Source organism: Cryptomeria japonica, chromosome 10, assembly GCF_030272615.1.
Source record: "Cryptomeria japonica chromosome 10, Sugi_1.0, whole genome shotgun sequence".
NCBI classification, from domain to species: Eukaryota; Viridiplantae; Streptophyta; class Pinopsida; order Cupressales; family Cupressaceae; genus Cryptomeria; species Cryptomeria japonica.
This window is the reverse complement of record NC_081414.1, coordinates 42,151,041-42,295,219: the sequence shown is the minus strand read 5'-3', so window position 1 is coordinate 42,295,219 and position 144,179 is coordinate 42,151,041.

Sequence of the window (144,179 nt, the reverse complement as noted above, 5' to 3'; positions counted from 1 at the left end):
AGTTTGTTCCCTTTCACTTCCTTATCACCTTCATGATTCCTATATTTTAGGCCTTGTAGCCCTATGAGCCCCTTTTAGCCCTCCTTTCATGGTTTTTGCTCAGTTGCTCTAAAACCTTCCAAAGGACCCTCTAGAATCTTTGGTGATTCAGATACCCCTTTGGAAACTCTTTGAGATTTAGGAGATTAGGTGGTCTGGTATGTCAGTATAGGTACGACCCCCAAAATGGCACTTCAAAAGGGTTTTAGGTTTGTGTGCTTTCTACAATGGGTTATATAGGTCTCCACACCCTGTCAATCCTCCACACTCACATTGAGACTCTACATAACAATCATCCTCCATGCCAAACACTTGGCTCTATCAAATTTGATCACCCCTGCAAGAAATGATGAAAAGAGCAATCATAATCCTAGTCAGGCTATGGTAGAGCTCGCCTAGGACATGATAGTAAATTGATCCAAAGCAACTTTCAGGGCACAACATTGAGTATTTACACTATACACAAACTCCATTACTTTAATCCCAAATGCCATTGAGAAACCACAATGGGAATTCGAGTTGGAGTCATTTTTAGGGCCTTAACCCCTTTACTCAAGCCGAGAGCAGTGCAAACAAGAAAGAATTTCTATACAACAACTAAACTTGCACAATAAAATGGCACAAGTACTTTTTAAGCACCACTACAACATAGACTAAGCATCCATGAAGGTACAGTATGAAAATCAATCCATCTGGTACAGACTGCAATAAACAATTTGGCAAATCTAGGGAAAAATCAGGAAATTGTCTCAAGTTTCTATTCACAATTCAATCTTTGGATCTTTGAACTCCTTTACAATGTTTTGAGAGGCCTTATATATGCCTCCTTAATCAAAACCAACAACCAATCAAACCTCTAACTACCGATTTGAGCATTTTGTAAAAATTGCTCATATTGTTGCAAAATGTTGTCAAGCATACATGACAACTTTTGCTCCACTATGCATTTTTCCAACTTTTGCATATCTTCACACTCTTGACCCCCTAGGTTGGTTTCCTAACATCAAATAAACATTTTTGAAATCCTTATGAGGCCTTACTAGTAGTTTTTCAAAAAAATTCTATATGATGCCATTTGAAGCTTACAAAGGCACATTGGCCAAAACTAAGTAAATAAGCTAAGACTAAAGACAATCAAACTACAAACAATCTCAAAATACACTTTTGGACTCTTCAATAGTCCTGTTGGTGTAAATAAATATTCATCATGGATATTATTACACTTTACTTAAGTTAACTTAGGATAATGCATCTCTTTGTAGTTTGGATATGAGACACTTAGGGAAGTGTGCACATAGGGATATAGCTTGTAGGAGAAATTCCACCTTTTGCAGTCTTATTTTTCTATTACACTCCAAATTCGGTGGGTCATCCACCTCTTATGGAATATTATATTATTTCTCCTACCCACCCCTAGTATTTCTTACCTAACCTTGTTTCTCATTGAGCCACATGTCATGATTGTGTGCTCGTATATCCATATGGCCTTGCCTATATAAGCAGACTCATATTCATTGTATTGGTTAATCCAGTTGATCATTTGTATATTGATGAGAATACAGTTTGTTCTTGTCATTCTATTGTCTCTCTTTATGCTTTTCATTGTGCCCTTGATCTTGGCAAAATCACACATGGTATCAGAGCTATTGGGGCTTCATTGATTGGTTTTGGGAGACATCTTGGAAGGCTTCTATTTTTGGATATAAGGTTCTACGCATTTTGGAGGCATCTTAGAGCATTTTCGACCTCACCATTGCGTCCAGGAGGCCGTTTCCATAAAAATCGAGTATAAACTCGACCTATTTTGGCGAAAGTCGAATTTTAGGTGTGGAGGAATTTTTTGCCCAATTTGGGTGGTACGGTACGAAATTTTCGGATTTGAAAAAAAAAAAAAATTCTGAAAATTTTCTTTTCATTTTTTGAAAAAAAAGGGGCATATATTTTTTTTTTTAAAAAGGGTTTTTTTTTTTTTTTAAAAAAAAAGAAAAAAAATATTAAAAAAAAAAAAACTTGTTTGGGGGTCCGTAGACCCCCCCCTGCTCCGCCGTACTATGCTTTTTGCATGATTTTTTGCAGGTCTGTGGAGGTTGTCGTGCAACAGCCTCGACCACTGCTTCTCCCCAGCTCACTGCCTCCCGTCGCCGCTCTTCGGCAGGGCCGCTGGTCCCAGTCCCACCGCTCTTCGGTAGCTGCCGACCCCTCTGGCTCCGGGCCCCATCTGCTGCCCTTCCTCCGGCAGCCATCATCCCACCGACCACTCTGGCAACCACTGCTACCCCGACGATTGCGCCATTGTCGACCCTCCGCCCCCGACACCTCCCGTCGGTTCCTCTGGCCCGTTGCCTTCCACCGGACCTCCGATACGACCGCCATCGGTAGACTTCCGACCACCACCAATAGACCGCTGACAAACCTCCAACCACCACTAGTCGGGCCGACCTCCGCCTGCCACGTTGACAGCCAGGCCCACCCGCTTGCCACATCACCGCCTGCCACGTCAACGCTGTGTCAGGTGCCTAGTCAGTGCCACCTAGCCTTTTCTACCCAATCAGCAGTACCTTCTATCTAGTCAGCAGTGTACAGTTAGCCGCTTAGTCAGCATCTTTTGAAAAAATTTAGACCCCTCTCCATTGAACAGTTTGGATTTTTGGGTCAACTTTGGAGGCTCATAACTTGATCAATTTTGATCCTTTTTGGATGCAATTTTTTTTTATTTGGGCTAATTTTTTGTACTCTTTGTAGTGGTGTGGTTATTTTATGATTTTGGTGGACAAAGTTTTCAGAATTTTTGGATTCTCTCAGCTGTACCTGTATAATCCTCAATTTTGCAACTTCAAAGGCTTCGTTTGAGCTCATACGACCTCCTTTTCAGGTGCCGTTTTTTTTGAAAGTGCATATTTTTTTGTCTACTTTCATAATCTATTATCAATTTTTAGAGATTTTGAGTGGATATTGTACTTTCATATATTGGTCATTTTTGGCCTACTTGGTACTTGTAATGTGCTTGGATCTTAGCTTAGATCTCTTGCATTATTAGTTTAAGTCTCCTTTGGCCTCATTGAGGCAATTGTAAAGTTGAAATCAGAAGTCCACTTTGCCATTTTTTGCAAGTGGCCCATTGTACACACACTAAAGTATAAAGTGCCAAATCATCATTTTTTTGGGGGGGGGGGTTCTTTGATTGAGTGAATTTGGGGGGGGGGGTGTCTTGTGTGATTGTGCCTCTCTCTCCTTGTGCTTGCAATGAGTCCTCATAAATTTCCACCTTTAACTCCACATAATTATGCATCTTGGAAAATTAAAGTATGGAGCAAATTAATGGAAACAAGTCTCACGCATTACATAGATGGAACAATAGCAACACCACCTGATCCTAAGGCTGATCCTAATACTCAGTTAGAATGGCTCACTAATAATTTCATGGCTCTTGGAACTTTGCGTAAGTATGTATCAAATGACCTCATTTTTCACATTGAGAAGTGTACTACAATAAAAAAGGCTTGTGATATGTTTTAGAAATTGTATGGTCAAGTTGATGAAATCAGAGGTTACAAGATTGACAATGAGCTCACCAACTTGGATCCCAAGAATTTTGATACAATCCAAGATTATGTCACCAAAGCAAATGAGCTAAGAGCAAAGCTTAAGGATTGTGGAATTGACAAAAAAGGATGCTTAGTTGATATTCAACTTGTTGGACAAGCTTGCACTAGAATATGCAGCATTTGTTTCAAGCTTCCAAACTCATCGTTTGACAGTGGGGAGTTCCTACATTATGCCTTCATTTGATGCTTTCACAGAAATGTTGATATTGGAACAATCTAAGTTGTTGAACATGGGGCTTCTCAAGTCTTCAAAGTCCAAGGCTTTGGTGGCTAATCAAGGGAGTCAAGGGATTCAAGGCAAAGATTCTAACAACAAGAAGAAGCAATCTAAGTCAAAGTCATAGCAGGAAAAAGGACAATCATCCTCTCCATCACAAGGCGATTTTCATCCTCTTCCAAGAAGGGGACTTCATCTAAGAAGGATAAACCAACTTGTGCATATTGCAAAAAGTATGGTCATGATGGGCATCGATGCCACACCAAGCAAGTTGATGAGTTGACAAATCTTCTTACTTAAAACAACATCAACTTGCCATACACCTACACAAATAAGGATTCATCTCCTTCCTCTTCCTCACAGTCTAAGGGAAAAGGGAAAGCATTTGTGGCTACAACAGGTTCTTCACAACAGTGGATACTTGACTCGGGTGCCTCTTATCACATGGGTTCTACAAAGGAGTAGTTTTCTTCATTGGAGCCATCAAAGGTACTTCACATTTACATAGGTGATGATACACAAGTTGAGGTTGAAGGGAAAGGTTGAGTTGACATGGATGATGGAACATTTGAGAATGTTCTCTATGTTCCTAACTTGTCTACCAATCTTCTCTCTATATACCAAATCACTCACTATGGGAATGGGAAAAAGGTTGAGTTTACACCTAATTTAGTTGTGGTAAAGGAACTTGATGATGATGCCTTGGTAGCAGTGGGACAAGTCAATGACAACTCAAGGCTTTATTCATTCTCCCACTTTGTGCCAAGTTCTCCTTCTAGGGCCTTGCTTACTTATTCAAATTCATAAAGTAAGCTATGACATGAGCGGTTTGGTCACCTCAACTACCACTATCTTCAATAGCTTAACACTAAAGACATGGTCACAAGTCTACCTCAAATCAGTTTTTCAGAGGGTGTATGTTCAGGGTGTTTCATGGGCAAGCATCCCAAGGAGACGTTTGATAAGGGGAAAGCATGGAGAGATTTGGAAGTTCTTCAACTTGTTCACAACGATGTAGCAGGTCCATTTCCAACACCTTCATTTAGTAAGGCCCGCTATGTCCTCACCTTCATTGATAACTACTCCCGCTTCACTTGGGTCTACTTTCTTATTCATAAGAGTGAAGTATTTGACAGATTTCAGGACTTCCAGACTCGTGTGGAGAAGCAATCCGGGAAAGTGGTCAAGATTCTTTGTACAGATAATGGAAGGGAATATGTGAAGAGAAGACTTGAGGATTTTTGTACATTTGAGGGGATTGATCTTCAACATTTTTTTGCATACACTCCACAATAGAACAGAGATGCAGAGCGCAAGAATAGAAGTCTTAAAGAAATGGCTAGATGTATGATTCATGTATGTTCTCTTGATCATGCATTTTGGGAAGAGGCTATCAGTTGTGCCACACACATCCAGAATTGGGTTCCTCACAAAGCTTTACAAGGTATTAGTCCTTTTGAGGCTTGGGCTGGTAGGAAACCGATTGTGAGACATTTTAGAGTCCTTGGGTGTTCAACATGGGCTCGCATACCACCACTGAAATGCAAGGCATTGGAACCTCAGAGTAGGCCTTGTATTGTTGTTGGATATCCTGAGGGTGTTAAAGCATATAGATTGATGGAGCCTGAGACACATGAGGTGTTTATTTAAAGGAGTGTTCATTTTGAGGAAAGCTCTCCTAGCTTAGCCTCTCCACCTCCTCCACCTTCCTCCATTGTGGATAGTGATGCTAGTGATTCAGATGATGAGACTCCTTCAACTCCGACTCGTAGGGTTACACCTCCAGTTGAGGAGCCTCGTTCTCCACCTCCACCTAGACGTTGTTGGGCTCAACATACACTTGAGTCAGCAGGTTCTCTTGTTGGGGATCCTTTAGATACATAGAGGACTCGATCATAGCATCAGGACCTTCCACATGCATTCATTGCTACCACTTCCCATCCATAGACATTTCAGGAAGCATCAGGGGTTCTTGAGTGGGACCACACTATGGAGGAAGAGTATAGTTCCTTGATGAGTTACAACACATGGGAGTTAGTCCCTCTCCCTAAGGGGAGAAAGATGGTTTGATGTAAGTGGATCTATCAGACCAAGTTTACAACAGATGGTAGTGTAGATAAGTATAAGGCTCGACTTGTTGCGAAAGGTTTCTCTCAGGTTCCAGGTGTTGACTATACTAAGACCTTTGCACCTATAGCCAAGATGAACTCCATTCGCCTGACACTTGCTATTGCTATAGCTCATAGCTGGGTTGTACATCAGATGGATGTGAAGAGTGCTTTTCTTCATGGGGATCTTGATGAGGAGATTTATATGGAGCAGCCATAGGGTTTCATCTAGGATTCTTTCTTGGTTTTCAGACTAAGTAAATCTCTCTATGGCCTTAAGTAGGCCCCCAGGGCTTGGTACGCCAAGATGGATTCCTTTCTTCTCTCAGCAGGGTTCACCAGGTGTCATTCTGATTTGAATGCCTACATTTTGCGATAGGATGACTCACACTTGATACTTGTGCTATATGTTGATGATTTGATCATTATAGGGAGCACTACATCCATCATTAGCAAGGTCAAATCTGCTTTACATGACAGATTTGCTATGACTGAATTGGGTCTTTTGCACCACTTTCTCGGGATAGAGATTTCACAGTCACCTTCTGAGATTACACTATCGCATCCCAAGTATGCTCTTGATCTACTTGCACGCTTTCATATGGTTTATTGTAAGCCTGCACTGACTCCCTTTCTTTCAGGAGTCAAGCTTGAGGCTCAGTGCTCTTCTCCACTAGTTGATGCGACATTGTATTGCCAGCTTGTGGAAAGTCTTATCTACTTGACTCACACACACCCTAATAATTCATTTGCGATTGGCATGGTTTCCCGCTTCATGCAGGAACCACATGAGCTTCATTGGAAAGCTGCCAAATGCATCCTTCATTACATCCAGGGTACACATCACTATGGGATTCACCATGCAGTAGGCATAGGACTTCGCTTGGTTGGTTACACAGACTCCGATTGGGCTGGCGATCTTGATGATCGTAAGTCTACTTTAGGTTACAAATTTCACCTTGGTTCGAGCCCCATTTATTGGCAGAGCAAGAAGCAGCATGCTATTGCTCTCTCTTCGACTGAGGCTGAGTATCGAGGAGCTGTGAATGCAGCAACTAAGACCATTTGGCTTCAACAGATTCTCACAGAGATTGGGTTCACCATTCCATGGCCGACAGTTCTACATTGCGACAATTAGAGTGCTATTGCCAACTTGAAGAACCTGGTCCAGCACCAGCGAACCAAACACATCGAGATCTATATGCACTATATTTGAGAGATAATTCAAGAGAAGGTCATTGATTTGTAGTATTGTCCTACAACGGAGCAGGTTGCTGACATCTTTACCAAACCTTTCACCGAGAGTAAGTTCCAACAATTGCGAGCTCTCTTGGGGGTGCGTGATGTCTCATTAGGGGGGGTCAGCTGACTTCTCTTTCCTCTCTTATGGGGGGGAATTTTTCCTCTTTGAGGTTTTGTCCTTCTTCTTTGAGAGTCTTTTGTACATTCATCTCTCTTTTGGGGGGGAGTTTTTTTCCCAGTGGGTTTTCTCCCTTTCTTCGTTTGTGAGATATTGCATTGCATAGTTTTGCTTGCATTTGCATATTGTACATGGGTACCTATCATGGCCTCGTAGCCGAGACCCATCTTGCATTGTTGACTTGAGTCTTCATTCCCCTAATTTGCACTTAAGGGGGGGTGTTGGTGTAAATAAATATTCATCATGGATATTATTACACTTTACTTAAGTTAACTTAGGATAATGCATCTCTTTGTAGTTTGGATATGAGACACTTAGGGAAGTGTGCACATAGGGATATAGCTTGTAGGAAAAATTCCACCTTTTGTGGTCTTATTTTGTTGTTACACTCCACATTCGGTGGGTCATCCACCTCTTGCGGAATATTATATTATTTCTCCTACCTACCCCTAGTATTTCTTACCTACCCTTGTTTCTCATTGAGCCACATGTCATGATTGTGTGCTCGTATATCCATATGGCCTTGCCTATATAAGCATGATCATATTCATTGTATTGGTTAATTCAGTTGATAATTTGTATATTGATGAGAATACAATTTGTTCTTGTCATTCTATTGTCTCTCTTTATGCTTTTCATTGTGCCCTTGATCTTGGCAAAATATCACAAGTTCTTTATTTAATCATTGACCCAATGAGGATCATTCACTCCAAAATTTGAAAGTTCATCAAGAAACCTCAGGTACTCCCGCACCATCGCCTCACAGATAGAAAAACAAACAAAATATAAGATTCCTTCGTCACTTTTCTAGCTCAGTGCATCCTTGAGTAGCTCAGGAAATCTAATGATTCAGAAATTAAGATACAACTTAGTCAAAAATTCATGTCAAAATGTAAACAAATCATAATTCATAAAATCATCCATCATGTGTGTGTTAAAGTTACAGTTGGATAATGGTCTTGTTTTCTATTCCGATGAGCAGTTTTTGACATTGGTTCTCTAATATGTTGCGATCCTTGTTAGTTGTTGTTAGAATGCTAAACTGAAAGGAATTCTGCCCCAAGCCATGGTGGGGTATGATATGGATAACTATTTTTGGATAATCAAGGACAGTGACTATGCTAAGTATGTCCGGGATAATGTTGTGCGTACAAGTGTGCCGACGATGGCTATTAGATGAGACTAGATGGATAAAAAGATATAAGTACTGATAGATAGAGGAGCCATTCTCTCACAAATAGGGCATGTTGCCAGGTTTTCACTACTTATTTTTATTGTACTTTTTTATTTGTTTATTTTTTTGTATTTTTCTAATTTTTTGATTTTTTTTCTTTTTTATGTGCATTGGACGACTCAAGTGTAGAACTTCTTCAGATGGATGTTGTTGGTTGGTTCGTCGAGCACGTCCCCTTCTGAAGTTGACAACTAATATGCTCCTAATCTATAGGCTGATATGATGACAAAGGGACCCAACCAGTTAGGCTCAAACTTCCCCTTCTTTTCTTGATTTTGCTGATTTCTGGGATTTTCTTTTAGTACGAGATCACCAACTTTGAAAGCCCTTGGGATGACTTTGTGATTATAGATTTTGCACATTCGTTGCTGATATGCTTTGAGATGGTCATAGGCATGTTGTTGTTTTTCATCAAGAAGCTCTAGTTCATGCAACCTGTTTACTCGATATTCCTCATTTGGTATGAGGCCCTTCAAAGATACTCGGAGAGAGGGGTTTTCTACCTCAAGAGGTAGAATTTCCTCTGAACCATACACCAATGAATATGGCGTAGCCCTTGTAGGTGTCCGAATACTAGTCTTGTAAGCCCAAAGTTCCATATTGATTTGTACATGCCAATCCTTTCCGACATCATTTACTATTTTCTTGAGGATTTTTTAGGATTGTTTTGTTTGATGCCTCTGCTTGACCATTTCCCTGTGGGTAGTATGGTGTGTAGAAGTGATGTTGGATTTTGAATCATTCACATAGCTCTTGCACATCTTTATTTTTGAAAGGATGCCCATTGTTTGTGATGATGGAACTAGGAATGCGATATCTGCAAATGAGATAATTGAGAATGAATGATGATGTCTATTTTCCAGTTACAATGGTCATCGGGACTGCTTCAATCTACTTGGTGAAATAATCTGTTGCAGTGATAATGAACTTATGCCCATTCGAAGAGGAAGGATGTATTTTCCCTACCAAATTAAGTCCCCATTGAAAGAAAGGCCAAGATGTGGTGAACGGTTGCAGTGCTTGTGTTGGTGCATGGATAAGATTGTCATGAATTTGGCATTTAAGACATTTCTTAGCAAAATGATATGACTCTCTTTCCATTGTTGGCCAGTAATATCCCATTCTTAGAAGTTTCTTGGTGAGAGTAGGACCACTTGAATGTGTACTATAGATACCCTCGTGAAGCTCGTGTAAGGCAGAGTCAGATTCATTACGATCGAGGCATCGAAGAAGAGTACCATCTAGACCTCGGCGGTAAATTGTGTTAGTGGTTAAGGTATAGCAGGCGGCTTGCCGGATGAAGCTACATTTTTGGTTGCAAGATAGGTCGGGTGGGAGAGTATTGTTTTTGAGATAATCATAGATTGTCTCGTATAGAGGTGAATTTGAACCGGTTAGGGTATATATGACTTGGGATGCAGAATTGTCATAGGATGGGGAAAATAATTGCTCTACCAGGAACTCATAACGACTCTGTTTATCTAGAATTTGCAGTAGTGAAGCGATAGTGGCCATTGCATTGACAACTCTATTGTCCAATCTTAGGATTTGCTCAAAGGTGATGTGCACAAAGTATTGTTTGAAATCATCCACCATTATCTTATAAAGCATTAGTGTATCATCCTTTGTCTGATATTCATCATTGATCTGATTGATAACTAATTGAGAATCCCCATAAACTCTCAATTATGTGATTCTCCATTCCACAACCATTTTGATTCCTGTTACCAGGGCTTCATATTTAGCAATATTGTTGGTGCATGGAAACATCAGTCGATAAGATCTTGGAATTGTGTGCCCTTCTGGAGTGACAAAAAGGATGTCGACACCCGATCCATGTTGTGTATAGGATCCATCAAAGTATAGGGTCCATTGCTTGGGTGTGATAGTGAGTACATCTATGTCTAGAAATTCTACCTACAATGGTTGTTGGTCTGGTAGTGGTGCTTTTGCCATTTGATCTGTAATTACCTGTCCTTTGATAGCCTGACATTCTGTGTACTGGATATCAAACTCACTAAGAATCATGACCCACTTAGCCAATCATCCTATGAGAGATGCCTTGCTAAGTAGATACTTGAGAGTATCGATTTTTGCTACTAGCTTGATTGTATGGGCTAGCATATAATGGTGGAACTTTTGAGAAGCAAACACTACTGCTAAGCAAGCCTTCTCAATGAATGTATAATTTAGCTCATATCCATTCAAAGTTATGCTAATGTAATAAATAACTTGATCTTTGCCTTTCGGATCTTCTTGTGCTAGCAGTTCCCTCAATGATACTTCTGTTGTGGATATATAGAGAATGAGCGGCTTGCCTGCTATCAGTGGTACCAAAACTAGCGGATTCATCACATATTGTTTGAGCTGGTGAAATGATTCTGCACACTTGTCTTCCCATCTAAAAGGTATATTTTTATGAAGAAGATGATTGAATGGGAGAAATTAATCTTCCAGCTGAGCTATAAATCGTCTGATGGATTGTAGCAGTCCCTGCAGAGATCTGAGTTGACTAATGTTCTTGGGAGGTGGCATTTCCATGATAACATGTACCTTTGCTGGATCTACTTCAATGCCCTTTTCTAACACAATGTAGCCTAACAGTTTGCCTGATGTGACCCCGAAGACACACTTCTTAGGGTTTAGTCTGAACCTTGAATTGCTCCAATCTTTGTAATATTTTATCTAGTATGCCTAGATGTTTTGCTCGGGTGAATGATGTGTTCCCTTTCAAGACATATTTATGCGCTCTGGTTGTCACATTTATCGATGCATGTTCTTGTTTGTCCTTGATTTTTATGACATTTACTTGATTGTCATATGTCGATATGTGATTGATGGTGTTCTCGTATAGGTGATTTATACAAGCTACTTTGGTATTGTTTGATGTTGAAGCTCCTCCATTGTCGTAATTTGGAAGAGGATTTTTGAAGGCTTCATGGACACCATTCATTTTGTGACCATCAACTATTAAATAGCCCCTATCTATCATGTCCTGAATGATATTCTTTAGCTTCATGCAATCATTTGTGTTATGTCCTTTGTTTCGATTCACAATAATGTGAGTCATTCCACCAAGTTGGTTTCACCTGGGATTCAAAGTTGCTTGTGGTTGGCAATGTGATGATCTTATTCGCCAAGAGTTCCCAAAACGCTGATTCTAAGGTTTGTCCTAATGGCATGTAGATGCGTCGATATGGGAAAGTATTGGTGTTTCCTCTCTGGTTTGTGATGTTCCCTTGGTTAATGTCGTTGCCTTGGTTAGTGTTGTTGCCTTGGTTAGTGGTATTGCCTTGATGATTTTTGTTGGTGTTTGATGTTGAAGTTCCTTGATTGGTATTTCGTGGATAAGTGTTAGTGCCTTGATTAACACTTTTTTGGTCATTATTGGATGGTGGGCTACCTGATAAAGCTGACACTGGCTGTTTAAACTTGACATTGTTGGCATCAACTACCCCATCATTAACAATGTTTTTGTTCCTTGTCCAAAATATGGATTTGTCTAAAGTGTTGTTATTGTTTTGATTGTTAAAGGTGTTAGTGTTTGACGAATAAAAACCCTCTTTAAAGAACTTCAATGTTCCTTTCATGATGCACACTTCCTCTACTTGGATTTTTTTTTCTATCGATTTCACGAAAGATGGCATGCATTGGAGTTTGAGTTGATAACTCATCTCACTATTTAGATTATCGATGAAGATTTTCATCTTTTCCTTTTCAGGCACGTCTCGAAGATATCTTGAAACTATGCGTCTCCACTGTTGAAGAAACACCATGAATGTTTCATTGCTCTTTTGTTTTGTGTTACACACATCCAACATGGTGATTGCGTGTTGAATGTTATAGGAGTATTGTGTTATGAATTTGTTTACCAACTCATCAAATGATCTGATGGGAGGTGTAAGTTTAGACAACCACTCCATTGTTTTCCCTCCTAAACTTCTTGGGAAAAATATCATTAAGTATGTGTCATCGTGAGCAAACTCTAGGCTCATGGTACAAAATTCCAGAACGTGATCATGGGGATCACTTTTACCATCGTATTTGTCATACTTTGGTATTTCTAAATTTCAGGGAAAAGGTATCATGTTCAATCTCCTATCAAAAGGATAAGGATAGATTTTGTCCAAGGAGTATCGTACTGTAGTTCCTTGTTGCATGTCTTGCATTTGTCTTTACAATGTTTGGAATTGTTGTGCAAGAGCAGCCATGGGCACAATTTTCCTCTGAGGGAGAGCTTCCCCTCATTCATTAAGATTGTCTTGATTGCGGGCATGGTCTTACTCATGGGTGTGATCTTGGTTGCATATGTTTTCTAGATCATGTGTCTCTTCTTCTCTTCATTGTTCTTGATAGGCATAATTTCGTGAGCTTGTTCTTGAAATTATCTCGTCTATATTCCTCAAGTCTTCTATATCAAAATATTTAGGAATGTTGACTCCTTTGCTAGTTAGCATGAGTAGATATTTTTCCTTGTCTTCTTCTATAAGTCTTTCCATGAGTTTTTGGAAAGATGCGTTTTCTTGACATTCTTGGAGAAGTTCTTCAGTGATCTTTGTTTCTCCCATATTTGCATACTCATCAAAAGGATTGGATAGTCTATGACCCACACTCGATTCTGGTTATGATTCCTTCTTCTTATTTCTCTGAGATCGAGTGACAATGGGCATTAATATATTTCTACCGTGATGAATTGTTCTTCTTCTATTGGGGTTCTTGGTGGAGTTGGCGGCTTAGGCCGAGCTTCATTATAAGTGATAAGGAACTTTGGGAACAAAGCGGGGTTAATCCTTCCTCGATGATTTAGATATTGGTTGAATGTCGCTTTCTGAATGTAAGCCCTACTTCTCAAAGGCTCCTTGTCAAACTCGTTGTGTTTTTCCTTTGATATACAATCGCAGATGACGAAAGAATGCGCGATGTGATGCAAAGAGTTGACAATTGATATAGATAAATTTATTCCTTTTAACAAGTGTCTTAGAAATAGGCTGTCTCTTCTTCAACTTAGTCTTGTGATGCAGACTTGTTCTTCTCAAAATATGAGGAGTGGTCATACATAAAAGATCAAAGGTTGATGTTGATGTTTAATACTGGATACTTCATTTGAAAATTGGATGGTGAAACTTTGATCACTATTCTGATACTCCTTAATTTTGTTGGATGAAGTCTGATCTCAAGCTAGTTAATGATTTGAGAAACTCATTCTAAGAGTGATTTGTTGAATTTGGAAATTTTCTCCCTGATGATCGGATTTGAAGTTTGTTGCTGGATTTGCTAAAGGACCTGAAAGGGTATTTGAAATTGTTGATAAATTTTTTCCAAAGGGGCTGATTTGCTCTCTATTTTTTTCTAATATTGATCATGCGCTAAGACAAAGACCCGAAGCGCTAAAGGATGCTCTTAAAGCATTACAAAATGTTCCCAATGCATTATGTTGCCTTCCCTACGTGCTACTTCAGACTGTTTGATGATGAACTGGTTGGATGGGTTATGCGCTAATATGTCCTGGTTACACGCTAATTTTTTATACGAAGGTGCTATAATATGTCTTGAATGCACTAGGCTGATGCTTGAATGCACTATAATGATGTTGATAAGCACTAGCTGAAATTTTACCAGGATGATACTGATTATGCGCTAGGTTGAGTGATGAAAGCACTAAGTTTTGGTGCAGATGCACTACTAGCTATTTGCGACGTGCTAGGCTGTTGCTCCTATGCGCTAATTGTCTTGATTTCTTTGTTTGATGCTTTTGCTGTGATGTTTAAAAATAATACTTGTGATTTGATGGATGATTTTCTAAAAAAATGACTTGAAAACACGACACATAAAAGAGATAACAATTTTGTTTATGCTAAACAAGTAGTGTATGTTCTTTTGAGGACGTTTTCAAATCCCCGATGTTTTCACAGGTTTGGATTATAGAAAGACAAATCAAGCAGACTCTTTATTCAAGGGTCATCAACAATATCATGGTCCATTAGTCTTGATACTCCATCATCTCAAACAGCCTTGTCACCCCCTAGGGGGTGCCCATTTTTTTGCCTTTTGCCAGAAATTAACCCAAAGTGAATTACTTCACAGTTGAGTAGTTATCTTGGGAGATATATGGTGAGTGATCTTGGGGGTGGATTCTTCCCCATCCTTGCACTAGGATATTGCCAATGCTTGGCGACTGACTCAGTTCAAAGTTTCTAATGCTAAGGTTTTTAATCAGGCTTTTGTTCGGTCTTTAGTGATAAAATCCCTCGGGAGGCTTCCCAACCTTTAGAACAAAGGCTTTACGTATCTTAAAGATACTGGGGGAAGACTAATCACTAAGCAAAACTATTGAAGGGGAATTTCGTCAACCTCCACATTTGATTATAGTGGGTTGGAATACTTGACGATAAAGTCATTTCCCACTTAGGTCGTTCCCCTGTCACCGATCATTAATGGCGCCCTAAGGGAAACTCAGGAGGGCATGCCTTCTAAAGGTTTTAAATACTTGAAGTAAAAATAACATAAGAGTGGTTTGGCTTTTTGGTCACCCAATTAAGGGGAGAGCATATACCTTCCACTTTCAAGACAAGGCAAACAATTTTCTTTTTAACTTCAAGGCAATGATTTGGTAAGATCTATTTGGAGATTTTTCTCCAACAAACATGGTGTTCTTTTTAGCCTTTCATAGCAAAATGTGTGTTTCAAAAACTTTTGAAAATAAACCTGGTCAACAAAATAAAATCGTGTATTTGGTCAACAAAATGAAAATTGTGCAACCAATCATCAATGAAGTTCTTTTTACTTTGCACCAAAATGAAAGTGAGATCCTTTTTAACTTTGAAAAAATAAAGGTTTGTTTGTAGTTGTTTTTAACCTTTTGCAAAAATAAAACGTAAGTTCTTGTTTTAAGCACTAAAGAAATGATGAGGTTCCTTTTAACTTTGTACCAAAAAGAAAGTGAGATCCTTTTTAACTTTGCAAAATAAATGCTTGTTTGTAGTTCTTTTTAACCTTTTACAAAAATAAAAGTGAGGTCTTGTTTTAAGCACTAAAAGAAATGATGAGGTTCTTTTTAACCAATAGGAAAATAATTTTCTTAAACCAATTTGAAAAAGCTAGGAATAAAAATAATCAAATGCCTAAATCTAACTCCTCCCATCTGTAAGAAATGATTAGTAACCTGCAATAAAAGAAAGTTAGTGAAAAATTAAGACCTTAGGTGAGCTTATACAAGCCTAATTTTCTAACTCTGTTACAAATTATCCATTCTTTTTGCCAGAGTCACGTGCTGAACTTCTGCACAGATGCGCTACAGAAAGGTACAAAAGCACTAAAGTAGGACTCCTAAGTGCTACGCTAATTTTTTAATGCACTACAATGATACCTTGATGTGTAAGAAAGAAACAAAAAGTATTATGCGCTAAAAGTAAGCTCCAAAGCGCTACAAAAAGGCTCTTATGCGCTAAACAATGCGATGAAGGCGCTACCATTTTCCACAGATGCACTAAAGTATACTTTGGACGTGCTAAAAGGGTATTCCAACGTGCTTGTAATCCTTGTCTTGCACAAAAAATGATGTTATTTATGGGGATGAGCCCCACGGTGGGCACCAAAAATGTATGCGGGGAAATGTGGTGACGAAAATGAATAACTCAAATCCAAAATAACCACACACCAATGAGACTCTTGGTGCAAGTATATGAACTTATTCAATCAATTCAACTTCCCAAGGGGTGTCCCATTGTTCTCTATCTAACAAGATCCCTAAAGTCAATGTTTTGCTCTCAGATCACTGAGCAAAGTGACTTAGGAATGACAACTCCAACAACGAGTGATGTTTAATTTATATGCATGAATGCATTCTAAGATGTATGATATTGAAACTATGATGATTAAGCTAGCATAAAGATGATGATATGATAAAAGATTAGCAAATTATCCTAGCAAATGATATACTATCCTAGCATTAATATTCTATGATATATTTAAATGCTTTTAAATTTTATTATGATGATTTAACAAACAGAGACTAAATGTTTAGTAATTTAAGCTATAATGTAGATGCACGAAAACTTGGAGACTATTAAAATGAGGGATGAGAGCTGTATTTATAGGGAAAATAGGGCAATGGATGGTCAAGATTGAATAATCTTAACAAGGGCTGGGATTGAAAGTTAATCAATCCATGTTTACAATTCTCAACAATAAAATGGTGACAATTGTCAACAAGAGGTTGCTTGAGAAGACATGAAGGTTACCCTAGGAGGTAAAGGTTAAGGTTAATGATGAATAATGAAGAACAATAAATACTCAACAGATACTGAGGGGGGGGGGGGTGAATCAGTATAGACAAAAACTTCCTTAAACAACTTAAACTGCAAAGACTACACTAACTGGTAAACAGTATCACTGATCTAAATCAGGGCACTACCGGTAAAACATAGTGAGACCATGAAAGACATAAACCGGTAACATCTAGATCATCAAAAAACCTAATATCTCATTTCCACTTCACCCATATGCATAAGCAAGTAATACATAAAAATATAAAGACCACTGGATGTACATGCTTTACCGCTTAACAGAAAACACTAAGACATCACATGAAAAAGCATCACACATAACACACTGATTTTTCACGTGGAAACCCAACTAGGAAAAACCACAGTGGGGATGAATATCCAGAAGTTGTTCTTGAACTCTTCTGAAGTCCGCTCTGTTAGGAGCCTAGTCCGGTTAAGGACTTTACAATAGGTTCTGCTAGTAACTGATCCTTCTAGGGATCACCCGGTTAAGGGATGGCTAAATACTCGGTTAAAGGTTGAAACCCTGTTAAAGGTTACCTTGTTAGAGGATTTAAAGAACTCAATGATTTTGAGTCACCCTATTAAAGGATTTACAAAAAGCTTGTTAAAGCTACCCGGTAAAGGGATTTTCCAACTGCTGAAATGGTTAGAAGTCAACAAGTAATACACTGATCTGATAAAAACACTCAATGCCAAGGTATATCCACTTTAGTTCCTTTTCATCTGCAATCACACTCTGCAGATCTCTACTCACTGCACCGGTCTTGCAAGAATCAAGTATCTCTTCACTTGGATACACACACAACATTTGCCAACAACTTCACAATGCAAATCATCATTGACCTTATAGACAACAATTAGGTTGGTAGCCAAAACCTAAAACCCTAAGCATCTAGGTTATCAATATAGTCAGTCCAATCCTAACCATTTAATCACATTGCATAATGTAAAACAATCTTGAACAAATCTCAAGATGTTCTCCATCATTCGTTCTTTGCTGCTTCTGGAAGTTGATAACCCATCATGCGCTCTCCACCGTTTACTGAGACTTCGCACATTCCTGAGGTAGATAGAATCAATCTTCTTCATGCAAGATCCTCAAGGAAATCCTTCACATGCACAAGGCTGACGTGGCAACACGATCTGATCTTCATTTCAATGCTAACCCATCATAGGATGTCATCGGTCGAATCACACAGAATTGGAATGCATCAACCGGAAACCCTAAAGCCAAGATTACCAATCGGTAGTCATAACAAATGAAACCCCGATACAAACTTTGTATATACCAGTTCACATTCAAACATACCGGTTCACCATTTCGCATATACTAGTTCACATCATCATATAGGTTCACTTCATACCATCATACCGGTTCTCTTGCTAGTTTGCTTTCTTCAATATACCGGTTCATACTTCATCATATTGACATCAATGACAATATACAATATCATCATGTCATCAAACTCTGCACATATGCAAACAATCTCCCCCTTTGGCATTGATGGCAATATACAAAGATATCTCTCCACTTCACATCTTCTCCCCAATCTCTTCCATATTATGTCTTCAAAACTGCAGATATCTTCTCTTCTTCACATCTTCTCCCCCTTTGACAACAATGTCAAAGTGGAGGCACAGACATCCATGTTCTACTATGCTGCTCCCCCTAAGGAGTAGCATCCTTCAACACATCAATCTTGAAAATATTTGACAATGCAATACCTGACTGATGTGGAGCACATACCTTTAGTTCACCTCTTGAAGGGGAAGCACCCCTAATTCACCTCTTAAATAGGTAAATGTAGCCTTCGGTAGAGGCTTGGTGAATATATCTGCTAACTGCTCCTTACTGGAAACATGTTCCAATACAACCTCTTTGTTCTAAACTTTCTCCCTCAAGAAATGATACTTGAGCTCGAAGTGCTTGGTTCTAGCATGCAATACCAGATTCTTGGAAATATTAATTGCACTTGTGTTGTCACAAAATATACTCACCGGTTCAGATACAGGGACTTTGAAACCACTTAATACATGCTTCATCCAAATTGTCTGAGTGCAGTTCATAAATGTTGCTACATATTTTGCTTTTGTTGTAGACTGAGAGGTACAACTCTGCTTCTTACTCATGCATGAGACTAGTCTACCACCAAGAAAGAATGCACCACCGGTTGTGCTCTTCCAGTCATCCACATTACCAACCCAATCGGCATCTGTAAACACTTTGAGATTGAAATCATTACTGTATGGATACCACAATACAAAATCTATAATTCCCTTCAGATATCTAAGAATCCGCTTGACTGCTACCAAGTGGGATTCTCTTGGACTTTTCTGGAAATGTGCAACAATGCCCACTGCATGTGCAATGTCCGGTCTATTGTGTACTACATAGTACAACTTACCAATCATTGACCGGTAATCTTTCTCATTCACCAATGCTGAGTCATCTTCTTTTGACAATTTACAACCGATCATCATCGGTGTGCCAACCCGTCATCATCGGTGTGCCAACCGGTTTGCTGTCTTCCATGCCAAAGGTCTTCAACAACTCTTTGACATACTTGGACTGAGTGATAAAGATACCATCTTTCATTTGTTGAATCTATAGTCCAATGAAGAACTTAATCTCTCCGATTAGTGACATCTCAAATTTCTTCTTCATCTCATCTACAAATGCATGGCTCATCTTGTCATCTCCACCAAAAATTATGTCATCAACAAACACTTCATAGATCAGAACTTGATCTCCTTCTGACTTCATATAGATATTGCTATCTTCACTTGTTCTTTCAAAACCAATCTTCACAAGATGGGAGTGTAAATGTTCATACCATGCTCTAGGTGCTTGCTTCAATCCATACAAGGCTTTATGTAGCAAACACACCATATCACTGTCTTCTGATAGGGCAAACCCATCTGGTTGCTCTATATACACTTACTCTTCAAGTATTCCATTCAGGAATGCAGATTTCACATCCATCTGATACACTTTGAATCCCTTGAAGGCTGCATATGTAAGAAGCATTCGAACTCCTTCCAATCTAGCTACTGGAGCAAAGGTTTCTCCATAGTCTTCTCCTTCTTCTTGAGCATATCCCTTACATACCAATCTTTCTTTGTTTCTTACCATTGTGCCATCTTCATTCAACTTGTTTCTAAAAACCCATTTGGTGTCAATAACATTTTTATGCTCAAGTCTGGGTACCAAAGACCATGCAACATTCTTTTCTATCTGGTCAAGTTCCTCTTCCATAGCCTTAATCAAGTCTTCATCTTTGGTGCCTCTTTAAATGTTTTAGGCTCAAATTTAGAAATCATGCAAGAATTTTCTCTGACCTTTCTTCTTGTAAGAATTCCTGCATCCTTATCTCCTATGATCTATTTTGGATCATGATGCAGCTTTACGTACCTAGGAATGATCTTAACTGATTCCTCTTGCTTTTCATCTTCATCCTCATCTTCATTAGCATCTATTGGTGTAGGAGCACTGTTACCCAGTTCCCAGAAGGTTACGTCTAGTTCATCTACCGCTTGCTCACTACTGGTTTCCTCAAGTTTCTCAGAGGTTTCATCAACTCTAACATTGATACTTTCAATAATTCTCTGAGTCTTATTGTTAAAACACTTAAGAGCTTTGCTCTTGGTGGAATACCCTAGGAATATTCCCTCATCACATTTTGCATCAAAATTGCTCTAGTGTTCACTCCTCTTGATATAACATTTGATACCAAACACTCTAAAGTAGCTCTGGGAGAGACCCATTCTTTCCTAGGCAGCAATGAAGTTCCTAACATGGAATGTCAGGGGCTACAATGCCCCTAACAAGTGTCGCATGATCAAAAGAGGATTTGATCAAGCAAAACTAGAGGTAATTTGCATTCAGGAAACAAAGTTAGGTAGTGAAGAGGTGGCTAGGATACTTGGTGTTAGACAGAGGTGGTCTGGTTTTTTTGTTGATGCGGAGGGGGCTTCAGGTGGCCTGGGAATCTTGTGGAATCCCCAATTAGTGAAAGTGGAAGTAGTCTCAAGTTCTAGATACTGGTAGATGGCAAAGGTAAGCTCACGAACTATTAATTTCTCAGGTTTCTTAATCAATGTTTATGACCCTATTAAAACAACAGATAAGTGCCAGCTCTGGGAGGAAATTACCAAGACTCTAGAGGAAATTAAGCCAGCCATAACAATTGTAGCAAGGGATTTCAATGCCACCCTTTCCCACTCAGACAAGCGAGGAGGGGTGAGAAGGATATGTAGGACCCGAATAGATTTTCAGACCTTTGTGGATTCTAATTCTTTGTTTGAAGTGGCTACTAAAGGTGGGAACTTCACATGGACTAATAGGCATTTGGGTTTCTCTAACATAGAAGAGAAACTAGATAGGTTCTTTTTGGCAGGGGAATGGAACCTGGCTCCCCTTGTTTTTGAGGCAGAAGTTTTGGCAATCTCCGGCTCAGATCATTTCCCGCTCTCACTACTTTTGCAGAAGGATGGAGTTCCACTCAGATGCCCTTTTGAGGTGGAAAAGATGTGGTTGACAGAGCAGGGCTTCAGTGATCAGGTTGTTCAATGGTGGAAGGAGGCCCCTGTGGTTGATGGATTCTTGTCCTTTCAGTTCTTTAAGAAGTTAAGCTATGTCAAACAGAAACTAAAAAAGCTGGAACAAGACTATATTTGGAAATATCTTCAAAGAGAAACAAAAGATTGAAGGAGAGCTGGGGACTCTAAATTCGAAAGTCTTAGCAGAGGGAATGGACGAGGTGGACTAACTCACAGAGAAAGACCTTCTTAGTAGATATGGGAAAGTATTGCAGAGGGAAGAGATTTTTTGGAGGCAAAAATTGCGCGAGAATTGGCTTAGAGCAAGAGACAAAAATACAAAATTCTTCCACAGTTCTGTGAAGGTGAAGAGAAGCCTTAATAGAATTTTATCTCTGCGTTTGAAGGATGGAACTTTGATGGATGATTCTGATTGGATTAACCAAGAGGCTGTTGATTTTTTTGGAAATTTATGGAGCAAGAGCGGGATTGATCAAGTCAGATTGAAAGAGGAGTTTTTGGCTGTGATCCCACAATTAGTTACAAGGGAAGACAATCAGATGCTTGAGGAGCCAATTTCTCTGAAGGAACTGAAAGCAGCTATTTTTGGTCTTGGTGGGGAGAAAGCACCGGGCCCGGATGACTTTCAAGCTTTCTTTTACCAGTATTTTTAGGCGGTGAGATGAAGAGTCTAGGACTAGGAAATTTATCCTGAAAGAATTCAATAGTACTATGGTGGTGCTTATCCTAAAGAAAGATAAACCGATGTGCTTTGAGTAATTTCGACCGATCTCGTTGTGCAATACTATTTACAAAATCATTTCAAAAGTTGTTGCCAATAGACTCAAATTGATCCTGGAAAAACTTATATCCTGCGAATAGAGCGGCTTCACCCCTGGGAGGAACATTGTTGATGGGATTATTGTGGCTCATGAGGCAATACACATAGCCATGAAGAGAAGACAAAGAAGAATGATGCTGAAGCTCAACATCCGGAAAGCCTATGACAATGTTGATAGGTCTTTTCTATTGGTTGTGCTTGCTAAGTTTGGTTTTAGTAATGGTTGGATTAAGTGGATTTCTAGTATGATTACGCAGTTCAATGTTTCAGTATTAGTCAATGGCAGCCCCCAAGGTTTTTTTCTACCTCACGGGGTATTCGCCAGGGGGATCCCATCTCCCCCTTTCTATTCATCTTGTTGGTGGAAGTATTAGGCTGATCAAGTGCAAGAAATAAATCTCAGGGGATGTGGAAAGGCATTGAGATTGCTAGAGGGGTGGAACCGACTACACATTCTCAGTTTGTTGATGATACTTTCCTTTTCAGAGTGGCTTCCATGCAAGAAGCAATGATGATGAAACAAGTTCTTGACAGATTTAGCTGGGCCACTGGACAGGAGGTCAATTGGCAAAAGTCAGAGATATTCTTTTTTCACACTGAGCTAGGCACTCAGAGGGTCATTGCCAGACTCTTTGGCATCAAAATTGGACATCTCCCAGGGAAGTTTCTTGGTACGCCGCTCTTTGCTGGAGCTAGTAAGACGGAGATTTGGAAAGGGATAATTGATGGTTGTAAAGAAAAAATGGAGGGCTGGAAAAGCAAATGACTCACGTTGGCTGGTCACATTTTAATGTTGAAATCAGTAATCTTGGCAATGCCAATTTTTTCCATGGCTTGCTTCAAACTTCCAAGTATGATCATCAAGAACATTCAACAGAAAATGAATAAATTCCTGTGAAATGGTAACCAAGATTAGGACAAAATTCCTTTAATGGCTTGGGATAGAGTTTGCAAACCGAAAGGGTGTGGTGGTGCAGGGCTCCGTGACTGGAAGTTAATGAATGAAGCTATGGGGGTGAAGTTTGTGTAGCAGATGTATAGTAATCCGGAGTAGAGATGGGTACGAATTCTTTAAGCCAAGTACCTAGACAATGAAGATAGGGAGAGAATACTCATGGTTCGAAATCCCACTAGAGTATCTACTCTTTGGAACTTTCTAATGAATTGTAGAAGCCTGGTTACCAATCACCTGACATGGCGAATAGGAGATGGCCATAAGGCTAGTTTTTGGCAGGATTCTTGGGATGGTCAGCCAGCCTTGGATGTTGGGGTTCCTCCATGGATTGTTCAAAAGACCATCCAACAATGGGGAGACAAAGTGAGCGATTTTCTGGTCCCAGAATCATTCGATCTGAGAGAAAGAATGACTTGGAAGGATCTTAGCGATCTGGATTTGGGGGATGATGATCAAAGGATGTTGAGGAATATCCTAGCAAGTAGAGAGGTGACGGGTTCTAGGGAGAAAGATGAAATCATTTGGTGTGGTGCGAAGAGTGGAATTTATTCTGTCAAGTTGGGGTACGCCTTGTTGGAGGAAGATGTCAGGAAGGTGGAATGGTAAACATAGATATATTGGAACAACGCTTGTCTGCCCAAAGCAGGTGCATTCTCATGGCTGGCGGGTAACAACCGTATTTTGACTCGGGATTGACTTAAAAGAATGGGGTTTGCGGGTCCCTTCCATTGTGTGCTATGTAAGAAGGAGGAGAAAGATGTGGACCATCTTCTTTTGGGATGTGCATTTTCCCAGGAAGCATGGCGATTCGGGTTGCAGAGGCTGATTTGGAAGGGGCCAATGGCAGGGAACCTGAGAGACTAGCTGGAATCGTGGCCAGTTTTGAATAATTCATCAACCTTCGCTGCAATTTGGAAGGTCATGCCATCAACACTAATGTGGGAGGTTTGGAAAGAACGGAATCAACGACTCTTTTAGGATAAAACAGAACCTATGGAGCGATTTCTAATCAGATTGGAGAGGGTAATTTCGGAATTAGTCTCTAATGCTGCTTCCCAAGTAAATCTGGCAAAGACCCCATTCACTCATTTTGATGTTGGTATCCTGATGGGCTAGCCTTTGATCAAGTTCAGGCCTGCTAATGGCATTTTGAGGGCTTATCCTCCTAGGGCTATTGAAAAAATTCATGTGTGGATGCCACCAGACAGAGGATGGATCAAAATCAACTTTGATGGGGCATCCAGGGGGAATCCTGGGACCTCTGATGCAGGGGTCATTGCTTGAGATGAGAAAGGTAGTATTTTAGCATTTGGAGCAAAGAGATTGTTGGATGGCACTAACAATGAAGCTGAGTGTCAGGTAGCAATTGAAGCAATTCTTATGGCAAAAAAATTGGAGGTGAAAAAACTACACCTTGAAGGGGACTCCCAGATAGTGGCGAATGGCATCGCTAGGGGTAGGATGGATGCTTGGCACCTAGATAAACATATCAGAAGAATACATGACCTTCTTGATTGGGTTCAAGGACTTTAGAGTATCGCATGTTCTAAGGGAAGTGAATGCAGAAGCTGATGTGCTCTCGAACATAGGTGCAAATGGTTCCTTGGCTAAACATTTTAATTTCTTTGAAGACTTAAGGGATTTGGATCCCTTAGAATTTGTATGAAGAAGCGCTAAGTATGAAAGGTGAACCCGAGAAGTTGTGAAAAGCTATGTGTGAACCCATTTTAGATATGCATGTTGAGGGGTGGGGAAGGCTTATGTGGATTGAGTACATTGTAATGGAAGAAAGTAGAGAAAATGGCAACGTAGGTGCAATTATGACAGTAAATGGTACTTTGGTTCTGCTGGCGATGTGCGGTGTGAGGTGGTGCATGCGGAGTTAAATGGAAGGGGTGGAAGCATTTTGTGACATTATGGTCCTCGATTTTTGGCATTTCAGAGAGGGATTGCAATTTCCTTTGTGAGTGTTGTTTCTAGGTTGTGTGGCAGGGGAATGATGGAAGTGAATTTCTTGTTGTTCACTCTGGGCCAAATGCCTGCCTTTCGGGGCCCTATTTCAAGCCATCGTCTGAAGGATGTATTTAGGGTGGACGAGGAAGAATTTTGGAAGGCTGTTCATTTGATGTTTGGAGATGAATTCATGAACACTGACTATTTCCCGCGAACTAATTTGGTTGTATCGTCCCTGTTTATGGTTGGCGCTGATGGTGGGAAGTTCAAGGGAGGAGGTGATGCAGGTGGCATCTCTCGTTCTGAGACCAAAATGGTCGGTTGGTCTGGCGGAGTTGGTTGAACATGTAGAGATTGGTGTGGGTTTGCGAATGGAGCAAGGGCCGTGGAGGCGCTTAGGCGGGCAGAATGATGCAGTGCAGCCTTTGGTGGTGTGGTCGACCTCTCGCTTGGTTGAAACCCAGTTGGAGGTTGCAAGGAAAGGGTGTCGGGATTTATTGGACTTTGTATGGAAGATGGGTCCGACAGAGCGGGCGAAACTGCGCGGTAAGCAGACCCCAGTGAAGTTGCAGGCTTCGATTGGTGAGGATGGGCGGCTGATGGTGCGACATCAAATCCCACAGAAGATTGCGAAGATCGTGGAATGCAGCGAGTTGCGAGGAGGATGACCGAGAACCATGACCAATGCGGGGATGGTGCAGTCTAATGTAGGACCCAGTCATGCCATCCCCAATTTCTCCAAGGAGGAGGCCCTTGGCTGGCTTCAGTAGGATGGTTTCATGAGGAATTTTCTGTTAGTAGGCTATTGGTTTTTTTGGTGGTTTTTCACTGATGTAAGGAATGTAACCTTAGTGGTTGGCATAGCTGGTGTTGTTTTTCTGTCTTGGGTTTCATTTTGAGTTTTTTAGGGGTGAGACCCCATATAGTCTTATGATAGTGGAAAAGCTGCAGAGCAGCTGAAGGCATGCATTTTTCTCCTTTCAATCAATACAAATATTAAACCTGTTATCGATAAAAAAAAATAGATGCAACTTGCATAAATACAAGTGGGAGATTTAATAAATAGATTTATTTATTTGCAAGGATCAATTTAATTAAAAAGGGAGAAAGGGGAATTAATTAAATAAAGTGATTTATTTAATTAAAGGCTAGAAAAGGTTTAGGTGAACTTAATTAAATAAATTGAGTAATTCATTTAATCAAATAGATGAATGTGAAGAAATTAATTAAATAGAATTTAATTAATAGGAGGAATGGGGTTAAAATAAATATTAAATATTCATTTAGGAAAGTGGTCAGATTTATACGTCTACATTAAGAAATGGAGAATATAGATTAAAGTCACAAAATTTCATGATGCTATTCAATTATCTTAGTTACAAAGATAAATTCAAATAATTGAAAGACATATTTGATGAAAATGGTTGAGAGAACAACCTTCTAGAACATCTTACCACAAAATGTGGGGAATTTATTCATGATAATTAAAACATGGGTAAATAAATTTCCATACAAATGATTTTTACTCATTGGTGGCTAGCTTTACACCAACTTGATTTTTAAAAATACTAATGAAATTTAATCTATCTAGTCATGAATACAAGCAAGATAATCTTATAAAGAAAAATTTGTTGCCTTAACTATATGCAGGGAATTATTTCTATTGGTAAACCTATACTTAATATCTAGGATATTTTGATTATTGGGTATGGCAACATGTTTCTTTACATTGAAAACAAGTTTGATTTGAATCAAGTTAATATTCATGTTTAGGTTGATGGTATGCTGAATCAATAAGGATCCAGACAACTACTAAGAGGGGGGGAGGGGTGATTCAGTAGATGGAAAATTGACTAAACTTTCACCAAACTCAATAACAACCTCACAAGTCAAACTCAAAACTAACTGGTTCAAACACTAAACTACAAATTGCAATATCACTGTCAAGTATACCGGTTGACTGTCATAACAAAATAACAATATAACAGCTCTGAAACTCTCAAAACCTTTTAACAAAAACATTCAAATACTTTACTAACAATAGTAAAAGCACATTTCAGATTAATGTTGGTCATCTTATCATATCTAAGTGGATTTAGTAGTTAAGCAAATTAACCATAGTGAACATAACCACAAAAAGAATTCACCACTTGACACAATGATCTTGATGTGGAAACCCAAATGGGAAAAACCACGGTGGGGATGAATGCCCACAAGTATTCTGAACTCTTATGAAGTTTGCCCTATTAGGAGCCAAGCCTGTTAAAGCTTTACAAAAAGTCTTGGTAGGAACAAATCCTATTAGGGACCACCCAGTTAAAGGATTAACTATAATGCCCTATTAGAAGCAATAACCTATTAGGAGTAACCTCCATAGAGGATTTGAAATCAAAGCTAATGGATCACCTGGTTAGAGGATTTAGATAGCACTAAGCCCGTTAGAGCTTACCTGGTTAAGGGATTTGACTATTATAATTATTAGAGAACAACAGGGGTTTGCTAATCCGGTGAATAACACTACTCTGCTTGATCAGATCCTTTTCATGCTTCTATCTACCTTCACACATACTGCAGATACACCTTATGGTTCGGCAACCAATCACACTTACACTTAACCAAAATTTCCAACACTACAACAAAACAACTCATCGACCTTATAAGCAAAAAAATAGGTCCGTAACACATTACAAACCTAAGATCTCATAGAGATTACAAACCAATCGGTTCAAGTATGACTGTTGGATTACATAGCAATCATTGAACATTATTCAAGACAACCTCAACTGCTGCTTGATCACCATTTCATCGATTCCTATAACTCATCACACGGTTTTCACTTCATGCAATGTACTCACTCATTCCCAAGATAAAACCATTATCTCTACATGCCAAAAACCATTTGAAACTCTTCACATACAACATGCATATGTGGCATAATCATTACCGTTCATCATTTGATCATAAACCAATACAACTGATTCACCAAGCTCCATCAGTTAGGGTTTAGCACATCAACAAGTAGAGTTACAGATTGATCTCACTACTTCTCAAGTAATGTTGGTTTCCTTCACTAGCTCACCTATCGATTGCAAAACAACATCATTACCAATTATAATTGACATCAATGACAACACAATAGTTCATCAATGCAATATTCATGCAAATTCTAACAATCTCCCCCTTTGGCATTGATGGAAATACATGTATCAATACCCTTGATTGTGATGATTGAGAGTAATTCACATACACAGGTATAGGAACCCTGGTTTACATTTTACCATGTACTCTCCTTCAATTGAGTCTCCATGTCTTCAACTAATAACTGGCTATAAATATTTTCTCTATCAATCATACAATCCTTCTCCCCATAATCATATAGTTCTTCTCCCCCTTTGACAATAATGCCAAAGTGAAAGTAAAACATGCACTGTCATACTTCACTGTTCCGCATCAACAATCTGCAACTTGTTGCTCCCCCTGTGGAATAACTCCACTCTACGCCAATCCTTTTTCAAGATTCTTCAATTAGCTCCGGGACTAATGTATTCAACATCTGCTCAATTGACCTCATGTAGGGGCACAACCCCTAGCTGACCTCTAAGATACTCAAAAGTAGTCTTAGGCAGAGGTTTAGTAAAGATATTTGCCAGTTGCTCCTTAGTAGATACATGCTCTAGTAACACATCTTTACTCTGCACTTTCTCTCTCAAGATATGACATTTCAGCTCAATATGCTTGGTTCTAGCATGCAACACTGGGTTCTTTGAAATATTTAGTGCACTGGTATTGTCACACAAAATCTTTACTGGTTCTATAATCTTCATCTTGAATCCTTCTAGAATGTGTTTCATCTAGATTTCCTCGGTACAATTCATATTAGCTGCAACATATTCAGCTTCAGCATTGGACTGTGATATACAGTTCCGCTTCTTGCTGCTCCAAGATACAAGTCTTCCTCCAAGAAATAATGCACTACCGGTTGTGCTCTTCCTATCATCAACATTACATGCCCAGTTTGCATCTGTATAAACCTTCAAATCAAAGTTACTTGCATATGGATACCATAATCCATAGTCAATAATACCTTTCAAATATTTGAATATCCTTTTAGTTTCTATCAAGTGTGTCTCCTTTGGATTCTTCTGAAATCTGGCAACTAAACCAACTGCATGAGCAATATTCGGTCTGCTGTGAACACCATAATGTAGTTTCCCTATCACTGATCTATACTCCTTTTCATCAACAGATGTGACATCATCCTCCTTAGAAAGTTTACAGCTTGTAACCATTGGTGTCCCAACTGGTTTACAGTCACTCATTCCAAATGTCTTCAATACCTCTTTCACATACTTAGACCATGGGATAAAAATACCACTCTTCATCTGCTGAATTTGCAAACCTATGAAGAATTTTATCTCTCCTACTAGAGACATTTCAAATTCACTTTTCATCTCATTTGTAAAGTCATCACTCATGTCATCATTACCTCCAAATATGATATTATCTACAAACACTTCACTAACCAGTATCTTATCTCCTTCAGATTTGAGATATATATTGTTGTCTTCACTAGTTCTCTGGAAACCTATCTTCATTAGGTGTGAATGCAGTCTTTCATACCATGCTCTGGGTTCTTGCTTCAAACCATATAGTGCCTTGTGCAATTTACACACCATATCCTTTGTATGAGTCAAAGCATAACCATCTAGCTGCTCAATGTATACTTCTTCTTCCAGTATTCCATTTAGAAATACTGACTTCACATCCATCTGATATACTTTGAATCCCTTATATGCTGCAAATGCAAGTAGAGTCCTAACACCTTCCAATCTAGCAACTGGTGCAAATGTATCGCCATAGTCTTCTCTTTCTTCCTGTGTATAACCTTTGCATACCAATCTAGCTTTGTTTCTAACTACTACTCCATCTTTGTTCAGTTTATTCTTGAATACCCATTTAGTGCCTATCACATTTTTATTCACCGGTCTAGGTACTAGGGTCCATGTATTGTTCTTCTCAATCTAGTCAAGCTCTTCTTCCATAGCTTTAATCCAGGGATCATCTCCAAATGCTTCCTTAGTAGTTCTAGGAGTGGAGATCATGCAAGAATTCTCTCTAATTCTTCTCTTGGTTAATACTCTAGCATCTTTATCTCCAATAATTTGGTCAAGATTATGATTGAGTCTCACATACCTTGGAATAATATAATCATTATCTTCAGGTTCTTCTTCCTCACTATCATCATCTTCTTCTATAGAATATACCTATTACAGTTGAACTGGTACTACAACATTCACTTCACCAGCTTCTGGCTTCACCGGTTCTGGTTCCAAAATCATAATGTAAGGTTCATCTTCCTTTTTCTCCTCACTAGTTTCTCCTGAAACTTCAAGATACTCATCCACTTGGACATCAGCACTCTCAATGATTATCTTGGTCCGGTTGTAACATTTGTAGGCCTTACTCTTGGTGGAGTAACCAAGAAATATGCCTTCATCACTTTTAGCCTCAAACTTACTAATATAGTCACCTCTCTTGATAAAACATTTACAGCAAAAAATCTTAAAATATCTAACATTATGTGATCTACCATACCAGTATTCATAAGGAGTTTTCTCCTTACCTATCTTTACCAATATCTAATTTATAGTGTAGACAACTATGCTGACAGCTTCTCTCCAAAAAGGTTTTGCTACTCCTCCTTGTATTAGCATCATTCTAGCAGCTTCAACAACTGACTGGTTGTTCCTCTCTGCAATACCATTCTGCTATGGTGTCCTCGGTGTAGAAAGTTGCCTCTTAATTCCATTGTCTTCAAAATATCTAGTCAATTCCTTTGAAGTAAATTCACCACCTTGATCAGTCCTCAGACACTTTATCTTCTTACCACTTTCCTTTACAGCTAAGGCCCTGAATGCCTTGAACTTACTAAAGGCTTCTATTTTGTCCTTCAAGAACGTGACCCACATCATTCTTGAGTAATCATCAGTGAAGATCATAAAATATCTATCACCTTGAATACTTTTAGTCCTTATTGGTCCATAGAGATTTGTATGAACCAAATCTAACAAATGTTCTGCTGAGAAAGATTTTCTCTTAAAATTTGAGGATGTCATCTTTCCTAACTGACATTCCTTACACAAAGCATTCACCAGTTTGTCCAAATGAGGCAAACCTCATACCGACTTGGACTTACTGACTTTGACAATGTTATCAAAATTTATATGACAAAATCTATGATGCCAAAGCCAACTATCATCTACTTTAGCAATTAAATAGTTGTTGACTTTAGGATTTAGGTGAAACAGGTTACCTTTTGTCTGCTTGCCGGTTGCAATTAGTTCACCTTTGCTCCCATAGATTTTGCACATTCCATTCTTAAATTCCAATGGATAACCTCTGTCATTGAGTTGAGTAACACTCAAAAGATTTTTCTTTAATCCTTCAACCTAATAGAAATCATCTGCACTGCTCTTTCCATTAACAGAAATGGTTCCCTTTCCTTTTACCATGCAGGGTGAGTCATTTCCAAATCTCACAACTCCTCCATCAAATTCCTTCAAAGTAAGAAATCTACTCCGGTCACCGGTCATGTGGTGTGAACAACCACTATCTATGATCCAATCATCATAACTATCCATGTGAGAAACTAATGCCTTCTGATCAGATGTCTCCTCTTAAATGGAAACAAATTCAATGTCTTCATTAGCATCTCCCTTAGATTCCTCATCAGTGATACCACCATCAACTGCAATGAGACAATCTCTTTTTCCTTTTCCTTTGTACTTCTTGTACTTATCACGCTTATGCTCATTATGACCATTAAGACAGTTAGCTACAATGTGTCCAATCTTGTTACATGCAAAATACTTCAAAGGTAATTTACCTCTGTACTTACCGGTACCTCTGGGAAACTGCTTGGCCAACAATGCTTCAAGCTCAATCAAACTGTCTTCATCATCAACTTCTTTGCTGGATCTAGACTCATAAATATGACTAACATCTCTTCTTTTCCTCATAGGTGGATTAGAAACTGAAGCTCTAAATGTAGATTCAGATTTTTGAGCACTACCAACATAACCATTTAATTCAAATGCAGTAAGTTTACCAATGATGGAGTCAAGAGTTACCTTAGTTTTATCAATAGACTTTAGCTCCTAAATGGATGCAACTCAGATAGCGTAAACCAGTAGAAGGGTTCTCAACACCTTACTAACCACTGTGGCATCCCCCACTTTACCACTAGCACTCTTGATCTCACCAGATATCTCCTTGATCCTCTGACCATACTGTTGAATATTCTCACCTTCAGCCATCCTCATGTCATCAAATTTACCTCTCAGACTCTTTTCTTTGGCATCTTCACATGCTCATCACCGCTATAGATTTCCTCAAGTTTCTTCCACACATCATAAGCAACCTCCAGACCATGGACATCAACATACTCTGAATCAGACAAAGAACTGATAATGGCCTCCAATGCTTGATTATTTTCTTGTTTCTCTTTCTTTTGATCATCAGACATAGTCCCACTAGGTGCAACATATTGAGTAACAACATGTTCCCAGTATTGACTTCCTAGACTCTTGATATAGATTTTCATCCTATCACTCCATATTCTGCAATTTTCCCTATTAAACTTTAGACCTTCTTTCTTCATCATGCTCTTCAAGATCTTTACCCTAAGCTATTAGGATTAGACACTAGAGGACCTGAGATGCTCTGATACCAATTGATGGTATGATAAATCAATAAGGATCTGGACAACTACTGAGAGGGGGGGGTGAATCAGTAGATAGAAAACTGACTAAACTTTCACCAAACTCAATAACAACCTCACAAGTCAATCTCAGGAACTAACTGGTTCAAACACTGAACAACAAATTGCAATATCATTGTCAAGTATATCAGTTGATTGTCATAACAGAATAACAATATAAAAACTCCGAAACTCTCAAAACCTTTTAACAAAAAAATTCAAATACTTTACTAACAATAGTAAAAGCACATTTCAGATTATTGTTGGTCATCTTATCATATCTAAGTGGATTTAGCAGTTAAGAAAATTAACCATAGAAAACATAACCACAAAAACCATTCACCACTTGACACAATGATTTTGACGTGGAAACCCAAATGGGAAAAACCACAGTGGGGATGAATACCCATAAGTATTATGAACTCTTATGAAGTTCGCCCTGTTAGGAGCCAAGCCTATTAAAGATTTACAAAAAGTCCTATTAGGAAAAAATCTTGTTAGGGACCACCTGGTTAAGGGATTGACTATAATGCCCTATTAGAAGCAATACCCTATTAGGAGTAACCTCGATAGAGGATTTTAAATCCAAGCTAATGGATCACCTGGTTAGAGGATTTAGATAGCACTAAGCCTGTTAGAGCTTATACGGTTAAGGGATTTGAATATTGTAATTGTTATAGAACAACAAGGGTTTTTTGATATGGTGAATAGCACTACTCTGCTTGATCAAATCCTTTTCATGCTTCTATCTGACTTCACACATACTGCAGATACACCTTCTAGTTTGGCAACCAATCACACTTACACTTAACCAAAATTGCCAACACTACAATAAAACAACTCATCGATCTTATAGGAAAAACAATAGGTTGGTAACACATCACAAACCTAATATCTCATAGAGATTACAAACAAATCGGTTCAAGTATGATCGTTGGATTACATAGAAATCATTGCACATTATTCAAGACAACCTCAAACACTCCTTGATCACCGCTTCATCAATTCTTGTAACTCATCACGCAGTTTCCACTTCATGCATCGTACTCGCTCATTCCCAAGATAAAACTGTTATCTCTACGTGCCAAAAACCATTTGAAACTCTTCACATACAACATGCATATGTGGCATAATCATTACCGTTTATCATTTGATCATAAACCAATACAATCGATTCACCAAGATCCATCAGTTAGGGTTTAGCACATCAATAGGTAGGGTTACCAGTTGATCTCACTGCTTCTCAAGTATTACTGATTTCCTTCACTAGCTCACCTACCAATTGCAAAACAACATCATAACAACATCATTACAGGTTATAATTGACATAAATGACAACATAATAGTTCCTCAATACAATCTTCATGCAAATGCCAACATAGGTTAGGCTCTTGAAGGAAGGAAATATAAAAGTTGGATGGTCCAAAGCCAAAGCCAGGTAGGAAGGAAATTCCAAAGCATGACACTTTTTTTCCCCACCCACCTGCCTCTTAGTTATTTAGGCATCTGTCTTGAAGGTGCAAAGTCCCTTAAAATAGCAGGGGTTGTTGAATCATACTAAAAAATAGCTACGTAATTAAACATGATTGAATCAACCCAATAGTCTCTTTAGGCAATGATGGCAACCTTTCATAAAAACAGAGGACAAGAACCAAAAGTGGCAATGCGTGACAGAATAATGATAGGAAGTTTAGAATTAAAACAAGGCTTTTAGTTACAACCACATTGACAATAATATGTGATAGAAACTAGAACTCAAAAATACAAACTCTCATGACAATGTAAAACTCTCGACAAATCAATTCTAAATTCTGAAGAAACAAAATTAGAATCTTTATTCACTATTATCCAAATTTTGTTTTACAAAAAGAAATCAATCCTTCTAAGGATCTTTCTTTTATCTCCACACAAATAAATTTTTACTAATCTCCCATGAACTTCTCTACTACATTTCAATCTGCACACTCCTACCATTGACCCCTCAAAGCTCTACTTTCTTCTTCTCTTCAATTGGCTTGTTGTATGTCGATCTCACAAACCAATCCTTTCCTTTTGTGATGGTTGAACCCCCTCAAAGAAAATATTCCTTTATTTTATCATGAATCCCTATAATTGATCATTCTATGATTGGTTATGATCATTCTATAACTATCGACCAACCAATTCTATCAATTATTTGTCTTCCTATCTGTGTGGAGATAGGAAGTTTGTGTTGGCTCCACACCAAGGTTAAAACACACTAATTATATGGTGAGTGAGTCCCAACAAACTAAGAGTAACTAATTAACTTCAAACCAAAATTAAATAGCTTATTTAAAAAACAAAACATAACAAGAAAGTTAAACCAAAGTTTAAGAAGAGTGATGCTCCTACATTAGGCTTCCCTGGCACAAAAGGATTCATCAATTCTCACTCATAACTTTAGCAACAAAATGACCCGACTTGGTATTTTTTTTTTTAGTTAACCAAGAAGCATCCTCCAAGGGATGATTTCTCCACTTTACCAAATACCGAAAATATTCTTGCTTGCGGGACTTCTTCAATAGTTGTCTATCAAGAATGTATTCAATATCTAGCGGAACTGTTTAGACCACTTGTGGATCCTCATGAATTTTGGACTTTGCCTCTATTGCATCTTCATCTTTAGCACTTTGGTAATGATATAAATTTTCAACATTAGAAATAGGAGAAATACCCATGCTTGAAGGAAGGGCAATCTTACATGCATTGGTAGAAAACTTCCTAAAGATTTTACAAGGACCAACCTTCTCCATTTTCATTGTATTCACCCTGAGTAAATTGAGCCAACACAAGATCACCTACTTAAAAATGCATCTATCTCTACTTCTTATCAACATACTATTTGGAGTGTTGATTGTTTTCCTTTATGTTCATCTTAACCTCCTTGTGAAGGTCATGAATGACTTTAGCAAAGTCTTATCCATCTGCACTTCTTCTCTCCATATCACCAAGATTTCTAAGTTTGAAGACACCCCTTATATGCATGCCATATACAATATAAAAAGGACCAAAACTAGTACTCCTATTTGGGGAATCATTATAGGAAAAATCAGCTTGTGCTAATGCCAAATCCCGATTTCCAAGGGTATTCCCAACAAAGCACCTCAACATATTTCCCAAACTCCTATTAACCACCTTGGTTTGGCCATTCATTTAGGGGTGATAGGATAAACTTAAACTAATTTGTGGTCCCAAATTCTTCCCAAGAGTCCTCCAAAAATGTCCCACAAACTTGGTGCCTCTATCAGATATGATACTCCTTTGAATACCATGCAATCTTACCACCTCCTTGAAAAAAAAATTAGCAATATTGGTAGCATCACTAGTTCTCTTACATGGAATGAAATGAACCATTTTAGAGAACCTACCCACAACTACAAATATAAAATCATTTCCCCTTTGAGTTTGAGGAAAACCCCTAAAAAAATCCATACTTATAGAATCCCATAGTCTAGATGCAACCAATAATGGTTGTTAGACACAATGTACCACTAAGAGGGAGGTGAATCAATGGTTCTCAATTTCATCCCTTTAATAATATAGATGTGTATATCGATTATGGGATCTAACTCAAAATAGACTTATCAGTTAGTCAGGAGACCAACACAAATGCAATCACACAAGGGTACATCACATAACACCAACATATACGAGGAAACCCCAAGATGGGAAAAAAATCAGTGAGAAATGCTGTTGGAGTCTACTGCTCCAATCTAGCCTCATAATCAAATATCTATTACAATGTTTAGGGCACCAACCCAAGGAGCAACAACCCCTAACTTGCCTATGGGGTACAACCCAAAGGAGCTACAACCCCTACACTGAGCTATAAATCAATGATCATAATGTAAACATCAATTGCAAAAGTGGTTATCTTGTTACAAGTGAATCTTGTAACTATTTCATATACCTTACTCTGTCGGTGAGATACCTTCTCTGCTACACTTGTACACTTCTCCTGTTGCTTCACTACCAGTAAACTCTACAGCTTCACCTCTACTCTCCTTCTGCTCTGCTAGATCTCCACCTTACTCTCTACTCCTTACAGTTACTACACTCTGCCAGTCCACTGTCTGCCTTTTATGCAGCTCTCTTCACTTCTACTCTGCCAATATAACCACTACCAGTTCTGCACTGCTACCGGTTGAACACTTCAACCTGATTCTTGCTCACTCTCACTCTCTTCTCAGATACTCGTTGAGCACTTAGCTTATTTTCTCTCATATGCAGAAGTAATACTTAATCACTTCGCAGCAACACCCTCTTCTTCCATTTAGCAGCAACTTAACTATGTCTTTGGCCTGCATATTTATAGCCTGGTTTTCCAGCCAAAAGCCAATTAAAAAACATGGGCGATTAGGGTTTCCTCATCAACCTCAAGGAAAACTAAATCCAATCAGATCCTTCATCTGATCTCCAAGATAGCCAACTGTACAACTCCTCCATTAACGCGCGTTCTTGATGACGTTTTCCATCTTTGGCGATCTGCTTTTTCCCTTCTCGACTGATTTCTTGGTCAAACACCAAGATCGGTCTTGCTATTTCTTTCATCCACCTTGATCTCCTCAATCACTCTTAGCTATCCCTAAGTTGTCCTCCAGACCTCGAGCCGCAAACCTCTACAACACATCCCATGATTTGTGGGATCTTTCCTTAATGTCGACCAACTCTTCAACTACCTTATCAGTGTACATTCCTTCTTCATCAAAATGTAGGTCTACCACCTTGAATCCATGTGGAGTCCATGTCGACCAAATGCCAACTTGACTCTTCATGTCGGTCACGAGAGGATCACCAACCAAACACTCTACTAGTGTCTCTTCTCTGCCAGTTTACTAACCTTGCCAATATCTCACACTCTACCAGTTAACTCCTCATGTCTTCTCTTTGTTGAACTGTCTATGCATACCATGCTCATTCCCATCAAGTGGGAGGTCATTTATATTTGCATCTTGTCCCTAGTACCAGTGGACTTACATATCGATAAGAACTCTTGATGACACTCTGTCATCAACCTTTAGCAGACTTCATCTTCAGTCCGACCATTCTCCTCTGACTGCATCTACTCAGCCTTGCCTTCTCCCTGATCAACTCTAACCATATCACAACCAATTTGTCAAAGTGACAAACACATCACTCTTCATCTATACTAACATCTCAACATGCCTTCTCAGTCGGTCCAATGCATATCCCTGATTTCATGCACTTGAGGCATTTCTTTGTTTCATCGATAGCTCGGGTGTGGGCACACTCACAGTCAGTCATTTCTTCTCATGATGAATGCATCTTCATTAGGTGGGAGTCCTTCTATCTTGCAACCTTACATCATACCTGTGACGTGTTCATTCTTCTCCTCTAGTGTTGATGTGATTTAGGCAACATTCTGCCTCTTCATCACAAACAACATCCAAGCACCTTGCTCATCCTGCTTGTCCACTGGTCATGACCTTTGCAGGCTGACAACCACTCACTTGGTTGATCTAACTTCCCCATGTCAACACATCACTTACCAGTTGATATCCTTTCCTTACCGATGATACACTGTACTAGTACCAATCACCTTACCATTCCATCCACACAAGTCAGGCACCAACTTGTGTACCAGATACTCCCAAGGTCATCTTCCTTACCTTACCGGTGTTCTACAACACAAGGTGATATCAAAGTTATCTCAACCTGTACTCCTCCTTGACAGTGTTATACATACATCTCTCATACTGGTAGTCATCCCATACAGGTTGACATCAATGACAATCCAATGCCAACAATATCCCCCCTTGGCATTGATGTCAACTCATGTAGTATTCGACATACTGCATAGTGCTTCTCCCCCTTTGTATGATCCAATGTATTCTCACACATGTAGTATGTGGTATACTACAAAATCCTTCTCCCCCTTTGACAATAATGGAAAAGGGCACTGTCAGGGTATCATTCCTCATTGTATTTTCCAGGTACTAACATAATTCTTTCTCCCCCTTTGTGTCTACCGGATGTCTCTCATTCTTTGATACCAATTGTTGCATTTGTTACATTTTATCAATTCACAACACTTGATATAGAGGACTTTGTTGGTTCCCAAAACCACAGATTGGAAAACTTAAGGGTTTTCCAAATCCTCAACTACTCCAATTGGCTTTGGCCAACGAACAGGGATGGTCAAAGACCAAATCCCTCTGCACTTAAGGCTCCACTGAACCTAGGTGGGTATATCTTTCTCTCTCAAGCACTAAGAGGTTATTTAGAGTGGATTTAAACTTTATGGTTAGCGAATGCAAAATTGGCAAATGATTATTCTGCAATTATGCTTTATTATGTGCTTCAAGTGAATACTTTTGAAAAGAAATGAAAATGATTATGATTGTATTTTGAGAATAAAATGCTTTCAAGGTTTAAAATAAATATGCAAAGATCAGTTCATATAGGATTTGACAAGATTGCCTTCTTCATTAAGGACCTTGAATGCATAACAAACCAGGACCTTAAAAGATGAATAACAAACCGGTGCCTCTATCCAAGGATATTTATGACACTTTGTGGATAAGAGATGTTATCAACTCCAGAGATATTATTGATTATCAACTATGAAAGCTTTAGTATGTGTTACACAAACAATGAAAACCCAATCTCATATTTAATGCAACAACATGTGATGGCACGTCATGGCAAATCGAATGACAGATTTATCAAGAGGACAAAGATAACTCATCAACACAAAAGTATGCACAATATTTAGAAAAGAAACTACGAACCTTGTATATTAATCCTTAGGAAATGATTGCATACATAAGGTGCACCTGAAGATGCTCCATTATAGTTTGTTTTTCACAAAAAGATGATTCTTGTTCTTATAGACTTCCCTGATACATATAACTTACAACCCTTATAGGCAGAAGTGATTGTTTCTTTTTTGTAATTCTTCTAAGAATCCTAGATACCCCTATCCCATAAAAAATGACTCACTACAAAAATGTGAATCAATAGGCATAGATGAAAGGACACACCCTTTAATTTTGCTAAACTAAAATATAACTAAAACCTAACACCTAACTACTTAACTGCTAAGATAACATAAGACATTTATAAAAGCATGAGAAATAAAAACTTCAATTCTTTGGATCCAGCCTCTTCCCGCATTTCTTGATGTGTTTAAGGTAGCCTTCATCCTTGTATGTAACAACATTAAAAATTGTATCCCTAAGCACCATCTACATCTTATTCAGGTTCCCTAACTGGTCAACTATTTCATTCATATCCAGGGTATTTGCTTGGGCGACACTGAGAGCTACACTAAGTAAAGCTTTACATTGTTAGATCCATGAACTTTTATCCTCGATAATACCTACGTCATCAACCAAACTGGGAATCTCATACTACAAAACCTCCTAGCACTCCTAGAACTCTTCCTTCAACTCTTTAGTATACTTCTCATGAATTTCAATTAGTTATGTTATCCTTCTGACAATCTTTTCTTTCAATGCCTTATCCTGTAATAACAAATTTAGTCTGTCATGAATCCTTTGGTTAGAAACCAAATTATCCATGTTCTTTTGATACACACCCCAGAACTCATCCAAAACCTTTTCTAAATTTTCATATCTCCTTGTCATGAACACACATGCAACATCCGTCTTGATAGTTTTCATTTGCTTCTTCATCTTATTTTGTTCCAAGGCTAGCTTCTCAAACTTCCTTTTCTATTGGGCACTAGAATTTGTGATTTGTGATACTGGATGTCCTCCTCTTTTTAAAACTTCTTCATACAATGCTTTGTATTTATGCTTTTCAGCAAGTTCCCATTTCAACTGAGCCTTATTAAACCTGGAAATGTCAATCCCTATATTTGTAGTGACCATAGGATCCACCTCTCCAACTTTCAATCTCATCATATGACAGAAAGCCTTATCTACATCTATTATCTTAGGTCTCTTATTGGGAGGCTATAAGGCCCATAGAAACATTTCTTCCTCATTTGGATCATACCTTGATCCAATAAAAATATCTTTTACTCCTTGGATATCCAACTTCATATCCCTATTATCTAAGTGCAACAAAGAATAAAAAATAAACAAGGAACTCATGTCCCATCCTGGAAACACAATTATACTAGCCTCCACTAGTAATTGCCTCCCCTTTTGTGGGGTCATATTCTCAACTTCTGCATTGATGTCTTCCTTCAACCTCTTCTTCATTTCTCCTTCATTCTCAAGGGTAATATTTGGCATTGCTTCCCTTAATTTCTTACCTTTGAAATGATACAGGAATGATTTGAACTCTTTAGATTTTATGAATTGATCATCTGATACAAAAGTGGTGTGCTCAATCATTCTATCATCTACCTTTGCATTCAAAATTGTGATTAACTTGTCCTGTACATCAGGCTCTTCCTCTCTATTAGGTACCTATAATTTTGATACAACTTCATTCTCCCCTGAGTCACTTTCTACATGTTCCTCTTCCTCACTTTGGAGGTCCTCCAACCTTTGTTTTTTCTCCTGTAACCTTTTTTCCAAATCTTCCATCACATCAGCCAATTCTTCCACTTCCTTATTTCTGCATAGATCTTCCATATCATCAATAAAATGGATATAACCTTTCAGGGCCTGCCTTTTCCTGCACATGTTTATATATCCCTCAAGATCATAATTTTTCATGGGTGTGTGTAACAACAAATTGTATTCATCTACTAACTTTTTATCAATGGCTTCATAAGCCCTGGTTGATACAATCCTAAAATCTCCAAAGTCCAAAGTCCCTGGCAAAAAGGCCTGCTTACGTGCATCCCTAAAATGATGAGCATTGGAAACACTAAGTTGCCTAACAATTTCTAAAAATGCAATATGATTAGGTGCCAGTTTAGGCAATACATATGGTGAACCCTCAAAACCGAACACCCTAACAAAAGTGAAATTGGCATAGAAAAACCAATCACCCCAATTATGATTCACTTTGGTGTTATGGTGCTCTAATGGCTGAAGAAACTTCTTAATGGTTTCCGAAAGGACCCTCCAATAGTTTCATTGTACATCCTAAACAAGGGTTTGACGAAAAATTCTTCAAACTTCACATAATGGGAACTCACATACCTAGAATCCCATAAAGAAACCCATAGCTGCACAGGTTGCTCTTTCCGTCCTTTCCAAATTGGTTTACTCTCAAACCATCTGGTCACAATCCTTTGAATTGACCATAAAATAATATTATACACATTAACAAAGAATAATGCTTGAAATGCTTATCAGGACTATCCTTCAGGTTCAAAAAACCCTCATGCAATCCATCTGCCAGACATGCAGCGAAATCAAACACTCTTGGCTCATGCCTCTAGATATCAGCTGCCAAAACTAGTAGTCCCATTCTTGCTACGTTTGGAGACTTGACTCCTCCCACCTTTCCACAAGACATGTAGGTATATTGGAAATATTTCTTGAAAATGTTAATATCATAAGGTGGCCCGTCCTCCTCTGTTAGCCTTCCCTTTTCAACCTTATGAAACACCAAATTCCAACCCTGATATGTGGTGTCCATATTTCTATATTCCTCCTCTGAATTGTTGAAAGCCAGAGGCACCTCCACCTCAGAATCCAAACCAAAGACTTCTTGAATCATTGCTACTGCGAAATGAATGAAAGCAGTCCCGTCGGGCAACAAGATGCATCTTTTGGCAACATCATAGTTTCTAACCATGAGCTTGAGCAAGTCCATATTTACAAACACATTGGGGACCATGAGTTTACCTAGACCAATGCTCCATGGGTTAGAGATATGCATTGGGTCGTTTCTCCTTATGTAATGGAACAAGAACAATTCATGTCCTCTCACTCTAGTCCATACATCGCCAATCTCTTTGTACCTATCCTCCAACTGGTCACGAATTGGCAAATTGGTCTTCGACCTTCTAGACTTAGCTCCTAGAGAACTCATCTGATCGATCAAATCTTGATTTAGCTTCCTTTATTTGGCAGCCTCCCCTACCTTTGATTTTTTAGATGTACCACTGGATACTTATGTGATTTTCCTTTTTCCTTTTGCACTTGAACCCTCCATTTTGCAAATCCTCTATTATGTACTTTGCAACTTCAATTATCACTCTAGAAATATCAAACCACTTTCTGATTAATTTATGAAAAACAACATGCACGGGACCCCATATATAAGTTCATTCTCTATTATAGCTAACATCTAGAAAAAATCCTGGTTAGATTTGCTTCGTGCAATTTCAGGCTTGTCTGTTGGATGCATTAAATAATGGGTGTCATGTCTGTTTTCACACCAGATTTCTCAATGGCTAACAGACGTAACTCGACTCAAAAATTTAATTTTTTGGTACCACCCGTAATGTACACCTCTTTAATTACTTTATTTGTCCTTTTGATCGATGTATGTCACCTCGACTGGTCCATCTTCGTGTCTCATCGGTACATGTTATGCCTATGGATCCGTCCTTCTTTCCTCTATGGCATTATGCCCATTGGGTATCGGCATAAATCACTTTATGTCTCTCTGATGAGCTGATGACATCGAATTCATACTTGCACATCCTTTTTATTTCTCCAGTCTATTGCCATATTTCCCCGACAGATCCCCCTGCTTGTATCCATCTCCACTTTCTCATCGGGCATCGGTATAACAAAAATGTCTCTTCCCGATGAGTTGATGATGTCTTGATGACTTCGGCTTCAATCGGTGTAACCTATCCCGATCAAATATCTTTTGTTTTGGCTTTGCTTTTATTTTCATGGTCCATTGGTATAACTCTCCCTGATACACCCACCTTCAATTTCTACTCTTACTTAATCCATCAGGTATCGACCTAATTCATTTTATGTCCCTCCGATGCCCCAATGACCTCAACCTTTCAATCTGCATTCTACCTAAGCTTTCAGCTTTATCGGTATAACTCTCCTCGAAGACCTCCTTGCAATTCACCATCCGCTGTAACAACCTCATCGAGATTCGACATAGCATGAAATTCCTCCTCTTGATGTCCTGATAAATCTTCAATTGGTGTTATTTTGTCGGTATAACTTATACCAATATCCCCGTGGGTACTTTTACCTTCATCGAGGGTCAGAATAGCCTTTTTCTATTCCTCTCGAAGTCCTGATGTTACTCCATTGCACTTTTATGCTTTACACCTCTAAGTCGGTTTTATTGGTATAGGTAATACCGATGGTTCCGCCTTTTGATTCTCCATATCATCGGGAACTATTCCTGTATTATCCTGATGTGGTTCTTTTCTCCGATGGACCCACCTTTAGTTTTCTTCAGTCATCGGGTATCAAGATAGAGTTTTTCATCATTACAGGTCACACCGATAGCCTCATCGGCTATCGATATAACAAGTTTTACACTTCCCCGATAAGTTGATGCATGCCGATAGAAAACACCCTCCTTTTGCCTCATCAGAACAAGCTATCCCAATGGTATAAAAATCCCAAGAGTGCACATCATGCTGAATATCATTTAAGTGCTCCAATGGGTCCGCCTTCTGATTTATCGGTAAATGTTATGCCGATAATCCTTCTTTTTCTTGCCAATACTATTTCATCGGGACTACTTATGCCCATAATTGAAATTTTGCAATTTTGAACAAATGAGCCATCCACCATGAATAATAGTGATCCCAGCTATCCCACAGGGTCTGATACATATTGGAAAACAATCTTAGATTGTACCATAATGACTTCTCCATTGATAAATGCTTCCATACTAGATTCCTTGTGCAGTCTATACTCAGTGCATGCCCTTAGTGTGCCCAAGTGATACCTTGACATTCCTAAAACAACTGATCCTTAGAGAACTTTACTCATGCTAATAAGGTTCTTGCATATGCAAACCAACAGTAAATGCTCATATGATAGGAAAAAGGCCTCCATATAGCACAAAATGTTTTGTAAAAATATGTGCTAACAAACTTAACAACCAACTTACATCAATTGAGCATGCAAGTTTTATACCTTTTGTTAAACTACTCAATTTCAGAGGGATTGATACCAATTGTTGATGTGTCATTGAATACTACTCACCTGCAAGTCACCCTGGAACACTACCTGTTTGATCCCAAATTTCTGTAGGAATCAAATGTGATTGTAGTACCAATACAACCAGCCAACTGACAAGTAGGAATCAAATGTGATTGTACTATGAATACAACCAACCAAATGACAGGTAGATACCCCTTACAATGAAATTCTCCTGGGTATTCCTCAGGGATAACTTTAAGAAACCCCCCCCCCCCCCCCCGGGCAACTGTGTAAAATCCTTGCGAACCAGACATTATTTTCGAGGGGAAATTTTCATATCGATGGCGAATTTTTTTTTTTAAATGACGAAAAAATTATTTTGTATTGGCGATTTTTTTTCTAGTGTGCGAAAATGTCATAAATTTCTGGCGAATAATACCTTGTTCTATGGGGAAAATATTTATTGTGGGAGGCGAATAATTATTGTTAAAAGGAACAAATATATAATTGTATGAGCAAAAATTTTTACTCCGAAGGAAAAATTATTTAAATGTATTGGCGATTTTTATCCACCGCTTGAAAATTATTTAAATGTTTTGGCGAATATTTTGTTATTTATGGTATAATATATAATTCATTGGCGATTTCATAAATTCATTGCCATTAATAGACAAGGCACATCACATCACATAATACATTGAGTTCGGACTTTGCACGATGTATCAATAAGCGCGACCTCTTTGACGTGTAAAGGGTGACACATACCTAAAATCTATCAATGATTTTAAACCATTCGATGATTGTATATCAATGGCCGAAGTTTTATTTCGGCCCAATTTTCTGAAGAGAACATAGCTCACCAGAAAGTGCCTGGAATGGAATTGGATTCAATAGACACGTATCAAATGTCATGAATCACGTTCGATAATTTCGTTCATTTAATATATATCTTTTCACTTACGACAATCTACTCTGTCCCCACGACTTCCAATGTGATACTTGCCAATTTGGTACTAGTTCATAGCTGTTTCCAATTTCACACACTCATGCATTTATGGGAAAGATTTGCAGAGATACGAAAGATTTAAAAAAATTTATAGCAGTTAATACTGTTAAAGAAGTAATTATTACAATCAAGAGCTTCAACAATTTATATACGATCTCTACTTCTTTCATCTTCAATTAGGCTTTGCCATTTAGTAGATAAATCGTCAGAGCTCACGGTATTTTAGGTTTATAGGCTCACTGCTCAGGTTGTTTAATTTGTTAATCTATTTTCTCAAGATGGACACTCCCATCCGCTTGAGAAGCATTTTTGCAGAGGACCAGAGGGCCTTCTAGGCTCCGTTAGAGACCCAACCCTCTAATTAGTCTGCAAGGAGGTTGGGTCGTTCACCAATGAAGCTATGTGGATGGTGCTGGGTAGAGAATTTCTGCGAAACGAAAATAGGTACCGTCTTAACACGGACCTTACATCCCGCTTCTTAGCGTCTCTTTTGGACTTGGGAGGAGACAAGGTGGATATGCTGATGCTGTTGAGGAAGGTTTTTAAGGAAGACTTCCTCGAAGATGACATTACTCTTGTCGTTCTTGCAGAAGTAGGGGTGGGGATCCCTTGGGTGAGTGATTTACCCAAGCTTCTCCTCCCTGACCAAACATTGCCAGTGGCCAGGCAACCGTTTCTCCTAAACCTGAATGCGGAGCAGCTGACCCATCACAGAAAATGGGCATGGATTGGAAGGGACTTCCTCCGGAAATGGTTCCTCCTGGATGACTTTCCAAACTCCATGTGGCTTGAAGAATTTTCTCAGCTTATGCTGTCTGAAGAATTCTACATGGAAGGAGGGCCAGATTCATAGGGAAAAATTGTAAACAATTCCACTACCTGTAGTTTTTTTTTCCTATGTCCTTGAACCCTAACAGGTTGAGTGCCAGAGGCTCATTCATTTTGGCTTTTAAGTTTTTGGGGGACTCAGGTCTCTGACGAAAAAATTGTAAATTTCAAAAGCATAAATAATTTAATGATAATTTTTGAAATTCCAGTTTGTTTCACTTTGCCTCTTACATTCTTATGGATATAAAAATGCTTTCTATAATTCTATTTCATTTTTATTAATTAATTTCTTTCAAATGCTTTTTGTATATGAGCTACGTTATTTCAATTATTTGTTAAACAATGGAAATAAATTTAATACCATGATCTTTTTATGTAATGCTATAAAAAAAAAAATTCAATTCGTTCCACTAATTATTTGTACATTGATTATGGTTGATTATAATTTTATAAATATATACTATTACTATATAGTCATTCAAAATACAAAATTTCAAAAGTTGCAAGATAAAAAAGTTTATCGGTCAAGGTTTTTTCATTCAATTAATTGAAACATTTCAAGATACAAAATTTGTCCACAGCTTATAGCAAGCAGACAAAAAAACTAGTTCATTGCCGATAGGCCGCTCACTCAGTCTCACTATCCCCCTGGTCCTCCCAGTCCCTTCCCTCCTCAAAGGTCGATGCTTTGGCTTTCCCTTTTGCCACTTCAACTTTCATTTTTGGAATGCAGGCTAGGAACCCGAAGTCGGGGTCGCCCTCCAAGATTGCCAGTAGCTGTATGGCCCTTCCTTCTTCAGCCCTATCTCTCAATGCCCTACCAACCTCCATCCTTGCCACCACATGCAAAGCATTCAGGACTTCATCCACCCTCGTTAATTTAACAAAGAGTTTCATCGCTTCCCACCCCACTCAGGCTCGTTCACGGCACTGGTATTTGATTTCATCCTCTGGGCCACGAATAAAAGGAAGCAATTCCTCTTGGTCGTCCCCTTCCATAATTCGAATGCCAACTCCCGGCACCACCCACTCCAAGATTGAATCCAGGTTAATCAAAAACTCCCCATCAATCAATTTGACCAATGTGAGTTTTACCTGTTCCACCTCTGGTTCGAATTCACAGGCCCACGCCATGATTAGAGAGTAAACCTCCATGTTAGTTCGATACCGGTGACTGATATGTGCCACCTCCTTCGCAAGCATCAGTCGAGCTGTCGCCCACAACTTCTCCTCCTTAAACCTAAATAGTCCTTGCATTTGTTTATCAGATACTTTGCCCAAAAAGGGCACCAAGTTCTTGTTTGTTCGAAGTGTGAAATTGGCCTCCATTGTCTTACAGAAGGTATGATTCTATGAACTACAAACTATAGATTTGTTCTGCACTTGCAGCTGCTTCAAAGCAAAAAGTGGTACACAGATGAAAAGGTACAAAAATCTGCCTCCGTCTTAACTCTTATAGGCCGGGTAATGAATGTGCACAATAAGACATTAATGCCATGAGATCAGGAAAAAGATTTCCTGCCATCCTCCCCTTCCTCCTTTCGTGCGGCATGCCGCAGACAACTCCTTGTGCAACAATTAATCGCCACCTTGACATTTGTACTTTCCAAATTTTCTCGCCTTAACAGGTTGAGGATTGCAGTTGCACATTTTTTTAAATTAATAGACTAAATTTATGTTGAAATTTTATATATATTTTTAAACTATTTTTGAAAATGATATATCGTAAACATATTTTCAAAGAATTTTGTTAAACGTTAAATTAATATTTTAGATTTAATATTGAATGTTTTCTTTTTAATATTAAACTTTTACCTTTCAAATTGCATATCAAAATTTATATTTATATTTTTATTTAGTTATTTGTTTTATTCTAGAAACTAAGTTTCATGTTTAATACTATTTTTGAATTAAAAATTTTTACAAATAATATTAACATTATTTTTAATAGTTATCTCAAACTATTGCCCAATGCCCAGAATTGAACATTTTAAATTTAATTAAATAGAATTAAGTGAAAGTCTATACTTATAGTCTATGACTCTATAGACTATAAATCTCTTTTTCGAGCGGAATTTTAAAATGATTTAGTAGACTTTAAAAATAGACCAGAAAAGTAACACGAGTATGGTGACGTGCCAGAAAAAATGGCAGAAGTCGTGGGACCCACTTCATCAAAAAATAGGTACCATCGACCATTGGATGAACAAAGATCAATGACTAGGGTGGATTTCGGCCCGAATGTGGGAAGCGAACACCTTTCTGAGAACTTCGCCTGGAATTGGATATTTTAAATTTAATTAAATATAATTAAGTCTAAAAATCTAGCCTAACAATATTGAAAGACTAAAATGGATTCAACCACCAAACCCTAGCCTAACAATGAACAAAGATCCACCATAACATATGAAGATAACCTAAGACAATGCAAAATAACTCAAAATCACAAAGATTATACCATCACATGTCCACTAGGGTTTTGATCTCCATTCTTCCTATCTCCATTGATCTTGTTTGATATGCTTGCTCTCAGATTTTTGTATGCACAAGAGCTCAACAAAGAACGGAATGTGGTTGCAAGTAGAATTGTAGTGTAGTCAATTGATCAAGTAGTCAGGGTTTGATAATGAAGAAAGCATCTCCTTAAATAGAAGACACAATAGAAAATGGAGGGTTAAGATTGAGAGGTGTAAAAAGAGAGGTCGGCTAGGATTAGAGGGTAGGTATAAGAAATACCAAAATAATGAAAGAGGTAGGTAGTGTAGGAAATAAGAGATGAATGACATGTGTCATGTGTAGAAAAAGATAATGAATTAATTAAATAAATAAAGATTTATTTAATTAATAGAAGAAGTAGGACAATTAAATAAATAAAATATTTATTTAATTTAGGAAAGGGATAATTTAAATAAATAAATGTATTTATTTAAATGAGAAATAAGGCTAGAAGAGGATAAATGAATTAATTAAATAAATAAAGATTTATTTAATTAATAGAAGAATTAGGCTTAGATAATTAAATAAATAAAATATTTATTTAATTAGACATGACAATTTTGAGTGTCTACATTTTGCCCCTCTTTGAGACAATGCGGCTTGTCGCGTTGTTTCAAAGAAGATAAGATGAACTGATACAGAGTTGCCCCAGTATGGGAATGATATGCCCCCTCGAGAGACTGGATGAAAAATGTCTGAAAACATTGCAGACAATCTCTCGATAAGAAAGATGGAATAGAATGGGTTAAGCGAATAATGTGACAAAGTCACAGGATGAAGAATACTGACTCGGGAAATGAAAGGCAGGGCTAGGGTAGGCTATAAGATAGACCACGGGCAAAAGACATCCTCATTGTCATCCACACCCATAGAAGATCACAGTGCAGAGCGAGAAAAGAGCAGCAGCAGTCAGCAGCGATGGCATTCGTTCATAGATTCGACTGTGTCCGCCGATTCCAGCGACCAGCCGATGCAGGAGAGCCGGTAAGTACCCGAAAACCTCCTCGTACTTTCACGCATTTCGAGTTTTGTCATAAATGCATGTTTAGGAGCAATAAATGCGCTAGAAATAGGATAGTTTAAAAGTGCAAAAACGCGCAACCGCGTCTGTGTCAGCGCCAGGCGCGTCTGTGTCCAACAGGCGCGTCTGTGTCGGATCCAGGCGCGTCTGTGCCTGGAACCGCGTTTGTGAAATGTAGCAGCGTCTGTGATTTTTAATAGCGTTTATGTCATGTGGGGACGTCTGTGTTCCCTGGTGGCGTTTGTGTCTGGCATAGGCACGTTTGTGTTCAAAAAGCGCGTCTGTGTTGCAGAGGCGCGTGTATGCAATCTATAAGCGCGTTTATGAGTTAAAAGCGCGTGTGTGTTGAAACAGTGCGTTTGTGTGTTTAAATGCATGGTTTTAGTCCTGTAGGTCAAATCGGCAGTTCTGTGATGAACATACGCTGTCGATTGGATAAGCTGCTGAGAGGATACACTCAAGCAGGTCCTCTAGGAAGATTAGGATAGATCAAGGCACTTTGTGATGAACAGGGAGCACCAAGATAGACAGCACTTTGTGATGAACAGGGAGTGCGAATGTGAGTGACACTTTGTGATGAACAGGGAATGTCACACACGTAGTACTTTGTGATGAACAGGGAGTACTACTAGGATAAATAGCAACACTTTGTGATGAACAGTGAGTGTCACTAGGGTAGATAGCCATATGCATTTAGATAGCGAGTAGCATTTTGTGATAAACAGTGAATGCCACGATAACTGACAAGATTGATTTGCTTAACTGCAGGAGTATTTGCCGATGTTGGAGTCACGGGAGAGATTCCCGTTGACTCAGAGACTGCGACCAGAGTTGTCTATCCAGGACATGATTTCCATTGAGGAGATGGGTCTCACACATATGCTCTATGTGCCCGAGTTTCGGCCAAACATGGGGTTGTTGACTGCGTTGGCCGAGAGATGGCACTCAGAGACATGCATGTTTCACCTGCCGATGGGTGAGATGACAATGACCTTAGAGGATGTATATAGGATTCTGCATGTTCCTATTGATGGAGAGTTGATCCCCTACGACCGTGACGGTGACAGGGAGGCCTTGAGACGGGTTTTTCAGGATCCTGAGTTGGAGATGCGAGCAGGTCATGTAGCCTGGGACACCATGACTGCCACAGGATTAGCATTGCCGGCAGTTGTTGGGGGAGTCATCAGTGGATACTTGTGTCCAGACAGGGTCACACGAGGATTGGCGGTGGGTTGGGGAGGGGCCTTGGAGACGCTGATGGCAGAGCACACTAGGTATGCATGGGGGCCATGTGTCCTAGCACATTTGTATTATGAGCTGCATCAGTTTGTATACCATGGATCAGTGGGTTTGGGCTGCGGTGTGACTCTCTTGCAGGTGTGGGCCTATGAGCACCTTCCCATCACACGGCCGATTCACTTCAGAGGCAGAGGACAGGGACAGAGTTTTGTGCACCTATATGCCATGATTACATCCCAGCCTCGGATTGGGAGATTGGAGCACTGGAGGAGAGTCATTGATGACGTTGACATGGTGATCTGGAGGCCGTACCTGGGGTGCGAGGAGTGGGAGGACGACGCATTGGAGCTGCCCTACACCTTCCGGAGCAGGTACCTGATTGGGCGGACGCCCTATATATTAGAGAGACAGCTGGTGGACAGGGTATGCAGGCAGTATGACAGGATTCAGAGGATGCCACGAGGCTCGGGCATGTATGCCCGTACGGTCAGAGATCAGGTGCAGTTTGGCCCACTGCTATCATATGATCAGGCAGTTATGCAGCTAGCGGAGATGACGCCGATGCCATGGGACATGTGGCCAGAGGTAGATGATGCAGGGATGGACGCAGAGTACTCTGCGTACTAGGCAGAGCATCCATTTCCTAGATTGACAGATCCAGCAGAGCCAGTGGATGGAGAGGGTGGAGGAGAGGATGATGATGGAGGAGGGGATGGAGGTAGGGGCCGGCGGAGGCGGAGGGGAGTGGTGGGAGAGAGACGGGTAGCACCTCGGAGGGAGGGAGGATAGGAGAGAGCAGCTCCAGTGGTGAGAGGACGGGGTGGACTGCCCCTACAGGTGCCAGCAGCACAGGGTCCCAGAGAGGGACAGAGACAGGTATAGCCACAGGTACCTATACAGGCACAGGGACAGGTGCAGGCAGAGGCGCAGGGACAGGCACCTGTAGAGGAGGAGCCACAGGCAGGGACGAAGAGCGGAGACTCTGAGGAGGATGAGGTGCTTAGGCTGCGGGAGATTTGCCAGGGCCAGGCAGATGAGATTGAGGATTTGGTTCGAGAGAGGAACCACCTCAGGATCAGGGTCCGAGATACAGAGCGGGAGAGGGATCAGGCCATCCAGAGATACACCGAGGCCGAGACAGCTCTGAGGGCAGGTAGGCGGGCAGCAGAGGATGCAGGGGCAGGCTACGCATATGTTTTGCGAGCCGGAGAGGAGATCGCCTACTGGAGGGATCTATACTATGCAGCCGTGCCAGCAGATCAGCGGGCTAGGAGCTTTCATAGATCGTCGCGCACAGCGACGGCTACGGGAGGGAGCCGCAGGAGATAGGCATCCAGCGGTGGGGTTATGGGGCCTCCACCACCACCAGAGAGACAGGGGGATCCAGGGGCGGGTCCATCTACAGCTCAGACTCCGTCGAGGCGAGGTGGCTCCGAGGGAGGGAGTTCCTCATAGCTATAGTGGGCTCCCATTGTATCAGTATATGTACCATTATTGTATTGTAGACACCTGCGGGTGATTCTTTTGTAGCCATATGATTCTTTTGACATCATTGTATTATGACACATTTGATTATATATGAGATGATTCATTTTTGCGGCAGCGATATGCACGTGTACCTTATGTGATGAAATGTTCTTATGTGATGCTTATGATATGGATGCAAATATGTATATGATGCAATGCAATATATTTTTGTTCTTTTATGTTGTATATGTGATGCATGATGCAACTGTAAATGTATGTAATGCAAATGAATATGATAATGCAAATGATTATTTACATAATGAAAATGTGAGATGTGCTAACATGTGTTGTATGCAGGATGTGATGCAATTGTAATATCTATATGTATGTATGAAATGCTTATATGTGGTGATGTAGGTGTAACTATATGAAATGCAAATGTTTTTGGTGTGTCATTATACTCAGTCATGTGATAGCAGGCTACGCGGACTCGAGAAGGACAATGGAAGTCAATCAAGAAAGGGGGATGGAAGACAGAAGATATGAACATGAAAAGAGCTTCTTGTGCGTTATCATCATTGAACTTTATTATGGCAGAATAGGTTATGACAATCGAGGCATTTGTTCGGCCCAGAAAGTCATTGTACCTGTTTGCATGGAGATAAGACAGTCACAAACAAGGAATGCCCTAGTTCATACTAGACTCACAGTGTCCTCATATCCTTGGACAAGTCATAGCATTACTAAAAGACAATCCACAGACAGCAAATGCAAATAAGTGACGATACCCCATCCTCGCCTTTCTAGTCAAAGACATCCTGGAGATAGAATCTCTAGTCAAAGACATCCTGGAAAAGCTAAAAGACATGTCACCATAAAGATAAAATCAAAAGAAAACCAAGACTCGACACCAACATCCACTGTAGTCCTCAAGTTTAGTGTCTCTTGTCACTTGTTTAAGTCTTATTCGATTGTGGTCACGATGTTCACTTTCACAAAAAGGATAGATAGCACTAAACCATATGTTGTCTGAGTCTGTTGAAAGATTTGATTTTGTTGAAGCTCATTGTTGCTGCTGTGTCTCATCTGAAACTGACTGAATCCATGAAACTGATACTTTATTGCGGAGAAGATGGAACTTTATTGCGGATCTGTGATGCAAATGCTGCTTTATTGCGGATTGTACGTAGATAGACTGAAGGAAGCTGGCAAAAACTGTACTCCTCGAAACACATGATGTTCTCAGTTCCACACCCATTACTAGACGTAGGAATTGGCCGTAGTCACAGATAGGATCTGATTTATTATGGATGGAAAAGGGAGTGAAAGGGGGAGGGTTATGGATGGCTAACCAATCTTGGGTAGATCAATAACAAGCCATGATGGGAATGGGCAATTTTATTGTGAACGAATAAGTTGTGAGTGTGTGCAAAGTGAAAGGATGAAAGTGATTCCTGAAGGAGGGAGGAGCAAAGTCCCTATGCATGGCGCTGGTGACCCAGTTTTCACCATGGTACTTGCCCAGGGCGCCACCGAAGTGGTTTTCACCGTTGGACGAAATTATTTCTCTTTACTTTTTTCGATTTTTCAATTTTTTTGTTGTCACAAGGCGCCTGTTTGCCAGGTTTTCACCAAGTAACGATTTTTTTGTTTTATAATTTTTTTTGTATTTTTGAATTTTTTTGATTTTTTTTGTATTTTTGAAATTAGGATACTCAAAAAGAGCTTATGTGTAGAACCTGCGAAGGTGCATGCTGTTGATAGGATCCTCCAAGGGTTCACCTTCTGTAGTTGAGAGCTGATATGCCCCAGATCCATATGCTGCTGTGATGATGTAAGGACCCAGCCAGTTGGGTTCAAATTTGCCCTTCTTTTCTCTGTCTTGTTGATTCTTGGGGTTCTCTCTGAGGACTAAGTCACCTACCTCAAATGTGCGAGGCTTGACCTTGTGATTGTAACTGCGACTCATTCGTTGTTGGTAAGCCTTGAGATGATTAAAAGCAGTGTGTCATCGTTCCTCCAGCAGTTCTAGTTCTTGTAAGCGAGAGACCCTGTAGTCTTCATCGTTGATTACGTTTCTCAAGGAGACCCGTAAAGAAGGTAACTCGACCTCAATAGGCAAGATGGCTTCAGCGCCGTAGACAAGTGAGTAGGGTGTAGCTCTTGTAGGTGTGCGGACACTAGTACGATAGGCCCAAAGTGCGGGATTGAGTTGGACATGCCAGTTACGGCCAGCGTCGTCGACTGTCTTTTTAAGGATTTTGAGAATTGTTTTGTTAGACGCCTCAGCTTGGCCATTACCTTGGGGGTAATATGGTGTGGAGAAACGATGAGAGATATGGAAGCACTCACAGAGTTCACGAACATCCTGGTTCTTGAAAGGACGCCCGTTATCGGTAATAATGGAAGTAGGAATCCCGTATCGACAAATGATGTAGTTCAGGATGAAAGTAGCGATTTGTTTCCCAGTAACTTGTGTGAGAGGCACAGCTTCAATCCACTTTGTGAAATACTCTGTGGCTGTGATAATGAATTTATGTCCGTTGGAAGAAGGAGGGTGAATCTTGCCTATGAGATCGAGTCCCCACTGACAAAAGGGCCAAGGAGATGCAAGTGGCTGTAGTTCCTGCGTTGGTGCATGTATGAGGTCGCCATGAATTTGACACTGCTTACACTTCTTGACAAACTGATATGCATCTTTTTCCATAGTAGGCCAGTAATATCCAGTCCTGATGAGTTTCTTGGCCAAGGTAGGACCACTAGTATGTGGACCACATATCCCTTCGTGCACTTCTCGTAACGCAATCTGAGCTTCGTCACTCTCTAAACATCTAAGGAGGGTGCCATCTAGACCTCGTCGGTATAGGATATCAGCTAGGATAACGTATCGGGAGGATTGGCGGATGAAAGTGCGGCGTTGGTTGTTCGATAAATCGGGAGGTAAGATGTTGTCGCGAAGGTATGTGAATATGGAACCATATAACTGGGATTCAGGACCAACAACACATATCATTTCCGTAGGAGTAATCTCATATGATGGAATCAACAGGTTGTCCACCAGGAACTCATAGCAGGTCTCATTTTGCGGTAGGTCAATGAGCGAAGCAATTGTAGCCATGGCATCAGCAGCACGATTCTGTTCTCTTGGTATCTGCTCAAACTCTATCTTTGCAAAGTGCTGTTTCAGATTATCTACCAGTTGTTTGTAAGGCATTAGCTTTTCATCTTTTGTTTGATAATCATCAGTTGCTTGACGGATGACAAGTTGAGAATCCCCAAAAACACGAAGTTCTTGGATCTTCCACTGAACTGCAATTCTTAACCCCGTTGTTAATGCCTCGTATTCCGCTATATTGTTGGTACAAGGAAATGATAAGCGGTATGACTTTGGTATAGAATCGCCTTGGGGAGTTATAAAGAGTATACCCGCTCCTGCCCCATGTTGTGTGTATGAGCCATCAAAGTATAGTTGCCATGGCTTTGCAGGTGATATTGTTAGAATGGACTCATCTGGAAATTCTGACTGTAGAGGAACATCATCTATCATGGGAGCATCTGCCAGTTGATCTGCGATGGCTTGTCCTTTTATGGCTTTTCTGTCCATGTATTCAATGTCGAATTCACTCAAAATCATTACCCACTTGGCCAGTCGCCCAGTAAGTGTATCTTTGTTGAGAAGATATTTTAGTGGATCAATTCTGGCAATCAACTTGGTCTTGTGAGTAAGCATGTAATGTCATAATTTTTGTGAAGCGAAGACCACAGCGAGACATGCACGCTCAATTGGTGTGTAGTTCAGCTCATATCCCACCAATGTGCGACTGATATAGTAGACTGCTTTTTCCTTGCCGTCAGGTATTTGCTGTGCTAGAAGTGCCCCCAGCGCTGTTGGAGTAGCTGATATGTAAAGTAGCAATGGTTGATCTTGAATTGGTGGCATCAAAACTGGCGGGTTCAAAAGATAGTCTTTAAGTGCCTGAAAAGCCTGTTGACAGTTCTCATCCCATTTGAACTTAATGTTTTTGTGTAGCAGGTGCTGGAAAGGATTGCACTTATCTGCAAGTTGTGCTATGAATCTTCGTATAGACTGGAGTCTCCCTTGTAAAGACCGAAGTTGACTGATATTCTTGGGTGGCGGCATGTCCAAGATAGCCTTGACTTTTGCTGGATCCGCTTCTATTCCTCTTTTAGACACAATGAATCCTAGGAGCTTCCCGGAGGTTACTCCAAAGACACATTTCTTTGGGTTTAATCTTACCTTGTATTTTTCCAGCCTATCAAAAGCAACTGAAAGTATGTCCAAGTGTGTATTTCTGTCTATTGATTTAACCAAAAGGTCGTCAACATAATCCTCCACCTTTACATGCATGAGATCATGGAAGATAGTAGTCATGGCTCGTTGATACGTGGCACCTGCATTTTTCAGCCCAAAGGGCATGACATTCCAGCAGAAGGTTCCCCATGGACAAGTGAATGATGTTTTATGTTGATCTTCAGGTGCAATCTTGATCTGATTATATCCAGAAAATCCGTCCATTAAAGATAACATCTCATGGCCTGCTGTGAGATCAACAATTAAATCAATGTTTGGTAATGGGAAATCGTCCTTCGGACAAGCCTTGTTGATATCCCTAAAGTCTGTACATATTCGGATGCTGCGATCTGGTTTGCTAACAGGTACTAAGTTGGAAATCCATTCAGGATAATCAATTGGGCGTATGAATCCGACATCTAGTAATTTCTCCAGCTCTGCCTTGACTAGCAATGCCACCTGTGGATGCATTTTCCTCAATTTCTGTTTTACTGGTTTTGCCCCCGGTTTGACTGTTAAATGATGCATTACTAAATCGGGGTCTAGTCCAGGCATATCAGCATAAGACCATGCAAAGTTGACTTGTCGTTCCTTAAAGAAGCTTATGAACCTTGCTTTCTCGGTCTCTATCAATGATTGAGCCAAAAATATGTTGTGTGGAACCTCTGCTGTACCAATGTTTGTCTTTATAGTCTCCTCTACCAACATGGATGATTTTTCCTCGTATGATGCTGGGAGAATGTCAAGCCTTCCATCTTCGGGCGCCTCAGAGAGGTTTTCACCCTCAGATACGTCCTTTCTTTTTACTTTTTTAGAGTCAGAGAGCGCCACAGTGTGGTTTTCGCCATAAGACCCTTGTTTTGTCTTTATTTTCACATTTTTGCGACTAGAAGGCCCGACACCCTCACCAAAGTATGCCATGTTATTTAGCTCTATGGCGTATCCTGCTTTATGGTCTCCAAGAGGAAGATCATCGCGAATGCCAAGATAATCAACAATAGCTTCATCATTTTGAAATGTATCAAACTGTGGTGGTCCATCCTGATCCCAGTCAATGAGTTGGGGGTGAACGAGGGGAAGGTCTTTAGTGTTTTTAGAGTCCGCAAGGCTAATAGTGAAAATGTGGTTATATTCAGGTATGTCAAGGTAGTCATCGAGGTCGTCAATGGCACTCTCCTCATCAGTGCCGATCGTGAGTGAGTCCAAATTATCATCACTAGTAGCACCCTCAAGGACAGGTGTCCTCATCTTATGTGATCCTGACCTAGGGCCTTGAAACGAAGCTTGTGCGGGATCCTTATGGGTTGGTTCTTGACCAACTCTGAATTTCTTGTAAAACTCCTCCTCCTCTGTAGGTTCATCTGGCTCTCTAAATGTCTCATTGAGTTCATAGTCGCTGGAGGATTTGTCTGAACCCCATTCCCACTCATTGGAGTCTGTGGAATAATTATCCTCTTGTTGAACTTCAGCCACTTTGACTCACCATATCTGTTTTGTTCTCTTGTTTTGAATCTTGGGATTTAGAAAACCAAGCCCCTTAGAGCGTTCCCTTCTTGTAGTTAGCTCAGGTTGTAGAGGCTCCATGACACCTTCTTTGCGTAGTCCGAGAGGGCTTTTTCCATCATACCCGAATCTCTGCAGAATTTTGAAACCTTTACCATAGTTTTCACAGGGTATCATAATTTGATCATGTGTATCCTCTTCAGCGTCCTTATATAGCATTTTATATAAATTTTCTTCCTCTAGTTCGCCCCATTTTTGAAAGACGGTAGGATCCCATTTGAGTAGCATGATGGAGATTTGCTTATTAGGATGTGGCCTCCCATATTCCTTGGGGGAGTTCATGACTTGTCGTAAGAACATTGTTTGATTCAGAGTGTATTCTCCCATGCCTTTGTCTTGAAACTTGGCTCTAAGTTCACCTTGTTTGGATGTCGAGGGCTTTAATGACTCAGGATCAATATATGCTGAAGAAGGAGTAGCCTCACGATTGCTAGGAATGATAATCTTAGTATGTGATCTCAAGTTATTGCAATATATGAATGGATTTGGATCACCATTGACCGTTACCTCGACTCCATTATGAGGAAACTTTATGCACTGATGGTATGTTGATGGGACCGCTCTCATTTCATGAATCCACGGACGTCCTAGCAATATGTTATACGTGAGGTCTAGATCCAGGACTTGACAAATCACATCCTTTGTGACTGGCCCTATTCTTAGTGGTAAGATGACTGTGCCCTTGGACGAACGCTCTTCATCATCATAAGCCTTAATAGTGATTTGGTTTGTAGAATTCACAGCTTTGTCAGAATATCCCAATTGTCTGATGGTGCTCAATGTACAAATATTAAGACCTGCTCCTCCATCTATCAGGACTCGTTTTATTCGGTGTTTATGTATGAAGGCTTCAATATGTAGAGGTGCATTATGAGGCTGACTTATGGAGGCGTCATCGGCTTCTGTGAATGTGAGGGAGTGTGGAACGGATAGGTATCCCACCATGGCTTGAAACTGGTCCACGTTCAGATCAGTAGGGACAGCAGTATCTCTCAAGGTTTTGTCAAGGACAACTTTATGTGCAGGAGATATACGTAAGAGCTCAAGAATAGAGATGAGTGCGGGTGTTTTCCCTAATTGCTCTACAAGATCGTACTCAGGCTTAGTTGACGGAAGATTGGTATTCTTAGTAGAGGTTCCTGGCAATGTGATCTTACCTCGACGGGTTGTAACATGACATTCGGAGGTAGATGCGGACGAAGATCCCACACCTTTTAGGACAATTTTAGGTCGCTGAGGAGGATTCTCAGGATTTTTATTTTTGATAGTAATGGTAGAAATATGATTGTCCATTGAGATGTGATTAATAGTGGAATCATAATTGTAAGATGTTCTGGTGTAATTAGCTTGATCATCTGTGACTTTGCCTTTTCCCTTGTCATGTTTTGGGAATGGTTCCTTAAACACCTCATGCTCTTGGTTAGATGAATGTCCCTCAATCTCAATATCTCCTCTATCAATGAGATCTTGTACAATGTTTTTCAATCGATGGCAATTACTTGTCTTGTGACCCTTGCTCTTATGAAACTCGCAATATTCATCATCATTCCACCAATTCGGTTTGACCTTTGGTTCATATGGAGGAAAATCTGGGACCGTGATCACCTTGTTTGCTACAAGCTTTTTGAATACTGATTCAAGTGGTTCTCCCAATGGAGTGTACTTCCTTCGTGGTTTAGCAGCCGTTTGATTGTTCACTTGATTGTTGGTAGAATTTGATCCAGAAAAGATGAACTTTGGTCTCACTGTGTTGGCATCAACAACACCATCATTAACGGTGTTCTTGTTCTTGTTCCAAAACTTTGGTTTGTCCTTTCCCTTAAAGTCCTCTTTGTTTTCTTTGAATAGTTTGATAACTCCTTGTTCAATCAAGACCTTTTCTGTTGCTAGGCCCTTTTCAATGACATCCTTAAATGTAGACAAACAAGCTTTTCTGAGATCATAACCAATAGCCTTGTTAACATTTTGTGTGAACATTTCCACCATTTGTTTTTGCGGGATTTCACAAGAGCATCTGCTAGCTAAGTTTCTCCATCTTTGTAAAAATGACGCAAAAGATTCTCCTTCTTTTTGTTTCGTATTGCACAAGGTAGTAACTGAGACATCTGTTTCAATGTTGTAAGAAAAATGCTGAATGAATGCTTCTGCTAAGTCGCCCCATGACTTAATACCAGGAGGTAATTGAGAAAACCATTCCATCGCTTGATCTCCTAAGCTCTGTGGGAACAACCTCATTAAGTATGTTTCTTCTGCCGCTACCTCAATGCAAGCTGTGAAGAATTGTCTTATGTGTGCCTTGGGGTCTCCTCTCCCTCTATATTTGTCAAATTTTGGTGTTGCAAAGTGCGGAGGAAACGGAGGCATTGGAATGCTCTTATCAAATGGATAAGGGCATATATCTCTCATAGTATATGTGGGTTTTGATGTGCCCATGTCTTCCACTTTCTTTTGTAGATCTCTAATTTGTTGCTCCAAATTATTTTTGGGAGGAGATGGATTTCTTGTAGCATATCCCATGTTTGAAACACCCATTTGAGGAGGAGCTTGTTGCATGTATGGATGATACTGATCGTAGACATGTCCATATGGAGGTCTATATTGTTGCGACATGTATGGAGCACTTGGCATAATTTCTTGTTGAGGGACCCCATATCTGTTTTGTGTATATAAACCATATTCAATAGGCCTTTCATTTTCCATTGTGTTGCCCCCAATTTTGGCATGAGGTCTCCTTGTGTCAAAATTTTGAGGAAGTCCTTGAGTATCCATTTGTCTTGGTTGACCCATATCTTGAGCATGTGTTTGAACATAGGGCCTCCATGATGGTCTTTGAGTGTAAGTATCATGCATTTGAGCTTGTGTATGTGGGATTGCTGGTTTCTGAAGCAAAACTGATGGTGACTCCGGCATCATATTATTGGGTCCTCCACTATTAGGTTGAGTTTGTTGTGAAGGTCTACTTTCCATAAGTTGAGATAAGTCAAAATCATGTGGTATTTTAGCTCCACTTTGTGCCATCATGTTTAGAAAGTATTGACGATCTCTCCTCATTATCTCTTCAACCAATCTATTGAATTGAGGATCCATTATAGATTCTTGTATGTCTGCTGATAGTATTGAAGAATTGTCCACATTATCATTGTGTGTAGCATTGTGTATAGCGTTTGCGCTTTCCATATTTGGATTGTGTCTATAAACATTCATGTCTGGTAATGTAGTGTGCTCAGGATTGTAGAAGACATCATTGTCATACTCATAAGAACTCATGTTTACGGACCCTTGAGCTTCTTTAGCTTTTCTCCTAGATTTTTGAAGACGGGTTTCAACCATGAACTAGGTGTTTAGCAATATGTGAGAGACTTAGACGAAAATGACAAGAGTATGTAAGACCAAGAGTTGTATGAAATGTAAATGAATCTGAAGGTGTACTTGCAATGTCCAAAGTGTAAGACCAAGTATGTATGTAGTAGAGTAGGTGTGACTTCCAAAGAGAGGATAGTTTCTCTTGATGAGGTAAGCTGACCTTGACTCTAAGTAAGACCAAATGAGACCCAAAGGTAAGAAACCTTGATGAGGGACCACTTAGCAAAGTGTTGTTGTATGTAGTGTGTTGACAAAGTATAGTGAGGACAAGCAAGTGACCTTTTGACTCAAGTTTAGACAAGTCTGAATGTAAAATGAGGTATGAAGCAATGATGGACTGTGTAAGACCTTAGAACAGGCTGAATGCTAGATGAAACCTGAAGAGACAACCTAGGAAGCTCAAGTATGCCGAAACTGATTTCTTTGTTTGCTTGACTGTTAAACTTTTCAAATCCTGACACAGACGCCTCTGTATACTTCACAGATGTGGTTTTAAGACACAGACGCTATTCTGTTTGACACAAACGTGATTCTGAGATTTCCTGTTGATGTTTGCTAGGACTGTAACAGTTTTTTGCAATTTGTGGACACAGACGCGCCTGTATACTTCACAGACGCGATTTCCAGACACAGACGTGTCTCTGTTCGACACAGACGCTGATAAAAACACAGACGCTATTATGTACTTCACAGACGCGTTTATCCGACACAGACGCGATTTTAACCGACACAGACGCGTTTCTGCAACCTTAGTGCAATCTTTCCTATCTGTGAATTTGTTTTGCTGTGACCAAATCTGATTTTTCGACTGTTTTTCGTGACAAGAGGACACAGTGTTGATGACCCAATGTTTGCAGACTGTTTAGACTCCAAAAAGTGTGTTGTTTGATGTAAAAAGTTTTTGCATACACTTGAAGACACAAAAGATACAATGTTTTGCTGTTTTGTCTTGATTGTTTGAATGTTTATCATAAGTCAAGCACAATTCTTATGGCTGGCCAGGACAATAATTGTTGATCCCACATGGGGTTTTACCCCCGAGGCTACGCTATTCAGAGCGGATACTTAGATGCTTGACCTCACTGGCTCCACCCTCGGCACTCACTTCTCGGGTTAGCCAAGCATCAGTCCCCATGAAAACTCCCCATGGCGAACTTTGTATCTCTACTAAGAACCGTATGTGTGTGGGCCGCTACCAGAGGTCCGACCTCCTGCCTCAACAACTAGAAGGATTTGGGCATCTAAAACAAAATGGTGCTAGTAAGGGCATCCGCTCGTGTGGCCATACATGCGGCACTTTCAGCTCTGTAAATACAGAAGGCTCCCAGCCGGTAGGGGTTACGCCCTACAAATGATCAAATAAATTTGATCAAACGGGTTTATGGGGAGACATAGTGTCGGTATGAACTAATCAACACACGTTATTCATAGTTTTCACCATGAATACATTTGATTATAGTGGCTTGGAAGAAGATGGCTTTTCTTTTGCTACCACTTGGGTCGTTCTCTTCTCACTAGTAGTCCTAATGACCACACGGGAAGACAGGCCCTCTAAAGAGTAAACAAAAAGAGCCTATTGCTCAAGACACAAAAGACAATGGTTCAATTTTAGTGCACCAATTGAAGTGTTTGCTAAGCTATGAAACAAGGCACACAATAAAAATTACAAAACCCTAGCTAAGGCCCTGCAACAAAATTGTTAGTAGTTTGGGTTGTTTCAAATGATAACCCCTTCCTGCAAGCACACAAGTTAGGTAAATTTTAAGAAAACCCAAAAAGACTTTGTGAAAAGGGGCCTTCAACAAAACGTATTTGCCTCCAAAGCAAGCTGCACAAATCAGGTTAGCTAGATCTGCAAAGGTTAGCCAAAAAATAAACCAGATCTGAAACATTAAATGCAAGACAAAATGGCGAAAAATGAAAACCTAAAATTTTTTATTTTTTATTTTTTTTATTTTTTATTTTTTTTTAACATAGACGCGATTTTACCTTACATAGACGTGATTCTGCCCTACACAGACGCGATTCCACAACACAGACGCGATTTAACACCTCACAGACGCGTTTCTGCAAAAAAAAATGTAAAACAGAAAATCCTGCAAAGCACAGACGCGATTAAAATGATCATAGACGCGACTCTGCTACACAAACGCGGTTCTGTGAGGCACAGACGCGGATAAAAACCACAGACGCGCTTCCCAGACACAGAGGCAGATTAAAATGACACAGACGCGTTTCCTTAACACAGACGCGCCTCCCTGAAACGTGCAAAATGAAATATTGACAAAACACAGACGCGGATCCAGTTGTCGCAGACGCTCCTGAAAACCAAAAACGCGATCCGAAAGTTCGCAGACGCGGAAAAACCTAAAATGTCGTCGAAAAATGTCCGATCTGCAACTTCAAAAATGCAAAATCTGCAACAAAAATGTTAAATGCAAAGGGACAAGAGTCCCACCGGGCGTGCCAAAATGTATATGGTGAAAATGGATAGCAATAAACAACAATATTGAAAGACTAAAATGGATTCAACCACCAAACCCTAGCCTAACAATGAACAAAGATCCACCATAACATATGAAGATAACCTAAGACAATGCAAAATAACTCAAAATCACAAAGATTATACCATCACATGTCCACTAGGGTTTTGATCTCCATTCTTCCTATCTCCATTGATCTTGTTTGATATGCTTGCTCTCAGATTTTTGTATGCACAAGAGCTCAACAAAGAACGGAATGTGGTTGCAAGTAGAATTGTAGTGTAGTCAATTGATCAAGTAGTCAGGGTTTGATAATGAAGAAAGCATCTCCTTAAATAGAAGACACAATAGAAAATGGAGGGTTAAGATTGAGAGGTGTAAAAAGAGAGGTCGGCTAGGATTAGAGGGTAGGTATAAGAAATACCAAAATAATGAAAGAGGTAGGTAGTGTAGGAAATAAGAGATGAATGACATGTGTCATGTGTAGAAAAAGATAATGAATTAATTAAATAAATAAAGATTTATTTAATTAATAGAAGAAGTAGGACAATTAAATAAATAAAATATTTATTTAATTTAGGAAAGGGATAATTTAAATAAATAAATGTATTTATTTAAATGAGAAATAAGGCTAGAAGAGGATAAATGAATTAATTAAATAAATAAAGATTTATTTAATTAATAGAAGAATTAGGCTTAGATAATTAAATAAATAAAATATTTATTTAATTAGACATGACAATTTTGAGTGTCTACAGTAATTAATAAAATTACAACATGATTCTTGATATTTTGCCCTTTAGGTTTTACTTTTCTACTTTTTAGAGTTTTCAAAATAAGAGACTCATAAATCATAATCGTCTTTCATTTCTTGGATAAACCTGTAAATCGAGGGAGATTCAGAAACAGCTACTAGATTGAGGAATGCAAGTTGCAATAGAGACTATCTGCGCTAGTCTAGTGAAATAGAAATTCCAATTTCCGGGTAAAATCTAGAACACCTACATCCCGCCTTTTTTGCTTTTGGTAATCTCATGGTCCAATTTGAGGGTTAGCATTTTCAGGTTTTTATCTAGTTGCCTAACATTATTTTGAATTATTAACAATAATAGTGATGGGGAAAATGGGAAGCAGTAGTTCAACAAGAAGCCAAGTGAAAAACAAAATGTACCTTAACCTAACCGAACTAGTTAAAACACCAGGTTTTACTGATGAATACCATGATATTTATGACCCTGCTATCCATGGTGAAAAGTGTATCATAGATATTAGATATACATTGTCTAGTAAGGCGGCAGATGCATCCAGGGCAAAATTTACTATTTTCAACCCAATGTTACAACAAAAAACAAATAAAATCGCATCGTGGGATGTTGGATTGGGAAGCATGGTGTTACCTGAAGTATTCCCTTGCCCTGATTTTGTCATGGTCTACACCGAAAATTATGATGAAGATAAAAAAGAAATTGTCAATAAAAATACAAAAGAGGAAATTCTATCCATAAACGAGGGAGAATTTGCTCGTTTGTTGAACCTAGGATTTGAAGCCCAAAATTCAAATGTCCAAATTGACCTTGAAAAGCTGGCAGGGAATTATGAGAGTCTCGATCCAAGTCGCAGAGATTCATTTATCAAAGGTCTAATAAAGATTGGTACTAGTATTGTGTTGGATCAGAATCATAAGCCTCCTTATGATTCTAAAATTTTTGTTCCATGGGTTGAGGATACTATTTCCTTGCTATTGTTTTTCCTGGGATTGGAAAATGATAGGGAAGTGGGTGCAAGCCTTCTTGAAATGATTTATAATATCCATTGTGCAAGGCAGCCAGTAAGATATAATTTTATTGATCACATTGTAAAATCCATGCAAAAACAATTACTTATGATCAAAAAAGGTTCCTGTAAGACATTTAGGTTCTCATCCTACTTGTGCTATCTCCTTCTATCCAAGTATCATGCAATATTTGAGACCAACAAGCTTCAAATTGTGAGCTATAAGATTGATGAGAAGACTGGGAAGAGAACAGACTGTCCAATATATGATTGGAGCCCAAAGATAAGGATGCATGATAACAGAAAGAACTACAACCATTTTGTAGACTTCTTTTTGGCACCAATGTATAGTGAAATTACAAGAACTCCAATGCCTAGGTTGCCTATGTCTTGTAGAGATTGCATTCAACTCAGAAGTCAAATAGAATTGGCTGACTGGTTCTTCATGGAAGAATTCACTGTGTTAAGGTTTTACGGATCGACAGTAAAACCATACAGACTTCCAATACATGTGATAGAGAGGGTATTTGCATTAGAGTATGTACGACAATTGGAGAGAATAGATAGGCGCTTCCATGGTCAGCAAAAGAAGAGCATATTTCCTTCCTTGCCTTTCTCATGTGGAGAGTTCACATTTGAGAGAAAAGCATTCATTGTGGCACATGATTTCTTGACAATTTTTAACTTTGGTGATGAGGGTCTCTGGCAGTATGATCCAATCGGTGTAGTTCAAGCAAGGCTTAAGAAAAATGGGAACTCTTCAGCATTATGTCAACATGAAAGTAAACCATTGCTAGAAAAGCTTAGAAACAAGGACTCCTGAGATGAGGTTAAAAAAGAGATGGAGAAAATTGCAGCTGACAATAACATTTCAACAGAAGAAATTTCATCACAAATTATGGAGGGCCAGGGCATCCAAAATAGGAGGTCCTACAATTTCTACATAAAATCTGCTAATCCATCTAAGAAAACTATTCCCAAATCAATTCTGCATGAATGTAAAGAGAATTATTGGATTCAAACCAAAATAAATGATTTTTGGACTATGAGGAGGAATCTCGGCGAACCAAAGACAAGTGCAGAATTTGATAGCATCAACGAGGATGAAGAGTTTAGCAAATTGTGGAATATGGAGCATCCCACAACATCATATGACAGGAGTGAAGATGTTGATCAGTATGAGCCTAAGGTTGAGCCCACTCAAACAACTACTAAAGTCCCTAAAATATTAGGTGCAGTCAATGAGGCAATGAAAGAGAAATATATCAAAGGGTCAAGCATTGTGGAAAAAATGGGATTTGAAGGTGGTGGTCTAGGTCCCAGAAGAGAGTGCATTTGGTATCCACTTTAGGTACAAAATCCATTAGGGTCAAAATCAAAAGGTTCTTATAGACCAGTCATTGGACTTGATTCTTCAGATTCATCAGGGATAAGTACTACTTGTTACCCTCAGGGTCCACCTACATTTGTTTCTGGTTCAAATCCACAACCACCACCACATCATGGTATTCCCATTGGTGGTGAATTAAGTGCCACTGCCACTAGTGGGGAATCTGGGGATAGTATTCCTATTATTGTTCAATCAAGTGCCACTGTGATTGGTGTTGGACAAGGGCAACAACAAAATATCTCTCACAAGAGGCCACTAGAGGTAGATACTCAATCTCATACTATTGAGAATCCTATATCAAGTGCCACTGACACTACAAATCAATCATTTGCAGCTTCAAATCACACACCTCAAAAGACTATGAAAACTACACATGAAAGTGTTAGTGGGAGTGGGACAACATTAGGAACTGTTGTTGGTAATCCTATCCCTGGTCAAGCATTAGTTAAAACCACATGAATAAGTGGAACTAGAGCCTATGGTATTCCTATGTCACCTTTCAAACATTCAATTGCTTCAACAACCCCAGATTTTCAATTTCGTGATTACTATGAAAAATTTGAACACACGACAAAAGCAAATAAAGAAAAAAAGAAAGCATTTCATAGGAATTTCGTGTTTGAAGTTGTAAACGAACAACCTGCAAGGAACAAGGTATTTCCAACATATGACCCATAGAAAGATATGATGGAGTTCATGGTTGTTATGCCCCCGGGCCCATCTAAAGATAAAAATCCACCACACAGTCAAATAGATCCCTCTCAATTTCAAGTTAGCACCCTCCAAATGGATTTCTCCAAAGTACATAATGTGAACAAAATTAGTGTGTCAAAAAGGACCAATGAAGTGGTCTACACTTCACTGCTAAAGGTGGAGAGAGAAAAAAATAAACTGGAGAAACAAATAGAAAAGTTACAAGCAGACCTGGAAAATGAGAAATCAAGGAGGAAAGTAGCAGATAGCAAGTGCAATGAATTACAGAAAAGGATAAAAAATTCAGGCTTTGCAATAGAAATTGCAGAGCAGGACAAGAAGGATGCAGAATTGAAGGACCTGACACAAAAACTGGTTAAAAGCAGTAATAAAATTGTTGAGGGAAAAGCCAGTTTTCAACAATTATACAAAAGTTATGAGTCTGCTGCTGCCGAAATGAAAAAATTACAGGACCTATTGGATCATGGGAAGGAAAAATAAAAACATTTGCAAGAGGAAGTAGAGGAAGAAAGAAAAAAATGTGCACAAATGAAAGAAGACCTGCACAATGCAAATGATAAAATAAAAACTTTGGATGATAGATTGAAAGATAATATGAAAAATACAACGAAGTATATACAAGAAAACATTTGGCGGCAAATAATGCAGAGGAGTGAGAAGTTGTGTGAATGGTTTCAATTGACTGAAAGTATGAGACAATTTTTTTTTTAAATCAAAGGGCACTATGAGAAGAGCACACATGTTTATTCAAAAGAGGAAATGACAAAAAAGATTTTGAAAGTAGTCTACAGTTTCAGTGACAGCTACTTGGCATCCAAGGGAATTAAGAGCCGCATTGATGCCACAGTTAAGACATCATCTATCATTCAAAAATGCCAGAAGCTAAGGGAAACATCAGAAGTTATGGACAGTTGTGGAAAAAAGATAATGAAGCTGCAAGAAAAGAAAAATAATTTGATTAAACTTGGTTTGCCTAAGCTTGTTGAGATAGAAAATAAATTCATTGGAGAAGAAGCTTACAAAAAAATCATGGAGAAAAAAATGAAGTCCGATTTAGACTTGCTTCCAAAGGACACAACTCCCAAAAGCTTTTTGGAATTCATCCAACCATTTACAACTCTAAATTCGCTATTGGATGAAACAATGATGTCAAGTAAATCTTCTAAATATGGAATGTTGACGAAGTTGGAGTTGACTTTCCATAGTTTACAGAATATTGACCTTCCATCAGACGAAGAGTGGAGCACCCTACAAAAACTGGCACAAAATTCTTAAGAATCATAGTATGTATTGCACAATTTTCTTCTTTTATTCTTAATTTCAAGGTTTTTTTTTTTTTTTTCTTGTTTGCTATTTTGCTAATCCAGCCTATGAATCTAATTTATGAATAGGAAAAAAATAGCACTCGCTATTGCTATTTTGCTAATCTAGCCTATGAATCTATGATGCACAGTGCAAAACTTCAGCCAGTAAATTTGTATTCTCAAATTCTCCCTTGCTTTAACATTTATGCATTTCTCTATTTCTGATTAGTAGGTTTTAGGCACTGCTCTAGCTATTATCTATGTTTAATTTGTCATGACTCATGGCGTGAATTAATATTTAATTTTGAACTCTATTTTTTGAACAGGAGACATCAAACATGTAGCAGATGTTAAATTGCTAATACGGCCTGTGATGGCCATATAAATATGTGCTGAGTTTGTGATTTTGATGTTCAGTGTTCACATGTTGCAAAATTGCAATTTGACCTGAAGCTATTGTTGCTCCCTTGTTTCTATAAAAGGGAATTCAGGGTCATTTGCAATTTTGCAAAGGGTTCTGAAACTTTGTATTCACTTTTGCAAGGACATTGGAGAATCACACAGGAGTTGTTGTTGCTCTCTTGTTTCTATAAAAGGGAATTCAGGGTCATTTGCAAAGGGTTCTAAAACTTTGTATTCACTTTTGCAATTGGCATGTAGAATCACACAGATTGGTGTATTACTATTGAATGAATTGTATCATATGGCTATATTTTGAAAGAATTAATGAAAATCTAAGTTCTCGACATGTGTATTACTATTGAATGAAATTTATCATATGGTTCTGAAATATATCAGACAGATTTGAGACTCAAACATGTATAAATAAACAATAAACATCTTTGTATCAATAAACACATTATGGTTTTTTTTATTATGCTATTTAAAATCTTGAAATAGAAAGTTGAAAAATAAAATTACAAATCAATATTAAATTAATTGCAAAAAGTAATATGTTTTTGTAATATGAATGATGAGATACAGTAATAAGATTAATAAATACCAATCTCTTACAGTTGCCATTCATCCTCATCAAATTCAGTGCTTTCTTGATTCTCGTCTGTGGTTTCTTTACTCTGAGACTGAGTCTGCATATCTTTGCCGAACTGCATCTCAATGCTACCAGTAGGTCCACTAGTCCCACTAGCACTTTGGTTTGAAGTGTTGCCCAAACCTCTTCTTTCACATTTGGACCTCCAGATTTGCAGTGCCCTATCGTAAGGGAAAGTGTGGACATCATACCTAGATGTATAGAGCCTCAAGAAATTTTCCAAATTTTTGTCTAGTTTGTTTCTTAGCTTTGATTTTAGGAACCCCAAAGCACTGAAAACTCTCTCATCTTCCACCAAACCCAATATCATGGTAAAACATAAAGCAGCAAGCTTCACATATTCTGGCATTGAATCACGCAAGGATGCGTTCTCAGCTATATATTTCCAAACCCTTGTTACTGATCTCTCTTCGCGGGGGTTCTCCATTTTGGCATATTGTTGTTTCATAGTGTATGCAAAATGAGATGATTGCTCTCGAAGATGAGTTTCGTCTAATATTCCATTTATAGTTACTCCATTCAATTCTTTGGATATGCAAAATTATTTTTTCAAAGTCAGTAGCCTACTTCAAAAATCAGATGCACTCTTGAGGCTCCAATAATGAGGAAACACAATAGACATGGCTTTGAGTAGGTTGTCAGGAGGGAATTTGCTTCTAATTTATGAGGAAAGATCATATGCAATTTTCTTCACAGAAGTAGTTACAGTCTCAACAATCTTGTCGAAATCTTCCTTTGTAACTCTTGCTAGTTTCTTCCTGGGGCGCTTTCCTGGTTCCTCAAGGTCAACCATGGCATAGAAGTGCATTGGTATCTCAACTCCCCATACATTGGCACATACCTCCCCATCTACACTGATTTGTAAAAAGTTATCAGGATTGTTCAAATCTTTGAGTGTCCGCCACTTAACAAATTTTTCATCAGATAGTGTTGGTTGATTTCGATAGAGATTGTCGAGGGTCATGCATGTCATCTTACGCAGTGTAGCATATTTTGCAATATACAGAGCTCTTTTTTGGGCAGCCTTCATAATATTCCTCATTTCCTCTAGCATGGGCAGAAGAGCTGCTAAAGTTAAGAGTGTCTCTAAATTACTTAACCTGCCAAGAAGTTTAGGAAATTTTGGTTGATCTGATTCATCGCGAGTTGTGTGAAATAGTCCAATCAAGGATGGATATTCTAAAAACACTCGATGCGCTGGACCATCCAAAGAGATCCATCTAGTATCATTATCCTTGAGAAGCTTGTTCCCATCAGTTAATCCATCAGCAAAGTGTTGAAATTCCATAAATCGCTTGGGACTTCGACAGAAGTGTGAGTAGAGCTCTCTGATTAAAATTTCAATTTTTTTAACCGAAGCAAACTTGCTCACAATTCCAAAAGCTAGATTCATTCTATGAGCCATGTAGTGAATTGCAGTAATGTACGGTGCAAATGAAGTTTCAATCTTTGTACAAAGACCGTTCTTGTGACCTTGCATTACTGAAGCTCCATCTGCTCCAACACAAACCAATTTTTTGGCTACCATCATGTCATCCATACCTCCATATTCAATTAAACTTCTCTTTACTAGTTGAAATAAATTTTCCGCTGTCGCACTCTCCTTCATTTTAGCAACTGATAGTAGATGAGGTTGGTGGGTATGATTCTCTACAGTATAAACATGCATGCATACCCTTGAAGTATTGTCTACTTCCGTAACTTCATCTAAAGAAAATGCAATGAAGTTTGACTCTCTTATTTTTTCCTATACATCTTCTATTTCAACCTCAGCAAGACAACTTGCCCATTCTCATCCACTGTTTACTGACCAGTGTCTATTAAGATAGTTAGGAACTTTCAAAAAGTGTAATAAACCACTAGTTGATGGGAAATCTGTCATAGCACGCCCTCTACTCAGAATATGAAAAACAACGCTTAACTGAACAACTTTTCCCAGTTGTTCTATTTGCATTGCTTTTCCAAAAACAACTTTAATAGAACCTTTAACTTCAGCAGGCTTCGTCTGTAATTTCTCATGAAAATAATACTCTTTGGCATTCCTCACATGCTTACATTCATCCTTTGTTTTCCATCTTATCATTGATTTTTCAACCCTGTCTATCATTTGTTTTTCATAAACTTTACCCATATGCATTTCTATGGTGTCAAATTTTAGCTGCAACCTAATTTCCTTCTTATTTTTCCAAGTGCAAATCTTACACCTGCATTCTATTGGAGGCTCGCCTTCAATTGGATTCTCCACTGGTTCAATGAATGGATACTTCGATGCCCAATTAATTTGAAAATTCCTGACTGACATATCCCACTCCCGATCCTTTTTTGATATGGCTTTTGTTTTCCCCTTCTGTGCATTATCATCAATGGAATTATCACCCAAGTCGATTATATCATTTCGGCTAACTTGGGTATCTACAAGATAATCTTCTTCAAGATCATCCTGATCTGAGATATCAGGTTCACCGCCATCTTCAACATGCAGTGCAGGTGGCGAATTTTGTACTTGTACTTGTGATGATGTACCTTCCTTATTTTCACCAGTACCACAATCTTTTCCAATGCCAAAATATGAAGACAATGTTCTACTTTTTGTTGGCCTCTCCTGGCCTTCCCCACATTCAAGTTTCCTACCCCTCTTCCTGTTCGACATCTCCAATGAAATAAAGGCTACCAAAAAAATATCAATTTGCTAAAGAAGCAATAATAGACTATAATGTATAATATACCAGTTCAAAAATATGATCGCTCACCTTTAGGCTTAAGGTAACTAGCAGTCGCCAATACAGTCAACAACAATGATTTTCCTTGGTCTGAAACTTCGCTATTGATCAGAATTCAGAGCCTAGAACCCACCAGATTGTGTTAAGATTGATTTGATCTTTGCATGTATTTATACCAATCCTTATATGGCGAATTCCATGGGAATTTACTAGTATACAAATATTTGGCGAATCCCGTGTAATTATAACATGACTTATGTAATTTTTGAGGCGATTATAGGTCGTCCAAATATGACTTACGTAATTTTCAAGGTGATTATAGGTCATCCAAATAATAGGCGAATAGCGAATATAATATAGTTGGCGAAAGTTGGGGTGACTGGAGACACGCGTCAGCAAGATGTCGGGCGAATTGGGTCCCCCTGGATAACAAATCTTCACATGCCTATAGGCGAATTAAGGTCATCTATTAAGGCAACCTCGGAGAGTGTAGGTGAAATAATTAAATTTACCGTGTGTCCACCATATATTGTATTGGCGAAATCATTGCATAGAAACATTTAATTGCATAAAACATATGGTGATTGGGCTGTGACGTTGACGAAAATTGATAATGTTCTGGCGACATGGCCACCCCCAGATGGTACAAAATATTTGCCATTTCCGACAGGGCTGATGTGAAAAATTCGCCATTGGCGAATATTCGCCACTAAAGTAATCTCTAGTATTCCTACTGTAATTTTTCATCATCTACAGTTTTGGGCAGTCCGTGCACTTACTCTTCCTAGTTCAAGCAACCCAGATTTGCATCATAGCCACTTTAACTCCCCCTAAATCATACATCTCAGGTCCTCAACTCTAGTGAGGTCTAACACCGGGGCCCCAATTGTCTCCATACCAGTTGATCTGTGCAAGTGTGATCATCTGATGATCTTTCAGTTCCATTACATCCACCACAGCCTATGACATGATCCTGGATGAACACAATGCCATACAATGTCATCATGAAGTCATAAATCTAACTAGTTAGCCCATAAAAATGCATGCCTGCATGGTCAACCACTAGGCTAACATATGTCATTCAGGTCTTTTCCAATATCACCTGAGACATGAACTCCACATTCCATGCTACCGGGGTTATTGCAATGATTTACAACTTCATTGTCTTACATAACCTACAAGTACCTGTTGGCATTTCTGCCGGTAACATCCTGCACATACTGGTTTCCTGTGCCGATCCACTATCACTACCAGAGCACCTTCCTGTGACTCCTGACATATTGTGTCACTCTATATCTGATTCCAAGTTTTATCTTGTCATACATTGATACAGCAGTAGTGATCCAGTCTTTCATACTAGCAACAACATGTTTTTCCATGTTGCCTTCATCACTAAGGGGGTGAATGATAAGTTCAGTGTATTACTCCCCCTCAGATCCTACATCTCCTTTAGGCCTTAGGAGATATCACCTGTGCAATGGGTGCATAGTGTCAGTTCATGGTCTTCTTCCTCCATACCTACCTGGTCTCATTCTTCTTCCCATCTTTAGTCTTGGGAGAAGGTCTTACCATCTTCTACTGATGGTTGTTTTCCTTTTTGGACTTTGCTTCACAACTGGAAATAGTGCTATAGTAGCACACAACATCCATCCCAACTTCATGTTTGGGGAATCTCTTGACACACCAGTTTGACCATCTTCTTTTGGTCATGTTGTTGTGACTGGCAACCAAAACCAGTGGACCTCTTGCTCCTACAAGAAGATTTTTCCTTTGGTTCCATGCAAGTCTTTGACTTCCATATGCTCTATATCCATTTTTTTGGAGAGCATAGTTGTTGTACCGGTCTCCATGTGACTGCAGGTTCCTCTTCCTGCATTCAAACTTTTTATGGCCAAAACCATTGCAGTTATGACCAATAATATTTGCATAACTAGGAGAGGGGAGATGCATGTATCTACTCCTGGATACATTTTTCTTATTTGCATGATGTCTATTAGATCCTAGATTATTTTTTATAGATCTCCTTCTACATTCCTTTGCCCTGTGGCCATAAGCATTACATGCAAAGTAGTAACTGGTAACGGCTAACATATGACTTATAAATTTAGTTTGCCATGCATGAGGAGATTTTACTGGTTTACCATCTCCATTTCTTCTTCTTTGAGAATGGATCCTTGGTTGTCCATTCTATGCAGCTCTTCCATCTAGTCTCTTCTTTTGCCACACTTGCTTTGCCCTGTGGGTGGTAGCATTTCTTTGTCCTCTGCTGGTAGGAGGTATCCCTGCTTCTGGTGAAGCTTTCTTCTCCCATCTTCTTTTTACCTTTGGGATCTGCATTGTTCCTCCTTCTTGCAACACCGGTCTTCATTCTTGTCTGCAAGTCTTCACTGATTAATCTTAGGTCAACCTTCTTCCATGGAGCATTTTTGACTGTGAAGGTATGTCCCTTGTTTTCTCCACTTGAGGAGACAAACTGAATATCATTGTGTGTGACATTCTTGTTGGTGGAGCATTCACCGACACCACTACCTAACCATTTAGTTTCATTGGCATGCTTCTGCCTCTTCAACATCTTGTCCAAGGAATCACTAGTTCCATCAAATCGGATTCTTACCTTGAGCTCATCTTGATACTTCTCAAGGTCATTTTAGAGAATCTCCATTTCTCCAAGCAGATGTTGATATTCTTCATTTTTAACTTCTAGCATAGATGCTAGATCTTCACACTGGCACTCCTTTATGTCTTCTATCTGAGACTTCATCTCTGAGATACTTTTCTCAGATTATTCAAGGCATTTTGTCTGCCAGTTCTGCACTACTATAGTAACATTCTTGAATAGCTTGTATTCCCTTCTAACTCTACTGAGTTCTTCAAGTGCATTTACAAGCTCTCTTCAAGATAAACTTCTGCCTCCTCTTCTTCTTCTCCTTCACTATCAAATAGATCTTGATGGCTAGATCTATCTATCTTGTCTTCTTCTTCCTCATCATCACTGCTAAACACATCTTGTCAGTGGGATCTATTTTCCCTATCACTTTTAGATGTGTGCACCTCATCTTTAGATTCTTAAGCCATGAAGAGGTGGGTTCCTTCTTCATCAATGCTTCGGCTGCTAGTGGATCTGCCTTCATCATCTGCACATGTATCTACCACATTGTTCTTCTCACTTCCACACACTGATCCAGTGGTTCAAGGTTTATTTCCATAGAGCTTCCTTAGTCTATCCCATATACTCTTGGCCAATTTAAACTTATCCACCTGTGAGGAGACATCACCAATGAGCCCACTGAATGTATATTTCATGGCTTCTTTATTGTACATGCATCTTCTTTCATCTTCAAATCTGGTAGGAGGACTGGCATTCTTAGGGAGACCATTAATAATTGACATCCATACATCAAACCCTAGAGAGGATAGGAAGACTTCCATTCGACAACTCCAAATAGAATAGTTTGAACCATCAAAAACAAGAGCAAATATTGACACTAAACAAAGCATTGTGTCCTTAAGCCAAAATCTACCCAAGCTAGAGAAAGCTCATCTAACTGTGAACCTACGCTTTGATACCAATTGTTAGACATAATGTACCACTAAGAGGGGGGTGAATTAGTGGTTCTCAATTTCTTTCCCTTTAACAATATATATGTGTATACTGGTTATGGGATTTAACTTAGAACAGACTTATCGGTTAGTGGGGAGACCAACACAAATGCAATCACATAAGGGGACATCACATAACACCAGCATATACGAGGAAAACCCAAGATGGGAAGAACCTCGGTGAGCAATGTTGTTGGAGTCTACTGATCCAATCCAACCTCACAATCAAATCTTTGTTACAATGTTTAGGGCACCAACCCAAGGAGCTACAACCCCTGATTTAGGGCACCAACCCAAGGAGAACCAACCCCTGATTTAGGGCACCAACCCAAGGAGCAACAACCCCTAACTTTTTTATGGGATACAACCCAAAGGAGCTACAACCTCTACACCAAGCTACAACTCAGTGATCACAATGAAAACATCAATTGCAAAAGTAGTTATCTTGTTACAAGTGAATCTTGTAACCATTTCATATACCTTACTATGTTGGTGAGATACCTTCTCTGCTACACCGGTACACTTCTCCTACTACTCACATCTGTTGCTTCACTGTTGATAAAATCTACAATTTTACCTCTACTTTCCTTCTTCTCTACTGGATCTCCACCTTACTCTCTTCTCTTTAACGATACTACACTCTGTCAATCCACTGTCTACCTTTTCTGCAGCTCTTTTCACTTCTGCTCTGTCAGTATAACCACTACCGGTTCTGCACTGCTACTGGTTAAACACTTCAACCTGATTCTTCCTCATTCTCACTCTCTTCTCAGATACTCATTGAGCACTTAGCTGATTTGATCTCATATGCAGAAGTAATACTTAATCACTCCGCAACATCACCCTCTTCTTCCATTCAATAGCAACTTAACTATGTCTTTGGCCTGCATATTTATAGCCTGGATTTCCCACCAAAAGCCAATTCAAAAACATGGGTGATTAGGGTTTCCTCATCAACCTCGAGGCAAACCAAATCCAATTAGATACTTCTCAATCTGATCTCTAAGATAGCCAAATGTACAACTCCGCCATTAACGCACCTTCTTGATCATGTCTTCCATCTTTGGTGATCTTCTTTTTCCCTTATCAGCTGATTTCTTGGTCAAACACCAAGATCGGTCTTGTTGTTTCTTTCATCCACTGCAATCTCCTCAATCACTCTTAGTTGGCCCTAAGTTTTCCTCCAGACCTCAAGCCCAAACCTCTGCAACAGCTCTGCAACACATCCCATGATTTGTGGGATCTTCCATTAATATCAACCAACTCTACAACTACCCCGTTGGTGTACATTCCTTCTTCATCCAAATGCAGGTCTGCCACCTTGACTCCATGTGGAATCCATGTCGACCAACTTCCATCTTGACTCTTCATGTCGATCTGGATAGGATCACTGACCAAACACTCTACCAGTTTCTCTTCTCTGCTGGTTTACTAACCCCGTCAGTATCTCACACTCTACCGGTTAACTCCTCATGTCTTCTCTTTGCTAAACTACCAATGGAATACCAAAACTGTTCTCTAGACATGTCTATGCATAGCATGATCATTCCCATCAAGTGGGAGGTCATTTGTATCTGCACCTTGTCCCTAGTACTGGTGGACTTACATACCAGTAAGCACTCTTGATGACACTCTGTCACCAACCTTCAACAGACTTCATCTTCAGTCTGACCATTCTTTTCTGACTGCATCTGCTCAGCCTTGCCTTCTCCTTGATCAACTCTGACCATATCACAACCAGTTTGTCAAAGTGACAAACACATCACTCTTCATCTGTACCAGCATCTCAACATGCCTTCTCTGTCGGTCTAGTGCATATCCCCGATTTCATGCACTTGAGGCATTCTTTTGTTTCATCGATAGATCCAGTGTGACCACACTCACTGTCAGTCATTGCTTCTCATGATGAATGCATCTTTGTCAGGTGAGAGTCCTGCTATCCTATAACCTTACAACATACCTGTGACTTGTTCATTCTTCTCCTCCAGTGTTGATGTGATTTAGGTAACATTCTGCCTCTTCATCACAAACAACATCTAAGCACCTTGCTCATCCTGCTTGTCCACTAATCGTGACCTTTGTAGGATGACAACCACTCACTTGGTTGATCTGACTTCCCCATGTCAACACATAACTTACCAGTTGACATCCTTTTCTTACCGGTGATACACTATACCAGTACCTATCACCTTACCATTCCATCCACACAAGTAAGGCACCAACTTGTGTACCTGATACTCCCAGGGTCATCTTCCTTACCTTACCAGTATTCTACAACACAGGTTGATATCAAAGATATCTCAACCTGTATTCCTCCTTGATAATGTTGTACATACATCTCTCATACCAGTAGTCATCCCATACTAGTTGACATCAATGACAACCCAATGCCAATAATGGTTGTACAAGAAAGTATTTTGGCTCCTTCCTTTTTCATGTTGATAAATTCTACATCTTTCCACATACTTCCTGACATCTATTTGCATCCTTGGCCAATAGTAATGGGTGCTCAACTATAAATAAATTTTATATTGCCTAAAATGTCCATCTAGGTTGACATAATGCTTCTCCTTCAACAAATTGTCTCTCATGGATCCTCTATGTGTGCACAATGTTGCATGCTTAATATACTTCTTTGAAATCTACAACATCTACATACAACTCTTTCAATCTATCAAATCCCACATGGTTAGCCTAAATTTCATGTAACAACAAGCTCCTTCTACTTAAATCATTGATAGAAACCTTATTTGTTTGTCCACTCTTAAACTTCAATACAAAATTAAAGCTTTGAAGATACTCTACCAATTTAGCATGCCTATGATTTAATTTATGTTGGTTGTTTATAAACTGCAAAGCATGATTATCTGTATAAATAATTAACTCATTAGAAAGCAAGTAATGCCTCCATTTCTTCAATCATTGAGCCAATGCATAAAACTCAAGATCATAGGTCGAATATTTCTCTTTAAAATAATTTAATTTTTCAATATAATATGCCACTAGTTTACCTTCTTGACTCAGAACAACCCCTATTGCCAATCCACTAGCATCACACTCAAATTGAAATACTTCATTGAAATCAGGAAACATAAGTATAGGCTGCTCACTCACCTTTTGTTTAAAAAATCTGAAACTTCTTTTAACCTCCAATGTCCATTCAAATTGCTTCTTATACCTCTTAATTCTTTCAAGCATAGGAGCAACTGCATGACTGAAATTTTTAAGAAACTTCCTATGGAAACTAGTAGGTCCATGAAAACTTCGTACCTCCAATGCACTCTTTGTTGTTGCCCAATCAATGATGGCCCAAAACTTTTTCTTGTCCTTCTTCAATCCATCCTTGGATGCTACAAAGCCCAAATAGTCCAACTCAATTTGTAGAAACACACATTTATTCAAATTAATCTGCAACTTCTCCTCATGCAACCTTGTCATCACTATTCTCAAATGCTCCAAATTCTCTTCCTTTCACCTCCTAAACACCAAAATATCATGAAGATATACTATAAAAAACTTCCCTAGGAATGGTTTCAAAACCTCATTCATAAGCCTCATGAAAGTACTAGGGGCATTAGAAAGTCCAAAGGGAATAACCAACCATTCATAGAGTCCATCATTAATTTTTAATGTTGTCTTCCTCTCATATAAAGGTCTGATCCTAATTTGATGATAACCACTTTCCAAATCTATATTTGAAAAATACATGAACCACTTAAACTGTAAGATTATGCTTGAAGAAACCAAGATCAAAGAGACCACAAGATATCACAATGACAAGAGAGATAAAATATGACAAGAAAAAACTATATTCCTATCAAGATGCAAAAGAGATCAACTAGATCATCAGAATTGTTACACATAATGTAAATGAGCTTGCTTATAATGGCAAGGCTAAGAGACAAGAGAGTACACAAAGATGACATGTGGCTCAATGAGATGCGATGGTAGGTAGGGGTAGGTAGGAGAAATAGTAAAATATTCCACATCATGAAGTGGATCACCCACCAAAGGTGAAATGTAACAAGATCACACCATAAAAGGTGGAAATTCTTCTACATACACACTCCCAATATATGCACATCTCCCTAAGTGTCTCATATGCAAACTACAATGTTATGCATGTACCTAAGTAAACTTAAGTAAAGTGTAATTATATCCAAGATGAATAAATAATTACAGAAAAACCCCCCCTTAAGTGAAACTTAGGGGAATGCACTTAAGTATACAATGCAACTAAGAAATGCAAGATGGGTCCCGACTACAAGGCCATGTTAAGTATCCATGTAAAAATGCAAATTAAATCTCCCATAAAGAGGGGAAATAGAGATAAACCCAATGGGAAAAAACCCTCCCCCAAAAGAGAGATGAAAACTATACAAAGAACTCTCAAAGAAGTATGTGAAGGATAAAACCCCATGTGAGGAGAAAGTCCCTCCCATATGAGAGAAGAAGAGAGAGAAAGGATCCCCCCCTCAATGTAGAATCTTCACCAATGGTAGAATCTCACAAAATAAATGAAGAAACTACTCCATGAACGTCGAATAATGTTCCTCCCCTTGGGAAGAAACAAAACCAAAGGTGATCCATGAAGTCTCCCCAATCATGAAGGGAAGATGTAGGAAAAAAACTCATGATGAATGAAGTCTTTGAAAATTGCTCAAGTGTCCCCATGTCGATGTTGAAAGTTACCCCCTCCAAAGGTGGTGAACTACTCCACACTTCTGAACAAGGCACTCCGAGATCTAGTAGAGATGAATGTAGAACAATATCCAAAGACTCGCATGTCTCCTCTAAGGATAAAGAGACCTCCTCCAACTGTTGTACATAAGAATCCACAATCATGTCAACCTCAAAAGAATGATCATGTAGAGAATTAACAAGAGGGTTAGAGTGTTCCCTCACAAAAATCGAAGAAGGATCATCTTCATCAAAGAGAAGATGAATATCATCAATGATGTCTCCCAAATCTGCAATGTCTGTCAAGTAGTCATCCCAATGAACTGAAGCTGGAAGACAAGATATACCCTATTGCACTGAATCACAAGAAGGCAAAACTGTCACATCATTTGCATCATCAGGTGCAATAGGTGATGTGATATCAAGAGGAGGAGATTAAATGTAAGGCTCAAGAACGGGGTCACATGTGAGAATCCCCAAGTTCAAGTACCCAAAGTTCTCAAAATCTGAATCATCACAAGAAGTGGGATCATCATATGTAAAATCATCCTCATCAATAGGAACAAAATCTGAAAAGGAAAATAACCGAGATGAATGATCCACCATCTCAATCGCAATGATAGCTCTACTCTCCAAGTCTCTAATGAAAACTGACTCAGGTGTGAACTCCACAGTTTTCTTTGTTGCCCCATGTGTGATTTGATAGATGGAAAGTAGTTTGTTTGTAAAATGGGGTACACATAATACAACATTGAAGGAGTTATCCCCAATGGCAATAGATCCTTTCCCAATCACATCCATGTATGTATGATTGCTCATCAAAATATGCGGCATGGTGCAAGGCTCAAATGAAGAGAACATAGATTGCGAAGATGCCATATGATGAGAAGCCCCTAAATCTAGAAGCCATCTCTTTCAATCATGACTTGTAGTAGCACAAAGAGCTTGTCCTTTTTTTGTCCCAAAAGAGTGAGTCTTCCCACTTGTTGCTGCCATAAATGCTTGTCCTTTCCCCTTTGATTGTGAGGAAGTGGAAGGTGATGAATCCTCATTTTTGTAGGCATTAGGCAAATCAATGTTGTTCTTTTTTAGGATATGGAGGAGCTCATAAATCTTCTTAGAATGGCAATGACGCTCCTCATGACCAACCTTTTTACAATAGGCACAAGTAGGTTTCTCTTTCTTTGGTGAATTGTCCTTATTGGAAGAGGATGAATCTCCTTGTTGTGCAGAAGGTGGTTCTTTATCCTTAGGCTTTGATTGCCATTTCTTCTTGTTTGAGTTGTCCTTTCCTTGATTTCCTTTGTTCCCTTGAGTTGCCACATATGCTTGAGACTTAGAAGTCTTAAGAATACCCATGATTATCAACTTAGTTTGTTCCATCATCAACATTTTGATGAAAGCATCAAATGTAGGCATTATGTAGTTTGAACTCATTTCCATCCTATGGGTTTGGAAACTAGAAATAAATGTTGCATATTCTTGTGGAAGCTTGCCCATCAAATTGAAGATCAATTAAGTATCCTTCTTATCAATGTCACAACCCTTGAATTGTGCCCTCAACTCTTTTTCCTTAGTGACATAATCTTGTATTGTATCAAAGTTCTTGGGATCTAACATGGTGAGATCACTATTAATTTGATATCCCCTAATCTCGTCAACTTGACCATACAAGTCTTGAAACTTTTGCCAAGCATCCTTAATTAAGTTCTCAATATGAAAGATGAGATATTTTGATACACATATTCTTAAGGTACCAATCGCCATGATGTTCTTAGTGAGGCAATCCAAGTGAGCATTAGGATCAGCCTTAGGACTAGCGGGAGCAACAATAGTTCCATCAGTGTAATGAGTTAATCCTTTTTCCATAAGTTTACTCCATGCATCAATTTTCCAAGTAGCATAATTATGTGGAGTTAAGAGAGGAAACTTAGGAGAACCCATAGCAGCAAAATGAAATAACAAAAGAGAGAAAGAGCACAAGAGATATCCCGCCCCCAAAAATTCACTCAATCAAAGTACCCCCTCCCCTAAAATGATGATTTTGGCACTTTATATGTAGTGCGTGTGCAATAGGCCACTTGCAAACAATGGCAATGTGGACTTCTGATTTTGTTTTACAACTGCCCCAATAGGCTGAGAACTACAATGCAAAAGACCAAAAAGATAGATCTATGCAATACAAGTGCCAAATTGGCCAAAAAAGACCATATGTTGAAAGTACAATTTCTACTCAAAATCACTGGAAATAGATAGTAGATTATGAAAGTAGACAAAAAATTATGCACTTTCAAAAAAGATGGCACCTGAAAAGGAGTTCGTATGAGACTGAACGGAGTCCTGGAAGTTGCAGAAATGGGGATTGGATAGGTACAATCACCAAAAACTTAATTTTCTAGAAAATTTGTCCACCCAAATCAGAAAATAACACCACCACATGAAAGTACACGAAAAATTAGCCCATTTCAAAAAACATTGCACCCAAAAAGAAGAAAAAATGAGCAAGATATGGCCTCTTGAAGTTGGACTGCAAAACCAAAAACCCAAATGAGAGGGGGCTGAATTTTTTTTTAAAATGTTGATGCAGTGCTGATGTCAGCAAAACACAAGGTTAAATTTGACGGTCGTTACCAAAATGTCGCTCTTCTTGCTTGATCGTACGGAAAAGTGACGTCAGCTGTACGAAAGATGATGTTAGTAGATGACGTGTCAGGCTGAGATGGTAGACCGTACTGTACGGAATCTTATGTGGCATTGGTGAAGTTTCTATGACGTTTAACCTGACTAGCATAGATGTGGTGGTCTATAGTGATGATGTGTCAGCTGACTAAGCATATGACAGATTACGTGGCGTTGATGTGGAAGATGCAACAAGTAACTCGTCACCACGTGGTGCCTGCATGTGTAGAGACTGAGAAGATGACTATGCAAAAGTGGACAAATACTATGACACCACGTGTCACTACATGGCAGGTATGGTGGAGATCCACGTGGCCTGTGCTGGTTGGTGGAGGCGATCCCGGTGGTGTACAGGTGGAGGGATCAGTGGGCGCTGGAGGGGGAGACACGGTGGCCGATGGTCAAAATGCAGGCGCTAGGTGGAGATGGCGTTGGTGGAGGATGTTAGTGGTGGAGTTCCTGACAAGGATGCAACCGGCGGCGGCGGGAGCAGAGCGTCCGAAGGCAGGCTGCCAACAACAAAGGGTGTCGGGGATTGAGGTTGGGGGGAGCCCGAAGTGCTAGAGAAACCGAGAGGAAATGTAGGGGAGGCGAGGCCCAAAACTATTGCAGACATGATACGACAAGGGGCGGGGGTAAATACCCCCTCACCCGCCCCCCCCCCCAAAAAAAAAAAATAATAAATAATTTTATTTTTTTATAAAATAAAATCTTTTACAAATATTTTTTAAAAATAATTAAATAAATATTTTTGTAGAATTTTTTTATTATATATATATATAATCGTACTGTATTGCCCTATTTGGGCAAAACATTTCCTCCTAGCCCTGAAATTGACTTTCTCCAAAATATGCCGAATTTATACTCAAAATTTATGGAAACGACCACCCAGACGCAATGGTGAGGTCGGATCTGATCTAGCATGCCTCTAAAAGATGTTTCTCCATAGATCTGCCTCTTGACCTCGCAATAAAATCTCTCCAAAGGCTATGCAAAAGGTGCTCCAACCACTCTAATACCATGTGAGATTATGCTTGAAGCAACCAAGATCAAAGAGACCACATGATAGCACAATGACAAGGGAGATAAAAAATGACAAGAATAAACGATATTCCTATCAAGATGCAAAAGAGATCAATTGGATCATCAGAATTGTTACATACAATGTAGATGAGCCATCTTATAAAGGCAAATCTAAGAGATAAGAGAGAACATAATGATGACATGTGGCTCAATGAGATGCAAGGGTAGGTAGGGGTAGGTAGGATAAATAGTAAAATATTCCACATGAAGTGGATCACCCACCAAAGGTGGAATGTAACAAGATCACACCATAAAAAGTGGAAATTCTCCTACATACACACTCTTAAAGTATGCACATTTCCCTAAGTGTCTCATATGAAAAATACAATGTTATGCATGTACCTAAGTAAACTTAAGTAAAGTGTAATTATATCCAAGATGAGTAAATAATTACACCAACATAAACAATCCATCAAATCTTCAATCCTTGAAATTGGAAATCTATATCTAATAGTTATCTTACTAATGGCTCTAGAGTTTCTACACATTCTCCATTCACCACCTTTCTTAGGAACTATAACTGTAGGTAGAGAACAAGGGCTAAGACTCTCCCTTATCAACTCCTTCTTGAGCAATTCTTCTACTTGCTTTCTAATCTCCTCATTCTCCTTGGGAGTCAATCTATAAGCAACATTTTTTTGAAGGCTAGCCCCTGGAATCAAATTCACATGATGGCTATTGCTCCTCATAGGAGGAAACTCATTGGGAAACTCTATTATAACAATGTCTTTATGCTCCTCTAAGACCACTTGTAACTCCTTAGGCAATTCATTCGACTTTGTTGATGTAAGAATAGCCTCGGGCTTGAATACCAAAGCATATCCCTTCTCTTCATCCTTCATCGCATGTAAGAAATCCTTCCCACTCACCAACATTATTGTATTGATGTTGCTCTTGTTGTTGTCCCCTTAATGTTCTTGCATAGGCAACAAGGTATGTTTGATACCATCCTTTTCAAAAGTATAGGTGTATAGTAAACAAGATGAGAGGGGAGGGTGAATCATACAAACTTAATCTTCAATATATTCAACAGATTCAACCTCGGTAGCTTATACTTCAGAATAAATAACCAAAACTGTAAAACATTCAAACTCATGAACAGATAACATCACAACACATATAACACCAGATTTAACATGGAAACCCAAATAGGGAAAAACCACTGTAGGATTTTGGACCCACTAAGAAATATACCCTTCTAGAGTATGCTCGGTTAAAAGCAATTCCTGTTACAGATTACAAACATATTGTTAGATGTGACCTGGTTAAGGGATTTCCCTCAGACTTGTTAGAGTCTTGCACTTTGTTAGAAGTGACCTTGTCAAAGGATTTCAAACACTCATTTAGAATGTTACCTTGCTAGAGGGTTTATAAATAAGACTGTTAGGTCCACTCGGTTAAGAGATTTCCTATCACTTACAAAATAAACAACAGTAATAAAATATATCTGCAACTTCACATCTGAAATGATAAAGCAGATTCTTATTTTCTCAAAAACAATCTTGTCATAAGACTTATCTAATCCCTTGATGGGCTTGCTAGGCTTCTCAATCTGTTCTTCAATCAGATCTTCAAGCTTCTGAGCTCGGTAAACATTCATGTAGCATCACTGTACATACATTTGCCCGCATATAGAGTTTATCAACAATTCTTTATTTATAAACAATTTCTGACTGCTTAATCTCCTTGATCACATTTCCTATGATCAATCTTAGCCATCAGATCATCAAACTTGACTAGGCTTAATGTATCCTTCGATCTGAAAATGTTTTACCTCGCCTTGGAACTTGCATTCCTTCCTAGGAACTTGTGCTAGATTATTGCGGTTCAATCTGTGTTGTAGATCTTCCTCTTGATTTTCCATTGCCGTAGATCCTTAACAAACTTCTTGCGCGGCATACCAATCATTTATTCATCTCCAGCTCATCAACATCCTTCATTAAATAATGTTTTTATCCATCCAATGCGATCTATTATAACTCGGTTTTTACTCGATTAATACTGAACTTTGCTCGGTAGACATTCTGCCTTCGTTAACCAATATCGATAACCTTAGGGTTTACCAACTAGGTACCTTAGGGTTTACCGACTAGGTTCCTTGCTCTGTGACATAATATAGTATTAAACTTATAATCAACAACATGTGTAGGATAGCAAAACAATCAAAACAACATGATCTCATCATTGTCTAACTCGGTAATAGTTGCCCATTGAATAACTTATAGCTCCCCTTTATTATCACATTCTTTCTATGTCAGTTACCGACCTCTTAATACTCATCAAAACATACTTCTCAAGATATGGCAACATCATACTAAATCAGAAAATCAATTTCTTGACATCAATGACAAAATAATATTATTAAGACAGTAATCATCCTTCTTTAGTTATATCAATAATCTCCAACAACCTTCTCAATATCCTTATTGAAATGCCAACAATCTCCTTTCTATTGTAATGCCAACATTTTCAAGGTCTACCAAGTAATACATGACACACATCCATGGGCATAACATCACATAACACACTATCCTTGTAACTACCAATCTGAAATTTAACAAGATCTTGTTAATCTACCAATAATTGGTGCTCCTATCAGACAAGTTTGTTTATCAATCATCTATCCTATCAATCAAACATTTCAAGCGAATCTTATCTATCAAGAAAATCATGTTATCAATAAAATGATCAACATATCAAGCTCTTCATCAGAGACTAAATCAGTCTCTTTGAGCTCCTATCAAACCATCAATCATGGTTTTATCAATCAACAATCATCAATCAATCAAACCAATCAGCAATCATGAATCAATCAAATCAATCAAGCAATCAATCAAATCATCGATCACTCTTATCAATCATCATCAATTGTCTATTAATTTATCAAATTAAAGGATTAAAACATCCAATCAAATTCTCAGAATGAACTTCCACATTGTATCAATCAAAAAATTTCATTTTTCAACAATAGCGTTGTCCAACTACACATATGCGATAACTTAATGAACACAATCACTAAATAGAGTAAATGCGCTAACCCACATCATAAATGTGCAATCATATCATGCAAAATCAAGAATTAAATCATATGCGCTAACCAACATAACATTTGCGCGACCATACGAAGCAAAAGCGCTAACAAGGCAAAAGCGTTAACCAAAATGACATATGCATGGATAGATAACGTGAATGCGCTAAACTAATGAATACACTAACCTAATTCACAAAAGAGACAATCAAAGAGACAAATGCGAGAAACAACAGTCTGAAGAACAGAAAAAATTTAAACTACCCTAAATCATGAGAAAAACATGGAAAATTGGTACGGAAATAAAAAACTAATCTTGCGATAGGTCACTCACTGGTGGGTCATACTCGATAGGTCACTGATATTGACGAACACGCTCAAATTTGTGGTTCTCGTAAAAGAACACCATCTTGCCAGCTTAGAACTCTAGGATAATTTCTCTTTTCTCTCCAAAAGCTGACAAATTGCAAATGAGGATAAAATGAGCCAATGGTTAATTTTATTATTACCTTTTTTATTTTTTGAAGGGGTAATTAATATTTCAAAGGGGGGCAATTTTATTTATTTTTCTCAAGTAAATTTAATTTAAGGGCTTATTTTTAATCAAAATTTTTCAATCAATTATCGTGAGATTAATCGCTCAATCAAATTTTTCAAAATTTCACGATCAATCTCCCGAGGGGGCACACAATTAGGATTTTCATCATCGTCAAGGGCATCATCGAGACTTGACTTAATCTTTGAAACAATGTTGTCTCAACATCATTTCAAAGAGGGGCAAAATGTATACACATAAAATTGGCTATGAGCAATTAAATAAATATTTTATATTTATTTAAGGATTATTCTTGTATTAAATAATTAATTTGAAAAGATTAATTTATTTAATTCATTAGTCTTTAATATTCTTCTATTAATTGTTTTGAATAAAGGGGTAAAAACTTTATTAGTAATCAGAAACCAACATTACACAAGAAAGCCAGAGCCACAAGGCTCCAAAAGAGAACAACAAACCCAACCAGAAATCATCCAGCTTCATAACTATCCATATCCTCAGCAAATATCTTATGCAAGTGCTGGCAGTAATAAGGGGAAAGATGCTCCCAACCCTCAACTTTCCAAACATCACCATGTTCCAAATCCCACTTAGACAAACAATCCACAACTCTATTCCATTCATGAGGAATGTGGATGAAAGACACTCTCTCCATCATAGCACTAATTTGAAAAATTTGGTGCACAATCCCGGCCACCTGGAAATTAATCTCAGTCACCTTCTGCTCAATCAACATATTAATAATAATATGTGAATCTGATTCATATATAACCTTATGCCACCCTAACTCATATGCACACTCCAGGGCATAGAAAATTGCTAGTCCCTCCATAAAATTATTAGACTACTGCCCTTTATCAACTAAAAAGAAGAAAACCACACCCCCCATACAATCCCTACCAACACCGCCAATCCCAGTAGGACCCGGATTACCTCAAGAGGAGCCATCGGTGTTAATCTTAATGGAATCATCCTATGGGGGCAAATATCTTCCCACCCTTTGAACCTTTTTCTTAACATGTATACCTCTCCTAACATAAGCTAAGATAAGAGACATCTCCTGCAAACCCAACATATTCACAATATCAACCTCTCCTCTATCCAGAGGAAACTTCATGTCACATTTAGCTTCCACCATCTCCTAGATCATGCCAATGATTCTATTCCACACTTGTTGAACTAGCAGTTTGACTTCCCTAAATATCCTCCTATTCCTCTCTAGCCTGATCTACCAAAGTATGAAAATTGGCCCAATGTGCCAGACAATCTGGAGAAAAGAGGACAAAGTAGGAGGCCTGCCCAAACTGCTCCAAAACTCCACCAAAGAATCCACATGAATACAAGGGTTCTTCCACACCCTGCGCCAGTAATGCCAAAACAACAATGAGAAAGGGCATTTGAAGAACAGGTGAGAGGAATCCTCCTCTCCATTACCACACAAAACACAGATGGAAGGCCCATGCAAGCCACTCTTGCGAATATTGTCCCAGGTTAGATATCTATTCAAAGCCAAAGTCTAAACAAAACAGTTACACTTTGGCCAAGAGACATTGTTCCAAACATATTTCCACTAGTGCACCTCCCTCCTCTCCAAGCGACGGAACAATAGCTCCTGGTACCCACTGGTAAAAGTAAAAAAACCCTTAGGATTCGGGGACCAAGCAAGTTTATCCCTATCCTTAAGGGAACTATAGTGTCTACTAGCCAAAATGCTATGAAGCTCAACACAATCTTCCTCCATATCAACAACCAACCATTCATTAGGAACCTTCCACAACACCATCTCCAATTGCCCACACCTATAAACATACTTAAAGTCACTCATTCTAGACCACCCTGCCTCCAAGAACCTCTGGAAAAGATTCACTAAATTAGGAAACTGATCAATAATGGGGGGATAACCATCCCAAGAATCGAACAAAAAAAGCACCTCTTCCCCCCTCTTACAGACCCAAAAAACACCTTCTTTTATCAATGTAGCCCCTTTCTTGAGAGTACTCCAAATCGTAGAGCCTTTTCCCACAAGCGTATTTCTTGGGATTTCCTCCTTCGGGATCCTCTGCATATACTTAAAAGACAAAATCCTAGCCCAACCTCGATCCTGTTCAACACACCACCTCTAGTACAATTTAGCTGCCAAAGCCTCCCCAAATAAAGAAGACTACCTTAAGCCAAGCCCACCCAACTACTTTGAGCTACACACCAAGTCCCATTTCACAAGACTCCATTTATAGGAGGACAGGTTGCCTGCCCATAAGAATTGCCTTGCCAAAGAATCCAAATCCTTCACAAACCACTTTGGGCCCACTTGGAGCATACACCTATAAATTGGAAGAGCATGGACCATCGACTGGATGAGTTGAATCTTCCCAACAAAGGATAACCATCCATGAGTCCAATGTTCAACCTTCATGCAAAATTTGTCTAGAAAACCCTACCAAGAGTCCCTGGGAGGATTACTAGAAGAGATAGGAATACCCAGGTAAGTCAAGGGAAGAGAAATGACCTGGAATCTCAAGATATGAGCGATCCTCAACTAAATATTTCCAAGCATTTTGAAGAAGATAATGGAAGATTTATCCTCATTGATCAACTGGCCAGAAGAAACAAGATAAACATCCAAGATTTTATGCAGATTTATAGCTTCTCTGATCCTAGCCAGTCCCATCAAGGTCGTATCATCCACAAACTGCAAATGGGACTAAGCAGGTATGTCATTACCCCAACTCCAACCATGAATAATAACCAGTCCCACATTATACTTAATCAATCTCCCTAGACCCTCAACCAGAAGAATGAATAAGTATGAGGAAAGAGGGTCCCCCTAATGAAGACCCCTGGATGCACCAAACAACTCAATATGATCTCCATTAATTAGCACAGAGAATGAGGTAGATGAAACACAACTCATAACCCATTGGATCCATTCATCAGCAAAACCAAAGGCCCTAAGAATTTTCTGGAGAAAGGACCATTATACTCTATCATAAGCCTTTGCCATGTCCAGCTTGATAAATATAGCTTTTTTCCTTGGAAGTTGCCATAGAATGAATGGTCTCAGTAGTGATAACCACTCCATCTAGGTTTTGATAGCCCTCCACAAGCCCACTCTGCTCTTCAGAAATGACCCCCCCAAACCAATTCTTCAACCTTCCCACTATCAACTTAGAAATAATCTTATAAATCACATTACAAAGAGAAATAGGATGAAACTGGCCTAACCGGTCAGCCCCATCACACTTGGGGATGAGCTCAATGAAAGTCGCATTCAAAGCCCAAAGCATCTCCTTACTCCTCTGGGGCTCTTGGACCACCTCCTATAAGTCCAATTCGATAATATCCCAAAATTCTTGATAGAACTCAATCAGAAACCCATCCGGTCCAGGAGCCTTGCCCTTCTTCATGAGAAAAACAATCTTGTCAAGTTCGTCCAATAAAATAGGTCCCATAAGCTGCTCATTCATATCCTTAGTAACTAGAGAAGGAATACAAGCAAGAAACCAATTTTCCTCTTCTGATTCCCCCTGAGAATCCTCACTAAAAAGTGATTGGAAATAATGCATAGACTCCCTAGAAATCTCCTGCAAGGATAAACACTGCTCACCTCTATCATTAACCAGAACAAGGAGAATTGCCATGTCTTCTTGCTTTCACTGAATTAAAAAATAATGTAGTATTATTATCCCCTGCTTGGAGCCAATCAATACGAGCTTTCTGTTTCCAGTAGTTTTCCTCCCTAAGCTCCCACTCCTCTAAATTCTTGACTGCCCTAACTTCCTCCCTAAGAAAGGTTTCTGACAATCCATGCTCTCTTATTTCTCTAGTAATGCCATTCAACTCTAATTGAGCAAGTGTCTTAGCATGAAAATATTACCAAAACACTAACGAATCCATCATTTAAGTTGAAACTTAACAAATTACAACTGCTTGGCAAAAGTGTACATGGTAGTGCCAAAGGCTAGCCTCCCTTTCTTCCACCACTCTGCAACATGAACCTGCAAAGAATAATCTCATAACCACATAAGCTAGAATTTGAATGAAGGACTGTGAGCGACCTGAGCAGAAGAGGACACCAATTTTTGATGGGCCAGTGGTCCAAACCTTTCCAATCTAAAATCTCAGAGCATGTGGACCATCCCCCACCAACCCAAAAACTAGAAACCAAAAAGCGATCCAGCCTCTCCAAAATCCAATACTCCCCTAGTCTCATGTTGTTCCAAGTGAATAGACAATTACTGGGCTTAATGTTAACAAGATTCAAGGTTGATATACTATCTCAAAGAAGGACGTAAGAAGGCTCCAACCACATAACACCACCCTTCTTCTCACTCAACTCTAAGATGGCATTGGAATCACCCGCCATAATCCATGGATGAAAAGAAAAAAACCCACGCATAAAAGTAATATGAGACCAAAAATTATGCTTACCCTAAAGATCAGTGGGGGAATAAATATTAGTAAGCAAGATGTATTTGCCAATCTCAAGACTAGAGGCAACCCCAGATAAAGATGATCTGGACGAAACCCACCATATATGATGAATCCTCAAGATGTTCCAAAGACAAGCCACACCTCCAGAGGACCCAAATGACCCAATACACTGAGATTCACATCTCCTCCAAAGATTAGGCATCAGACCCAACATAATTTCCAAAGATAATTTAGTTTCCTACAAGAAAAGGACATCAGGAGAATGATTTCTTATCAATTCCCGAACAACTTTTTGTCTAGGGCCACTGTTCAAGGCCCTTACATTCCATGAAAGCACAATCATTTTGGGGGATTAGAAAAATGAGAATCTAGAGTCTTTACTGACCCTGACTCAACCAAGTTCTCCCCCATCAACTTGATCTTATCCAAGTCCTTCTTTATGCCAACCTTCAAAATCTTCTCTATTGCTCCTTTCTTAATGTCTTTCTGAAGAAGACCCAGATGTAAAGAGATCTTATTACTTTTCACCCCAGTAGAGTCCAATTTTTTTGTTGCAAGAGAAACATCCCCACCAACCATCTTCACTTTAGCACTAGAGATGGGTCCCTTCTGAGCCAATACCTATTGATCCATCTCCATCTATTGACTTCCAACCTCCTCCAGACCCTAGGTAGGATCCAAGTTCACACTATTAGGCATCAACCCTACTGCACTATGATCTAAAGGAATCATCTCCAGATTCACCTCCTGTTGGCTAAGGTCATCCAAGGCTTCAAATATGTTAAAGGTATCCTCCTTCTGATTCTCTTGCAAAGGCCTCTTTTGACCTCAGTTCCTATTCTTTATCTTAACTGGGACAAAACCATCGGCACCCACATCCCCACCAGACATGGAAGCTTTTTCTTTATTAGCCCCTTCAAGGTTATGAGATGAATGTTGAAGTTGATGCTCAACCAATTTAGACCTAGGACATTTGCATTGCAAATGACCATACTATTGACATAGACGACATCGGAAAGGTAAAGTCTCATAATCAAGCTGTTGGACCCAAGAGTAAGAGCCCGCACACATATCTATAGCATCTAGAAAAGGCTTACTAAGATCAATTTCAACACAGATACATGCAAAAATCATTACCTTTCTCTCCAGGGTTTGCGTTGAAGATCCAATAGGCTTCCCAAGAAATGAAGCTAGCATTCAATACACATCCTCCCGATAACATTCCACCGAAAAATGAGGTAATCGAACCCATACTGGGACCCGATTCGGGAGCTCCTCTGAAGGGTTAAATTCTGCATGCCAAGGTTTGATGAACAACCCAACCTAGTTATTAAAATATGAGCCTCCTTCAAAGACCCTATTGCGATCATCCATGCAATTTAATGTAACCATTAAATAATTGTTTGCCAACAACATAATATCCATTTCCCCTTCCGACGCCCAATTCCTTTGAGCCCAATTCTCCAGAAACTGCAGAGAAAGCCTCATTCCCAAAAATTTGCAGTAAAGCGAGTGCTTTGAAAAATATTCAACATCATCAACAATTATCTCAGGCGAAATCACCAATTTCAGCCTCTCTTTGCATCTCTCAAGACAACCATTAATCTTCAAAATCCGAGAACCATTGGACATACTTGCACCAACGATACCCGGATCAAAATCAAAAAGATTATTAACAAAGGTCTTAGTACCTTTGGATGGGGATTTCGAGCCCAGTGCTGCTCAAAAATCCATACCAGGTGAAACCCCCGAGGCATCACCACCAGCAATAGACATCACACCCAACTGCAAAACCACACCCTTAGCAAAAGAGGGCAAGGAAATCTCCCACCATGACAAGCACCAATCCCCACTGCAACAAACACCAAACACCCTCCCATCTGAAATGAAACCACCGAAATGAAAGGGATAAAACCGTCCCCCCCTTCCCACAGGCTCTCCCCAATACTTTCACAAAGCCAACCCCAGTCGCACCCAGCACTAGCACTCCTCCCACGAGCCACCCCGTAGCCACCAACAACAACAACAACCACCCCACAACCACTAGCACCAGACACAACTACCAAAGGGACTACCCCAACCTGAAATTTTCCACTGCCCTCCCCACCATGCATAGACTGAGAAACCACGCTCAAGAGCTAGGGCTCAGATGCCCTAGCTCAAAACATGCAACCTCTTGCGAACGCGAAGCCATCCAGCCACCAAGGTACCTTATCAAAGTTCATCCTCTAATATTATTCTATTAATTAATTGAGTAGGAACATTTAATTAATTCATTCATTATCCCTCTTTCTTCTAAGCCAATAATTAAATATTTAATATTTAATTATCATCCCTTATCATATCTGTACACTATTCACTATCCTATAGTTCTATTATTAAATAATTTCATAATTATTTAATTATCACTTTCCAGCTCACCTCATCTCCACATCATCTCCACCTTTACCAAATCATCCATCATGTGGCTAATTTAAATCAATAAAAACAAATAAAAATAAAATATTTATGAGCCACTTATCTCCAACTTCCATATTCATGAATAAAATGTGTATGTGCACATAATCTTTGAAATCTCCCTATTTTTACTCCAACGCGTCTATATTCTTGGAGGAGGTTTTGTCCACCTAACCCTAGTCCATCTCCACTTATCCCTTCATCCCTAAATAATCTCCAACCAATTCTAGATTCTCTCAGTCTTCTCCTCAGTCAAGGTGAGATGAGTGACACTTGCCTTCTCCTTCCCCCTTTCTCTTAACCTTCAGCCTCTTTCTCATAGCCATCCAAAAAGAAATATTTAATCATGATCATTGATCTCTGCCACCTAAGCTTATGCACTCAAAAATCTATAAATAGAGTTCTCCTAAGCCATTTTTGAAACTAATAGTTGATCTTATAGTTAACTAGGAGTCTCAATCTTTGCATCCGTGAGTTCACTTGTCTAAGCATTTTAGAGTTTTTGAGCAAATTAGCATAAATCATTTTCATAGCATAGTTTTGCATATCATATCATCTATTAGTCCATTCCACACTTGTCATCTTGGAAGCTACCTGTGCTTTTCTGAGAGAAAATCATCTTCAACCAAGAACAATGGGGTTAGGACACAATGAGACATAATTAATGAAGCTATAATCATTTTATTTGCTTTATTTCATGTTGTTTCATTGGTTGAAGCTTGAGTTTCCATAGTTTTATATTTTCATGATAGATTAACAAGTTGCAGGTTAACTTTTGAGGTGAAAAATTAAGTTGATACATTTTTTGGCGCTCACCATGGGGCTCGAGCCTCATATATCTTCTTCTAATATCTTGTCTAATTTTTGTAATAAAATGTATTAACGAATTTGTAAGCCTGTTTCAAGCCCGTGTGAAATTGGGCGACACTTTTATTGCTTAGGTTAGCACTTTTATTGCTCAATTTAATGCTTTTATCTCCCAGATTAGCACTTTTAGTGCTCAGGTTAGCGCTTATGCTTGTGAAATCACACATTTATTACACAGGGGAGTGCTTTTACAACGCAGGTTAACACTTTTGTTTTGCATGGAAGCGCTTATGTTTTGCAGGATAACGCATTTACTGTTTTAGCGTTTTCATTCTCATTATTTATAAAATTTGAAATTTTATAATTTGTCAGCTAACAAATCTCTACAGGTTTGATTGTCCAAGACTCAATTTTGCAAACTACTGACTTGTGTGCATGCAGGTTTTATCTTGAGCAATTTTGATGCATTTTATCACTTAGTCTAGCTAGGAGTTCTTTTGGAAAGTAAAATATCATACAAATTTTATCTAGCTTAACTAAGGGGTTAATGAACAACATGCAAACTTGCATTGTGTGTTTTCAGTAGAGTAGTTGCATATAGATGATCTAAAGGTTAAAAAGAATCATTGTCTACCGTGTTTGTTTAAAAGTAGTAGGTGAGTATGCTCTCACCCTAATACGGTGATCAGAAAGCTAGACCTGCTTTTATCTTATGTGTTAACCTATAGAGGGCCTACCTTCCCGAGCTGCCTTGAGGGGGCCAGTGAGAGGGGAACGACCCAAGTGGAAATAGGCTAATATCGAGTCCTTCTTATCCACTTTAAATAAATCATGTCTATGACGAAATTCATGGGAAACATGTGTTGATTAGTTCATACCAACACTATGTTTCCCCATAAACCCTATGGAGCGCAACCTCTATAGGCTAGGAACCTTATGTATTTACAAAGTGTAGAGCGCTGCATGTATGGCCACATGACTGGAATCCCTTACTAAAAACCATCTTGTCTAGTTGTCAAAATCCTTCTAATTACTGGTGCAAGAGGTCGGACCTCTGAAGTGGCTCAAACAAATACGGTTCCTAGTAGAGATATGCCATTTGCCATGGGGAGTTTTCATGGAAACCAGTGCTTGGTTGTTCGGAGAAGTGAGTGCTGAGGGTGGAGGCAGTGGGGTCGAGCACCTAGATATCTACTTTGAGTAGCATAGCCTTGAGGGAAACCCCATGTGAGATTCAATAATTATTGTCTTGACCTACCATAGGACTTGTGCTTGCTTGTGCATTTTTATTTTCCAAACATTGTGTCTTTTGTGTTTGCAAAATGTTCTCAAAATGGTCAAAAACTTGAAAAATCATCATCTTGAAATGAGTCAAAAATCTGATAACTTGCTGGTAAACTGGAAAAATCAATCAAAACAGTGAGGATCACGCTTTTGTAGCACAGAGCAGTGCTTTTTCACGTTAATACAATGCTTTTACCCAATAGTATAGTGCATTTGAGTCCTAGGATCACACATTTGTCAAACTGGATAGCACTTTTACAACAGAAATAACGCATTTAAAACCTAGGTTCACGCTTTTATAGCTACAGAGCAATGCTTTTATTCAACAATACAACACATTTCTTACACAACACATCACTTATATTCGATAGGATGACGCATTTGTTCCAGCGCATTTGTAATAGTGACCCTTTTCCCATATCAGAGAAAAAATTCAACATCAATTTTAGATACTCTTTTTCGAGGAGATTCATTTTCAACTGACATAGATTTTCAAACTAGTCAAACAATCAGGTCTATCAATCAAATAGGTCATTTCCAAAGGTTTTCATAAGCATAAACATTCAACAAGTTATTGATTCAACTATCTCAAGTGCAAAATCATCATCATCATTAGTTTCTTATCAAGATACATCAAATCCTTTATCACGAAACTAGATCATATCAACCTTTGTTCATTATCTTGGATATATCATTCCTATTTGGACCTAGGTTATATCAAAATCAAAATTGCACTCTTTGGAATAAAACAACTTGAAAATCATTATATGCTTATATGACTTTTCGATATTGCCTCAAGAAAAGGAAACCTAGTTATAATGATATCTTGAAGAAGAGGAGATTCTTATACATCAACCACAAAATTTTGTTAAAGCACTGCACATTCCTACACCATTTTTTGTAACTATCTACATGGTTATGAAACAAAGTTTGATGAAGAAACCTTACAAGCACATGCTTTTCAACAAAAAGATGCCTTATCTCAATGAAATAATAGGGGTGGTAAAATCAATTTAGCTTATCTTCCTAAACTAGTGATCACCTATTGAGTTGCATCTAAAAAAATCAAAACTTGGGAAGTTTCAAATCAATCATATGCCAGTTTGGACTAGAGCTCAACATGAGAAATTAAGAAGACAACAAGAACAAATGGAAGATGAAAATTAAATGTTTCAACCATTTGGATACATAGATGTTGATGAAGAAGTAGTCAATAATACCATTAGAGACCTTGAACAAGATTCCAGATTTGACAAACTAATAGAAAAACTCTAGGAAAAAGAAAAACAAAAGTATATCCTAATGTTGGCAAATTTTGGAGCAAAATTGCCCCAAGGTTTTAACATGGAAAGTTTGAAACAAGATGTAGAAACAATCCATAATAAAAACAATGATGATCACATCGATGATGACTTGAATCGGGTAAACCACGAAGAAACAAGAAGAGATAGAGAAGAAATAAGAGGAGATAGAACAAGAAGAGATCACGATGATACAAGGAACTATGATGAAACAAGAAGGGAGCAAAGTGATAGGAGAACTTATGAGGATGCAAGGAGAACCCGTGTTGATAATCCTCTATCAACTCTCACTCAAAAAATGCAAACTTTGCGACAACAAATATATGATATGCAGAATGAAACAGTTCCAAGAAATATTCATTGGAGGACATCTGTCCATATCTTTTTGACAAGAATTTAAACTTGATACCATTCCCACAACATTGTGAAATCCCGAATACGATAAATATGATGGGAAATCTGATCCTCAAGATCATATCAAGGAATTTTCCACTATGAGTATGGAGTTTGCACATATATTTAGAACTTACCTAATGCATTTATTTCCTAGAAGTTTAAGCGGGCAATCAATGGAATGGTTCTCAAGATTTCCATCTGGGATTAAATCTTTTGAAGAACCTATGAATAGATTCATCTCACAATACTCCTACAACATAAGAAATGAGATAATAATGCTAGACCTATGCAATATCAAACAAAAGAATGGTGAACATTTCATTGTTTTTCTATAGCAATGGAGATGATTGTTTAATAGGTATCCAAGAGATGTACTAGATCAAGAGACAATGTACATATTCATTAACAATCTTACTAGTGAAATGAATTATAGACTCAAACTGCAATCTCCTCCCAGTTTCGCAAAAATGATTGAAAATTCTCTTAAGATAGAAGATGCAATGATAAAGAAGGGAGAGTTAAAACTCTACAACAATTCCTATAACAACAATCACAATTACAACAAAAATGGTAACAATAACAATGACAAACCTAAATTTTGGTCAAAGAATAGAAACGTTACCAATGGAGGAAATTATGATAACAATGGTGCCAAACAACAACCAATCTTTAACTTATCAAGCCAAGCGTCAAACAACAACAATCAAGAGAACAGTAAACCCAAGTCTTTCTTCTCCAATCCCTGCATGAAATTCACAAACATTGGGGAACCATTGGAATCAACTTTAAAGACTCTTCTTGCAAATAAATTGATTACCTTACCAAAAGCAAGAAACTATGAGCCTCAAATCAAACTAAGTTGGTGGAATGACAATCATTTTTGCAACTGTCATCAAAACAAAGGACATCAAACCAATGATTGTGAAAGATTAAAGCACCTTATTCAAGACTTAATTGATAATGGAACTATCACAATGGATGATCATAAAATAAATGAATCACATCTAGCATTCAAAACTCTACTCCCAAATTATGAAAAAGGTAAACAATCTAAACCAAAGGATGACAAGGGCAAAGCCAAGGTAAACTATACTTACACATATGATGATGTGGTAAATGTCATCATTGTCAAAGACAAAACACCTTCAGAACCAATCAACACCATTACTAGAAGCAAAGCAAAGATTACATTTCTGGGTACAACGAATAAATCAACATCCACTCTGAGACAATACAACTTAGTTGAACAATTACAAATGATACCCACCCAAATATCAATTTTGGATCTCCTAAAAGTTTCACCTATGCATAAGGAAATATTGGAGAGAGCTCTAGTAGAAACAACGGTCTCAAAAGACCTGGATGTAGATCAATTCCAAAACATGGTGGGACACCTCATAGCCCCTCATTGTTTATCCTTTTCTGAAAATGATGATGCATCTTTACAACACTCTCACAATGCTCCCCTACATATCAAAGTCACCATTCATAAAACCCATGTCAAACACATACTCATAGATGATGGAGCTGGCTTGAATATTTGTGCATTAAGTTTAATAAAAGCTTTGGGATATTTAGAGAATGTAGTGGATCCAAAGAAGAAAATAACTATCAAGGCTTATGATGAGGAAGACTTTGGGATATTTAGAGAATGCAGTGGATCCAAAGAAGAAAATAACTATCAAGGCTTATGATGAGGAAGAGAATTCTTCTAAAGGGACTGTGGTGTTGCCAATCAAAATAGGACCAATAGAAAGAGATACAGTGTGCCAGGTTCTAGATTTGAATATATCTTATAACATTCTTTTGGGTAGACCATGGATTCATGACATGCAAGCAGTTCCTTCTACACACCATCAGTGTGTTAAGTTTCCTCATAATGGATAATAAATCACTATATTAGCAGACTCCAGCCAATATTGTAATAATCTAAAACCAATGCAAGATGCAAGGGTTCCACATAATAGAGAAGCAATCTGTCCCACCAAGGAAACTCAAGAAATATTATGGCAGATTTTTGAGAAAAAGCTAAAATTAAATGATGAAAGAATGGGGAAGTAATCTTTGTATAACTTACCACTTTCACCTAAATCATATGGAAAACCTACAAATGCTCAACCACAAATCCAACATAAATCAATTGAAATATTTGATGGAGCATTTGTTAGAGATGGAACACTTTTAGAGGAAACTGAAGACAAGGATATTCTTAGCTGGTTGTATAAAGATGAAAATGAAACTATAGGAACAACTACAAAAGTCATTATTCCCATAGAGAAATATGGAAATGGTTACAAAATCATGCAACAGATGGGATATGAAGGAAAAAGACCAATTGGTAAGTGCCAGGAAGGTATTTCAAAACCCATTTGTCCTCACACACAATCTAAGAAAGATAAATCAAGACTTGGGTATTCTAAATCAAAACAAAAGCAACACAATTATCAACATCCCAAATGGAGAAATAAAGTGACTCGTAAAGAAGAACCATGTCAAGAAAGGCTACATCAAGAAGAAAAAATAGTAAATAGAAAGAAGAAACAAGAAGAATATGAGAGACAACATGAAGAGCTTGCTGTCAGAAGAGAAGAAGAATCTTACAAACAAGTCCAAAGAGAACAAGCAAGCATGAAACCTGATCAAGATATTCCAGAAATGGTAAAAGAACAGATGGCAAAAATCAAAGAACTATTCTCACCATATAGCATTCCTATCAGATATAGTGGTGTGATTCTAGACAATGATTTAGAGACAGATTCAAATGAATATGAATGGGGTTTAGATCCATTATCCGATGAATAAAGTAAAGAGAATGATGAGGAACAAACTATTGTTATAAGTGACAACACACTTTCCATAAAAAATAGAAGAGTTCTAGGAAGAAGGAAAGAAGAAATCAAGATTCAAAGAAAAGAGGCATATGCAAGACAACACAGAAAAGAGAATGAGAAGAATCAACAAGTAACAACACATGGAACACAAACAATCACTAATCAATCATCAGAAGATCAAAAGAATATATCAAACATGGAGAAAGAAACACCAAGATATGGAAGAACTCTAGAAGAACTAATAAAAAGTCAAGCAGGAGTGACTATTAGTCCAGAAGAAGCTGAGTTCGAGAGAAGGTAGAAGCTAGCAAAGAAAACAACAACAAAATCCTCTACACCCTATGCACAAGTGTGTCAACTTCAAGCCACAAATGAATCTAATGAAATTGACACAGAGGGAACCTGTAGTACCAAAGATGTATGTGTTGATACAATTCATTCATTTGAGGGACAAAAGTCAGCTGATAAGTCACTTGAGAGCAAATCGCAAAATGTTCATCCTGACTTCGTTAGAGCTAATTGGAGAGCACTTGGGAGAGATTATCCTCAAGAGAGTTCTATCTATGACATCACCTACTCAACACCAAATTATGACTATTATGTCATGAATATTGAAATACCCAACGATGACGAAGACTATGACCTACCTATGCTTCATCAAGAACTGATTGATTGGGAAAACACTAAAAACCCTGAATTTGATATATTTTCCAATGATCATGCCTTTGTTGGCATTTTGAGTGTGTTTGGCATTTTTCATAGAGATTGCATTAATGATATGTTGTCATTGATGTCAATTGAACTAGTAAAAGGTATTCATGTTATTGTTGATATTGTTGTTTTAGATATTGGCTTATAACCGGTAAGAAGAGAGTTGTACAAGATGTTGTAACCTATGTATGTAAAGTTTGTGAGTTGAACCAGTGAACCGGTGTGAAGGGTTAAACCTTTCCATGTAATGTAACCGGTAAACCCTATCAATTGTTAAACCCTAACCAATCAAGTTTGTTGGTTTATTATTTGATGAGCGGTAATCATGGAGACACGTATGATCACTGTATGAGGATAAATTCAAATTAGTTTGGCACATTTTCTTATTGTCTAGGGAAGGAGAAAAGTGGATTGCAGTTAATGCACAGCATGTGATGAATTAAAAAATCCAATGGAGCAGTGATCATGTAGTGGTTGGAATTGTCTTGAAGAATGTGAAGAGATTATTATGATTTCTAATGGTCAGGATTGAACCGACTTGTTTGTAATCTCAATGATGAGAATTAGGTTTTTGTTGTGTTACCGACCTAATTGATTTGTATTTAAGGTCGATGAAGTTGTTTGTAAAGGTTGTCGGCAAGGTTGATAGAAAACCTATTGAGTGTGTGGTTGCCCAACCAGTGAATGGATCTGCACTTTGAGTGAAGGAAAATTGAAGCTTAGAAGGATTTGATGAAGCAAAGATAGTGCTACTCAAACAAATCAAGAAAACCTGTTACTTTCTAACAATTACAACAAAAGTAAAATCTCTTAACCGGGTAAGCTCTAACAAGCTTGGTTACTCATTAAATCCTCTAACAAGGTGGTCCATTAGCTTGGATTCTTAAATCCTCTAGCTAGGTTACTCCTAACAGGGTATTGTGCTTCTAACAAGGCATATTTGAAAATACCTTAACTAGAATGAGTTCTTAACAGGACTTATTGTAAAGCTCTAACCAGCTTTGGCTCCTAACAGGGCGAACTTTCGAAAGAGTTTAGATAGCTATCCTTGTGAGTCCCATCTCACCGTGGTTTTTACCTATTTGGGTTTTCCACGTATACACATTTGTGTCAAGTGGTGAATTCTTTTATGGCTGTGATCTTATTTGTTGATTTAATTAACTTTCGATAAGGCATGTTAAGTATAAGCATTGAGAGATGAATATGTTGAGTTATGATTAAGTATTGTTGATGTTTACAATATTGAAGGTGTTTACTATTAAAGTTGTTTTAACAATTAAACCGGTTAATGTCAAGTATTCCTATGAATATTGATCTTGACTGAGATATGTTTACTTTGTTTAACTAAGTTTGAGTTTGGGAACTTATTATCAGTTTTTCAATATACTGATTCACCCCCCCTCTCAGTATTCTATTAGATACTTATTCTTTCATCATACCATCAATTGGTATCAGAGCATCTCAGGTCCTCTTAATCTAAAAGCTTAACAGCTTGAGGAAAAGATCTTGTAGATCATGATGAAGAAAGAAGGCTCGAAGTGTAACAAAGATAACTATAGAATATGGAGTGACATAATGAAGATTTACATTAAGAGTCTTGGCAGTCAGTATTGGGATCATATAGAACATAAGTATACCACACCTACTGGACCCCTGACTGACGATCAGAAGAAAGAACAACAAGAAAATCACCAGGCATTAGAAGCTATTATCAGTTCCTTATCTGATGCTGAATATGTAGATGTTCATGGTCTTGAAACTGCATATGAAGTATGGAAGAAACTTGAAGATATCTATAGCGGTGATGAGCATGTCAAGATTGCTAAAGAAGAGAGTTTAAGAGGCAAGTTTGATGACATGAGAGTCTGAAGGTGAGAACATCCAACAGTATGGTCAAAGGATCAAAGAGATAGTTGGTGAGATAAAGAGTGCAGGAGGGAAAGTGGAAGATGCCACAGTAATCAGTAAGGTACTGAGAACCCTGCTACTAGTCTATGCTATCCGAGTTGCAACTATTCAGGAGTGGAAATCCATTGACAAGACAAAGGTAACTCTTGCTCTATTATTGGCAAACTTACTGATTTTGAACTAAATGGCTATGATGGTAGTGTACAAAAATTAGAATCTGCATTTAGAGCTTCTGTCTCTAACCCATCTATGAGAAGAAGTAGAGATACCAGCCATAGTTATGAATCTAGATCCAGCAGAGATGTTGATGATGAAGACAACTTAGTGGAACTTGAAGCATTGTTGGCAAAACATCTGCTTAGAGGAACTGGTAAATATAGAGGTAAGCTACCTTTAAAATGTTTTGCATGCAACAAGATTGGTCATATAGCAACAAACTGCCCTAATGGTGAAAATGATTACAAGAGAGAAAAATTTAAGAAGTACAAGGGTAAAGGCAAGAGGGATTGTCTTGTAGCTATTGACAGTGGTATTACTGATGATGAATTTGATGATGATGTTAGTGAAGATATTGTGTTTGTAGAAATTAAGGAAGAAGTATCGGATTAGAAGGCACTAGTATCCAAAACGGATAACTCTGATGATTGGATCATTGATAGTGGTTGTTCACATCACATGACTGGTGATCGGAGAAAATTTCTTTCCTTGAAGGAATTTGATGGCAGTGTTGTTAGATTTGGCAATGACTCACCCTGTATGGTAAAAGGTGAGGGAGTTATTTCTCTTAATGGGAAGAGCAGTGCTAATGATGTCTATTGGGTTGAAGGCCTAAAACACAATCTGTTAAGTGTGGCACAACTTAATGACAGAGGTTACCCACTGGAGTTTAGAAATGGTATATGCAAAATCTTTGACAACAAAAGTGAATTGATTGCAACCGGCAAACAAACCAGAGGTAATCTATTTCATCTTAATCCTAAAGATAGAAACTGTTTGATTGCAAAAATATATAATAGTTGGCTTTGGCATAGGAGATTTTGTCATATAAATTTTGACAATATTATTAAAGTAAGCAAGTCTAAGACAGTAAGAGGTCCGCCTCAGCTAGACAAACCGGTTAATGCTCTTTGTAAAGAATGTCAACTAGGAAAGATAAATTCTTCAACTTTCAAGAGCAAGTCCTTCTCAGTAGAGCACTTGTTAGATTTGGTTCATACAGACCTATGTGGACCAATAAGAACAAGACGCATTCAAGGTGACATATACTTTATGATCTTCACTGATGATTGTTCAAGGATGATGTGGGTCACATTCTTGAAGGATAAGAATGAATCTTTTGGCAAATTCAAGGCATTCAGAGCCTTAGCTAAGAAAGAGAGTGGGAAAAAGATAAAATGTCTAAGAACAGATCAAGGCAGTGAATTCACTTCGGTAGAGTTCACTAAATATTGTGATGATAATGGTATCAAGCACCAACTTTCTACACCAAGGACACCACAACAAAATGGTATAGCAGAGAGAAACAACCAGTTAGTATTTGAAGTTGCTAGAACTATGTTGATACAAGGAGGTGTATCAAAAACCTTTTGGAAAGATGCTGTAAGTACAACTGTCTACACAATGAACCAAGTTCTAGTAAAAAGATGTAAGGACAAAACCCCATATGAGTACTAGTATGGGAGATCACCTGATGTTAGCTATTTTAAAATATTTGGTAGCAAATGTTTTATTAAAAGAGGTGACTACATAAGCAAGTTTGAAGCTATGAGTGATGAAGGCATATTTCTTGGCTATTCCACCAAGAGTAAGGCCTATAAATGCTTCAACAACCAAACATAGAAAATTATTGAGAGTGCTAATGTTTGTGTAGATGAATGTCTTGAAATATCAGAAGGAACCAGTTCTGAGAAGAAGGGAAGATCCTTGCATTTTTCTTTTAGAACCTGAAATTGTTAAATTAGAAACTAGTAAAGAAAATCCTGATGTACTTGTTCAACCAGAATAAATAAATTCAGAGGAAGATGACAATGAAGAAGCTAAACCTAAAGATAAATGCTTCAACAACCAAACATAGAAAATTATTGAGAGTGTTGATGTTCATGTAGATGAATGTCTTGAAATATCAGAAGGAACAAGTTCTGAGAAGAAGGGAAGATCCTTGCATTTTTCTTTTAGAACCTAAAACTGTTAAATCAGAAACCAGTAAAGAAAATCCTGATGTACTTGTTCAATTGGAACAAATAAATTCAGAGGAAGATGACAATGAAGAAGCTGAACCTAAAGAGAATGATCATGTTATTCCTAGGTATATGAGACTAAATCACAGTCCTGAATAGATAATTGGGGATAAGGATGTTGGAGTACTAACTAGAAGGAGAATAAGAGAGAACTCTTGCATGATATCCACCTTTGAACCCAGAAATGCTAAAGAGGCATTTGGTGATGATCATTGGGTGAAAGCTATGGAGGAGTTGGAACAAATTGAGAAGAACAACACTTGGACCCTGGTACCTCGACCGATAAACAAGAATTTATAGGTACTAAATGGGTATTCAGAAACAAGTTAAATGAAGATGGTGTTGTAGTTTGCAATAAGGCAAGATTAGTATGCAAAGGTTATGCACAAGAAGAAGGAGAAGACTATGGAGAAACTTTTGCACCAGTAGCAAGACTGGAAGGTATCAGAACACTACTTGCATTTGCAGCTCATAAGAAGTTCAAAGTATACTAGATGGATGTAAAGTCTGCATTCTTGAATGGGATACTAAAAGAAGAGGTTTATATAGAGCAACATGATGACTATGCATTGACAGATAAGGAAGACATAGTATGCAAACTGCATAAAGTTTTGTATGGACTAAAGCAAGCACCAAGAGCATGGTATGAATGACTTCATACTCATCTGATGAAGATAGGATTTACTAGAACTAGTGATGACATCAACATTTATCTGAAGTCTGAAGGAGATGATATATTGGTCAGTGAAGTATTTGTAGATGACATGAGTAATTGTTTTGCAAATGAAATGAAGAATGAATTTGAGATATCACTAGTAGGGGAAATAAAAAATTTCATAGGCTTACAAATACAATAGATGAAGAATGGTATTTTCATTACTCAATCCAAGTATGTGAAGGAGGTTTTAAATTTTTTTGGTATGAGTGATTGTAAACCAGTTGGAACCCCAATGGTTACAGGTTGTAAATTGTCCAAGGAAGATGCATCTAAGTCTGTAGATGAAAAGAAATTTAGGTTAATGATTAGCAAACTACACTATTTTGTTCATAGTCAACCAGATATTGCCCATCCAATTGGTATTGTGGCTAGATTTCAGAAGAATCCAAAGGAGGTGCATCTGATGGAAACTAAGAGAATCTTTAGATATCTGAAAGGTACTGCTGATTATGGATTATGGTATCCATATGGTGGAGATTTTGACTTGGAGGCATAAACAGATGCTGATTGGGTAGGAAATATTGATGACCGAAAGAGTACTACCGGTGGAGCATTCTTTCTAGGAGGAAGGCTAGTCTCTTGGAGTAGTAAAAAGCAGAGTTGCACTTCACAATCTACTGCTGAAGCTGAATATGTAGCAACTTATATGAATTGCACACAAGCTATGTGGATGAGGCACATTTTGAAAGGTTTGAAGATGAAAATCTCAAAACCTATAAAGATGTGTGATAATACAAGTGCAATAAACATTTCTAAGAGTCTTATTTTGCACGCAAGGACTAAGCACATTGAATTGAAATATCACTTCTTGAGGGAAAAAGTTCAAAGTAAAGATGTTATCTTGGAGCATGTTTCTACCAAGGAGCAGCTTGCAGATATCTTTACCAAACCTCTGCCTAAGACCACTTTTGAGTATCTTAGAAGTCAATTGGGGGCTGTCCCTCTTCCTGAAGTCAGTTGAACTTGATGTTGATTGCATCAGTCCCTGAATTACTTGTAGAATATTATATGGATTGATGAAGGAGTGGATGTATTCCACAAGGGGGAGAATCAAGTTGCAGAATGATGTTAATGCATAGTGAGAGTAGAATTACATGTTTTAATTTCACTTTGGCATTGTTGTCAAAGGGGGAGAAGAATTATATGATTGAGAAGAAGAATTATGTCTCTAACAAGGTGAATACTTGGTAATGTAAACCAAGATTCCTATTCACTAGCAGCAGGCTGAAGACACACAGAGCAAGGGGAATACTTGGTAATGTAAACCAGGATTCCTATTCACCAATCTCAGCAGCAATCAGAGGCATTGATATTTGTATTTCCATGAATGCCAAAGGGGGAGATTGTTGGCATTTTGCATAGAGATTACATTAATGATATGTTGTCATTGATGTCAATTGTTGATATTGTTGTTTTTTATTTGGCTTATAACCGGTAAGAAGAGAGTTGTACAAGATGTTGTAAACGGTGTATGTAAAGTTTGTGAGTTGAATCGGTGAATCGGTGTGAAGGGTTAAACCTTTTCATGTAATGTAACTGGTAAACCCTATCAGCTGTTAAACCCTAACTGATCAAGTTTTTTGGTTTATTATCTAATGAGAGGTAATGATGGAGACACATGTGATCATTGTATGAGGATAAATTCAAATTAGTTTGGCGCACTTGCTTATTGTCTAGGGAAGGAGCAAAGTGGATTGCATTTAATGCACAACGTGTGATGAGTTACAAAATCCAATGGAGCGGTGATCATGTAGCGATTGGAATTGTCTTGAAGAATGTGAAGAGATTGTTATGATTTCTAACGGTCCAGATTGAACCGACTTGTTTGTAATCTCAATGATGAGAACTAGGTTTTTGTTGTGTTACCGGCCTAATTGATTTGTATTTAAGGTCGATGAAGTTGTTTGTATAGGTTGTTGGCAAGGTTGATAGAAAACCTATTGAGTGTGTGGTTTCCCAACCAGTGAATGGATCTTCACTTTGAGTGAAGGAAGATTGAAGCTTAGAAGGATTTGATCAAGCAAAGATAGTGCTACTCAGACAAATCAAGAAAACCTATTGTTTTCTAACAATTACAGCAGAAGTAAAATCCCTTAACCAGGTAAGCTCTAACAAGCTTGGTTACTCATTAAATCCTCTAACAAGGTGGTCCATTAGCTTGGATTCTTAAATCCTCTATCCAGGTTTCTCATAATAGGTTATTGTGCTTCTAACAAGACATATTTGAAAATCCCTTAACCGGGTGATTCCTAACTGGAATTAGTTCTTAACAGGACTTATTGTAAATCTCTAATAGGCTTTGGCTCCTAACATGGTGAACTTCGAAAGAGTTCAGATAGCTATCCTTGTGAGTCCCATCTCACCGTAGTTTTTACCTATTTGGGTTTTCCATGTATAAACATTTGTGTCAAGTGGTGAATGCTTTTGTGGCTGTGATCTTATTTGTTGATTTAATTAACTTCTGATAAGGCATGTTAAGTATAAACATTGAGAGATGAATATGTTGAGTTATGATTAAGCATTGTTGATGTTTACAAGATTGAAGGTGTTTACTATTAAAGTTGTCTTAACAGTTAAACTGGTTAATGTCAAGTATTCCTATAAATATTGATCTTGACTGAGATATGTTTACTTTGTTTAACTGAGTTTGAGTTTGGAAACTTATTATCTGTTTTTCAATATAATGATTCATCCCCCCTCTCAGTATTCTACTGGATACTTATTCTTTCATCATACCATCAGCCTTAGCCGTATATCTTAACGACATTGAACCAATCACACCTAAGATATCTTCCACCAATGAATCAAGTAACACTTCTTGTAGTCAGTAGAGTGCCAAACTGTCTACTCGCAAAATTGAAATAAAACAATGAAAAAGACCTAGTGTTGAAAACCATTTCATGCCAACACTAGATCAGTCAAGAGGAAAAATAAAGGATGTATCTGACAGTGAAAACCTCCTTGAGGCGCCAGAGGATGGAAGGTTTGACACCCTCCCTGCATATTTTCAAGAGAGATCTTCTATATTAATAGAGCCAACAGAAGCAATAAACATTGGAACATCAAAGGATCCCAAGGTCCTTCATCTTACTGCATCATTATCATATGAAGAAAATAATGTCTACATAGAGTTCTTCAAACAAAGACAAGTAATTTTTTCTTGGTCCTGTGTAGACATGCCAGGACTTGATCCAAATCTTATCATGCACCATCTCAATGTAGATCCAAAAGAAAATCTAGTTAAGCAAAAGCTAAGGAAGATGCATCAACATATCACTCTGCTTGTCAAAATAGAGCTCAAGAAACTATTAGATGTGGGTTTGATAAGACCTGTTGCTTATCCAGATTGGGTTTCAAGCATTGTACTTGTGTCAAAACTAGATAAAAACATAAGAGTCTGCATCGACTTCAGAGATTTGAACAAAGCATGTCCCAAAGATGACTCCCCACTGCCAAACATTGATATAATTGTATATTTATTAGTAATACATGAGATGTTTTCCTTAATGGATGGATTCTCGAGGTACAATCAAAAAAAAATTGCCCCTAAAGATCAGGAGAAGACAACATTTACTTGTGCATGGGGTAGCTATTGTTGTAATGTCATTCCATTTGGGCTTAAAAATATAGGAGCAACTTATCAAAGAGCCATGACAACAATTTTCCATGACATGATGCATACATTTATGGAAGACTATATGGATGATATACTTGCAAAATCTCATACAAGGAAAGAACATTTAAAGATCTTGGGAAAGATCTTTGATAGGCTTGAGAAATATCAATTAAGATTAAACCCAAAGAAATGTGCATTTGGAGTTACCTTAGGAAAACTCCTTGGGTACATTATATCAGCAAGTGGAATTGAAGTAGACCTTGAAAAGGTAAAAGATATCATGGAGATGGAGTCACCTAAGAATATAAGCCAGTTGCGTTCTCAACAAGGGAGATTGCAGTCAATCAAAAGATTCATTTCTCAGCTAGTAGATAGATGCCATCCCTTCACTCACTTACTACACAAGAATGTTCCATTCAAATGGGATCATAAATGTGAGGAATATTTCATGTAGATTAAGGAATATCTAGAAAATCCTCTTGTATTGTTATCACCAATAAAAGGGAAACCATTTTTGCTTTACATCGCAACGACAAATGTATCACTAGGAGCTCTCTTAGCACAAAATGGTGAAGAAGGAAAAGAAAGAGAAGTATATTACATCAGTAGAACACTTGTAGGCTATGAATTGAACTACACATCAGTTGAGAAGACATGCCTAGCAGTTGTATTTGCAACTCAGAAATTATGACATTATATGCTGACTCATTCTATGAAATTGATAGCAAAAATAGATCCATTGAAGTTTTTTCTAAGCAAGCCAACATTGTCAGGTAGATTGGCCAAATGGGTTATGATACTAAGTGAGTTTGACATAGAATATGTTGATCTAAAAGCTATCAAAGAACAAGTAATTGTCAATCAATTGGCTGAAGTACCCCTGCAAGATGACACACCATTACATATTGAATTTCCTGATGCAAACATTCTGACAGTTAGCACAATTTTTTAGGAATTATACTTTGATGGCTCCTATAGACAACATGAATCAGGTGCAGGAATCTTGTTCAAAACACCTCAAGGCCACACAATTCCAAAATCATATAGACTATGATTCCCATTCACAAACAACACTACAGAGTATGAGCCATTGGTCGTTGAGATCAAAATGGCCATTAAATGGAACATCAAGGAACTACATGTTTATGGAGATTCACAACTCATAATCAACCAAATAAATGATGATTATCAAACCAAAGATGAAAAGCTAATGCCCTATAAAAGTTGGTTGAAGTTTTTAAAGAACACTTTGAAGAACTGTCATTCACTCAGATCCCAAGGAATGAGAATAAAGCAACAGATGCAATGGCTACAATAGAATCTCTTTTGCAAAACCAAGAGAATCAACAACATTATGAATTCCTGGTGGAAGATATCTTGCATCCTACATTTGAGTCCCAAAACACCCACATGATTTGACACATATCTGGAATCGATCAATCCTTATATAGCTAAACTTATCAATACCTAAAGGAGAATACCCTTCCCCCAGAACTATCCCGCAATCAGAAAAGAAATTTTATCCGTTAGTCATCTCATTATACTATCATTGTTGATACTTTATATAGACGAGTTCTAGATGGCACTCTATTGAGGTGTCTCGAATAGGAAGAATCTAAGAAAGTTCTCAACAAAGTCCCTGAAGGTATTTGTGGCACAGACTCAAGGGGCTTAACACTAGCTAAGAAACTTATTTGATTGGGTTACTATTGGCCTACTATGGAGAGAAATTCATTTACATATGCTAAGAAATGCAAACAATGTCAAATCCATGGGAATCTCATCCATGCACCAACATAAGAACTGCATCCTATGGCAGGATCATGGCCATTCTCTCAATGGGGACTTGATCTAGTGGGTAAGATAAATCCTTCATCTTCTAATGGACATAAGTTCATTTTGACTGCTCCTGAGTATTTCACTAAATGGATTGAAGCAATGACTTTGACAAAGGTGACATGAAAGTAAATATCATCATTCATCTTGAATTACATAATCTATCACTATGGAGTCCCTATGACCATCATCACTGATAATGGGAGGCCATTTAAGAATCAAGACATGAAGGAACTATGTGAGTGATTTATATCCAACATAGGTTCTCAACACCATATTATCCATAGGGAAATGCTCAAGGTGAGGCATCAAATAAAACAATCCTAAAGATCTTGAAGAAAATAGTCAATGAAGCTAGTAAAGATTGGCATGTTCAACTAAATCCTGCTCTATGGGCATACCAAACAAGCATTTGTACACCAACATGAGCAACTTCATATTTCCTTGTGTATGGATCATAAGCAATATTACTAGTAGAAGTAGAGATACCTTCTCTACGGGTGTCATTGAAAGGTCTTATCCCAGAGGAAGAACAATGAGTCTCTAGGCTTCAGGAACTTGAACTGATTCAGGAACATCACCAAAATGCTTTAGATCACTTAAAAGAATACCAACAGAGAATGGTGAGAAGCTACAACCACAGAGTTAAGCCATAGATTTTTCAAATTGGAGATCTAGTCCTAAGAGAAAATCCACGCAACCAAAAAGATCGAGAAAAGAAAGGTAAATTTGAGCCAAACTGGTTGGGTCCCTTTGTTGTGGTAGCAACATATAGTTAAGGAGCATATAGATTATGTACACCAGAAGGTGATTGGTTCGATGAGCCTATCAATACTATGCATCTGAAGAAATTCTATTCTTAAAAGTATCAGCATAAAATACCAAAAAATAGTGAAAAAAGAAGAAAAAGTCTAAAAAATTAGAAAAGTAGTAAAAATCCCTAAAAAGAATAAGGAGAAAAATACAAAAACAATGTAAAACAGCGAAAACAATTTAAAAAAATCAAATATATGAAAAAATGCAATAAATTTAGATGGTGAAAACCTGGTAAATAGGTGTTATCTGAAAGTGGGTTCTTCCATCTATGAGATCGTTTTGTGCATCTATCCATCCTATCACATCTATCCATACTATCGTGTCTATGCATTTTATCTATTGCATCCATTGCTATGAACCATTAGCAAGAAATATGTGTCATCATGCTTGAAATCATCAGGAATCTAAGCCTAATTAGACTAAAAGGATGAATCAAAAGAATCCTTAACTAATTAAACCGATTCTAAACACAATTCAATGAAATAAATGAAGGAATTAAGAAATTTAAACTAATTAAAACTCCCTATTCTCCACTTGTGCTTCCATTGTTCTTCTCCAATCTGCGTGGTTGATGGCTCTCAGGTATTGCACCAATTTCCTGCATACAAATGTTTTGAATACTATGATTCTAAAAAAGCTAGCTTGAAATCATGAAAAGAGGTTGAATTTATAGATTTTCAACACAAAGGGGGTGAGAAATAGAACTCAAGTGTTGATTGATAGATAATTGATTTAGATTGATCAGTGAACTCAATTGATCAATCTGTTAACTCATTTGATTGAGTAGTCAACTGGATTGATTGAAGAGTGAACTGGATTGATTGATTAGTCAAATCACTTGATTGATTAGTGAACTAAATAGATTGGGGAGATGAATCACTTGATTAATTAGAAGACCGAATAGATGGATTAGTCATAAAAAAGGTGATTGAGAGCTAAAAAGGATGATTGACGAGTTAACTGATTAGACAATTGATTTGAGCAATTAGTTCGGATTTTAGCATGTGTTGTAGGAATTTAAAATTGAATTTGATTTTCATTTTCAATTTGGATTTGAATTTGGTTATTCGAATGCTAAAACGCACATGAAAATAACTGAAATTCAGATTTAGGGAAATGTGAATTTGGAAATATGAAATTAATTGAAATGATATTAAATTTGAATTTGTGGAAATGAAATGAAATTAGATGGAATTATTTGGAATTATAATTTGGGGAATTGGAGGAATAAGTTAATTAATTTAAATAATTTAAATGAAATTATTTAAACATTAGAGACTGAATTAATTAAATAACAAAGATTATTTAACTAAGGAATAAATCATAATTAATTAAATAATTAATATTTAATTAATAATTGAGATAGGGTTAACTAAATAAATGATGTGAGAATAGAAATAGAATAATTAGAGGTGTTGAAGGGCGATGATTAGAAGAAATAGTTAGTTTAATTAAAGAATTACTTAATTAAATAGATGAATAATTAGTGTAGAATTAATGAGACATTTTTAGGTGTCTACATTTGCCCCTCTTTGAGACAATGTCGAAATGACATTGTTTCAAAGAAAATGAAAAGAAAAACTGCCCCAATATGCCCCAGTGCCGCTAGGGTATAATTCCCCCTCAGAAAAAGTGGTCGGAAAATTTTGGATCGAAGACCAATTTTTCAGAAATATGCTAGATAGTGATAATATGAAGTTTGAAAGAGTTTCGATCTCGTTTTCTATGTCTAACACTGCGTTGATGCTGGAAGGGTCCATGGGCATTTATGTTAAGAAACCCTAATTTTGAGCTTATAAATTGAGGATTGGTATGGGTTTGATCTCATTTGTATTTTTTTGTTTTAAAAGAATTTCTTAGAGATATTAGAGCTTTTGGCGTCCTTGGAGCGAAATGGCAGGTCATAGAGTGAGGTTGCATTTATCTGAGTGAGTGTGATCTTATCAGAGACCTCTCGGCACTGGTGGCATGATGAGTTGTCTGACTTTGTGCTTGTTTTTTGTCTGTATTTTACAATTTTTTAATCGTTTTTTGGTGTGTCATTTTTCATGTATGTCGCAATTGAGTATCGATATTGCCACAATTGACTTTATTATGTCACAATTGAATTTAACGCATCACATTTGATATTTTATGTCGCAGTTGTTAACTTTTTGTCGCTCTTGACAAAATTGTATCGCAATTGAATGTTTTGTATCGCATTTGGCATAAATATGTCGCATTTGCTTGTTTTGTTTCGCCTATGATTATTTGAATCTCAATTGATAATAAAAGCCCTTCTTTCTTCAGTTTATGTGTCCTAGTAGTTTTGATGACGTAGTTGACTCATTTTTATATTTTCCAAATGCAGGTGCATTATCCAGTACTTCTTGCTAGGCAGACACGGCTAGATAGTCTTGATCGACGTCATGAGTTGGATGCAAATGATATCACTTTGTTACGACAAGTTGGATTATATAATATTGTACATTTGCCTAAGGTTACGGCTAATAGGGCTATGATTACTGCTTTGGTTGAGCGGTGGCATTCAGAGACATGTTCTTTTCATCTACCGACTGGTGAGGCATCTATCACACTTGAGGATGTGTGGCGTATTTTACACATTCTAATATATAGTAGGCAAATTACTTTTGATCATGATGATGATATTTCAACTTTGTGTACATTGTTCGAGTGTGAGGAGTAGGATCTACATATCCATGGTTGTTATGATATTCATTGGGATGATTTTGATTATGATGATCTCACCATTGTGCTTGCTTGTACTGTTGTTGGATTATTGATTCCTGATAGACACACCCATGGTTTTCCTGTTGGATGGGGACATGTTATACATGATATGATTATTGATAGATGTGTGTTTTCTTGGGGTGCTTGTCTTCTTGCGACTTTGTATCATCAGATGCATGGGGTTGTTTATTTACAACAGAAATCAGTTGGATGTGGTATTACTTTGCTTCAGACATGGGCTTGGGAACATATTGCTATTTTCCATCCTTCATTACGTATCAATTTAGAGCCATATCAGCCATATGCTTATGGATATACTGTTGGTGTGAGGCATAGGGCATCAGGTAACATCTTGGATATCTTACAGTACTTCTCATGGAGACCTTATCTTACTTGTCTTGGTTGGACTGATGATGTTCAACATCTTCCTTTTTGTTGACAACAGAGATATCTTATTGGTCGAGATGTTGGTAGTCACAGGGTTATTGATATGCATCTTCCTAGCTGTGTGCTCAGATAGTTCGGGGAAGTAGAGGGTATTCTAGACGTGACAACTTATTTTGCTCGCACTACTCGAGAGGTTGGTGATTGGGGTGCTTGTATACAACCTCATGTTGCTATTACTAAGTTTGATGCTCTTGCTCCTATTTTGTGGGGATGATGGCTTGGTGTAGTAGATCTAGGGTCCACAACACAGTATAGTGTATGGTGGATACATCATAGGCCTATACCTTTGACAAATTCGATAGTTTCGATTGGTGCTCAATAGATTAGACATGGTAGGGGTTCCAAAGGGAGAGGATGTAGGGGCGGAGGAGGTATAGATCTGATAGCAGTGGTCGCAGGGCAAGTGGATAGTGATAGGGAGGATGTGGATATTGGTGGAGAGAATGCATCCATGAGTAGTTCTGATGATAGTGATGAGTCAGGATTAGGTTCATCGAGCAACGATGGAGATGAGGGTGGGGATGACAGTTATAATGTGGAGATTCCCCAAGATGCAGGGTTTGTAGGTGTGGATAGAGGAGATGAGGAGGTATTGAGAGATCAGGTTAGGCATTTGGAGGATTTGGTCACTACTTTGCAGCAGTGGCAGATGGAGGATAGGGATCAGTATCGACATGCGATGGAGGATTTAACTGCGGAGAGGGATCGGATAGCTGTTGATAGAGATCGATTACAGTGAGAGAGGGATGAGGCAGTTAGATGGTCTTAGATCACTATGGATGCATATGATCAGTTATTTGGGCCAGTGACAGAGGCACATAGGCAAGCAGATGGATATTTTTCTGCAACATAGGAGGCTATTTATTATCGTCAGGCTTATGAGAGAGCTATCCCTGAGAGTCGGAGGGAAACTAGTTTTGGTGCTTTCATGGGGAGAAGATTGAGTCGATCTACTTCTCGATAGACTAGCAGTGGGGGAGTGATGGGTCCACCTAGAGCACCACCAGGACAGGCTGGAGCTAGTCGAGATGCTCCTACTAATAGAGGCAGTATAGGTTGAGAGATTGGATGTTGATTTTGATGATGTAGATATGATTCATTTTGACACATTTTTATATGATATGCATTCTTGATGAGCTTTTGATTGTGAACTTCATGCAATTTTTTGTTGTGATGATGAATGCAATATGAATGTGATATCATGCAGTGATTTGATGTAGCTTTATGTTGTGATGAATAATGGTTGATGAAAACTTTATTATGAGTATGAAATGGTAATGAACATGTAATGTGATGATGCTTATATATTTTTGTGTGTCAAAATACATGTTGAAGATCTTAGAAGAATTGTTAGTTGTTAGATGTAGAAAATATAATCAATCAACTGAATCAATCTTTGGAAGCCAGATTTTGATGTAATAATAGATGATATGATAGAAATTTTGATGAGAAAGTCTTCATTGCTTTATTCATGGTGCAATACATTATCATCATTGAGCCTTATTATATAACAATGGAGCTTATTACACCAGGGTATAAGGAACCAAGATGTATAGATATCTCATTGTAAAGAAACAAATATGTAACAGACAAGGAATGAACCCTCCATTCTGGTAATTACACTAGGGGTCGAGGTATGTGTGGCATTCACAAGCTGAATGCTCCTATCACAGACACCCATTAGAGAAATTTCCCCAGAACTTCATCATTTCAAACCACAAATAGCAAACAAAGAAAAGGATCATGCCCATCATGGCTCCTCTAGTCACTTTTGGAAATCCTTAAGTAGCTAAAAGCAATGATCTTCACCAATTTGATAAAAGAGTCAACCAAAATAGACAAAACTCAACAGTGAGACTGACAGTGCCTTTGCTTTGATATGTTTGGTGTGATTTTAATAATGTTTGGTTTCAGAAGTTTTGGACACCGTATAAGACCGATCTGTCTGGTTTCAAGTGTACCGATTACGTTTAAGACAAGATATTGATCACGTTGATAGTTTGATAAATCGATAGATTAGACAGTTGATCAGTGTGATTGCAGACGTTTTGACAAGCTAGTTATATCCTTTGTTTAACTTCGTGCGAAGTGTCAGATGGGGTGTTTGATTCTTGTGAGACAATTTATTGTAAGTTTTACAATTGGTATTTGATTGTTTTTTTTTTCGAAGAGATTTTTCGATGTTTAGGATTTTTGGTATTTTCTCAATGTTTTTGTTCTTTTTTTAGGATCGTATTTGAATATTTTTGTTGTGATTTTGATGTTTTCTGATTTTTAATTTTTTTAGGACTTTTTTCGAATGTTTAGGATTTTTTCAAGATCATTTTTTCAAATGTTTTTGTTCTTTTTTCAAGATCGTATTTCGAATGTTTTTTATTTTTTCAGGATCATTTTTCGAATGTTTAGGATTTTTTCAGGATCATTTTTTGAATGTTTTTTTTTTTCTTTTCTTCTTTTTTAGTTATCATTTTTTGAATGTTTTTGATTTCTTTCAGTTATGCCCCCAAGTATGCAAACCTATGATGATAACATGATGATGCATAATGTGATGGAGACAATGAATTTTTGATATGAGTTATGCTACTGCAGGATGCATGACAAAAATGCAGTTCGTATTCGAACAAGGATGAGTGTGTGTGTCTTTCATTTTGAAATGCACTAATTGGATTAAAGGTGTGAAATGTTTTAGAGATAGGAGTTCAATCCATTATCAAAAGACTTAGACCATCGAGCTTAACACACTATGTAACCAAGATTTATGAATGGAGGTGCGGAAAACTTCTCCATCAATTCTTGAAATTTTGATCTTCTTTTTCCCATGTGTGTGTGTTTCAATTCATTCTTACTCTTATAACCATTAAGGACCCTTGGAATCCTATGTGGCTAGCTACATGAGTTATTCTGACTTCAAAAGTAACCTAGATAGAGCCTCACTGTCAGGAAGATTTTAGGGCTTCGATGAGGTTATGCACTATAATCTCTCAAATATTTCTCCATTGCCAATAGGCGTCCATATCCCTGATGGAGTTACTTGCATGTTCTCATACTCAAGCTCTCTTTTTTGTCGCATTTGTATGTGTGATATTTCAGTAATACATCATTTTTGTTTGTTTGTTTTGTCTTGAGATTGACATAACACTTTTTCTTTCTTTGATTTTCTTGCCTTGACTTGTAGGTAATGAAACCTACTTGCGTATGATAATTACAGCGGCGATGAAGAAGAATATTGGATTTTTCACTAACCACATGACCAACTAGGTATCTGTAATGACTTAAAGCTTTTTATTAATGTGTAAGATATAGCAATTGATAGATTTTTGGTAACAAGACTTGATAAGGAACCTTCTACCCAACCAAGGATAAAGTGTAATCACGACGTGATGTTGAAGATGAATGACTAGAGACCTCTGAAATACTTTATGAACAAGTATCTAGGAAATGAGACAACCTTCGTTCCTTTCAATGCAGATAGGTGAATGACTCGAACAATCACCCTATTTTATTGATGCAACTATATGAGAAGAGATAATGCAATGCGGTAAAGAAATATGCAAATGCAGTACTAGAATTTAAATGAACCCACCCTTAGATGTAATATCTTTTTAGGTGCATATTGTTGATGGGATCAGGGAGTGAATCTCCCTCCATTGTTTGCAAATGATAAGTGCCATTTCCAATTACTTTCGTTATGACAAACGGACCTAACCAGTTAGGTTCAAACTTTCCTGGTTTTTCACGTTCAACAAGGTTTCTTTGATTTTTTTTAAGAACAATATCTCCTATTTCAAAGCAACATGAGTTGACTCATTTGTTGTAGCTTCTTCTCATTCTTTTTGGGTAGCCTTGTAAATGGTTTAGAGTGCTTTATCATTTTTCATCTAGGAATTCTAATTCTTGCAAATGTGTGACTCTATGGTTTTCTATTGAGATAATGTTGTTGGTATTATGGATATGTTGCATTAGTTTTGTCATTGATGTCAACACTTATCAACACTTATCCTTCTGGAGATATTTGATCTAGTCACACCGGCATCATCAGAGAATTCCACAGTGACTGAAGAACAACAACAAGTGAACACACCCAGGTATGTAAGACTGAATCACTCTGAAAGTTAGATAATTGGGAATAAGTATCAAGGAGTTATGACAAGAGGAAGACTGGAAAATGAAGAGGTATGTTTAATTTCTCAAATTGAACCAACATCTATCATTGAGGCATGTGAAGATAAACATTGGATTAAAGATATGGCAGATGAATTGAAAGAAATTGAAAAGAACAATACATGGACATTGGTTCCTCGGCCTAAAGATAAAAATGTAATTGGAACTAAATGGGTATTCAGAAATAAACTTAATGAAGATGGTAAGGTAATAAAAAACAAAGCAAGATTAGTGTGTAAAGGCTACTCACAGAAAGAGGGAAGTCATTACAATGAAACCTTTGCACCGGTAGCTAGAATTGAGGCAGTCAGATTATTTCTTGCATTTGCAGCACATAAGAACTATAAAGTATATCAAATAGATGATAAATGTGCATTTCTGAATGGTGATCTTGAAGAGGAAGTTTACATTCAACAACCTGATGGATTTTCTTTGATAAATGATAAAGATATGGTTTGTAGATTAAGGAGAGCTTTATATGGATTGAAGCAAGTATGCTAGATTGGACAAATATATTTTGAAGCTTGGTTACACTAAAGATAATGCTGACAACAACTTATATTTCAAAGTGACTAATGAAGACATTTTGGTTATTGAAGTTTTTGTTGATGACATCATTTTTGGAGGAGAAGATGGTTTGTGTAAAGATTTTTCTAATAAGATGCAGAAATAATTTGAAATGTCTATGATTGGGGAGATAAAATTCTTTATAGGATTGTGGATTTCATAGATTGATAAAGTTATATTCTTATGTCAATCAAAGTATTTGAAGGAATTACTGAAGAAATTTGGTATGGAAAACTCTAAACCGGTAAGTACTCCTATGACTACAACTGATAAACTATCATTAAAGGATGATTCAGCTCTTGTTAATCCAACAAGATACAAATCTATGATTGGAGGTTTACTGTATTTGACACAAACAAGACCTGATATAATGAATGCAATGTGTATTGTTTCAAGATTTCAGAGTAATCCTAGAGAAAATCATGAATCAGTAGTGAAAAGAATTTTCCAGTATTTACAAGGCACAACAAATCTTGGTTTATGGTATCCTAAAGATGAAAATTTTGATTTATGTGCATACACCAATGCTAATTGGGCAAGAGATGTAGATGACAGAAAGAGCACCACTGGCGGGGCATTCTTTCTTCGTAGGAGATTGATTTCATGGTTGATCAAGAAATAGAGTTGTACATCATTATCAACAACATAATCAGAATATGTTGCAGTAGAAACTAATTGTACACAGGTATTATGGATTAAGCAAATGTTGAAGGACATAAAGGTAAAATGCAAAGAACCTATAATCATCTATTGTGATAATTCAACCACAATTTATATATCTAAGAATCCAGTATTTCACTCTAAAACTAAACATGTTTCTATCAAATACAATTTTCTGAAAGAGAATGTTGAAGCAAAAGAAGTGAGATTGGTTTATGTGAATACTAAAGAGCAGATTGTAGATATCTTTACTAAGCCTTTGCCTAAGGAAATTTTTGAATATCTTTGAGAACAGCTTGGGGTTATACCCTCACTAATAGAGACTTAGACAGTTGATGCTTGGCATCAAACCAACAGAATTTACAGAGAAACCTTTTTCCAGCTTTGATGGAGGAGAGCTACTTCTCAAGGGGAGTAGTTGGTATTTTTAATTGGTTCTATGTACTGGTTGTATCTGGTATTTGTATTGCTTTGGCATTTGATGTCAAAGGGGGAGAGATATCTATGGAAAAAAATTAAAACATTATCCTTTGCAGAGAGATTATTCATTGGGGAAGAGATACTTACTCTCTACATTTGTATTTTTTATTTCTGGTATTGATCTATTCTGGAGATTGTTGGCTTTTGGTTTTTGGCATCTCTGCTTTGGCGCTTAGATTGTTTTTCCATCTTGTGTTGCCATCAATGCTAAAGGGGGAGATTATTGGTATTATGGATATGTTGCATTAGTTTTGTCATTGATGTCAACACTTATCAACACTTATCCTTCTGGAGATCTTTGGTTATGTTCATCAGCAAGTTCAATGACTTATGCACAGTCACTGGCATTTGGTTCACAGGCAGGTTATATTGTTCACTGGCACTTAGGATGACTTGTTATCATCTGGAGATCACTTGGTTATGTCGAAGACATGGTTTGGACACTTTGTTTTGGTGATTTGGTTATTGGTCTAATCGTGTTGACCTATTTGTTGCTACCGGCAAATTGGTCTAGGTTATGGACCAACACGCGTTATCTATTCCAGATCAGCACGACAAATTATGAAGATGATTTAATCAATTGGTATTAGTGATTGAGTCAACATGATGCATCACATCTTGACTTAATTGTTGTAATTTATTTAATTGTAATATTCTTAGTGAGCCGACCTACACATTTGGTCTTAGGTTTTGGTATATATGTAAGATCTCATTTGTGAGATTAAGATATGGTATGTATATGGTATGGTAAGGTTGTGATATTTGGTATATGTGAATATAAGTAGGGCTACTCATGCAGATATCATTTGAAAATTCAAGGAGATAATCAGAGCTTAATTAGTACTAAATCCAGCATTGGAGATGCTACTTTGAGCAGTACATTATCATTGGATTTAATCATCCAATTGTAGTCAGTGTGACTCCCATCTTGTGATTGAGCAGTGAGCTCTAGGTAACTGGCCTTTCTGCATGTGCAGACCCCATTTGTACACACATACTATCTGCAGTAGTATCATTTGATTGTGGGTAAGGTTTCCCACCATGGTTTTTCCCCTTACAGGGTTTCCACGTACAAATCTTTGTGTTATGTGTTGTGGATGTTGTTTCTCTTTCTGTTTCATGCATTAAGTTTCATCGATATTAATATTAATTGTTAATCTGCTAACCGACATTAAGTTTGGATTACCGATATTATGTATCAAGTTTTATTAAGTTATAATTGGGTTGAAATAAATAGACAACTGATTAACCCCCCCCCCCCCTCTCAGTTGCCTCCGGGTCCTAACAAATGTTTTTTTAGAGAGACTCTTAGGGATGGCAATTCCACTTCAATAGGTAAAATGGCTTATGCACCATAAACCAGAGAGAAAGGTGTTGTACCAATTGCCGTACATATACTAGTTCGATAAGCCCATAGAGATGGATTTAGTTGGAGATGCCAATCTCGTCCACTGTCATTGACAACTTTCTTTAAGATTTTCAAAATAGTTTTGTTTGTTGCTTTAGCTTAACCATTGCTTTGGGGATAGTAAGGTGTTGCAAAATGTTGTTGGATCTTAAATTGTTCACAAAGCTCGATCACTTCTTGATTTTTAAATGGTCGTCCATTATCAGTCACGATGTACATGGGTACCCCATACCTGAAAAATGATATAATTAAGGATAAATTTCATTATTTGTTTTCTTGTTGTGAAAATCATCGGGATTGCTTCAACCCATTTCGTGAAATATTTTGTAGCGGTGAGAATAAACTTATGTTTATTGAAAGAGGTAGGATTTATTTTCCCTACAAGATCTAATCCCCATTGTGAAAATGACCATGGTGATGTTATTGGATGAAGATCTTGAGTAGGTGCATGAATGAGATTCCCATGTATTTGGCATTGCTTGCATCTTTGGACATACTTGTAAGCATATTTTTCCATTGCAGGCCAATAGTAACCTGTCCGTAACAATGTTTTTGCTAGAGCAGGCCTAGAAGAATGTGCGCCACATATTTCATCATGAACTTCTTTAAGGCAATTTCTATCTCCTCCATATCAAGGCATATAAGTAAGGTGTTGTCTATACTTTTCTTGTATAAAGTATCAACAATGATTGCATGTTTTGATGATTGTCGTATGAGTGCTTTTCTTTGATTCCGTGAAAGATCTGGGGGTACATATTGATCATGTAGGTATGTGTATATATCTCTGTACCATGGAGACTCGGGTCCTACTATCATACAGACATATTCAGTGGATGGTATTTCATAAGCTGGGACATTGAGTTGTTCCACTTGAAATTCAAAGTAAGTTCCATCATTTGGTATATCTAAGAGAGATCCTACTATTGCCATTGCATTTGCTGCCCTATTTTGCACTCTCAGAATCTGTTCAAATGTGACATTGGTGAAGTGTTGCTTGTATTCTTCTACCAATTATTTGTATGGTTGTAAATTATCATCTTTTGTATTGTAATTGTCATTGACTTGGTTAATGATGAGTTGTGAGTCTCCAAAGACCTGTAGATCTTTGATATTCCATTGTAGTGCAATGTGTAGTGCTACCATCAGGGCTTCATATTCAGCAATGTTATTGGTAAAAGGGAGGCTAATCCTAAATGATTTGGGAATTGAATCTCCTTGAGGAGTTATGAACAGAATTCCTGCTCCTACTCCATGATTTGTATGTGAACCATCAAAGAATAATTTGCATTGTGTCTGTGTTGATAGTGCAAATACCGATCGATTCATCTGGAAAATCTATCACCATTGGATGGTTGTCTTGTAAAGGTGCTTTTGCAAGTTGCTCTGCTATGATTTGCCCCTTTATAGTCTTTCTAATGATGCATTCAATGTTGAATTCACTGAGTATCATGACCCATTTTTCAAGTCTTCCTGTTAGTGCTGCTCTATTCATCAAGTATTTGAGTGGATCAAATTGTGCAACCAACAGTATTTTATGACTCAACATATAATGTCTCAGTTTTTGTGATGAAAAGAATACTGCAAGACACACTCTTTCTATTTGTGTGTAGTTGAGTTCATATCCAATGAGTGTTCTACTAATGTAGTACACAGCTCTCTCTTTTCCTTGTTCATCATGTCACGCTAGGAGAGTGCCTAAGGAAGAATTTGTTGCGGCTATGTATAGTAGTCATGGTTTCCCATGTACTAGCGGAACCAATATTGGAGTGGACAATAGATATTCTTTTATTTTTTCAAATGCCTCCTGGCATTGTTGTGTCCATTTAAATGTAACACCTTTCTTTAGAAGATGTTGAAACGGTTGGCACTTTTCTGCCAATTGGGCTATGAAGCGCCTTATGGATTGTAATCTCCCTTGTAGACTTCTGAGTTGTTTGAGTGTAGTAGGTGATGGCATGTCTAAAATAGATTTAACTTTCTCTAGATCTATCTCAATTCCACAATTGGATACAATGAATCCCAAGAGTTTACCAGAGGTTACCCCGAAGACACATTTTTTGGATTTAGTCTTACATTTTATTACTCCAGTCTATCAAAGATCTTAGCCAATATGCTTAAGTGACTATCCCTTGTTTTGGATTTTGCTAGCAAGTTGTCTACATAATATTCCATGATTGTGTGTATCATATCATGAAACAAGGTGGTCATTGCTCTTTGATAGGTGGCACCTGCATTCTTATGGCCGAATGACATCACATTCCAGCAATAGGTTCCCCATGGACAAGTAAATGTTGTCTTTGGTTGATCTTCTGGCACAATTTTTATTTGATTATATCCATAAAAACCATCCATGAGTGATAGCATTTTATTTCCAATTGTTAAGTCCACTATGATGTCTATATTAGGGAGTGGAAAGTCATCTTTGGGACAAACCTTGCTAAAATCTCTGAAGTCGGTGCAAATCTTGATACCTCCAGTATGCTTGGATATCGGGACTAGATTTTAAATCCATTTAGCATAGTCTATAGGTCTGATGAAACCCACATCTAACAATTTTTGTAACTCAATTTTGACTAGCAAGGCTATGTGAGGGTGCATTTTCCTGAGCTTTTGTTTGTATGGCTTTACCCTTGGAAGTAAAGGCAAGTGATGTAAAACTAATTTTGGGTCTAATCCAGGCATATTTGCATAAGACCATGCAAAATTGATGGGCCTTTTCTTAAAGAATTTGATAAATTTATCTTTTTCCACTGGATCGAGGGACTTTGCTAGGTGAATGTTACGAACCTTCTCAGCATCACCAATGTTGATTTCCTCAGTTTCTTCTACCAATAATGTTGACCATTCTTTACCAATAGGTAGGGCAACTATTATAAGTTCATCTTTATCATCATTATCATGATTAAGAGAAGAGCTTGCCTCTCCAAAATATGCAATTCTATCTAGATCTACTACATAGCCAGCTATGTGATCATTATAAGGGAATCCATCTCTTGCACCTAAGATTTATGCTATAGCTTCGTCATTTTGGAACCAATCTAATTGTGTCTCTCCTTCTTGCCCCCAGTCAATCAAACATGGATGTATGAGGAGTAAATATTTGTCTCTTGTCATTTTAGATGATCCAGATATCATGCATAGTTGATTATGATATGTTGTTTCTTCATCATATATGTTGGTATTTTGGTATGGTTTTGTCATTGATGTCAACACCTACTAAACTCTTATCAACTCTCACACTTTGGAGATCCAGCAACATTCACCGGCAAGCAAGTGACTCATGCACAATCACCGGTATCTGATACACCGACAAGATATAATGATCACCAACACTTGTAATGGCATGGAAGACACGGGGTTATGTCGAAGACATCGTTTGGACATCTTGTCCTGAAGTTTTGTTCATTGGTATATTCATAGTTGCATATTTGTTGTTACCGGCAAATAGGTCTAGGGTTACACCAACAGGTTTATCTTTTCCATATCAACATGGCACGCTATGGAGATGATTAATTATTGTTGTAAATGCGTTAAGCTAACATGTTCAATCAGTTATTGCATCGGATATTATATTGTTTGTAAAATATTTTTATTATAATATCTTGTAGATCCGACCTACTAAAATTGGTCTTAGGTTATGGTATAAATGTAAGATCTTATTTGTAAGATCAAATGTGGAATGCGAAAAAGGATTGTGTGAAGGTATATGCGAGATTAAGAAGAGCTATACACGCAGACATCATTTGAAGGTGAAGCTAGGTTTTTGTGAAAGCATATCAGCATTACACCGGTGCTGAATCCAGCATATGAAGATGCTATTTTGTGCAGTACATTCTTATTGGATTTAACCATCCAACTGTAGCCAGTGTGACTCCCATTTTGTGATTGAGCAGTGAGCTCTAGACTATTGGCCTTTCTGCATGTGTAGACCCCTTTTATGTACACTTACTATCTGCAATAGTATCATTTGATTGTGGGTAAGGTTTCCCACCGTGTTTTTTCCCCTTATAGGGTTTCCACGTACAAATATTGGTGTTATGTGTTGTGGATGACTTTATGTTTATGTTTCATGCACTAATCCTTACCGGTATAGTAATTAACTGTTAAAACTGTCTACCGACATATTGAACTGGTTTACCGGTATTAAGCATTAAGTTGGTTAAGTTATTTTTGGTTTGAATTTATTTGACAACTGATTCACCCCCCCCTCTCAGTTGTCTCTGGGACCTAACAATTGGTATCAAAGCTTAGTCCTCTTTTGCAGAAGTTTAACAACTTGAGGAGATCCAATGTCTACTAATTATTTCAGGAAGGACAGTCCTAAACTTGATGGAACCAACTATGGCATATGGAAGATTAGAATGGAGACACATCTTAATTGCATTGGAAAAGACATCTGGGAAGTTACAAAGAATGGTTATACTACTGATGTACAAGGTCAGCCTAGTCCAGCTAACTTGACTAAAGATGAGGAAAATGATTGCAAAGAAAGAGAAGCACTTTTGAGCACATTATCAGATCAACAAATCATGGGACTATCAGATAGGTCTACTACTAAAGCTATTTGGGATCATTTGGAAACACTGAATGAAGGAGATTCCACAATCAAAATTGCAAAACTTGAAAGCTTCCGAGTCAGGTATGAACATCTGAAAATGGAAGAAGATGAAAGGATTTCTGCTTTTATGGAAAGAGTAAATGAAATTGTTTTGGGTATTAAATGTTGTGGAGGAACCTCAAGTGAGGATGAAATTGTTTCAAAAGTTTTAAGAGGATTGCCACCGACATATAAAATGAAAGTCACTGCTATAAATGAGTTAAGAACAATGCCTAATACATTAGTTACTAGGGATACATTGATTGGAAAACTTTCAGCTTTTGAAATTGAAGAATTTGGTCCTATTGCTACTATAAAGACAGATTTGGCCTTTAAAGCATCAACATCATCTGCTCCATCATTTGAAAAATCTGATTGGAAAGCCTTTTATGTAAGAGAACTTGAAGATAGTAGGAAAGAAAATGAAGAACTTGAAGAACTTGAAGCACTATTTGCAAGGAAAATGCCTAAAGGTCCAGTTGGAAGTAAGTATGAAGGTAAAGCACCCTTTAAATGTTTTAACTGCAATAAGATTGGTCATATGGCTTCAAGATGCCCTGATAGACATGCTAGACTAAGAGAAGAAGCTAGAAGAACATACAAGCCTAACCCTAAATATCAGAGATACAGATTTAAGAAGAATAAAGACAAATCTTGTTACATTGTTGATGAAGATGTGACTAATGATTATGATGAGGATCCAGCAGACAATGGATCAATTTTTGTTGCTATAACAAAAGATCAACCGACACCTACTGCTCAACTAGTAGTACAGGCTCTGGCAGCTAAAGTTGAAGTAAAGGATGAATGGTCATTGATTCAAGATGCTCACATCATATGAAAGGAGACAAAGGTAAATTCTTGAACTTTCAAGAATACAACGGAGGCTTAGTGAGATTTGGAGATGACAAAGCTTGTTCAATCAAAGGTAAGGTTACAATATCTCTTGATGGTAAGTATAACACTGACAATGTCTACTATGTTGAAGGATTAAAGTATAATATTTTGAGTGTTGGTCAATTAGTTGAGAAAGGATTTCAGTTACAATTTAAAAATGGAAAATGCAAAATCATGAATAGAACTGGTTTCGAAATTGCAACCGGTAATCAGACTAGAGGTAATATCTTTCATTTGAATAACAGTGAAAAGACATGCTTGACTACACATATAGATGAAAGTTGGTTATGGCATAAGAGACTCTATCATGTAAACTTTGATTGCATGGTAAAGATCAGTACTACTAAGGCAGTTAGAGATTTACCTAAAATTGTCAAACCTCAGAATACAGTATGTAAGGAATGTCAATTTGGAAAACAAGTTAGAGATAGTTTCAAAAGTATTCCAGAAAAATCAAATAATTCTCTTGATTTGATTCACACTGATTTATGTGGTCTAGCTAGAAATAAAAGCTTACAAGGTGATAGATATTTCATGCTAATTATCGATGACTATTCTAGAATGTGTTGGGTTACTTTTCTTAGAGAAAAATCAGAAGCACTTGGAAAGTTCAAACTGTTCAAAGCAATGGTAGAAAATGAAACTGGTAAGAAAATCAAATGTTTAAGATCAGATCAAGGAGGTGAATTTACATCTAGGGAATTTAATACATTTTGTGAAGTGAATGGAATCAGAAGACAGCTATTAGCACCTCGGACACCACAACAGAATGGAGTTGTTGAAAGGAAAAATAGAACTATCTTGGATGCAGCAAGAAGTATGTTATCAAAAGAAAACCTACCACATGTCTATTGGAGAGAAGCAGTCAGTACATCGGTCTATACATTTAACAAAGTTCACATCAAAGGTGAAATCGGTAAGACCCCTCATGAACTATGGTTTGGTAATACTCCCACTCTTAAGTATTTCAGAATTTTTGGAAGTAAATGTTATATCAGAAGAGATGAGTATATTGGCAAATTTGATCCTAGAAGTGATGAAGGAATATTTCTTGGTTATTCATCTAAGAGAAAAGCATATAGATATTTTAACAAAAGATTGCAGAAAATTGTTGAAAGTACAAATGTAGAAATTGATGAACAATTCAGAGGAACTTCAAGGTATATAGACTTTGAACCGGCAACAGAAATTTTGACAAATGAACCTACATTGAATCCACCGGTACAGAATGAAGATCCAGTTACCTCGGTATCATCTGAGGATTCCACAGTAATTGAGGAACAACAACAAACAAAGACACCCCAGTATGTAAGACTGAATCATTCCGAAGATCAGATAATTGGAAACAAGTTTAAAGGAGTTATGACAAGAGGAAGATTGGCAAATGAAGAGGTATGTCTTATTTCTCAAATTGAACCATCATCTATTAATGAGGCATGTGAAGATAAATTTTGGATTAAAGCTATGGAAGAAGAATTAGAACAAATTGAGAAAAACAACACTTGGACATTAGTTCCCTGGCCTAAAGATAAAAATGTAACTGGAACCAAATGGGTATTTAGAAACAAACTTAATGAAGATGGTAAGGTTGTCAAAAATAAAGAAAGACTAGTGTGTAAGGGATATTCTCAGAAGGAAGAAATTGATTACAATGAAACCTTTGCACCGGTAGCTAGAATTGAGGTAGTCATATTATTTTTGGCTTTTGCAGCACACAAGAACTACAAAGTTTATCAAATGGATATTAAATGTATATTTTTGAATGGAGATCTTGAAGAGGAAGTATACATTGAACAACCTGATGGATTTTATTTGATAGATGACAATGATATGGTTTGCAAGTTAAGGAAAGCTCTGTATGGACTAAAACAAGCTCCAAGAGCTTGGTATGCAAGATTGGATAAGTATCTTTTAAAGATTGGTTTTACTAAAGGAAATGCAGACAACAATTTATATTATAAAGTAACTAATGATGGCATCTTGATTATAGAAATATTTGTTGATGATATAATCTTTGGAGGAGAAGATGGATTATGTAAGGAATTTTCTATTAAAATGCAGCAAGAATTTGAAATGTCTATGATTGGAGAAATAAAATTCATTGTAGGATTGCAGATTTCACAGACTGATAAAGGTATATTCTTGAGTCAATCCAAATACTTAAAAGAGTTGCTAAAGAAATTTGGGATAGAGAACTCTAAACCGGTAAGCACACCTATTACAACAAATGACAAATTATCACAAAGGGATGAATCTACACCTCTTAATCCAACTAGATACAAATCTATGATAGGAGGTTTACTGTATTTGACACAAACTAGACCTGATATTATGAATGCAGTATGCATTGTTTCAAGATTTCTAAGTAATCCTAGAGAAAATCATGAATCAGCAGTAAAAAGGATTTTCCGGTACTTACAAGGCACTATAAATCTTGGATTATGGTATCCTAGAGATGAAAACTTTGAATTATGTGCATACACAGATGCAATTTGGGCAGGAGATGTGGATGATAGAAAAAGCACCACCGACGAAGCATTCTTTCTTTGAAATAGACTAGTTTCTTGGTTGAGTAAGAAACAAAATTGTACATCTTTATCAACAGTAGAATCAGAATATGTTGCAGCAGCAACTAACTGTACACAGGTACTATGGCTTAAGCAAATGTTGAAAGACATAAAGGTAAAATGCAAGGAACCTATTACTATCTATTGTGATAACACTGCAATAATTGATATATCTAAGAATCCGGTATTACATTCTAAAACCAAACATGTTTCTATCAAACTGAATTTTCTAAGGGAAAAAGTTGAAGCAAAGGAGATAAAACTAGTTTATGTCAATACTAAAGAGCAGATTACAGATATTTTCACTAAACCTTTGCCTAAGGAGACTTTTGAATATCTCAGAGATCAGCTTGGACTCATACCACCACCGGTAGAGACTTATAGAGTTGATGATTGTCATCAACCGGCAGAATTAATAGAGAAATCTTTATTTCGGTCTTTGATGAGGAAACTACTTCTCAGGGGGAGTAGCTAGTATACTGAATTGATTGGTATTTTGTATATGAACTTGGTTTTATTGTAACTTTGGCATTTGATGTCAAAGGGGGAGAGATATCTATGGAAAAACACATTATCTTTATTATCTTTTGGGGAGAGATTGGTATGGAAAAACTTTGGAAAACACATGTTGCTCCCAGGGGGAGAGATTGTTGTTTAGGAGAGATTATTACTCTTTGATTTCTAGTTATGATCTTTTTGGAGATTTTTGGTTTTTGGTACTTGGCATTTGTGTTTTGGCACTTTGATGGTTTTTCCATCTTGTGTTGCCATCAATGCCAAAGGGGGAGATTGTTGGTATTTTGGTATGGTTTTGTCATTGATGTCAACACCTACTAAATGCTTATCAACTTTGGCACTTTGGAGATCCAGCAACATTCACCGGCAAGCAAGTGACTCATGCACAGTCACCGGTATCTGATACACCGGCAAGATATAATGATCACCGGCACTTGGAATGGCATGGAAGACACGGGGTTATGTCGAAGACATTGTTTGGACATCTTGTCCTGGAGTTTTTTTCATTGGTATATTCATAGTTGCATATTTGCTGTTACTGGCAAATAGGTCTAGGGTTGCACCAACAGGTTTATCTTTTCCAGATCAACATGGCATGCTATGGAGATGATTAATTATTGTTGTAAATGCATTAAGCCAACATGTTCAATCGGTTATTGCATCGGATATTATATTGTTTGTAAAAAATTTTTATTATAATATCTTGTAGAGCCGACCTACTAAAATTGGTCTTAGGTTATGGTATAAATGTAAGATCTTATTTGTAAGATCAAATGTGGAATGTGAAAAAGGATTGTGTGAAGGTATATGCGAGATTAAGCAGAGCTATACACGTAGACATCATTTGAAGGTGAAGCTAGGTTTTTGTGAAAGCATATCAGCATTACACCGGTACTGAATCCAGCATATGAAGATGCTATTTTGTGTAGTACATTCTTATTGGATTTAACCATCCAATTGTAGTCAGTGTGACTCCCATTTTGTGATTGAGCAGTGAGCTCTAGGCTGTTGGCCTTTCTGCATGTGTAGACCCCTTTTATGTACACTTACTATCTGCAGTAGTATCATCTGATTTTGGGTAAGGTTTCCCACCATGGTTTTTCCCCTTACAAGGTTTCCACGTACAAATATTGGTGTTATGTGTTGTGGATGACTTTTTGTTTATGTTTCATGCACTAATCCTTACCGGTATAGTAATTAACTATTAAAACTATCTACCGACATATTGAACTGGTTTACCGGTATTAAGCATTAAGTTGGTTAAGTTATTTTTGGTTTGAATTTATTTGACAACTGATTCACCCCCCCCTCTCAGTTGTCTCCGAGACCTACCAATATATTGGTGATGAGTTATCTTCATTGTCAGATGGAAATTCATAGTCATGAGAATCTATGATGCTTTCTATGTACATTTCCCTCTCTAATTCTGTATCACTTATTTGCTCTTTTTCTGGTAAAAGAGTAGGACTCCTTTGCATTGTGGATACCCTTCTTAAGCCTGGTATTAGTCTTTGCAATCTTTCTTCATCTAATTCAAATGGAGGTGTTGAAGTTGTTTCTCTTGGCAAGAGTATTGACAATAACCAAGGATTTGGTTCATCTGTTGGTGTTAAGCTTGTATGTGTTGCCATATTTGCTTGCGCAGATGATTCAGGTATTGTACTGCTAGTTGTCTCTATATTATGTTCTTGCAGAAGTTGCCTCATGTCTTCACCATCCGATTCTATGATAGGAGATGTTGGTAGTTTGTTTCTTTTCTGAGGTGGAAAGAAATCCATCTGGCTTATAGGTATGAAATCTGAGGGCACCTTTAGCCTGTTCAATATATCCAATGTTTGTTGTCTAGCTTCTGTGATTGGTGGCACATATTTATATCACAAGGCTTGATTCTTTGGGTTTTCATTTGGCAAAACAGGTTCTAATATTCCTTTCTTTTGTATCCCTAATCCTGTGGTGCCATCATATATGTGTTTTTGTAACATATTGAAGTTGTTTTCATATTGATGTAGAGGTATCCTGGGTACTACCATGTCATCATCCTCTCTATATATCCAATGATTAATATCTTCATTTAAAGATTCTTCTTGTAGATCTCCCCATCTAATGAAGGAACAAGAATCTGAATATTTTACTATTTCTTTGCCTTTATCTTGCTTCATTGTTGTGTTCTGAGGCTTCCCAAAGGACCTTGGAGAAAATGATGATTGTTTGCCATCTGATGTACTTGAAATGGAATATTCTCCACAACCAACTTCTTTAATATGCAAAGAAGATGTAGTTGGTGTATTTTTCTCTGTTTCTTTAATTGATAATGTTTCCATTTATAGGTGAATAGGAGCTTCTTGATTGTTTGGTACCTGATTGTCTGAGCTTGCCTTTAAATGATTACAATGTTGAAAAGGGTTCAGGTCACCATGGACAGTGATCTCTATACTATTATATGGGAACTTTACACATTGGTGAAAAGTTGATGGTACTGTTTGCATTGTATGTATCCTCATGCGACCTAACATAATATTGTACCCTAGTTCTCTATCTAGTACTTGGAAGGCGATATTTGTTGTAGCCGGTCCCACTTGTACAGGTAATGTCACCATACCTTTGGAAGGGTGTTCCTCATCGTCATAGGCTTTTATATTGATTCTCTTAGTAGATTCAATATAATGTTCAAAATATCCTAGAGCTTTGATCAAATGTAGAATGCAAATGTTGAGGCTCGTGCCACTATCTATTAGTACTTTTTGAACCTTTTTTCGGCCAATGAAAGCTTCTAAGTGCAATGGATCATTATGCGTGAGTTGGTTTGCAGGAACATCTTGTTTAGTGAATGTGACCTTTGAAGCTGACAAGTTTCCCACCATTGATTGAAATGTGTTCTCATCAATGTCCCTAGAAACAACCGAATCTTGTAAGGATTTATCTAGGATTGCTTTATGGATTGGTGATATGCACAACAACTCAAATAATGAAATTTGGGCTGGAGTTCTCTTCAATTGATCCACCATATTATATTTGCTAGTTATTGAAGGTTGGTTTGGAGGTACTCCTTGCAATCTCATTTTTGATCTTCTTGTAATGACGGCACAATTTCTGCTTCTAGGATTCACTATGATTGTAGCTACCATTTTATGTCCTTCACTTAGTGTGTTAATGACATAGTCAAATGCTATATTGGTATAATTGGCAGTATTGTCTTGTGTATTAGAACTAGAAGCCTTTCCCTTGTCATGTTTGACAAAAGGATCTTTGAAAATGGTATGATTTATATTTGTTTCTTTATTATCCACTGTAATCTCACCTTGATCTATGAGATCTTGGATGAGGTTTTCCAATTTGTAGTAGGTTGTTGTCTTGTGGCCCTTATTACGGTGATATTCACATAAGTCATTGTCATTCCACCAAGCAAGCTTAAATGGACCTAGTTCATATGGCCTAGCTTCTGGTAAAGTTATAGCATTTCTCTGTATCAACTTCTTCAATGTTGATTCAATGGGTTCTCCAAGGGGTGTGAAGTTCCTTCTAGGTGGGCCTATCCTTGGAGGCCTTGGATTATTTGAATGTAGCACATTGGTGTCATTTGTCTGAGACTGGTTCTTATCAGTTGGCCCTTGTAAAGATATTATTGGTTGAGCTCTGTTCACAATACGTGCATCAACAACTCTGTCATTTGTGACATTTTTGTTTCTAGACCAAAATTTTGGTCTTTCATTGCTTGTGCTGGTGGTTGGTCCACTATCCTTTTGGTGTTTCAATGTCCCTTGTTTTAATAGGCCTTTCTCATATTTGATGCCTTTTTCAGTAATGTCTTTGAAATTATTCAGGCATTGCATTTGTAAGGGATATTTAATCAAAGGCACCAGATTTTCATTAAAGATGTCTACTTGTTCCACTTCAGGGATGTGACTGAGGCATCTACGATATAGTCCTCTCCATCTTTGTAAGAATGTAGTGAAAGTCTCACCTTCTTTTTGTTTCCTTGCACATAAATCCATTAATGTGATTGGATTTTCTATGTTGAAGGCAAAGTTGGATATAAATAACTCAGCTAATTCTCCCATGAAGTAATTTTTGGCAGAAGGTGTGAAAACCATTCTAGTGTTGTCCCTCCCAGGCTCTTTGAAAATAATCTCATCAAGTATGTATCATTGTGAGCTACTTCAATGCATGTCATAAAGAATTCTCTTATATGATCTCGAGGATCTCCTTTCCCTTTAAATTTGTCAAATTTTGGCATTTCGAAATGTGGGGGAAAAGGTGGCATGTATAATTTTCTGTCAAAAGGATAAGGACAAAGATCTTCCATGGTATAGCTCTTTTTATCATTCCCCACTTGTATACTGGTCATTTGCTTTTGTAGGTTTTCCATTTGTTGAGTCAGAAGTTTTGTTTGGGTTATCGATGTGTTGACTTGATGAATGTTGCCTACAAAAGGAATAGTATTTGAGTACCTTTGGGCTTGTTGAAATATAGATAAACCAGGTAACTATGTCCTATAAGTGCCAGCAGGCGGTGTGAAGTATGCAAATTGTGGAGTAGCATTTGGCTGAGCCAAGCTTGTTAACCTTGGATTCACATTCTGACTATTGTAGGAGGAACCAACTAAGACTGTTGGTTGAATTATATTTGCCAAGGTAGTGGTGTGAGATATTGGAGCTTGTAGCATCATATTTGGCATTACCCATGTTGTAAGATTGGCACTTGGTGGTGTCATTGTTGATTGTATTGAGGTTGTAGCCATATTTGGTGTTGCCCATGTTGTAAGATTGGCACTTGGTGGTGTCACTATTGATTGTGTTGAGGTTGTAGCCATATTTGCATTTTGAGACATACCTTGTGTTGTTGTAGCAATTGTTGCTTGTGTATACGTTGTAATGGGTATTTGAGGTATATTTTGGCTTAATATCATACCTTGTGGCAGTATTGTTGAAATATCTAACCCTGGCGGTAGTTTGGCCCCATTTTGTACTAAGAGAGCGAGATACCTATCTCTGTCACTATTAATGAGAGCGTTAAGGATCATTAATGTTGCAGGGTCTTGCTAGGCTGCTTTGAGCTCTTCCTTTGTCAAATTATGTCATATTTCATCAAGGGAAGGAATCTTGTTTGGGTTTTTTGACATTGTTGCAGGTGTGTAACCTTGTGTTTGTTGTTGTGTGGACAGATCCATATTCCATGTTGGGTTGACCAAGGGGTTGTTGTTAGAATCCATTTGATTTTTTGCCTTCTAGGCATGTGTTAATGGCTTGAATATTGCTTCGAAGTGATCTTGATGATCTAAGATGTGTATGCAAGACTTAGTTAAATGCATCTAAATATGTTTCTATGACACCCTAAAATGCAGATGACTTGCTATCTAGGATTTCGACATTCAGACACAAGATTTTCAGCGCATTGCCTGAAAGCTTCAAATTTTGCCTCTTCTTTAATTTGGTTTTCTATGTCTATGTCTATCTATACTGATTTTCGAACTTATTCATCTATGACGGCCTAGACTATGTCATATTGGTTTTGATCAATTATTAATTCTTCAGCAAGGATATTTAAATCGTCAATTATTTTTAATTGAGTGTTGTTTGCCCCAAGATTTGGTTGTTCAAATGGGAATTGATCATTTCCTTTTAGACCCATGTGTTTGAATATTACTATGCAGACAACGCAGACTCTAAGAATGAATTAATGATACCTAAGATGATGGACACTTTTTCTAACATGGATTGAGGAATGTTGCTATGGTTTTCTCTACCAATTGTCTAATGGCTTCTTTTTGAGTTGTTCTTTGTATCTTTTTCCTTAGTTTCTCATCAAGGCGAACAGACTTTCAGATTTCATCATCTATGACGGCCTCAACTGTATTAGATTGGGCATGATTGACTCTTAATTCCCAAGTGAGGTTATCTAAACCATAAATTCTTTGTAATTGGTCAGTGTTTGGTCCAAGATTTGGTTGTTCAAATGGGAATTCTCCATCTCCTCTAATACCCATGGACTTAGGTATGATTCCTATAATATGACATGACACTAATCTTAAGGTGAAATGACTTGTGTGAGGACTTTGTGTGATGACTCTAATGGGATTTCTACATGAATTGAGTACCTAGGACCTATGATCACTTGAAAGTAACATTTTCATCATCTTTGAATTTGTGCAAAAATGTTTGGTTTCGACATTGGTTTTGTTGTTGGCACTTGTTTTTCTTGTTGAAGTTTTTGACCTTGTTGAACACTGAAACTCTTGACTTTGTTTTGATTTGAATCTTGCAATGTTTTAGAATTTGTTGAAGTATAGAAAAGAGCACAACAGTCACATCAAAAATTATAAAACCATGAATATAGCAATTATTTAGGAAAGTTTTTTAAATTTTCGTGAATGTTCAAATCTTTTTCAAGACCCCATTTTGTTTTCATTGTATTTGGGCAATTTGATATCAAACAGACTCTCCTAATGTCAAAAGGTCACAAGTATTATCACAACCCACATCTTGATACTCCGTCAGCTCAAACAGTCTTGTCACACCCTAGGGTGCGCCCATTTTTTTGCCTCTTTCTAGAAATTAGACCAAAGAAGATTGCTCCTCAATTAGCCCATTGTCCTGGGAGATTTATGGTGAGTGTCTTGGGGGCATATTCTTCCCCACCCTTACACTGTGATAAAACAAGTGTCTGGTTACTAACTCGGCTTGGCTTCTAATTTCTATGGTGTTTAGACAGGGTTACGTTCGAGTGGTCACAATCAGCAGCATTTTACACTCCATTGAGGGAGGTCTCCTAGTCTATAGAGGTTACGCTCTACAGATTTTAACGCACCGTATAGGCACTGAGGGAGGCATAACGTCGTTGTGACAACATGTAACACTCGTCGCACATGATTTTCATCACATATGCATTTGATTATAGTGGCTTGGATTAGTTGGCTTTAGTCATTGGCCACTTAGGTCGTTCCCCTCTCACCGGCCTAAAATGGTGCCCTAAGGGCAACTCGGGAGGGTAGGCCTTCTAAAGGATTTAATTGCATAAAATAAAAGAAAACATTAAAAAAGAGAGTAATTTTCTAATCACCCATTGAAGGGGAGAGCATAATACCTATCCCTTAGAATACATAAAAGACAAGGTTCTTTTTATCCCTTCATTGCAATGATTTTCTATTCTAAGTGGAGATGTTGCTCCACATAGACATGGTGTTCATTTTAACCACCACAGAAATGATGAAAGTTGTTTTTGTTCTTTATTAAAGCACCAAAAAGAAGTGTTTCTAAGCTACCCCTGCCGAAAAATGACAATGTTAGACAACACACGGTGGGCTATCCAGCCTAATTTGAAGGTTATAGAGTTCTATATTTTCATAGACATAGAGGTATTCTGGTAAAAACCAGAACTGTAATAAAATAGAAAACAAAAAACTAAACCTATCAAATGTGACTAACCTACTAACCAAATGTGAATTGATATCATATCAAATGTGACATGATGAACCATCAATTGCGAATTATTGTGTAATCAATTATGAAATGATGACTGATCAATTGCGATATGATGTGATAGCAATTGCGACTTCTAAAAAAAAAAAAATTATTTTGAAAAAAAAAAATTGATTTTTTATTTTTTTGGACTTTTAACAGAAAAACAGAAGGAAAAGACAGAAGATAGAAGAGTTATTCTGCAATGATGTTGTTCCACACTACACGAGCCAACACATCGATTTCATCAAAGAACTTGTACTTGGTTAGAAAGCAATGGATGATTCTGTGATACTAAGTGATCTCCTCTCTTTCTTCAATTTCATGGAGCTCCTTTTCAGCCTTTAGAAGTTTCTGATAAGTTTTTTGTTGTCTCTTATTTTTCTTTGCCTTCCTTGCACCTGAAATTCAGAATGTCACCTTTCCTACCATTGAATTAGAAACATTTTATATGCAGAAATGAAAATTTTCAGAGTTCAATAAAAATTCAGGGTTAGATGCGCAATACAAAATCATGCAAAAATGACAAAAGAATTTTTTAATTATCAATCTTTCAGGGAAATTGCGATTTGTTTAGGCAATTGTGACATCCTGTGTGATCAATTGTCACATCCTATTAGGGCGATTGTGATATGATATGAGCAATTGCGAATTTTTGTGTATGCAATTGCGACTTCTAATTTCCCGTGTCCGTACAAATCTACAAAACATATCAAAACAAAATCAAAGGTCAGAGTGATTCACGTCAGGTTCACCAAATGTGATCATGCTTTAAATCACCAAGAATCTGAGCCTAATTAGACTAAAAGAATGAATCATAAGAATACTTAACCAATTAAACTGATTCTAAACACAATTCAATGAAATAAATGAAGGAAATAAGAAATTTAAACTAATTAAAACTCCCTATTCTCCACTGCATTCTTCCATTGTGCTCTCAGGTATTTCTCTCAGGTATTTGGTAGATTACTGAGAGGTGGGGTGAATCAGTAAATTAAAAAACTGATACAAACTTCCCAAACTCAAACTCAAACTCACAAAGTAAACTTATCAATGAAATACCACTGTCAAAATCAATACTCATAAGAATTCAAGTTGACTGTTATAGAAACTTAATAGTAAACAACATTCAACTTGTAAACATCCAAATGCTTCACTACTCAATGCTTCCAGTTATCATGTCTCATCAGAAATAGTTAAGTAGTTAATCAAATCAACAATAAGATCATAACCATAAAAACATCACCACATGATACAAGTATTTATACATGGAAAACTCAAATAGGTAAAAACCACGATGAGATGGGACTCACAAGAAAATATTTGAACTTTTCTGAAGTTCCCCCTGTTAGGAGCCTAGCCTGTTAAATATTTTGCAAAAATCATGTCAAGAACTGATCCTATTAGGAATCACCCAATTAAGGGATTGACTAAAAATGCCTTGTTAGAAGCAAATACCCTGTAAGGAGTAATCTCAGTAGAGGATTTGAGAATCCAATCTAATGGACCACCTTGTTAGAGGATTTAATAAGTAACCAAGCTTGTTAGAGCTTACCCGGTTAAGGGATTTCAATTATGTTGTAATTGTCAAAAAAAACAAAAGTTTCTTGATCTGTTTGAATAGCACTACATTTTCTTGATTAGATCCATTTAAGCTTCTATCTACCTTTACTCAAACTGCAAACTCTTGCCAACACCAAAAACAAAACAACTTCATCAACCTTAAATACAAATCAATTAGGTCGGTAACACAAAAAAAATCTACTCCTCATCATAGAGATTACAAACAAGTCCATCTAAGCATGACCGTTAGATTTCATAGCAATCTCTTCACATCAATCAAGAATACCTCAACCGCTTCTTGATTACCGCTTCCTCGAGCTTAGTAACTCATCATGCACTTTGTATTAGATGCAATACATGTTTCTCCTTCCCTAGACAAACAAATGTGCCAAAACAATTTGAACTTGTCTTCATAAAATGACCTTACATGTCACCATCATTACCGCTCAAATCATAAACCAACATAACAAATTTGACAACCTTAATCAATTAGGGTTTATAGGTTTTACCGGTTACATAACATAAAAAGGGTTTAACCTTATACACCAGTTTACCGATTCAACTTACAAACTTACATACCGGTTTACAACATCTTTACAAAGTACTTCCTATTGGTTTCAAGACAATATCAATATTAACAACAATATCAGCAATATCATTACCGATTCAATTGACATCAATGACAACATAACATATCATTAATGCAATCTTCATGCAAATGCCAACAATCTCCCCCTTTGGCATTGATGAAAATACAAATGTCAACACCATTTCTTGTTGTTATGAATGTGAATAGGAATCCTAGTTTACATTACCAAGTATTCACATGCTCTCTCTATCTTCAGTCTATCACCGGTTCTCCTTCGCATAATCTCATAATTCTTCTCCCCCTTTGACAGCAATGCCAAATTGAAAGTAAAACATGTAATATAAAAATTTCACTGTGCATCAACAACATACTACAACTTGATGCTCCCCCTGTGGAATACATCTACTTCTACATCAACCCTTGTAAGATTTTGCAAGTAATTCAAGGACTGATGAAATTAGCATCCTATTCAACTAACTTCATGAAGAGGGACAACCCTTAACTGACTTCTAAGATACTCAAAAGTGATCTTAGGTAGAGGTTTGGTAAAAATATCTGCAAGCTTCTCCTTGGTAGAAACATGCTCTAAGATAACATATTTACTATAAACTTTTTCCCTCAAGAAATGATACTTCAATTCAATGTGCTTGGTTCATGCGTGCAAAACAAGATTCTTAGAAATATTAATGGCACTTGTATTATCACATAAAATCTGTATAGGTTCTGAGATCTTTATCTTAAAACCTTCCAAAATGTGCCTCATCCAAATAGCCTGTGTGCAATTCATATAAGTTGCAACATACTTAGCTTCAGCAGTAGATTGTGAAGTACAACTTTTCTTTTTACTACTCCATGAAACAAGCCTTCCTCCAAGAAAAAATGTTCCACCGATT